Raw genomic sequence first — 139,840 nt, 5'->3', positions numbered from 1 at the left:
CTTTAATAAGAAAATTAAATTCAATTTATATTTTAGACTTTTGCCATGGTGGAAGACATGGACATATTGTAGAGGTTTGATGATAACTACGAGAGATGAGACCACTTTTGAATCAGTGTATACCATAGGAGTAAAGAAAGCTGACTATAAATTTTCAGAATACTTGGCTTGCATTGGAGATACTGATTTCATCAAATACTATTTAAGTTATAAACAGTACAATAATACAAAACAGGAAAATCGATTTCTCGTTAACACATTCTTACATTTTATTACGAAGCATGCGAAGAATCCAATTATACTGCAGTATATATTCGATAATTTTAACGAAATAAAACCAAAGTAAAGTGACATATTTTTATAAATATTTTGTACAAAAGTTTATTATATGTATTATATATATACATCTGATTTTTTTTGTTTTTAGAAATCTTAATATAATTGCAGCATTTATTATTATGATTAATAACGTATATTCCGAAAATCTAGTTGAGGTAAAAATGTTACATGTTTAAATATGTATACAAAATATGATAATAATGTGATATTAATAATTATTATTTAATGTTTAAAATAATTTTCATAATGTTACCATAATGTTGTTCATTAATAATGGTATTAAAATTATACATTTTAGTTAATAGAGAAACAATCTGAAATTATTGTAGAAGCTAACGTAATTGAAGTGAATACAGAACATTTATTTAGAAGACATCGAATAAAGGAGGTATATTTAATAAATATTATTATGGAAAGCGAAAGAAAATGAAAAATTGTTCTATCTGTGTGATTAATTTCTGAATATTATTTTTATATCTAATTATTTGTTATATAATTAGTATGTTGATTTTATTATGACAATCTTTGTTTATATATATTAAGATTTGTATAATGCGGAATGAGATTACTATATTTATCTAATTATATTATAATTAATGAAACGATTTGTTTTAGATGAGTGACCGTGTAATAGATAAGGATGAATTATATTCCTATATTACAATCATTCAAATTATTCGCAAAAAACAAATCGAGAAGCAGAGACAATATTTTGCAAGATTTTTCTTCTAATCGGTGGATGTAAAAAAATTGCAGCTTTGCATACGTGGACATACTTTATATAAATAATTTTTTTATATTGTATCTACTATATCTTTTACTGCTCTAAATATTGTTTATTTAGATGTATTACTATCCGATTTATATATTTGCCTTTTTATATTTACAAAACGTTATAACTGCATGCATCAAGATTTTTATCTTTTTGCGATCTTGTTTGAAGTAGTAAAATTATATATTATTACAGAAATTAATTATTTTTTACATTCAATATTATTAATTATGTAGAATTTGTAATTGATTAGCATTTTTTAGTTTATAATAAATAACATGACACAATTCTTTCTTTCTCTCTCTCGCTTTCTCTCTCTCTTTCTCTCTCTCTAATTTTAAAAAATTATTTAAATAAAATATTAATCTTAATATATTATATATATATATATATATATATATATATATATATATTAATAGAAAAATATTGAAAATAACGATATAAAACTGCAAGGTCAAAAGAATATTGCATAACTTGTCACATAGCAATAACACAGCAATAACATTTGTCACAAGTTTATAATAAGTGCGCGTCTAACATGTGCTTGTTTCAATCAACGCGATGAATTTTAATATTAAAAAATTATCATTGAAATCTTTGATTTGCATAGACAGGTAGAGTCATTACAAAATAGGATTTTTCATCTCACCAGCGGGTTATTTAATCGTTTACCTGTACTCGCGTGGAATAGAATTTTCGAACATCATAACATTGCTTTTAAAAATTGCCACAACAGATTGGTTACTGCACACGAAAAGAAATTCAATTGGCTTAAGAGAAAACAACACTATAAGTATATCAACAACATCAAACCTATAGATATACATTGTTCTTTACATTTTGAAACTTCACAACCGACGAAAATATCACAAAATTCTCTCAGGGCAATCACTAATGATGCCAAGGAGATCAATATACACATAGAAGCCAATAAATTTCTCAATGATACAATTAACCCTTTGGAAAATACTAATAAAAAATGGTTGGTTAATCTTTCCAACACAGACATTCCGCCTAACGTTTCTAATCTGTCGCAAATGGGTGATAAATTCTGTCTTCCGAATATTAGTAAAAAAACAGCGATACATGAATTCATCAAGGACATAGAGAGTAATAGCAAACGAAATAATATTAATAATCTCACAACGATCAGAAATATCGCGGTTCCAAAATTTGCACAACTTCTGAACACGAAGGATAAAAATGACGTAAGTCAACAAAAATTACTTGGTGCACACAGAGATTTAATAAAATTTTGTAAAGACAATCCGAATGTTCTATTCACACGCGCGGACAAGGGTAATGCTACGGTGGCAATGGAAAGATCTCATTATATTAACAAAATGGAAAACGTTTTAAAAGATGTCAACACTTACACTATTGTTAAAAAAAATCCGTGCAAAAAAATAGAGAACGATTTGAATGATTTGTTGAAGAGATGGCTTAAGGAAGATTATATTTCAAAAAACGAATATTATAAATTACGTTGTAGTGATTCTCTCCTTCCAAAAGCGTATGGATTACCTAAAATCCATAAGGAAAACTATCCAGTTAGAATCATAGTTTCATCGGTTGATACAGCTTCTATACTCGCTGGCTTCGTTTTTACAAAACACCTTACGAACTAGCCTACCCAAAGCGAAGAGTCATATTAATAATAGTTTTGATTTGTACAGCATATTGTCTGGTAAAAAGATTGATGAGAATGATAGGATGTTTTCCTTGGATGTGGTGTCTTTGTTTACGAACGTTCCTCTGGATCTTGCGATTGACGGTATTAACGATAGATGGGATCACATTGGAATAAATACTAAAATACCGAAAAACGAATTTTTGGGGGGTATAAAATTCATATTGACTTCTACATATTTTACATTTGATGACATAATTTATAAACAGACGTTTGGGACCCCTATGGGGTCACCGTTATCACCAATTATTGCAGACCTGGTTATGCAAGATCTTGAGGATACAGTTCTCAAAGCGTTGAATTTGGAATGTTTGTTTTATTTTCGTTATGTGGATGACATAATAGTGGCCACCTCTATGACTAATATGACTCAGATTGTGAATAATTTTAACAACTATCATGAAAGACTTAAATTCACGGTCGAACAAGAGGTTAACCATAGCTTGAATTTCTTAGATTTATCACTTAAAATTATTAATAACAAAATATATATAGACTGGTATCAAAAAGAAACCTTCTCAGGAAGGACGTTATCATTTTATTCAAACCACCCATTATGCCACAAAATTGGAATAATATATAACCTTGTAGACAGATGTCTATTGCTATCACATCCACTATTTTTTAATAAAAATTTGGAGTTAATTATTAATATACTCAGAAGCAATGGTTACCCTCTTGATCTGATTTTTAACAAAATTAATCATCGGATAGAACACATCATATCTAAGGGGAGCATTATAGAGAGACAGGCCAACATAGAAAGAACAAAAAGTATAAGAAATGACTCGGTCAATAAAAAATTCTTTGTCATTCCGTATATAGATGGGATCTCAGAAATGATTGTTTCCTCGGTAAAAAATAAAAATTGTATGGTAGGGTATAGATGTCTCAACAAACTGGATAATATTATTAAAGCGCAGAAAGATAAAACTAAACATCCATGCAATTCGAATGTGGTTTATAAGATCAGTTGCAATAATTGTAATGCATCTTATGTAGGCCAAACAAAGAGGCAATTGCAGACGCGAATAAAAGAACATAAAAATAATATTAGGTTGGACTCAACGAAACATTCAGTAATTTCTGAACACATAATAAATGAACATCATACTTTTAATTGGGACAATGTTAAGATCATGGACAACGAAAATAATTATTATAAAAGACTCATTTCTGAGATGCTACATATCAAGGAACAAAAAAATGGACTAAATTTAAACAAAGATACTGAGTTACTTAGCGAGTCGTATTTTGATATTTTGGATATATTAGCGAACAAGAAATAATAATAGGACAAATAGGACATTAACGAGTAAAACATAGATATTAGATCATATATAAACACGCACGCTCTCCGATCAAGTAGAGTTTAAAATGAGCTGTCTTTCTGTATTGTTGGTTTGTTATGTGTCATCCTTAATAACTGTTAATAAGTAGCAAAATTGTCAAGAAGAACGATGATAGGTAAGCATATTACCAATTGTAGGGGATACATATTATAATTTGGACATACGTTGATCGGTAATTTTTTATTAATCGCAGCGCCTACGGAACGGGTTAATTTCTCGCATATTAACGATGAAACTATCCGAGATCTGAACAAAATCAGGGATCATATCGAGGCGAACATTGTTGGACAGGACGGATTGAAACACGCGTTAATTGCTCAAAAACTCTTGATTCTGAATAACTATAATTAAATTTCGATATTATGTGAATTGTAAGAATTTATATTTCAATAACTATACTGAAGAAGACCGCGTGCGGTCGAAACGTTTATAGAATGATTGTAATTTGCGTTAGTTTTAATATAATGACTGTAGTTTTATAATTTATACATGTAATAAATGGTAGTTGACTGAACATCTCGAATATTCAGCTCGATAAGTTGGCCTTATATTTATCACTTTGTTTTCAATATACGAGCGACAATTGTATTAATTTATTTTTAAAAAATTATCTTATTACTTCATTTGAGTTTTTATTATTCCGTTTCTTACTATTCTTAATGATAAATGTCGAATCTTATTTAAAATATTTTTATAGCTTATCGATTAGAATATGTAAAGAAAGCTACTATACGTAATATACGCACATATTTACGTATAATTGATTCCGGAACCGTAAGATTGAAATAATTTTCGACCCATAAAAATTTATCGAATAAAATGCCTTTGAAACTTAAAAATATTATAATTTACATTATTTACATAAAAGAAAATAAATATTAAACTAAACACATGCTGTGTGTGTAAATTTATAGTACGAATTTTTAACAGATATCTTTGGCTGATTTAATACTTTAATTGATAATTCAGTAATTCTAACACTAAATAAAATATTGTAAAAAGGAAAGAAGTATCGTATATTAATTTTCTCAAACATTTAAATTAAAATTAAAGATAATTAAATTTAATTCTTACTTGCACAATTAAAATCAATTTAATATTTCACATATTGCCAAGAATTAAATTGACACATATAAAAGAGTATCAACGCGCATTGAAAAATTTATTAAATTAAAAAATATTTTTATTTCTATACAGCTATATAAATCATTTATTTGATACAAATAAATATTTATCTGTATTGAAAAGAATTTTCTTACATCAAACAATAAATATTTTTCACATTTAATCGATATTATTAGTTTTAAATAAATAATTTTTATTATACAGGAGTATTGAATTAAATATTTTATTTAAATTAATAAAAATTTCATTGCGCTATCAGAGAGATTTGATAAAATAAACTTTGTTTAAAATTTTTAGAGGCCTTCTATGTATAACATAATATATGTTCGGAAGATAAAAATATAATAATTATTATATAATTATCAATTATAGAATATTTTAATTTTTCAAAGAAATTCGCAATATAAAGTCGCAGCAATTGTTGTCACATCTGGTTTGATGTATCGCGATAGTTCATCGGAAAGTCACGATTTATAATCAAAATTGTATTCTATTTTGGCTTTATCCTTAGTTTATTTATTTAAAAAGCACAATATTGTGCATAAAGACATTTATATAAATAAATATATATATCGAACAAAATATAAAATAATATATTTTAATAACGTATTGTTGTTATTTCAGAACCAAGGTTTCTCTTCCGAAAAATATACTTTATACAATATTTATAGAATTTAAAAGGAGCGTCGTGTCGTAAGTACATGGTGTTATTTCAAATAGAGTATTTTTGAGATTTGATAGTTATCATTATTTTTTAAACGTTTTATGTTCTTTTCTAACAAAAATATAAAACATCTCGTAATATGTATTTATCTTTCAATATTATTTTATTTTAATAAACTTCTGCACAAAATAATGTGGATAAATTGATTGGTATAAGAAACACATTCCAGTGATTTAAAAAAATTGCAATTCGTAGCAATGTGCAACTACATACATTTTTAAAATAATGATATATTTATAATAATTGAATTCTATTACTATTTTGTGCAAAAAATTATTAAGATAAAATTATCGAAGGATGAATATAAAAATTTAAATGGGCAAAATTTCAATGTGTTCAATTAAGACAACAGTTACACAAAAATGCCGCCACACACACAAATATATATATGTAAATATATATACATATAACGACCAAAAAAATTGCAATTTATAGCAATGTGCATTTGCATACATTTATATTAAATAATGACATATTTATACTAATTGAATTATTAAGATAAAATTATCGAAGGATGAGTATATGACGAGAAAGTACACAATATTTTTAGCAAATATCTTTTTTGAAATAAGTCATATAAATGTGTATATAAATAATGCCTAATACTATTTGATTAATTGGGCAAAAGTTAAATGTGCTAAATTAAATCAACCGTTACACACAAATGCCGCCATACACCCAAATATATATATATATATATATATATATATATATAACGACCTTAGAAGTTTTGTTGATTTAACACATCATATTTAGCATGAAGACACGAACAGAGAATCAGTCAGTCTTTCGTGGCCTTTCAAACCACGTCGCCGTAGATATAATACTTTTATTAAAGTGTGTGAATATATTATATTCTTCCAACATTGAATACTTTTAAAGCATTATTTGCTGTAGTTCATTTTTAACACGATATATAACTTTCCAATTAACATTCTGTTTCGAAATATTCGGTAAGTCAAAACAATTTTCATACATATAAAACATATATGTGTCTACGAATTCAAGAAAATTTAATCATACGGTAGGACAGAATTTTATAGAATTTCCAACATATGTATAGAAATAGAGAGAATAGTTTTATTCAAAATTATTTGTAAATTTTAATCCAGAGATAATTTCAAATAATATCGATAATATAATATTTTACGAATTGTAATATGTTTGGTGAATTATTAGTTTTATTAGGTGAAATGTTGTAATAAATTTAGAGACGTTGTATTATCGTTATTCAGTTTAATTCTGCATTTAAAATATTATAAATGACTTACAATAACCGCAAGGTATAACTTTCGCTTGCGAGATATAATTCTATTTGTTTTTTCTTTAGCGAGTTTGCTGAGCGAGTGACAAGTTATCGATTCTCCGGTCATCTGCTTATATCGGTTAAGCTGTTATAATTTGTTTGTTTTGATATTTTGCCTTTTGTTACCTGTTCCTTATTATTGTTTCGTTCGTTGTCATATATATACATATATTCGATCGCCGACTTTCGTTCTCAATTCAATTTAATATTTTAAAATAAAATTGAAATTATATTTCAATATAAAATAAATTTTAGTTCCGGTATTTATCGTCACAGTTGAAATAATCTTAAACCCACAAAAGTTTGATATCGAATATTTAATTTTTGAAAGTTGCAAATACTACAGTTAACAGATAATGTATATTATAATAGACACTTTTAATTGTTTTTTCATTACTAAATTATTAAAATTCTGTTTTCCAAAATTTCTCGTACCTTCTACTTTTTATAAAAAAATATCTGTATGTCTTTTAATACTTAAATTAATTTTGAAGTTGTGTATTGAAAATAACTTTATCAAAAATGAAGAATCAAATATTAAATTTTGTTGTTGAAAATTATATATATAATTAAGGAGAATAAAAAATAGAACAATTATTTTTATAATCTGTATTCGATATATCGCCTTATAAGGAGTATTATGAAAATTTGAAAAAATTTATTTTGTTAAGTGAGAAATAAATATAAATACAACACTAAAAAATAAATAGAATCATATTAATTATCAAGTTTGAAGTAGACATAATACTAAATATTTTACTTAAAATTTTTTACAGAAATATTTTATATATAACGTTCAAAAAAAAACGCACGTTAATATTAAAAACACATAAATACTAATTTATATCGATTTATTAAGATATTCAATTAAAGTTGAAACATTTTAAATATATTAAAATTGTAAAAATTATTAAAATTTAATTATTACTCATTATTAAGTTGTATTTCTCAAATGTATTAGTATTCTACCACCAATATATATACAAAATAGTTGTCAAAATAGAAATTCGTCTAATTAAAGTTATATGAACATAATTGAAATACGGCGACTTAAAATTATGATCATATTCATAGCATCAAGCAACTGTCTTTGCCAAAATTAACAATTTGACAATTGTAAAATGAATAATAGAAATAAAATCAAAAGCGCGCTCTTGTGTCGTCTAGTAATTTAAAAAAGACAACAATACTATATTTAAGTTCTCTATTTGTCTTTTGCTTACAATGTGTTTTACAGATCTAGAATAAATATTTCTTTTCCGACATGATAATATTTCTAAAACTATTATTAAGCAGCGGGTTAATGTTCATCGCTGAGACGGTTTTTATTCTTAATGAATCATCTTTATGCTATGAATCATCAAAATATATAACACCAAACCATTACGATATCAAGTTTATATCATCAATTGAAGAAAACATTTTCTATGGAGAATACAATATCAGCATAAGCATTCTTAACAAAACACAAAATATATTGTTCAACAACATATATCCAGAAAAAATATATTTTGAAAATATAGTTTTAATTAAAAATTTAGAAAAACATCATAAGAATGCTAAATATACAGTTTATAAACCGACATATAATATTGAAGAAGACATAATTGATGTTTCTTTTGATGATGAGTTATTACCAGGAAATTACATTTTAATTATAAAATATTTCGGTATTACTGATACAGTTTTTAGAATTTTCGATATGAAAGAAAAACTTGCGTAAGTAAATAATATATGTTTATTAAAATCAATGTGTAATGTGCAATTACATGAAACCTTGTAATTAATATATATTATTTATGCATTAAATGTTTCAAAAATTATTATATATCATAAAATTTAAATATAAAGACAATTATTCTATACCTTTAGAACATATTATTACATATTACACATTTATACATTTTTAAATTCCAACATTTTGATGCTTGCTAAAAATGTTTCATTAATTTATGTTCTTTAAAATGTATAGTTTCGTAGCTGCTACTCATTTTTATATAATAGGCACACGACATATAATGAGTACGTGTTGGGATGAAAAGTATTTATTCTTAGAACCAACCTTTAACATATCTATAGGATGTAATCAATGCACGGCTTTGTCAAATATGCCATTGCGAAATACGGAAAAAAATAAGTACAATATGTTATGGACACACTTTGATACCACACCTGCAATGTCGCCGTATCTTGCAACGATAATTGTGTCCAATTACTTAACACGTGTTGATAATAATACTCAACATATTCAAATGTGGTGCAAAAACGAATCTGTATTTTACATGGAATTTGCAAAAAATGTAGCTGAAATAACCACGTTGTTCTATAAAACTAAATGGAAACAAGGTTCGAACAGTATTTCGAAGGTGACTCATGTTGCAATTCCAAATTTCCCTGACAATGGCACGATAACTTTTGGACTTGTTTTGTATAAGTGAGTACAAATGCTTAAAATTACATTAAAAATAAAATTATATATTAGTATGCAAAATTATAAAATTTGAAAACATGTATAACTTATTTTGTTTCTGTAAACGTTCGAAATTATAAGATATTGTCGAAACAAACAATTTTAAGTAGTAAAAGTTAAATTTATTTGTATTATAATTCAAAAAGTTGAAGTTTATTATTCTAATATAAATACATGAAAGAAAAAATTTTTATATTTATCGGATTCCCCAAGGTAAATGTTAAAATTGTAATAAAGCTACCCAGCAAACACAGTATATAAATGTTATATACTCAAGCATGTTACATGTAACGTATATGTTAGTTGTCATTTCCCACTCATAGATGTAACATTTTTAATATTACATATATTACATTGTAGTTATATTGGCATTATATCCCAAGATAGCACTGACTTATCAATACACCAATGTGCTATTTGGTATATAATTACAATATAACTACAATGTAATATATGTTATATTAAAATGTTACATCTATGAGTGGGAAATTACAACTAACATGGATGTTACATGTAACGTACACGTTATATTACCTGTTATATTCCATTTTATTACAGCAATGTAACAATTATATATCGGTGTTTGCTGGGTATAAAAGAAATGACATCTTTTTATTTATTTAAAACTAAATTTCTTCATCAATAATATACGCATGAACACAAAATCATTGTTTTATTCTTAAATTAAAAATTAAAAAACATATTATTTGGTACGATTTACAATACTGATTTGCTAAATGAAGTTTTATTTTCTTTAAAAGTTCTCAATCTTAATATTTAAATATAACTTTCAGCGAAATGGATATCGTTTACGATAAGAATTTATATCCTATTGCTCACAAAATCGAAATAGCTCAATTAGTAGGACATAAAGTGACACAGCAACGGTTTTATAATCTGAACAATCCGTTTCGATCGTCTTCTTGGTTTAATGAAGTTCTTACTACATTGCTTACAACGTATGCTCTCGATTCGGTAATTCTAAATATTTTTAACGCTATCACGCTCCTATCACTTTCTTGGAAACGATACCATACTTAAGCATTTATATAGCAAGATTTTCGTTTATCAAATTGTTTTTACAAAATGCATAAATTCTTACTAAACTGTTTGAAAAACATTTAATAATATATACATATGTATACAACATTAAACTAGTTTTTTACAAATACTTTTTTAAATATTTACATTTATATAGATATAATGTAAGATATGAAAAATTTTTTTATATTTTAACACTATTTTATCTGATATTTTTAAATTTTTATGAAATCTAAAATAAAATAAATTAATCAAAAACTAGTACACCCGATATTTAATTTGATTATTTGGTAAAGAGAACTCTGCGCGATATAATATCTAGAGGTACTAATTTTAAAAATATTTGTTAATTATATTAATACAAAATTTTAGATATTATTATTATATTTATTCGTATGTTTTACAAAATGTGAGAAAGTGTTATTTTTAACATAGAAGAACCGCTAATGATATTATTAGTATTTTCTTCTAATGCTTGCATTTTCAGAGCGGTTATATCGATATATTAATAATTTTTTTTATAGATTTATCGAGATAATAGAGCAACAAATTTATTTGTTGTTCAAAATCAACATACTTCTTTTTATTTGGATGATTATGATTTGTGGAATTCTATTTCACAAGATGACAGTTTATTGAAAATTCGCGAATCCATCAGAGGTATAACGTAATATAATAAAATAATCTACGTAAATTTTGAACTATTAATATTATAAAAATATGTGTCTAGTTATAGGATAATTAATTCTTTATCTGGATTTTATTAAAAAAATGAGATTATAAAAGCACACACACACACACACACAGACACACGTACATATTTATGTATATTCTTTAATTAATATTTAAAATATATACATATAGGTATATATATATACATATATATATATATATATATGTATGTATGTATATATATATATACCTATATGTATATATTTTAAATATTAATTAAAGAATATACATAAATATGTATATATACAGGTATATGTATACATAAAGTGTCCGGTAATAATCGCGCATATGTGTGTAGAGGATATTAATTGAATAGTCCTTTAATGTTTTGCTATCTTCGTAAGAATTAACGAGACATTTATTTTTAATATAAAATGATAAACCGTGCGACAATAGAAGACATTTCACTGTTATGCGATTATATTACTGTACATTGTACCCAGCTAACCATTTCTGCAGAGACAAATGTAAGCAACAACTTTTGTTTTGTAAAATGGCCGCAGATAAAAAACATATTTTGTCATTACAAACACTGTGAGCATAAATTCAGTAAATATTTCCCAACATCTGTTAGCAGAATATATTGACAAAGTGGCAATGAGTAGCAAGCAGATCTGTCGAAAGTGTTGACAGTAGATTGATGCCAAAAATGCAGCAAATCCTTCAGATCTAGGATTTTTCTTCGATTTGCTGAGCATTTGACGCAAATCTGTCCTCAATTTACGATTGACAAATCTGTTCCCAGTCTGTTGTCAATCTGTCGTCGCACTGTTAGTGACAGATCTGCTCTGGCGTTGAACCCAACATGATGTTAGGATATACTTTCAACTTTTGATTGCAATTGGAGTGCACTCGAGGACACAGTAGGCCCTGGATTTGCAGCCATATTTGATCGTATTTTGTTTCCCGATTGTTAACAATTTCCAAGCAAATGGTTAGCTGGATATACAATATATATATATATATATATAATTTTTCTTTATAATATCACTATGTTTACATGTAACTATTATAATAAATATATATATTTATACTATATCTAATTTATAATTTTGATGTAAATTGTAGCACCCTGTATACTGCGCATGATGCAACACGCCGTAACCAAAGAAATATTTCAAAAAGGCGTTCGCTCATATACAAATAGCACGTGAGTATATAATATAAGAAAATAAAATCATTTAAATCTTAAATAATTTATTATAATACAAATTTTATATATTGTCCCTTATTATTTCGCTTTTGCTGACATTATTTCATATTGCTTTTTTTTAGTTTTACAATTCCGCTTTTTTCCTACATCTGCTACTAGATTTACCTTCACTTTCGTTACTTTTACTATGAAAACCGCTTTTGTTGAAACAATATGTTGTTTTTTTACTTTTTCATATAATACATATATTCAACGTTGTTTTATTTTTGTTTCATAATTTATTATTTTCCAAAATCATTTTTAAATTAATTTTTATTTTTTTATTAATTCCTTTTCTTCATATCGTCTATAAGTCTTATAATATCTGTTTTTTTTTAATTGAATTTTGTGCTACATTTGTTTTTTAATGTTATTTTAAATATATCTGACACGTATATCTTTTTTTTGTTACTTTCTTTATTTTTATTTTATTTCCTTCGTAGAACAATCTCTTTTATTATATTTTTATTATTTCTTGTTTTGTTTTTATTTTTATTTGATTTGTTTAGTTATTTCTTTTATTAATCATTTTATAACTCTCTCAATCTTTGATCAAATATAATCTGTATTATTAATGCCTAACAAATTAAATAAAATTATTAAATTTTATTTAATATAATGTTATTATCATAATATAAATAAAGGTGTAATTATATTTTGATTCTTAGTATTTATTAAAATTTCTCATAATATTAAAATTATACATACAATTTTAACATATTTATAATGTTTTTTTGCATAATCTACAATAATCTACATACATTGTGGATTTAGCCATGTTCATCGTCAAAGTTTTATGACTTTTTTGGAAGAAGTTGTTGCTCATGCAAAAAATGTAGATATTGATATATCATTACAAACAATGAAATATTGGACTTTGGAAGAGCATTGCCCTCTCATCAAAGTAGTACGAAATTATGATAATCCTAAGAGCAACTATAGAATATCGATACAAAATTTCGACATATTAAAAATTGATTGCGTTCCTGTAACTTATGTCATCCAGTCGCTTCCCGATTTTGACAGTTCGATGCACCGCCTTTTATGCAAATCAAAAGATATAGAACTTACATTCACACATAAAGAGCGTGGTTGGTTTATAGTAAATGTACAACAAATAGGTAAATATCAACCAATTGACTTATTATGACTTATTACTCGTTTTTATTTTACACACGTACACAATTAACATTATTTTATATTTTTTCTGTTTTATACATTATTAGATATAAATCTGAGATATTCATTATATAACTACTATAGTTTTAAATGTTTTGTGTAATATGTTCTGTTGTATTATTATATATAATTAATAAAATGTATATATATCGACGTTTTCAACATAATATCAATCAATATTAAAGTTATATTTTTACAAATATTTTATTCTAATCATAGTAAAAATGATTAAAAAGTTAATTATATTTATAAAATTAGTATAATAATATAAGTGTAGGTGAGATAAAATTTTTGTACAGTTTCATGTTACAGAACTTTTGCTGATTAGTAAAAAATAATTATTATATATATGCACAACTAGAATCAATTTTATTTTATGATATACAACAATATCTCGCACAATTTCATTTTTAATTTATAATTAATTTTCAATATGTATTTGCATCTCATTGAATTATTGTTATGTTTTTAATTTATAATTTATATAAACAAAAATATTAAACAAAAATGTTTGAAATTAAGTGTATATTAATAATAAAAATTATTCAAAATAATAAAAATTGTTAAAATTTATTTATTATTCGACAGGATATTACCGCGTTAACTATGATGATGAGAATTGGCGAAGAATTTCAGATTATCTATACTATGATGATTTTACGACAATTCATGTTCTTAATCGTGCCCAAATTATCGATGATGCATTTCATTTAATGATAGCAGGCCAACACAAAGTCTCTATATTCTGGAATATTATATCGTATTTGTATCGAGAAGAAGATTATATCGCATGGTATCCTATGTTTAAAGCTCTGGAATACATGTTTAGTATTTTTCCAGTGGAAGAAAAAACTGAAAAATTTGCGGTAAATATTAATCAATTTCAATGAAAGTATTACATTTAAATATTTATATATACACTGATTGATCACAAATAATTTAAATATTTATAGAGAAATATATCTAGCGATAAAGTTTTACATATTATTACGTCACAGATAAATGTGCAAACATTTTAGTTTGAATAATCACTCACGCGATGAACAGTTTTCAAAGTGTATGATTTTCACTACTGTAAATAATATTAATATATTGTACGGTGTGTTCAAAAAGTATCGCGAATTTTGTGTTTTTTCAAAAATTATTTATTTATTCATGAATATCTATTTTGTCCCCTTCAAAGTAATCCCCACCAGATATTATACACTTGTGCCAACGTTTTTTCCAATCCTCGAAGCACTTCAAAAAATCATTTTTTGTGATTTTGTTCAGCTCCTCCTTCGATGCCGTCTTTATCTCCTCAATCGTAGCGTAGCGTCGTCCTTTCATGGGCCTCTTCAGTTTCGGGAACAAGAAAAAGTCACAGGGGGCCAGATCTGGGGAATACGGTGGCTGCGGCATTATTAGTGTGTTGTTTTTGGCCAAAAATTGAGCAATTTTGGTACGAATTTCGCGGCGACCCGTGTCATGCCCAAATCATTGGTAAAAATCGAATGGCATGAGCCAATCGATATGTTTAGGTCCTCAGCAACTTCTCTAACGGTGATTCGACGGTTGACCAATACTATTTTCTTCACTTCATTAATGTTTTCGTCTGTTGTTGACGTGCTCGGGCGTCCGGCACGCTCTTCGTCGTTCACATCTTCTCGGCCCTCGGAAAACATTTTGTACCACCGATAAACGTTGCTTCGGTCCAAGGTAGCTTCACCATATGCCACAGTCAACATTCGGAATGCGTCCGCGCACTTAATTTTGTTTTTCACACAAAATTTGATACAGATTCTTTGATCCATTTTTTGGAATAGGCAAAAATCGAAGACGAGCCAAAACACGTGCAAGCAAAGCAGCTGTCAAAAATTAACTGAACATTCAAAATGGCCGTACTTGTCGGCATAAATGAGAAACATGAGTACCAACATAACCAAAAAAATCGAAAATCGAATATACGTAACCCGCAGAAATTCAAAATTCGCGATACTTTTTGAACACACCTCATATAACATTGTTATTGGATAAATAGCTGGATGCTTAAAATATTTGTCGATGAACCATGGTGGAAGACATGGACATATTGTAGAGGTTTGATGATAACTACGAAAAATGTGTCCACTTTTGGAATAGTGTATACTAGAGGATTCGAAACAACTGACATTAAATTTTCAGAATACTTGGCTTGCATTGAAGATACTGATTTCATCATACATTATTTAAGTTATAAACATGTCACTTATACAAAACAGCAAGATCAATTTCTCGCTAACACTTTCTTACATTTTATTACGAAGCATGCGAAGAATCCAATTATACTGCAGTATATATTCGATAATTTTAACAAAATAAAACCAAAGTAAAGTGACATATTTTTATAAATATTTTGTACAAAAGTTTATTATATGTATTATATATACATCTCATTTTTTTTGTTTTTAGAAATGTTAATATAATTGCAGCATTAAGTATTATAATTAATAATGTATATTCCGAAAATGTAGCTAAGGTAAAAATTTTACATGTTTAATTATGTATACAAAATATGATAAGTCGATGAATTATAATTATAAACATATTAATAAAGAAATATATATTTAATGATTTTTAGGATAGAATAGATGGGATAAGAACCATATTACACGAGTTACTTGCAAAAATCAAATATGAAGAAATTGATGATGCAGACGAACTTAGAATATGTTTACGACAAGAAGCTGCAAAATGGGCATGTTTTTTCGGTGACATCACTTGTATGGAAGAAGCCAACAATAAATTAAAACAACATCTCCACGATTCTATAAAACACAGGTAAATTATGTTACATATTTTTATTTTTTCTCAATCAAATTTACTTGTAGATATCTCCTATAATATTTAAATGAGTTAATACGCCAATCTTTAATAATAAAATTAAATTCTATTTATATTTTAGACTTTTGCCATGGTGGAAGACATGGACATATTGTAGAGGTTTGATGACAACTACGAGAAATGAGATCACTTTTGGAATAGTGTATACTAGAGGATTCGAAACAACTGACATTAAATTTTCAGAATACTTGGCTTGCATTGAAGATACTGATTTCATCATACATTATTTAAGTTATAAACATGTCACTTATACAAAACAGCAAGATCAATTTCTCGCTAACACTTTCTTACATTTTATTACGAAGCATGCGAAGAATCCAATTATACTGCAGTATATATTCGATAATTTTAACGAAATAAAACCAAAGTAAAGTGACATATTTTTATAAATATTTTGTACAAAAGTTTATTATATGTATTATATATACATCTCATTTTTTTTGTTTTTAGAAATGTTAATATAATTGCAGCATTAAGTATTATAATTAATAATGTATATTCCGAAAATGTAGCTAAGGTAAAAATTTTACATGTTTAATTATGTATACAAAATATGATAATAATGCGATATTATAATTATTATTTAATATTTAAAATAATTTTGATAATGTTACAATAACGTTGTTTATTAATAATTGTATTAAAATTATACATTTTAGTAATAGAGAAACAATCTGAAATTATTGTAGAAGCTAACGTAATTAAAGTGAATACAGAACATCTATTTAGAAGACATCGAATAAGGAGGTATATTTAATAAATATTATTATGGAAAGCGAAAGAAAATGAAAAATTGTTCTATCTGTGTGATTAATTTCTGAATATTATTTTTATATCTGATTCTTTGTTATATAATTAGTATGTTGATTTTATTATGACAATCTTTGTTTATATATATTAAGATTTGTATAATGCGGAATGAGATTACTATATTTATCTAATTATATTATGATTAATGAAACGATTTGTTTTAGATGAGTGACCGTGTAATAGATAAGGATGAATTATATTCCTATATTACAATCAAGATTCAAATTATTCGCAAAAAACAAATCGAGAAGCAGAGACAATATTTTGCAAGATTTTTCTTCTAATCGGTGGATGTAAAAAAATTGCAGCTTTGCATACGTGGACATACTTTATATGAATAATTTTTTTATATTGTATCTACTATATCTTTTACTGCTCTAAATATTGTTTATTTAGATGTATTACTATCCGATTTATATATTTGCCTTTTTATATTTACAAAACGTTATAACTGCATGCATCAAGATTTTTATGTTTTTGCGATCTTGTTTGAAGTAGTAAAATTATATATTATTGCAGAAATTAATTATTTTTTACATTCAATATTATTAATTATGTAGAATTTGTGATTGATTAGCATTTTTTAGTTTATAATAAATAACATGACACATTTCTCTTTCTCTCTCTAATTTTAAAAAGTTATTTAAATAAAATATTAATCTTAATATATTATATATATATATATATATATATATATATTAATAGAAAAATATTGAAAATAACGATATAAAACTGCAAGGTCAAAAGAATATTGCATAACTTGTCACATAGCAATAACACAGCAATAACATTTGTCACAAGTTTATAATAAGTGCGCGTCTAACATGTGCTTGTTTCAATCAACGCGATGAATTTTAATATTAAAAAATTATCTTATTACTTCATTTGAGTTTTTATTATTCCGTTTCTTACTATTCTTAATGATAAATGTCGAATCTTATTTAAAATATTTTTATAGCTTATCGATTAGAATATGTAAAGAAAGCTACTATACGTAATATACGCACATATTTACGTATAATTGATTCCGGAACCGTAATATTGAAATAATTTTTGACCCATAAAAATTTATCGAATAAAATGCCTTTGAAACTTAAAAATATTATAATTTACATCAATTACATAAAAGAAAATAAAAATTAAACTAAAGACATGCTGTGTGTGTAAATTTATAGTACGAATTTTTAACAGATATCTTTGGCTGATTTAATACTTTATTGATATTTCAGTAATTCTAACACTAAATAAAATATTGTAAAAAGGAAAGAAGTATCGTTTATTAATTTTCTTAAACATTTAAATCAAAATTAAAGATAATTTAATTTAATTTTTACTTGCACAATTAAAATGAATTTAATGTTTCACATATTGCCAAGAATTAAATTGACACATATAGAAGAGTATCAACGCGCATTGAAAAAATTATTAAATTAAAAAATATTTTTATTTCTATACAGCTATATAAATCATTTATTTGATACAAATAAATAATTATCTGTATTGAAAAGAATTTTCTTACATCAAACAATAAATATTTTTTACATACAATCGATATTATTAGTTTCAAATAAATAATTTTTATTATACAGAAGTATTGAATTAAATATTTTATTTAAATTAATAAAAATTTTATTGCGCTATCAGAGAGATTTGATAAAATAAACTTTGCTCAAAATTTTTAGAGGCCTTCTCTGTATAACATAATATAAATGTTCGAAAGATAAAAATATAATAATTTTTTATATAATTATCAATTATAGAATATTTTAATTTTACAAAGAAATTTGTAATTTAAATTCGCAACAATTGTTGTCACATCTGATTTGATGTATCGTGATAGTTCATTAAAAAGTCACGATTTATAATCAAAATTATATTCTATTTTGGCTTTAACCCTAGTTTATTTATTTAGTATATATATATATATATATTTTGAAAAAAAAGAAAACAGATCTTCGAAAATATATTGTATTAAGTTTATAAAGAAATGTTATATAAGAATAAATTAGAAACAAATTAATATAAAAAGACGAAAGAATAGTACATATCATGATTAATAAGTAATCGATTATAATATTTATAATTTTATAATATATACTTTTACATACAGACGTAGGTATAGTATAAAAGCACAATATTGGGCATAAAGACATTTATAAATAAATGTATATTTCGAACAAAATATAAATTAACCCATTTTAAATAACGTATTGTTATTTCAGAACCAAGGTTTCTCTTCCGAAAAATATACTTTATACAATATTTATAAAATTTAAAAGGAGCGTCGCGTCGTAAGTACTCACCTTTAAAAAAAGGTAAAAAAAGGCGACCAGTTAAGGGCACGCCATTAACAAAAATTATCCATTGCAAACCCATGTACAATAGAATTGTATGAAAAATTATCGATTATAAACCCATGTACAATCGTAACAAAAGTAATGAAATAAAAAAAAAATTGCGCCAAGTGAAAGTAGAAACTTGTACCAGTGGAAAATTAAAGTTGCAGACATATATAGAGTCGTATAATGAATCAATAAAAATTTAAATTTGCAAATGTAGAATTGTACCATAAAAAAACTTATCTTTTAAAAAAAAAGATAATCAAGATGCCAAGTCCATGCGCCATGTAAAAAAGTGTTAAACAAAAAAGTATTTTTAAGTAAAAAAATCTATCAATTGACAAAAATTTATGTTCTAAAATTAATATCTCTACAAAAAGTAATGTCCAATTATTGCGCGAATAAATAAACATTTTTATAAAAAATTAAAATTTAAAAACTTATGCAAATTTAAAATTAATATAAAATAAAAAGAAATAAAAAAATTTTAGTTAAAAAAACTGGGCGCGCTGCAATGAGTTTAAAAGTAACAATTTAATTTTAATATCATTAGAATATTATTTAGCAGCGCGCCCAGTTTTTTTAACTAAAATTTTTTTATTTCTTTTTATTTTATATTAATTTTAAATTTGCATAAGTTTTTAAATTTTAATTTTTTATAAAAATGTTTATTTATTCGCGCAATAATTGGACATTACTTTTTGTAGAGATATTAATTTTAGAACATAAATTTTTGTCAATTGATAGATTTTTTTACTTAAAAATACTTTTTTGTTTAACACTTTTTCACATGGCGCATGGACTTGGCATCTTGATTATCTTTTTTTTTAAAAGATAAGTTTTTTTATGGTACAATTCTACATTTGCAAATTTAAATTTTTATTGATTCATTATACGACTCTATATATGTCTGCAACTTTAATTTTCCACTGGTACAAGTTTCTACTTTCACTTGGCGCAATTTTTTTTTTATTTCATTACTTTTGTTACGATTGTACATGGGTTTATAATCGATAATTTTTCATACAATTCTATTGTACATGGGTTTGCAATGGATAATTTTTGTTAATGGCGTGCCCTTAACTGGTCGCCTTTTTTTACCTTTTTTTAAAGGTGAGTTTTTAGAGATATAGATTTCATCAAGGACTATTTAAATTTTAAACAGTACACTTATACAAAACAGGACGATCAATTTCTCGCTTACATTTTCTTACATATTATTACGAAGCATGCAAAGAATCCAATTATACTGACGTATTTATTAGATAATTTTAACGAATTAAAACCAAAGTAATGTGACATATTTTTATAAATATTTTGTACAAAAGTTTATTATATGTATTATAGATACCTCTTTTTTTGTTTTTAGAAATGTTAATATAATTGCAGCATTAATTATTATGATTAATAATGTATATTCCGAAAATCTAGTTGAGGTAAAAATGTTACATATTTAAATATGTATACAAAATATGATAATAATGCGATATTACTAATTATTATTTAATGTTTAAAATAATTTTGATAATGTTATCATAACGTTGTTCATTAATAATGGTATTAAAATTATATATTTTAGTCAATAGAAAGACACTCTGAAAGTATTGTAGAAGCTAACATAATTGAAGTGAATACAGAAAATCAATTTAGAAGACATCGAATAAAGGAGGTATATTTAATAAATATTATTATGGAAAGCGAAAAAAAATGAAAAATTGTTCTATCTGATTAATTTCTGAATATTATTTTTATATTTGATTATTTGTTATATAATCAGTATGTTGATTTCATTATCACAATCTTTGTTTATATATATTAAGATTTGCATAATGCGGAATGAGATTACTATATTTATCTAATTATATTATAGTTAATGAAACGATTTGTTTTAGATGAGTTACCGTGTGATAGATAAAGATGACTTATATTCTTATATTATAATCAAGATTGAAATTATTCGCAAAAAACAAATCGAAAAGCAGAGACAATAATTTGCAAGATTTTTCTTCTAATCAATGGATGTAAAAAATTTGCAGTTTTGCTTACATGGAAGTACTTTATATGAATAATTGTTTTATATTGCATCTATTCCTATTACTGCTTTAAATATTGCTTATTTAGATGTATTACTATCCAATGCTTTTATATTTACCTATATAAAACTATATGACTGCATGCATCAAGATTCTCATGTTTTTGCGATCTTGTTTGAAGTAGTAGAATTATATATTATTACAGAAATTAATTATTTTTTACATTCAATATTATTAATTATGTAGAATTTGTGATTGATTAGCTTAATATTAATATTAATATTAATCTTAATATATTATATATATATTAATAAAAAAATATTAAAAATAACGATATAAAACTGCAAGGTCAAAACAATATTGCATAACTTGTCACATAGCAATAACACAGCAATAACATTTGTCACAAGTTTATAATAAGTGCGCGTCTAACATGTGCTTTTGATCAATCAACACGATGAATTTTAATATTAAAAAATTATCTTATTACTTTATTTGAGTTTTTATTATTCCGTTTTTTGCTATTCTTAATGATAAATGTCGAATCTCTTTTAAAATATTTTTATAGCTTATCGATTAGAATATGTAAAGAAAGCTACTACGTAATATACGCACATATTTACGTATAATTGATTCCGGAACCGTAATATTGAAATAATTTTCGACCCATAAAAATTGATCGAATAAAATGCCTTTGAAACTTAAAAATATTATAATTTACATTATTTACATAAAAGAAAATAAATATTAAACTAAACACATGCTGTGTGTGTAAATTTATAGTACTAATTTTTAACAGATATCTTTGGCTGATTTAATACTTTAATTGATATTTCAGTAATTCTGACACTAAATAAAATATTGTAAAAAGGAAAGAAGTATCGTTTATTAATTTTCTCAAACATTTAAATTAAAATTAAAGATAATTTAATTTAATTCTTATTTGCACAATTAAAATAAATTTAATGTTTCACATATTGCCAAGAATTAAATTGACACATATAAAAGAGTATCACCGCGCATTGCAAAAATTATGAAATTAAAAAATATTTTTATTTCTATACAGCTATATAAATCATTTATTTGATACAAATAAATATATTTATCTGTTTTGAAAAGAATTTTCTTACATCAAACAATAAATGTTTTTCACATTTAATCAATATCATTAGTTTCAAATAAATGATTTTTATTATAAAAGAGTATTGAGTTAAATATTTAATTAAATTTAATAAAATTTTTTTTGCGCTATTAAAGAGATTTGATAAAATAAACTTTGTTAAAAATTTTTAGAGGCCTTCTATGTATAACATAATATATGTTCGGAAGATAAAAATATAGTAATTATTATATAATTATCAATTCCAGAATATTTTAATTTCCAAAGAAATTCGTAATATAAATTCGCAACAATTGTCGTCACATCTGGTTTGATGTATCGCGATAGTTCATCGGATAAGATAAGTCACGTTTTATATTCAAAATTGTATATCATTTTCGCTTTATTCTCACAGTTTGTTTATCTAGTATATATATAATTTGAGCAGAAAAAAAAGGAAACAGATCTTCGAAAATATTTTGTATTCACTTTTTAAAGAAATGTTATATGAAAAAACTAATTTTATCAGTTATAAATCTTTATAGTTTTGCACACAGAGTACGATATAATAAATAATCAAAGTAGTAAAACTTTAAAATTAGAGAAAAATTGATATAAAAAGACGAAAAAATAGTACAAATCGTGATTAATAAATAATCAATTATAATATTTACGATTTTATAACATATACAGGCGTAAGTAGACACAATATTGTGCATAAACATGTATATAAATAAATGTATATTTCTAACAAAAAAATATAAAGTAACCCATTTTAAATAACGTATTGTTATTTCAGAACCAAAATTTCTCTTCCGAAAAATATACTTTATACAACATTTATAGAATTTGAAAGGAGCGTCGCGTCGTAAATATATGGTCTTATTTCAGGTGGAGGCATTTTTGAGATTTGATAGTTATTATTATATTGTTAAACGTTTTATGTGTTTAATATTGACAAAAATATAAAACATCTTGTAATATATTTATCTTTCGATATTATTTTAGCTGAATAAATTTCTGCACAAAATAATGTGGATAAATTGATTCGTATAAAAAAAACACTACAGTTGATTTAAAGAAAATTGCAATTTATAATAATGTGCAACTACATACATTTTTTAAAATTATGAAACATGTTTACACTAATTGAATTATATTACTATATTTTGTGCATAAAATTATTAAGATAAAATTATCGAAAGTGCATGTATATAAAGAAAAATTACACTATATTTTTTTATATAAGAAATATATATATCTATAGATATAAGCACCGTCTGTCTGTTTGTCTGATCGTAAACTACTTCGACATTTATGAACCGATTTTTGTGAAACAACTACCAAAATGTTGCAAATTTTTCGAAGATGAATGTTTTTTTTTTAAGTTTTACACTCTCACCCACGCAATCGCATATTTATGGACCGATTTTTTTCGAAATTGGTACCACAATTTTGCAAATTTTTCAGAGAATGTTAAAGTAGTTCGAAATAGTAATTAAACAGACATACAGACAGACTTAAATACTCTAAATAGTACTTAAAAACCTCATCGTCGCACACCCCGAAAAATTTGCAACATTAAAGGAAATCGGAAATCTTTTACGGCAAATGTTGTATACAAAGAGGTTTTGTAAAATGAAAAATTGTATGAAAACTAATAATAGCGGGGTCAGTGTTGAGAAAAGTGTATAAATAATGCCTATTTATTTGATTAGGTTAGCATCTTTTGAATGTGCTAGGCTTAATTAAGTCAGCTGTTACACAAAAATGCCGCCACACAAATACGTATATATATATACCTACATATAACGACCTCAGAAATTTTATTGACCTAACACATTATATTTATCATGATAACACGTACAGAGTATCAGTCAGTCTTTCGTGGTCTTTCGAACCACGTGGTGGTAGATATAATACTTTTAATAAAGTGTGTGAATATATTATATTTTTCCAACATTGCATACTTCTAAAGCATTAATTTGCTGCAATTTATTTTTAAAACGATATATAGTTTTAATCAATATAATTTTTTAATTAACATTCTGTTTCGAAATATTCGGTAAGTCAATATAATTTTCATACATATAAAACATATATGTGTCTACAAATTCAAAAAAATTTAATCATACGGTAGGACGGAATTTTATAGAATTTCCAACATATGTATAGAAATAGAGAGAATAGTTTTATTCACAATTATTTGTAAATTTTAATCCAGAGATAATTTAAAATAATATCGATTGTATAATATTTTACGAATTGTATGTTGTTTGGCGAATTATAAGTTTTAATAAATAAAATGTTGAAATAAATTTAGAGACGTTATATTATCGTTATTCACTTTAATTCTGCATTTAAAATATTATATAAATGACTTGCAATAACCGCGAGGTATAACTTTTGCTTGCGAGATATAATTCTATTTGTTTTTTTCTTCAGCGAGTTCACTGAGTGACAAACTATCGATTCTTCGGTCACCTATGCCTATATCGATTAAGCTGTCCGTTGTTATATTTTGCTTGTTTTGATACTTTGCCTTTACCTGTTCATTATGATTGTTTTGCTCGTTGTCATATATATACATATATTCGATCGCCGACTTTTGTTCTCAATTCGATTTAATATTCTAAAATAAAATTGAAATATAAAATGAATTTTAGTTGGGGTTGTAGTTCGAATATTTATCACCACAGTTGAAATAATCTTGAGCCCACATAAGTTTGATATCAAATAAATTATTTTTGAAACTTGAAAATGATACAATTAACAGATAGTAAATATTATAATAGACACTTTTAATTGTCCTTTCATTACTAAATTATCAAAATTCTGTTTTCCAAAATTCTACGTACTTTTTATTATTTATAAAAAAATATTTGTATGTATTTTAATATTTAAATTGATTTTGAAGTTGTTCTGACATTAAGTAAAATAACTTTATCAAGAATAAAAAATTAAATATTAATTTTTGTTGCTGAAAATTATATATATAATGAAGAAAAATAAAGAATAGAACATTTGTTTTTAATCTGTATTCGATATATCCTCTTGAGGTATAATGAAAGTTTGAAAAAATTAATTTTGTTAAGTGTGAAATGAATCCCATTGAGAAATAATTGGTTTAATCGTTATCGGTTCGACATCGATTCGACGACGAATCGACGTCAATTTGACCATCATTTCTCACTGGGAATATAAATACAACACTTAAAAATAAATAGAATTATATTAATCATATAAGTTAGAAGTAGACGTAATACTAAATATTTTACGTAAAATTTTTTACATAAATATTGTATATAAAACGTTTAAAACGCATGTTAATATTAAAAACGCATAAATATTAGTTTATATCGATTAATAAGGTATTCCATTAAAGTTGAAACGTTTGAAATATATTTAAATTAAAAATTATTAAAATTTAATTTTTACTTATTATTAAATTGTATTTCTCAAATGTATTAGTATTCTACCATCAGTATTTATATAAAATAATTGTTAAAATAGAAATTCGGCTAATTAAAGTTATGTGCATAATTAAAATTCGGCAAATTATAATTATGATCCTATGCATAGCATCAAGCAACTGTCATCGTCAAAATTAACAATTTGACAAATGTAAAATAAATAATAGAAATCATTTTTTATAAAAGAAAATGCGCTCTTATATCGCGTCTAGTGATTAAAAAAACAGAAAAACTATATTTAATTTCTATATTTATCTTTTGTTTAGAGTTTTATAGATTTAAAATAAATAGTCCTTTTCCGACATGATGATATGCCTAAAACTATTATTAAGTAGCGGACTAATGTTTATCGCTGAGACGGCTTTTGTTCTTAATGAATCATCTTTATGCTATCAACCATCAAAATATATAAAACCAATCCATTACGATATCAAGCATATATCACATATTGAACGAAATATTTTCTGTGGAGAATACAATATCAGCATAAGCATTCTTAACAAAACGCAACATATACTTTTACATTCAGAAAAATTAAGTATTAAAGATATAGTTTTATTTACAAATGTAGAAAAAAATCATGAGAATGATAAAGATACAGTTTACAAACCAACATATAATACTACTGAAGATGACACAATTGATATTATTTTTAAGGATAAATTATCACCAGGAAATTTCACTTTAAATATAAAATATTATGGTATTGCTGATGAAGTTTTTACAATTTTCAAAATGAAAGAAAAAACTGCGTAAGTAAATACATATTAATAGTATATGTTTAATAAAAAGGTACATTATGCAATTATATAAAACATTGTAATTAATATACATTATTTATGTATTAAATGTTTCAAAAATTAGTATATATTATGAAATTTAATTATAAAGACGATTATTCTTTATGTTTAGTACATATTATTATATATTACATTTATACTATTTTTAAATCCCAATATTTTTATGCTTGCTAAAAAATGTTTCATTAATTTATGTTCTTTCAAATATATAGTTTGGTAGGTGTTACTCATTTCCATATAATAGGCGCTCGACGATTGTCTTCATGTTGGGGTCACCAGAATTTATTGTTAGAAGCAACCTTTAACATATCTGTAGGATGTCATGATCAATGCACGGCATTGTCAAATATGCCATTGCGAAATACGGAAAAAAATAAGTGTAACAATATTTCATGGACACACTTCGATACCACACCCGCAATGTCGCCGTATTTTGCAACAATAATTGTGTCCAATTACTTATCACGTGTTGATAATAATACTCAAAATATTCAAATGTGGTGCAGAAACGAAACTGTATTTCACATGGAATTTGCGAAAAATGTAGCTGAAAATATCACGTTGTTCTATAAAAATAAATGGAAACAACATTCGAACAGTATTTCGAAGGTGACTCATGTTGCAATTCCAAATTTCCCTGATAATGGCATAATAGTTTTCGGACTTGTTTTGTATAAGTAAGTACAAGTGCTTAAGATTACACTAAAAATAAAATTATATTAGTATGCAAATTGATAAAATTTAAAAACATGTATATATTTTTTGTTTCTGTAAACGTTTGAAAGTATAAAGAATTGCGAAAACAATTTTTGTAGAATTAAGTTTATTCATATTATTACAAAGTTAAAGTAGACCAAAGAATAATTAAATTTTCGTTCTTTGGCTCTGTTTGCCGATTTAAAAAACATCATATTTATATTCTTAATATTGAGAGCCGATAAAAATATTTCTTTCTGATTAAAGTATACCGTTTGAATAAAGAATAAAGTATGTATGTTAAGGGGTAACACCACTGTAACGGCCCAAAAAATTGCACTTTTTCGACATTTTTTTTTTAATGAAAGGAAATGAAATAAAGTATTAATACTCCGTGAAGTTAATAAGCATATATTGAAGTACTTGTAAAAATTTTTTCATAAAATAATATTACAAAATGGCGGAATGGCAGCCATATTCCCTGATGCTCCTTTAAATAAAGGGGTCTGCGGCAAGCAGTGTAGCCGTTGGAAATTTGAACCAAGAACAAATAAAAAAATTCCTCATGATCTTCAATGGTATATCTAGTACAATACGTATGGGATTTTAGAAATATTGATTTTTGAGTGATTGGCGAGCATTTGAATAAAGTCGTTCATTTTTCGACAAAAAAAAGTGACATTATTTGGCAATAAAAAATGTTTAGAGCAACGTATCAAAAATTCCATACGTATTGTACTTCGAAATGTTGTTTTGAATGTACAGTAAAAAATTCAAGTGAAAATATTAAAAATTGTTAGAGTTATACTGCTTGCCGCGTTGAAAAAACGTGTTTCGAGAAAAACGCGTTTAAAGTTTGGAGTTGTATTATAACATGAAAAAATTTAAAATTCGACTCAAAAAAAATTTTTACTATTAGTCTGCAATCCCAGCACCGTAAAGCTGCCCTTCTAAGTTGGAATATTCGTCCTCCATTTCTTTCCTCGCAGATGTTATGCCAGAGCGCGCTTTTTTTGCTGCATCTGATAATTGTGCCTCTGCGTGCTTGATTCGTTTTGCATCGGATTCGATGCAAAAATTATATGCTTCGACGCCAATTTCCATTTCCAGATATATTTCGTATATCTAGATATATTTAGATATATTTAGATATATTTAGATATATTTAGATATATTTTAGATATATTTTAGATATATTTTAGATATATCTAGATATATTTCATATATCTAGATATATTTCATCTAGTAGTGTCTCACATAACTTAGAAATCAATAAGCAAGGTATTATGCACTACTCTCTCGACAGGTTTCCACCCGGAGCAGGTAGCCGTTTCGGAGTCGCCCGACTCGTTCAGTACATAGCTAGGAATTTCGATGAAAAAAATTAGTTTCACGTATAAAAGTTTTTTCCTCGTATTCTACAGGGTTCAAAGGATTTTTTAAGCCCAAAAAAAAAATCGATTTTTTGAAAATTTTACAGTGGTGTTACCCCTTAAATCGTATCCTCTCAGGTAGATGTTAAAACTGCAATAAAGCTATAAAAAAAATTACATTTTTTAATTTTTCAAATTATTGTTCTTTTTCAACGATATACACATTAACAGAAATTTATCGTTGCTTCATATTGTAAATTAAAAAATAAAAAAATATTATTTGATACAATTTACAATACTGATTTGCTAAATTGTACCCATGACTTTGTAAATCGTACAAATAACAATTAAATTAAAAAAGTGTAACAAAAATAAAATTTTATTTTCTATATATATATAAGTTCTGAGTCTTAACATTAAAATATAATTTCCAGGGAAACAGATATCATCTACGATAAAAATTTATATTCTAATGCTCACAAAATTAAAATAGCTGAATTAGTAGGACATAAAGTGACACAGCAATGGTTTTATAATCTGAACAATCCTTTTCGATCTGCTTCTTGGTTGCATAAAGCTTTTACTACATTGCTTGCAACGTATGCTGTCAATGAGGTACGTTATTCTAAATATTTTCAACTCTATCCCGATTTTAAATTAAACCTTTTTTTACAAAATCTATATGCATTCTTTGTAAATTGTCTTGAGAACATATTTAGCATTATTTAAAATAATTAACTGTTTGAAAAAAATACTTTTTTCACATGTTTACATACACATATAATTATAATTAATTTATTAAACATTTTATTCTTTTAACACCACTATTTCATATTTTAAAATTTTTATGTAATATAAAATAAAATAAATTAATAAAAAACGAGTATACATGATATTTATTTAATTAAATTTGGTAAAAAAAAGTTTGCAATAATATCATGAGACAATAATTTAAAAAATATATAATATATATTTGCTAATTATATTAATACAAAATTTTAGATTTTATTATTTATATTTATTTTAATGTATTTTTTAAAATGAGAAAGTGTTTTCTTTTAACGTAGAAGACCCGCTAATGATATTAGTAGTTCTTTATAATGCAAGTTTTATCAGAGCGGTTATATCGATATGTATTAATTATTTTTCTTCTATAGATGTATCCTGATAATCGAACAATAAATTTATTTGTTGTTCAAAATCAACATACTTCTTTTTATTTGGATAATGATTATCGTATATGGAATTCTGTTTCACAAGATGACAGTTTATTTAAAATTCGCGAATCCATCAGAGGTATAACGTAATATAATAAAATAGTCCGCTTAAATTTTTAACTGGTAATATTTTAAAATATCTGTAAAATTAGAAGATAATTAATTCTTTATTTGAATTTTAATTTAATATTATATTTATAAAAGTACACATGTGCGCGCGCGCGCGCGCGCGCACACACACACACACACACACACACACACACACACAAATGCACACACACAGTGTTTGGTGATAGCCGCACTTATGTAGGTACAGGGAATTAATTGAATGGTCCTTTGAAGTTTGCTATCTTCGTAAGTATCAACGAGAAGTTTACTTATAAAATAGAATGATAAACAGTGCGGCAATAAAAAACATTTCACTCTTACGCGATTATTATCCTGTATATACATATATATTATAATTTTTTTTTTATAAAGTTACTATGTAACCATTATATTAAATATACATTTGTAAAATATCTAATTTATAATTTTGATGTAAATTATAGCACCCTTTATACTGCGCATGATGCAACACGCCTTCGAAGACACTTTTTGGAAACCCATTTGCTCATATGCAAATAGCACGTGAGTAATAGAACATAGAATATAATATAAAAAAAAATTATAGAAATCTTAAATAATTTATAATAGTATACAAATTTTATATAATGTCTCTTATTTTCTTTCGTTTCTTCTGACATTATTTCATAATGTTTTTTTTTCTTATTGTTAGTGTTATAATTCCTCTGTTCTTACTGATCTTCTACCAAAATTATTTTTAATTTCATTATTCTTTTTATAAAAACTATTTTTGTAGAAAGAAATTGTTATCGTTATTATTTTTTCATATACATATTTATTGTTGTTTTATTTATGTTTCATGATTTGTTATTTTTTAAAATAACAAATGCTGGCCTCTTTTACTATATTGATTTTTTTAAAATAATTTTTAAAATAATTTTTTTATTATTCTCTTTATTTTTTTTGTATTGTCTATAATTCCTATATCTGTTTTTTTAACTGCATTTATGTGCTACATTTGTTTTCTAATCGTATTTAACAGGTTTTTAAATATGTAACACTTATGTCTCTTTTCCATTACTTTCTCTATTTTTATTTTCTTCTTCCGTAAATCGATCTCCTTTATATTATTTTTTTTGTTTTGTCTTTCAACTTCTTATTTGTTTTATTTCTCCTTTTAATCATTTTATACTCTCTCAATACTTTGCTCAAATATAATCTGTGTATTAATGCTAATAATACCTAAAAATATAAATAAAATTATTAAATTTTATTTAAAGTTATATTATAATTCTTATTATATTAGAATATAAATATAAGATATATAAATATATGCAAATTAGAAGTGCGATTTTATATTTTGCTTCTTAGTGTTTATTAAAAATTCGGTAGTTATTGAGATATGTGAATTAAGCTACCTTCGATCACAACAAATGTCAAGGTCATCGAACTCAAAGGTGGCTCCCCATATCTTAATAATTACCAAAATTTTGTATAATATTAACATTATACAGACAATTTTAACATATTTGTAATGTTTTTTTTTTATATATATTTTACATACTTTGTGAATTTAGGCTATCACATCGTCTAGGTCCTGTAAACCTTATGAAGGATGTTGCTTTAAAAATGGATTTTGCTCTAAAACTAACAAGAATAGAATATTGGGTTTCGAAAAAGCATTGTCCTCTCATTAAAGTAGAACGAAATTATAGTGATCTTATGAGCCAAACAATTGTATCGGTACAATATATCGACATATTAGAAATTGGCTACATTCATATAACTTTTACTGCGGAAGCATTCCCCATTTTTAACAATTTCATTCATCATGCTTTAGACGTGTCAGAGGATTTTGAAATATTCTTCCCATTTCAAGAGAATGATTGGATGATATTCAATATACAACAAGTTGGTAAATATCGACAAATAGATTTATTATGACTTATTTCTCATCTTTATTTAACAAATACTTAATTGACATAATTTTATTTTTTTTATCTATTTTTTGTCTAATTTTATTTATTTTTTTATTCATTGTTCTATAAAATTTTGAGCTATTCATTATATAACTATAATAGTTTTAAAATGTTTTGTGTAATATTCTGCATTGTTATATTTAAGATATACACGTAGCCGTTTTCTAAACAATATCATTCAATATTAATGTTATATTTTTACAAATATTTTCTTCAAATAAGAGTAAAAATGATTAAGATAATTAGATTTATAAAACTAATAATAATAAGTGCAGGTAATACAATTATCGTAACGTTTCATACTGCGAAAATTATATTATATATTGGTTAGCATAAAATAATTACTATTTATGCACAACTAGAATCAATTTTATTTTATGATATACATAACAATATCTTGCACAGTTTTATTTTCTCTTATATTTCAAGTATTAGGATAACATTTTTTATAATTAATTATTTACATGTATTTGTATTTTATTAATGTATTAAATTTTTGATACGTTTTTAATTTATAATTTATATAAGCAAAAATATTAAACAAAAATGTTTGAAAATAAGTATATTAATTATAAAATTATTGAAAATAATAATAATTGTTATAATTTATTTACTGTTCGACAGGATATTATCGCGTTAACTATGATGATGAGAATTGGCGAAAAATTTCAGATTATCTATACTATGATGATTTTACGACAATTCATGTTCTTAATCGTGCCCAAATTATCGATGATGCATTTCATTTATTGATAGCAGGCCAACTCGAAGCCTCTATATTCTGGAATATCATATCGTATTTGGATAGAGAAAAAGATTATATCGCGTGGTATCCTATGTTTAAAGCTCTGGAATACATGTTTAGTACTTTTCCAGTGGAAGAAAACTGAAAAATATGCGGTAAATATTAATCAGTTTTAATAAAAGTATTACATTTATATATTTATATATACACTGATTGATCACAAATAATTTAAATATTTATAGAGAAATATATCTAGCAATAAAGTATTACATATTTTTACGACTCACATAAATGTGCAAACAAATTTAGTTTGAGTAATCACTCACGCGATGAACAGTTCCCAAAGTGTATTCACTACTGTGAATAATTAATATATAACATTGTTATTGGATACATAACTGGATGCTTAAAATTTTTGTCGATGAATTATAATTATAAACATATTAATAAAGAAATATATATTTAATGATTTTTAGAATAGAATAGATAAGATAAAAACCATATTAAACAAATTACTTGTAAAAATCGAATATGAAGAAATTGATGATCCAGACGAACTTAGAATATGTTTACGACAAGAAGCTGCAAGATGGGCATGTTTTTTCGGTGACATTACTTGTATAAAAGAAGCGAAGAATAAATTAGAACAACATATCGAAGATCCTATACAACACAGGTAAATTATGTTACATATTTTTAGTTTTTCTCAATCAAATTTCCTTGTAGATATCTCCTATAATGTTCAAATAAGTTAATACGAAAATCTTTAATAAAAAAATTAAATTCTATTTATATTTTAGGCTTTTGCCATGGTGGACGGCATGGACATATTGTAGAGGTTTGATGACAACTACGAGAAATGAGATCACTTTTGGAACAGTGTATACTAGAGGATTGGAAAAAGATGACATTAAATTTTCAGAATACTTGGCTTGCATTGAAGATACTGATTTCATCAAACATTATTTTAGTCATAAACAGAACATTAATACAAAACAGGAATATCAATTTCTTGTTAACAGTTTCTTACATTTATTACGAAGCATGCGAAGAATCCAATTATATTGACGTATATATTAGATAATTTTAACAAAATAAAACCAAAGTAAAATGACATACTTTTATAAATATTTGTACAAGTTTATTATATGTATTATATATATATACATCTGATTTTTTTGTTTTTAGAAATGTTAATATAATTGCAGCAATTATTATTATGATTAATAACGTATATTCCGAAAATTTAGCTAAGGTATAAATTTTACATGTTTAAATATATTTATACAAATATGATAATAATGCGATATTAATAATTATTATTTAATGTTTAAAATAATTTTTATAATGTTATCATAACGTTGTTTATTAATAATGGTATTAAAATTATACATTTTAGTCAATAGAGGTACACTCTAAAAGTATTGTAGAAGCTAACGTAATTGAAGTGAACACAGAAGATCAATTTAAAAAACATCGAATAAAGGAGGTAAATTTAATATATGTATATTATTATGGAAAGTGAAAGAAAATGAAATTATGTTTTATCTGACTAATTTCTGAATATTATTTTTATATTTATTTATTTGTTATATAATTAGTATGTTGATTTTATTATGACAATCTTTGTTTATATATATTAAAATTTGCATAATGCGGAATGAGATTACTATATTATTTAATTATATTATAATTAATAAAACGATTTGTTTTAGATGAATGACCGTGTAATACATAAGATTGAGTTATATTCTTATATTATAATCAAGGTTAAAACTATTCGCAAAAAACAAATCGAGAAGCAGAGACAATATTTTGCAAGATTTTTCTTCTAATCGGTGGATGTAAAAAAATTGCAGCTTTGCATACGTGGAAGTACTTTATATAATTTTTTTTATATTACATCTATTCGTTTTACTGCTTTAAATATTCTTTTTAAATTTTTTTCCAACTTTTTTAATTTCCAAATTAAAGATTTTTTTTTTTTATCTTTTTTGAAAAAGAGAATTTAATTTTCAACCCGGGGGCCAAAAAATTTTTGACATTATTTTAAAAAGGGTTTTTTACCCCGCCCCAAAAATTGAAAACATTATTAAAATTTTTAAAATTAAATTTTTAAAATTTTATTTTAGCTAATAAATCAAAAAAATTTTTTTAACAAATTTTTTTTTTATTGGATTTAGGGTTTTTTTTTTCATAAATAAAAAAAATTTTTTTTTTCCCCTTTTTTCCCCCCCTTTTTTCTTTTTTTTTTTTTTTTTTGTAAAAGAAAATTGAATTTTTTTTTTAAAAATTATTTAAAAAATTTTTTTTATTAAAATTTATAAAGGAAACTTTGTTTAAAATTTTTAGAGGCCTTCTATGTATAACATAATATATGTTCAAAAGATAAAAATATAGTAACTATTATATAATTATCAATTAAAGAATATTTAATTTTACAAAGAAATTCGTAATATAATTCGTAACAATTGTCGTCACATCTGGTTTGACGTATCGCGATAGTTCCATCGGATAAGATAGGTCACGATTTATATTCAAAATTGTATATCATTTTGCTTTATTCTCACAGATTGTTTATCTAGTATATATATAATTTGAGCAGAAAAAAAAAACAAATCTTCGAAAATATAATGTATTCACTTTTTAAAGAAATGTTATATGAAGATATGAATTTTATCAGTTATAAATCTTTATAGTTTTGCACACAGAGTACGATGTAATAAATGATCAAAGTAGTAAACTTTAAAATTAGAAAAAATTGATATAAAAAAACGAAAAAATGGTACAAATCGTAATTAATAAGTAATCAAGTATAATATTTACGATTTTATAACATATACTTTTACATACAGGCGTAAGTAGGCACAATATTGTGCATAAACATGTGTATAAACAAATGTATATTTCTAACAAAAAAAATATAAAGTAATCCATTTTAAATAACGTATTTTTGTTATTTCAGAACCAAGATTTCTCTTCCGAAAAATATACTTTATACAACATTTATAGAATTTGAAAGAAGCGTCGCGTCGTAAATATATGATCTTATTTCAGATGGAGACATTTTTGAGATTTGATAGTTATTATTATATTTTTAAACGTTTTATGTTTAATACTGACAAAAATATAAAACATCTTGTAATATATTTATCTTCCGATATTATTATAGCTGAATAAATTTTTGCACGAAATAATGTGGATAAATTGATTCGTATAAAAAAAAACACTCCAGTGATTTAAAGAAAATTGCAATTTATAGCAATGTGCAACTACGAACATTTTTTAAAATTAATTTAAATTTAATTAATTTTTCGTTTCGTTTCCTTGGCTCTATTGCCCAGCTTAGAAGACAGCATACTTATATTATTTATATTGAGAGCCGATAAAAATATTTATTTCTGAGTTTATTCACGCCTTGGGCTAATCGCGGCGGTATTTACTAACATCTACTAAAAAGGCAAATGAAAAATATAGGATCGAAAGGGTCTGAATAGCTTAGTTGGTAAGAGCAGTCGCCCGGAAAGTGAAAGACGCGGGTTCGATTCCCGCTTCAGCGACTTTTCGGACCTATATTTTTCTCGCTTATTTCTCCATATGTAAGTTTCGAAATTAATTTATATGTGGAACTTTGGGATCTCAAATTGAGATACAGTTCCGTTTAATTAATTTTTCGTTTCGTTTCCTTGGCTCTATTGCCCAGCTTAGAAGACAGCATACTTATATTATTTATATTGAGAGCCGATAAAAATATTTATTTCTGAGTTTATTCACGCCTTGGGCTAATCACGGCGGTATTTACTAACATCTACTAAAAAGGCAAATGAAAAATATAGGATCGAAAGGGTCTGAATAGCTTAGTTGGTAAGAGCAGTCGCCCGGAAAGTGAAAGACGCGGGTTCGATTCCCGCTTCAGCGACTTTTCGGACCTATATTTTTCTCGCTTATTTCTCCATATGTAAGTTTCGAAATTAATTTATATGTGGAACTTTGGGATCTCAAATTGAGATACAGTTCCGTTTAATTAATTTTTCGTTTCGTTTCCTTGGCTCTATTGCCCAGCTTAGAAGACAGCATACTTATATTATTTATATTGAGAGCCGATAAAAATATTTATTTCTGAGTTTATTCACGCCTTGGGCTAATCACGGCGGTATTTACTAACATCTACTAAAAAGGCAAATGAAAAATATAGGATCGAAAGGGTCTGAATAGCTTAGTTGGTAAGAGCAGTCACCCGGAAAGTGAAAGACGCGGGTTCGATTCCCGCTTCAGCGACTTTTCGGACCTATATTTTTCTCGCTTATTTCTCCATATGTAAGTTTCGAAATTAATTTATATGTGGAACTTTGGGATCTCAAATTGAGATACAGTTCCGTTTAATTAATTTTTCGTTTCGTTTCCTTGGCTCTATTGCCCAGCTTAGAAGACAGCATACTTATATTATTTATATTGAGAGCCGATAAAAATATTTATTTCTGAGTTTATTCACGCCTTGGGCTAATCACGGCGGTATTTACTAACATCTACTAAAAAGGCAAATGAAAAATATAGGATCGAAAGGGTCTGAATAGCTTAGTTGGTAAGAGCAGTCGCCCGGAAAGTGAAAGACGCGGGTTCGATTCCCGCTTCAGCGACTTTTCGGACCTATATTTTTCTCGCTTATTTCTCCATATGTAAGTTTCGAAATTAATTTATATGTGGAACTTTGGGATCTCAAATTGAGATACAGTTCCGTTTAATTAATTTTTCGTTTCGTTTCCTTGGCTCTATTGCCCAGCTTAGAAGACAGCATACTTATATTATTTATATTGAGAGCCGATAAAAATATTTATTTCTGAATTTTTTAAAATTATGAAACATGTTTACATTAATTGAATTATATTACTATATTTTGTGCATAAAATTATTAAGATAAAATTATCGAAAGTGCATGTATATGACGAAAATTACATTATATTTTTTTATATAAGTAATATATATATCTATAGATATCAGCACCGTCTGTCTGTCTGTCTGATCGCGAAATACTTCGATATTTATGGACCGATTTTTGTGAAACAACTAACAAAATGTTGCAAATTTTTCGAAGATGAATGTTTTTTTTTAAGTTTTACACTCTCACCTACGCAATCGCATATATATAAACCGATTTTTTCAAAATTGGTATCACAATTTTGCAAATTTTTCAGGGAATATGTGAAAGTAGTTCGAAATAGTGATCAAACAGACAAACAGGCAGACATACAGACAGACTTAAATAGTCTAAAATAAACTTAAAAATCTCATTGTCGCACACCCCCATAAATTTGCAACATTAAAGAAAATCCGAAATCTTTTACGGCAAATGTTGTATACAAAAAGGTTTTGTAAAATGAAAAATTGTATGAAAACTAATAGTAGCGGGGTCAGTGTTGAGAAAAGTGTATAAATAATGCCTATTTATTTGATTAATTTAGCATCTTTTGAATGTGCTAGGCTTAATTAAGACAACTGTTACACAAAAATGCCGCCACACACACAAATATATATGTAAATATATATACATATAACGATCTCAGAAGTTTTGTTGACCTAACACATTATATTTATCATGAAGACACGTCCAGAAAATCAGTCAGTCGTTCGTGGTCTTTCGAACCACGTCGCTGTAGATATAATACTTTTAATAAAGTGTGTGAATATATTATATTCTTCCCACATTGCATACTTCTAAAGCATTAATTTGCTGCAGTTTATTTTTAAAACGATATATAGTTTTCCAATTACCATTCTGTTCCGAAATATTCGGTAAGTCAGAACAACTTTCATACATATAAAACATGTGTCTACAAATGCAAGAAAATTTAATCATACGGTAGGACGGAATTTTATAGAATTTCCAACATATGTATAAGAATAAAGAAAATAATTTTATTCAAAATTATTTGTAAATTTTAATCCAGAGATAATTTAAAATAATTTTATTTGTCCTTTCTTCAGCGAGTTCGCTAAATGACATGTTATCAATTCTCCTGCCTATATCGGTTAAGCTGTCCGTTGTTATATTTTGCTTGTTTTGATACTTTGTTTTTACCTGTTCATTATGATTCTTTCGCTCGTTGTCATATATATACATATATTCGATCGCTGACTTTCGTTCTCAATTCGATTTAATATATCAAATAAAATTGAAATATAAAATGAATTTTATCGCCACAGTTAAAATAATCTTGAACTCACAATAGTTTGTTGTCGAATAAATAATTTTTGAAACTAAAAAATACTGTAATTAACAGATAATGAATATTATAATAAATACTTTTAAATGTTCTTTTATTACTAGATTATTAAAATTCTATTTTAAAAATTTCTCGTATTTTTTATTATTTATAAAAAATATCTGTGTGTATTTTAATACTTACTTGTGATGTCAATATATTTAAGGTTGTATAGTCCTTGGCTATTATTTTATCACGGTTCGACAAGAAGTTTCATTCGAATAATATGTTCACAGTTTTTAATTTTAAGTACACTTGAGAAGGACCAAAACCCATGGTCGAAACGTTGGGTGGTGATTATTAAATATTTATTAGACAGTAATGGTCGTTAAAATTAATTATCCTGTCAAATATATTAAAATTAAAAATTATTAAAATTTAATTTTTACTTATTATTAAGTTGTATTTCTCAAACGTATTAGTATTCTACTATCAGTATATATACAAAATATAAGTCAAAATAATAATTCGGCTAATTAAAATTATGATCATTTTTATAGCATCAAGCAACTGTCATCGCAAAAATTAACAATTTGACAATTGTAAAATGAATAATAGAAATAATATCAAAAGCGTGCGCCAAGCGTGCTCTTGTGTCGTCTAGTGATTTAAAAAAGACATCAATACTATATTTAATTTCTCTATTTGTCATTTGTTTACAGTGTGTTTTACAGACCTAAAATAAATTATTCGACACGATGATATTTCTACTATTAATTAGCGGAATAATGTATATCGTTGGGACGGCTTCTACTCCTAATCAATCGTCTTTATGCTATCAACCATCAGAATATATAAAACCCATCCATTACCATATTAAGCATATATCAAATATTGAAGAAAATTATTTCTATGGAGAATACAATATTAGCATAAGCATTCTTAACAAAACGCAAAATATATTAATCAACAACATATATTCAGAAAAATTATATTTAAAAAATATAGTTATAATTAAAAATTTAGAAAAACATCATGAGAATATTAAATATACAGTTTATAAACCGACATGTGATATTCAAGAAGACATAATTGACCTTTCTTTTAAGGATAAGTTATTACCAGGAAATTACACTTTATATATTAAATATTTTGGTTTTACTGATGAAGTCTTTAAAATTTTCGATGTGAAACAAAAAACTGCGTAAGTAAATAATATATGTTTATTAAAATCAATGTGCAATGTGCAATTACATGCAACCTTGTAATTAATATATATTATTTTTGTATTAAATGTTTCAAAAATTATTATATATTATGAAATTTAAATATAAAGACGATTATTCTTTATGTTTAGTACAAATAATTATATATTACATTTAAACATTTTTAAATTCCAACATTTTGATGTTTGCTAAAAATGTTTCATTAATTTATGTTCTTTGAAATGTATAGTTTCGTAGCTGCTACTCATTTGCATATAATAGGCACCCGACAAATGTCATCGTGTTGGGATGAAAAGTATTTATTCTTAGAAGCAACCTTTAACATATCTATAGGATGTAATCAATGCACGGCTTTGTCAAATATGCCATTGCAAAATACAGAAAAAAACAAGCACAATATATTATTGAAACGTTTCGATACCACATCTGCAATGTCGCCGTATCTTGCAACAATAATTGTATCCAATTACCTATTACGTGTTGATAATTATACTCAAAACATTGAAATGTGGTGCAGATACGAATCTGTATTTCACATGGAATTTGCAAAGAATGTAGCTGAAGAAATCACGTTGTTGTTCAAAGATACATGGAAACAACGTTCGAACAATATTTCGAAAGTGACTCATGTTGCAATTCCAAATTTCCCTGATAATGGCATAATAGTTTTTGGACTTGTTTTGTATAAGTGAGTACAAGTGCTTAATTAAATTAAAAGTACTTAATTACATTAAAAGTAAAATTATATATTAGTATGCAAAATTATAAAATGGAAAAATATGTAGGTATATCTTTTGTTTCTGTAAACGTGCAAAAGTATAAGATATTGTGAAAACAACAATTTTAAATAGTAAAAATTAAGTTTATTCGTACAATAATTCAAAATGTTGTACTTTATTGTTCTAATATATACATACATAAAAGTAAAAATTTTTATGTTATATCGTATCTACTAAGGTAAATTTTAAAATTGTAATAAAGCTATAAAGAAATAACATTTTTTTATTTTATAAAACTAAAGTTCTTCATCAATGATTTACGCATTAACTCAAATCATTGCTTTATACATAAATTAAAAATTACAAAAAATATTATTTGTTCCGATTTACAATAAAAATTTGTTAAATAAAATTTTATTTTGTATATAAGTTTTCAGTCTAACATTTAAATATTATTTTCAGCGAAATGGATATCGTTGACGATAAAAATTTGTATCCTGTTTCTCACAAAATCGAAATAGCTCAATTAGTAGGACATAAAGTGACACAGCAATGGTTATATAATTTGAACAATCCGTTTCGATCGGCTTTTTGGTTCAATAAAGGTCTTACTACATTGCTTGCAACGAATTTTGTCAATGAGGTTATTCTAAATATTTTTAACGCTATCACCTTCCATTTTTTTAAAAACGATAACATACTTAGGCATTTATATAACAGAAATTTCGTATATCAAATTCTTTTTACAAAATGTATAAATTCTTTTTAACAATATATACATATGTATATAATAATAAACAATATATGCATATATAAATTTAAAGTGTAAGAACGGCAACAAGAGCCAATCGCGGAAGACAGCGCGCTATTCCAACAAAACTAAATTTTTTTTGTTAGAATTAAATATCTGTGCACAAGGCACCAAATTTTACTTGGTCACGGCCAAGATTTTAAAATATGAAATAATCTCATATTTGAGATTTAATTTCAATAACTCTTTAAACCTCCTACGGAAATAAATAAATGCAAGAGAAAAATATAAGTCCGAAAGTTGCTGAATCGGGAATCGAACCCGAGATGTAAATGCGTGTGTGGATATGTGGAATATAACTTAAAAAAACCACACAGTGGCCTTCTTAGAAAAATTTGCAAGATTTTGGTACTAATTTCGTGAAAATCGGTCCATAAATGCGCATGCGCATGGGTAAATGCGTGGGTGGAGGTGTAACACTTGAGAAAACCATCAATTGTGTTTATCTTCAAAAAATTTGCAACATTTTGTTACCAATTAAAAAAAAATCGGTCCATAAATATGCGATTGCGTGGGTGGATGCGTGGATAGAGGCGTAAAACTTACAAAAAATCACCATTGTTACACTTTCCGGAAAATATGCGAAATTTTGGTACCAATTTGATGAAAATCAGTCCACAAATGTGGAAGCAGATTGCGGTCAGACAGACAGACAGACAGACAGACAGAGAGACGGACGATACTTAAACATACAGATTTTTATAAAATCTAAAATAAAATATATTAATCAGATACTATTATATCCGATATTTATTTTACTTATTTTGATAAAGAGAACTCTGCGATATAATATATCATGAGATAATAATTTTAAAAGTATGTAATATTTGTTAATTATATTAATACAAAATTTATAATTTTATTTTTATATTTACTCATATGTGTTTTTTAAAGTAAGAAAGTGTTCCTTTTTAACATAAAAGAACCGCTAATGATATTAGTATTTCTTTCTAATGCATGTATTTTCAGAGCGGTTATATTGATATATTAATTATATGTTTTCTTTAGATCTATCGATTTAATCGAATAATGAATTTATTTGTTGTTCAAAATCAACATACTTCTTTGTATTTTGATGAATATCGTATGTGGGATTCTACTTCACAAAATGACACATTATTGAAAATTCGCAAATCCATCAGAGGTATATAACGTAATATAATAAAATAATCCACGTAAATTTTGTACTACTAATATTATAATAATATTTGTAAAGTTATAGAATAAGTAATTTTTTATCTGAATTTTATAATAAAAATAAGATTATAAAAGCACACACACACACACGTGCATATTTATGTATATTTTGTAATTAATATTTAAAGTATATACATGTAAGTATATATATATATATATATACATATATATAATTATCTTACATGTAACCATTATAATTAATATATATTTATAATATATCTAATTTATAATTTTGATGTAAATTGTAGCACCCTGTATACTGCGCATGATGCAACACGCCGTAACCAAAGAAATATTTTGGAAAGGCATTCAATCATATGCAAATAACAAGTGAGTAATACAATTATAGAATATAATATAAAAAAATAAAATTATATAAATCTTAACTAATGTATAATAATACAAATTTTACATATTGTCTCTTATTATTTTGTTTTTGCTGACATTATTTCATATTATATTTTTTTAGTTTTACAATTCTGCTATTTTCCTAGATCTGTTACTAGATTTACCTTTACTTTCGTTATTTTTACTATGAAAACCGCTTTTGTTGAAATAAATTGTTGTTTTATGACTTTTTATATATACATATTCAATGTTGTTTTATTTTCGTTTCATAATTTATTATTTTTCAAAATAATTTTCAAATTAATTTGTAATCCTTTTATTATTTCCTTTATTGCTTCATATAGTCTATAATTATTCTTTTAATATCTGCTTTTTTTAATTGCATTTTGTGCTACGTTTGTTTTTTAATCTTATTTTAAATATATCTGACACGTATATCGATTTTCCGTTACTTTCTTTATTTTTATTTCATTTCTTTCATAGAACGATCTCCTTTATTATATTTGTATATTATTTCTTGTTTTGTTTTTATTTTTATTTGATTTGTTTTGTTATTTCTTTTATTAATCATTTTATAACTCATCTGTCAATACTTTGATCAAATATAATCTGTATTATTAACCTTTGTAGAAATTTATCACTAGTAACGCCAATTAATCACTTATTTTAAGTACTTAAAATACTGATATACAGTAATTTAAGTACTCGAAATAAGTGATTAAGTACTCGAAATAAGTGATAAATTAGCATTACTAGTAATAATATAAAAAAATGCCTAACAAATTTAATAAAATTATTAAATTAAATTTAATGTTATGTTATTATTATAATATAAATATAAGATATATAAATATACAATTACAAATATGTACAATTATATTTTGCTACTTAGTATTTATTAAAATTTTTTATAATATTAAAATATTAAAATTATAAAAACAATTTTAATTTTATTTATAATGTTATTTTTACATAATTTATATACTTTGTGAGTTTAGCCAATCTTATCGTCAAAGTTTTATGACTTTTTTGGAAGAAGCTGTTGCTGATGCAAATAAGCTAGGTAAACTTCAATTATCATTACAAACAATGACAAAATGGACTTTAGAAGAGCATTGTCCTTTCATCAAAGTAGAACGAAATTATAGTCTTTTGGGAAAGACGAAAATATATTTATCGATACAAAATCCCGACACATTAAAAATTGATTGCTTACCTGTAACTTATACTATCCAGTCGGTTCCCGATTTTGACAGTCTTGATCACCGCGCGCTATGCAAATCACAAGATGATGTTATTTCATTCTCAATAGAAGAGAAAGGTTGGGTTATAATCAATTTACAACAAATTGGTAAATATCGATCAATGGACTTATCATGACTTATTACTTGTCTTTATTTTACACACATACACAATTGACATTATTTTATATTTTTTTTTGCTTTATACATTATTATAAATCTGAGATATTCTTATATATAACTACCATAATTTTAAAATGTTTTGTATAATGTTCTGTATTATTATATATAATTAATAAGATATCGGCGTTTTCTACATAATATTAATCAATATTAAAGTTATATTTTTACAAATATTTTATTCTAATAATAATAAAAATGATTAAAACGTTAATTATATTTGAAAAATTAGTATACTTATAAAAATATACAAATGAAATAAAATTCTTGTACAGTTTCATGTTACAGAACTTTTGCTGATTAGTAAAAAATAATTATTATATATATGCACAACTAGAATCAATTTTATTTTATGATATACAACAATATCTCGCACAATTTCATTTTTAATTTATAATTAATTTTCAATATGTATTTGCATCTCATTGAATTATTGTTATGTTTTTAATTTATAATTTATATAAACGAAACTATTAAACAAAAATGTTTGAAGTTAAATGTATATTAAGAATAAAAATTATTCAAAATAATAAAAATTGTTAAAATTTATTTATTATTCGACAGGATATTACCGCGTTAACTATGATGATGAGAATTGGCGAAGAATTTCAAATTATCTATCATATAATGATTTTACGACAATTCATGTTCTTAATCGTGCTCAAATTATCGATGATGCATTTCATTTAGTGATAGCAGGCCAACTCAACGCCTCTATATTCTGGAATATCACATCGTATTTGGATAAAGAAGAAGATTATATAGCATGGTATCCTATGTTTAAAGCTCTGGAATACATGTTTAGTATTTTTCCAGTGAAAGTAAAAACTGCAAAATTTGGGGTAAATATTAATCAACTTCAATGAAAGTATTACATTTAAATATTTATATATACACTAATTGATCACAAATAATTTAAATATTTAAAAAAAAATATATCTAGCGATAAAGTTTTACATATTATTACGTCTCACATAAATGTGCAAACAAATTTAGTTTGAATAATCATTTACGCGATGAACAGTTCCCAAACTGTATGATTTTCACTAATGTGAATAATGATATTATATAACATTGTTATTGGATACATAGCTGGATGCTTAAAATCTTTGTCGATGAATTATAATTATAAATATATTAATAAAGAAATATATATTTAATGATTTTTAGGATAGAATAGATAAGCTAAGATTCATGTTAAACGAGTTACTTGAAAAAATCAAATATGAAGAAATTGATGATGCAGACGAACTTAGAATATGTTTACGACAAGAAGCTGCAAGATGGGCATGTTTTTTTGGTCACATCATTTGTATGAGAGAAGCAGAAAATAAATTAGAACAACATCTCCAAGATCCTATAAAATACAGGTAAATTATGTTACATATTTTTAGTTTTTCTCAATCAAAGTTTCTTGTAGATATCTCCTATAATGTTCAAATAAGTTAATACGCCAATCTTTAATAAGAAAATTAAATTTTATTTATATTTTAGGCTTTTGCCATGGTGGACGGAATGGACATATTGTAGAGGTTTGATGACAATTACGAGAAATGAGACTACTTTTGGAACAGTGTATATTAGAGGATTGGAAAAAAATGACATTAAATTTTCAGAATACATGGCTTGCATTAGCAATACTAATTTCATCAAATTCTATTTAATTCATAAAGAGCACAGTGATACAAAACAGGAAGATGAATTTCTCGTTCACACATTCTTACATTTTATTTCGAAGCAGGCGAATAATCCAATTATATTGACGTATATATTAGATAATTTTCACGAAATAAAACCAAAGTAAAGTAACATATTTTTATAAATATTTTGTACAAAAGTTTATTATATGTATTATATATATACATCTAATTTTTTTTGTTTTTAGAAATCTTAATATAATTGCAGCATTAATTATTATGATTAATAACGTATATTCTGAAAATTTAGCTCTGGTAAAAATTTTACATGTTTAAATATGTATACAAAATATGATAATAATGCGATATTAATAATTATTATTTAATATTTAAAATAATTTTTATAATGTTACCATAACGTTGTTTATTAATAATGGTATTAAAATTACACATTTTAGTCAATAGAGAGACACTCTGAAAATATTGTAGAAGCTAACGTAATTGAAGTGAACACAGAAGATCAATTTAGAAAACATCGAATAAAGGAGGTAAATTTAATATATATATATATATTATTATATATGGAAAACGAAAGAAAATGAAATATTGTTTTACCTGATTAATTTCAGAATATTATTTTTATATTTGTTTATTTGTTATATAATCAGTATGTTGATTTCATTATGACAATCTTTGTTTATATATACTAAGATTTGCATATAATGCGGAATGAGATTACTATATTTATCTAATTATATTGTAATCAATAAAACGATTTGTTTTAGATGAGTAACCGTGTGATAGATAAAGATGACTTATATTCCTATATTATAATCAAGGTTGAAGTTATTCGCAAAAAACAAATCGAGAAGCAGAGACAATATTTTGCAAGATTTTTCTTCTAATCGATGGTTGTAAAAAAATTGCAGCTTTGCATACGTGGAAGTACTTTATATAATTTTTTTATATTGCATTTATTCCTTTTACTGCTTTAAATATTGTTTATTTAGATGTATTATTATCCGATGCCTTTTTATATGTACAAAATATCATAACTGCATGCATCAAGATTTATATGTTTATGCGATTTTGTTTGAAGTAGTAGAATTATATATTATTGTGCAACCGGCGCGCGGAAAATCGCCCTTTACTCACATGATGAGATTTTAGAAAGGGCTCTTTTTCCACGCACCGGTCACACAAAATATGGTAGCCAACATGTGCGGGTCGTAACTCGGTTTCGCCTCGTGCGCCAAACTTCCGCACTCTCGACCGATTTATGATCTCCCGCACTTGTTAGCTAATATACTATTACAGAAATTAATTATTTTATATATTTATTGTTATTAATTATGAAGAATTTGTGATTGATTAGTATTTTTTAATTTACAATAAATAACATGACACAATTCTCTTTCTCTTTCTCTCTTTCCCTCTCTCTCTCTCTCTCTCTCTCTCTCTCTTGTAACGTAAATCTACATTTTAATTTTAAAAAGTTATTTAAATAAAATATTAACATTAATATTAATATTTATATTTATAAAATTATATCCATAACTTTAAAATTGTACAACATAATTTAACATTCCTTGCTGATATTTTTAATAGATTTAAAAATACTGCAAAATGTGTCAAACTGAATTGTAACTTATAATTGTATTTAAAAAAGATTTAAGCAAAGCTAGCAAAGAAGAAATATATTAAAACGTTTGTCACAAGTTGATGTTTACAATAAGTGCGCGTTTAACATGTGCTTCTTCCAATCAACGCGGTGAATTTTAATATTAAAAAATTATTTTATTATTTTATTTGGCTTTCTATTATTTCGTTTCTTACTATTCTCAATGATAAATGTCGAATCTCTTTTAGCAAAATTAAAATAATGTTACAATGTTGCAACATGAACAAAAAATTCGAAAAAGGACGGAAAACAATTAAAATATTTAAAAACCTTTCTGTAGTTCATCGATTAGAATATGAAAACGGAGCTATACTATGTAATATACGCACATATTTACGTATACTTAATTCAAGATTCGTAATATTCAAATAATTTTTGACCCATAAAAATTTATCGAATAAAATGCTTTTAAAATTGAAAAATATTATAATTTACACATAAAAGAAAATAAATATTAGACTAAACACATGTCTGTGTGTGTAAATTTGTAGTATGCATTTTTAATAGATATTTATGATTGATTTAATACTTTAATTGATATTTGATTAATTGTGACACTTAACATATAATACTGTAAAAAAAGAGAATTAATTATTAATTACTTCAAACATTTAAATAAGAATTAATAATAATTTAATTTAATTTTTACTTATATAATTAAAACTAATTTAATGTTTTACATATTGCCAAAAATAAAAAATTGACAAGTATAAAAGAGTATCACTGCATTGGAAATATTATTAAATTAAAAACATTTTTATTTTATACTGCTATATAAATCATTATATGATACAAATAAATATTTATTATTAGTTATATATATATGTGTGTGTCGATGAATTTTAATATTAAAAAATTATCTTATTATTTCATTTGCTTCTGCAATATGTATCGTTCCTTACTATTCGCAATGATAAATGTGGAACCTTTTTTAGCAAAATAAATTTTGTACACAACGGTGTTGCAACACGAACAACAAATTCGAAAAAGATAGAAATCCGTTACATTAAAATCGAAAAATTTAAATTTTCTTAAAATCTTTCTATGGCTAATCGATTAAAATATGAAAAGGAAGCTACTATGTGTAATATACGCTTATATTTACATATAATTAATTCAAGATTCGTAATATTGAAATAATTTTCGACCCAAAAAAATTAATCGAATAAAATGCCTTAAAACTAAAAATGTTATAATTTCCACATATTTTTATTATAATTTTATTATAAAACAATTTTTATTATAAATAAATGTTGAGATCGAAAAGTCACGATTTATATTTAAAATTGTATTTTATTTTGGCTTTATATTCACAGTCTGTTTATTTAATATACATATAATTTGAAAAAAAGTAAAATAAATTTTGAAAAATATTTTCAAAAACTCCTATTTAAATACTAGTGACTGTCATTAATAATTGAAAATTTATGTTGTATTAACTTTTTACAAAAATGTTATATAAAGATAATAATTTTATTAGTTATAAATTTTTATGGATTTGCGCATAGAGTACGATGTCATAAACAAAGTATTAAAATTTTAAAATTAGATAAAATTAATATAAAAAGACGAAAACATAGTACATATCGCGATTAATAAAAAATCGATTATAATATTTACGATATTATGATATATATTTATACATACAGGAGTAAGTACAGTATAAAGACACAATATTGTACATAAAGACATGTATAATTAAATGTATGTTTCTAACAAAACAATATAAAGTGACCCATTTTAAATTAGGTATTGTTGTAATTTCATAACCAAAATTTCTCTTCCGAAAAATATACTTTATACATTATTTATAAAATTTAGAAAAAGCGCGTCGCGTCGTAAATATATGGTCTTATTTCAGATGGAACATTGTTGAGATTTGATAATTATCTTTATTTTTTAAACGTTTTATGTTCTTTTCTGACATAAATATGAAACATCATATAATGTATTTATCTTCCAATATTATTTTATCAAAATAATTTTTTGCACAAAACAATGTGGATAAATTGATTGGTATAAAAAAAACATTCCAGTGATTTAAAAAAATTGCAATTTATAGCAATGTGCAACTGCATACATTTATATTAAATAATGACATATTTATACTAATTGAATTATTAAAATAAAATTATCGAAGGATGAGTATATGACGAGAAATTACACAATATTTTTAGCAAAAATGTTTGTTGAAATAAGTCATATAAATGTGTATAAACAATGCCTAATTATTTGATTAAGTGGACAAAAGTTAAATGTGCTAAATTAAATCAACCGTTACACACAAATGCCGCCATACACCCAAATATATATATATATATATATATATATATATAACGACCTTAGAAGTTTTGTTGATTTAACACATCATATTTAGCATGAAGAGACGAACAGAGAATCAGTCAGTCTTTCGTGGCCTTTCAAATCACGTCGCCGTAGATATAATACTTTTATTAAAGTGTGTGAATATATTATATTCTTCCAACATTGAATACTTTTAAAGCATTATTTGCTGTAGTTCATTTTTAACACGATATATAACTTTCCAATTAACATTCTGTTTCGAAATATTCGGTAAGTCAGAAGAACTTTCATACATATAAAACATGAGTCCACAAATGCAAAAAATTTAATTATACGGTAGGACGGAATTTTATAGAATTTCCAACATATGTATGAGAATAAAGAAAATAGTTTTATTTAAAAGTATTTGTAAATTTTAATTTAGAGATAATTTAAAATAATATCGATTATATAATATTTTACGAATTGTATGTTGTTTGGCAAATTATTAGTTTTATTAGTTGAAATGTTGAAATAAATTTAGAGACGTTATATTATTGTTATTCACTTTAATTCAGCATTTAAAATATTATACAGAGTGTCCCATAATTCGCGAACCACCGAAAATGGGCAGATAGAGTGTGTTAAACTGAATAAAAAAGTCTTGTATCATTTTGCGATATTCGCAATAATTATTGAGTTATTAACTAAAATATCTAAACGAGCAGGTAGAAAGCGGTAGGCCGGACTCGGTGTGCATGTCGGATGACTTATATGTTATATGCCGCTCAGTATCAAAAGTATCATCTTCCTTTTCGGCGTCACTACATTGCTCGCTGCATGACGCCGCCTCTCGATCAAATAATGCTTTCTACCTGCTTATTCGTTTAGATATTTTAATAAATAACTCAATAATTATTGCGAATATCGCAAAATGATACAAGACTTTTCTATTCAGTTTAACACGCTCTATCTGCCCATTCGCGGTGGTTCGCGAATTATGGGACACCCTGTATAAATGACTTGCAATAACCGCGAGGTATAACTTTTGCTTGCGAGATATAATCTTATTTGTCCTTTCTTCAGCGAGTTTGCTGAGTGACATGTTAGCAATTCTTTTGCCTATATCGATTAAGCTGTCCGTTGTTATATTTTGCTTGTTTCGATACTTTGCCTTTACCTGTTCATTATGATTGTTTCGCTCGTTGTCATATATATACATATATTCGATCGCCGACTTTCGTTCTCAATTCGATTTAATATTTTTAAATAAAATTGAAATATAAAATGAATTTTATCGCCACAGTTGAAATAATCTTGAACCCACAAGAGTTTGATGTCAAATAAATAATTTTTGAAACTAAAAAATACTGCAATTAACAGATAATGAATATTATAATACCCACTTTTAATTGTCCTTTTATTACTAGATTATTAAAATTCTGTTTCCAAAATTTCTCGTACTTTTTATTATTTATAAAAAATATCTGTATGTATTTTAATACTTACTTGTGATGACAATATATTAAAGGTTGCGTAGTCCTTGGCTATTATTTTATCACGGTTCGATAAGAAGTTTTATTCGAATAATATGTTCACAGTTTTTAATTTTAATTGTCTTTTCATTACTAAGTTATTAAAATTCTGTTTTCCAAAGTTTCTCGTACTTTTTATTATTTATAAAAAATATCTGTATGTATTTTAATACTTACTTGTGATGACAATATATTAAAGGTTGCGTAGTCCTTGGCTATTATTTTATCACGGTTCGATAAGAAGTTTTATTCGAATAATATGTTCACAATTTTTAATTTTAAGTACACTTGAGAATGACCAAAATTCATGGTCGAATCGCTGGGTGGTGATTATTAAATATTTATTAGACAGTAATGGTCGTAAAAATTAATTATCCTTTCAAATATATTAAAATTAAAAATTATTAAAAATTTATTAAAAAAAATTATTAATTTAATTTTTACTTATTATTAAGCTGTATTTCTCAAACGTATTAGTATTCTACTATTAGTATATATACAAAATAGAAGTCAAAATAATAATTCGGCTAATTAAAATTATGATCATTTTTATAGCATCAAGCAACTGTCATCGTAAAAATTAACAATTTGACAATTGTAAAATGAATAATAAAAACAATATCAAAAATGTGCGCCAAGCGTGCTCTTGTGTCGTCTAATGATTTGAAAAAGACATCAATACTATATTAAAGTTCTCTATTTGTCTTTTGCTTACAGTGTTTTGCAGACCTAAAATAAATTATTCGACACGATGATATTTTTACTATTAATTAGCGGAATAATGTATATCGTTGGAACGGCTTCTACTCTTAATCAATCGTCTTTATGCTATCAACCATCAGAATATATAAAACCGATCCATTACGATATCAAGCATATATCAATTATTGAAGAAAATATTTTTTATGGAGAATATAATATTAGCATAAGTATTCTTAACAAAACGCAAAATATATTAATGAACAACATATATTCAGAAGAATTATATTTTAAAAATATAGTTTTAATTAAAAATTTAGAAAAACATCATGAGAATATTAAATATACAGTTTATAAACCGGCATATGATATTGAAGAAGACATAATTGACTTTTCTTTTAAGGATAAGTTATTACCAGGAAATTACACTTTATATATTAAATATTTTGGTTTTACTGATGAAGTCTTTAAAATTTTCGATGTGAAAGAAAAAACTGCGTAAGTAAATAATATATGTTTATTAAAATCAATGTGCAATGTGCAATTACATGCAACCTTGTAATTATTATAATATATATTATTTTTTATTAAATGTTTCAAAAATTATTATATATCATGCAATTTAAATAAAAAGACTACTAATTCTATACCTTTAATGCATATTATTGCATATTACATTTAAACATTTTTAAATTCCAACATTTTGATGCTTGCTAATAATGTTTTATTAATTTATTAAGAGTTTAACTAGGCTCTGTAATATAAATATAAATTTAACATATATAAGACAGGCAATAAGAGCCAAATCGCGGATGACAGTGCGTTATCCTAAACGAAACTAAATTTTTTCGTTAGAATTAAATACCTGTGCACAAGGCACCAAATTTTACTTGGACACGGCCAAGATATAAAATTGGAATAATCTCTACAAGAGATTTTTAATTCCATGTATCCCCTATTCCCCCTAAAGAAATAAATGCGAGAGAAAAATATAGATCCGAAAGTCGCAGAATCGGGAATTGAACCCGAGACCTTTCGCTTGCCGGGCGACTGCTCTTCCAACTGAGCTATTCAGATCCTTTCGATTCTATATTTTTCTCTGTTATACATATTAATGTTGGTAAACAAACGCCTTTAAGCCAGCGTGTATAAATTAAGAGTTTAACTAGGCTCTAGGGGGAATAGGGGATACATGAAATTAAAAATCTCTTGTAGAGATTATTCCAATTTTATATTTTGGCCGTGTCCAAGTAAAATTTGGTGCCTTGTGCACAGGTATTTAATTCTAACGAAAAAATTTAGTTTCGTTTAGGATAACGCACTGTCATCCGCGATTTGGCTCTTATTGCCTGTCTTATATATGTTAAATTTATATTATTAATTTATGTTTTTTGAAATGTATAGTTTGGTAGCTGCTACTCATTTGCATATAATAGGCACCCGACAAATGTCATCGTGTTGGGATCTACAGTATTTATTCTTAAGAGCAACCTTTAACATATCTATAGGATGTAATCAATGCACGGCTTTGTCAAATATGCCATTGCAAAATACAGAAAAAAACAAGCACAATATGTTAATAAAACGCTTCGATATCACACCTGCAATGTCGCCGTATCTTGCAACAATAATTGTATCCAATTACTTATCACGTGTTGATAATAATACTCAACATATTCAAATGTGGTGCAGAAACGAATCTGTATTTCACATGGAATTTGCAAAGAATGTAGCTGAAAATATTACGTTGTTCTATAAAAATACATGGAAACAACATTCGAACAATATTTCGAAAATGACTCATGTTGCAATACCAAATTTCCCTGATAATGGCATAATAGTTTACGGACTTGTTTTGTATAAGTGAGTACAAGTACTTAAAATTACATTAAAAGTATAATTATATATTAGTATGCAAAATTATACAATTGAAAAACATGTAGGTATATCTTTTGTTTCTCTAAATGTGCAAAAGTATAAGATATTGTAAAAACAACAATTTTAAGTAGTATAAATTAAGTTTATTCGTACTATAATTCAAAATGTTGTAGTTTATTGTTTTAATATATACATACATAAAAGTAAAAATTTTTATGCTATATCGTTTCCCCTAAGGTAAATTTTAAAATTGTAATAAAGCTATAAACGAAATAACATTTTTTTATTTATTAAAACTAAAGTTCTTCATCAATGATTTACGCATTAACCCAAATCATTGTTTTATACTTAAATTAAAAATTACAAAAAATATTATTTGTTACAATTTACAATATCAATTTGCTAAATGAAATTTTATTTTGTATAAAAATTCTCAGTTTTACATTTAAATATTACTTTCAGCGAAATGGATATCGTTTACGATAAAAATTTGTATCCTGTTTCTCACAAAATCGAAATAGTTCAATTAGTAGGACATAAAGTGACACAGCAATGGTTTTATAATCTGAACAATCCGTTTCGATCGGCTTCTTGGTTCAACAAAGCTCTTACTACATTGCTTGCAATGAATACTGTCAATAAGGTTATTCTAAATATTTTTAACGCTATCACCTTCCACTTTTTCAAAAACGATAACATACAAGCATATATATAACAGGAATTTCGTATATCAAATTCTTTTTACAAAATGTATAAATTTTTTTTAACAATATATACATATGTATTCAATATTAAACAATATATACATATGTATACAATATATTAAACTGTTTTTTAAAAATACTTATTCAAATATTTACATTCATATAAATATAATGTAAAATATGAAAACTTTTTTTATATTTTAACACTACTTTATCTGATATTATTATACTAGCTTTTCGGTTCGCTCTTCACGCGGGCCTCAAAGCCTTCACCCAACACTAATTCCGCTTTTACTAGTTTTTACACAATGTTTTATTTTACAAAACCAAAGATATAATATTTCGTTTTAGTATCAATTTCGAGAAAATCGGTGAATAAATATGTGAATACGTGTGTGGATGCGTGGGTGGAATAAAACTTAAATAAATCACACAACAGCCTTCTCAGAAATATTTGCAACATTTTAGTAGGGGAGGTCGGGGTATTTTTGGACACGGGGTATTGTTGGACAGCGCGATATTTTTCCCGTTTGTAACGCTTGAGGTCTCCACCAACTAGCATCGACTCGTCTTATCATAATCTCATTTTCTATTGAGCACTTGACTTGTTTTGACGCATTGTTACCTCGCTATCATAGCAAACAGAATTTTGATGTTTTTAAAGTTTCTTTTTCACGTAGTGGTTTGTTCATTTTGACAACATTTTTCAACGAATTAAGTCAGGTAAATATAAATATTCTAATATTCTTTGAACTTTAAGCTTTCGACGCATATAAGAGTTCTGTATGTAATTTGCATTGTGTTACTTATACGCCGACATGTTGTAAAAATGAGCGTTCGGGGTATTATTGGACACTTAATAACTTTGTGTGTTTGATGGGTAAAAGTGATTTTTCATGCATAATTTCAACAAAGCATTAGTTTTTCGACAATCTCTAATCGTTTTTTGGTCCGTTTAAATTTTGTTTGACAGAATGCCGCGTTATTATGCCAAAAAAAGAAATCAAATAACTATGACAATATTTTGAAGGCGATTAGGTTGGTGAAAATCCATAAGAACTCAATCCGGCAAGCTGCAAAGGCGCACAACATTCCGAAAAGCACATTGGCTTGGCATATTGCGAATTTCGATAAGGCAAAAATTGACGTTGCTACTGCTAATGTTAATGTGATGGAGAATTTGCTGACAGAACATTCGACGACCGGCAAAACAGTGAGTTGTATTGATTTTAACGAAACTGACGCGGAGGAAGATATTGATTTCTGCATAATTTGCATGAAAAATATGCCCAAGGAAGAAAATCGCCGAAACACAGCCCATTGTATCGCTTGTGATCGAAGTGTTCACTTGAGTTGTGCCGGAGCAAACCCGAACACTTTCACGTGCCTTAACTGCGATTCTCAATAATTTCCATCGTTATATTTCACTTTATTTTATTCATTATAATATATTCTTTCGTTTTCATTAACAAATAAACGTTTTCCAGCAATAATTTTCATTTTTTTTCGATTTACAAAACTGTCCAATAATACCCCGAGATTTTTTAAAATCTCAAAAACCAGGTTTTTGCGCCAACTGATACAGAGTGTACAATTTTAACAATTAGGTCAAATTGCTGGTACCAAAAGAAAGGTTATTTATCGTACTACAAAATCAAGCTTTGAAATTTTGAGAAAAAGCAATTTTTTTTAGAGTTTCTGGACAAAATAAAAGTGTGTCCAAGAATACCCCGTCTTCCCCTACCAATTTCGTAAAAATCGGTCCATAAATGCGCATGCGCATGGGTGAATGTGTGGGTGGAGGTGTAACATTTGAGAAAACCACCAATTGTCGTTATCTCCAAAAAATATGCAACACTTGTGATATCAATTTAACAAAAATCGGTCCATAAATATGCGATTGCGTAGGTGAGTGCGTGGGTGGATGCGTAAAACTTACAAAAAATCACCATCGTCACACTTTCCGGAAAATTTGCGAAATTTTGGTACCAATTTGATGAAAATCAGTCCACAAATGTGGAAGCAATTCGCGGTCAGACAGACAGACAGACAGACAGAGAGACGGACGGTATTTATACATATAGATTTCTATAAAATCTAAAATATAAAATAAATTAATTAGAAACTATTATATCCAATATTTATTTTACTTATTTTGATAAAGAGAACTCTGCGATATAATATATCATGAGATAATAATTTTTAAAGTATGTAATATTTGTTAGTTATATGTAGGAATCGAGAATTTATCGTCTTAAGTCCGTTTTTATTTCAAGTTGTTTTGATATATTGTTATTTCTCGTGTTGACGAATCGGTCGTGGCCGAAATTTATTGTGACTTGCGGATCTATTGTCTCGAGCCCGTATTTGTCTTGAGACAGTTTTTGTACTCTTGTTTTGCCATGCGATAGATTAGATATGCGAATTTGAACACTCGATGTGTCGCTTCCTGATTGGCTCACGCGGGGCTTGACGAAGATATAAAGCGTCTCTCCCGAGGTTCCGGGAGAAGAGCACCGAATTTCGCGAAGCCGTAGAGTACGTGGAACTGCGGATAAGTTATCTGAATATACCTATATTAAACCATTTCTCGTAATACTTTATTATTCTATCCGAAATAAGACACAATCCGTGATTCCTACATATATTAATACAAAATTTATAATTTTATTTTTATATTTACTCATATGTGTTTTTCAAAGTGAGAAAGTGTTCCTTTTTAACATAAAAGCACTGCTAGTGATATTAGTATTTCCTACTAATGCATGTATTTTCAGAGCGGTTATATTGATATGTTAATTATATTTTTTCTTTAGATGTATCGAGATAATCGAATAATACATTTATTTGTTGTTCAAAATCAACATACTTCTTTTTATTTTGATGATTATGGTATGTGGAATTCTACTTCACAAGATGACAGTTTATTTAAATTTCGCGAATCCATCAGAGGTATATAACGTAATATAATAAAATAATCCGCGTAAATTTTGTATTACTGATATTATAAAAATATTTGTAAAGTTATAAGATAATTAATTCTATATCTGAATTTTATTAAAAAAATTAGATTATAAAAGCACACACACACACACGCACATGCATATTTATGTATATTTTTTAATAATTATTTAAAGTATATACATATAAGTATATATATATATATATAAATATATATACACACAAATATTATACTAAATAATATATATATATATGTATTCACACACGAGTATAATTATACAATATAATTATTGATTAATATCCTTTACACACATATGCGTAATTATACATATATATATATATATATATATATATATATATATATATATATATATTATACCAAATAATATATATAAATATATATACACCAAATAGATATATTATACTAAATAATATAAAGTAACTGAAATAGGGAAAGTCACTAGACATAGAGTAAAGGAGATACAGATGGAAAGAAAAGAAATAGAGGAGATTGAAAGATTAAAGAAGACGGAGAAATGGGAGAGAAGAGGGAGCACAGGGACGGCAGAGGAGGTTTTGAAAAGGAAAAGGGAGGAATTAGAGGAAGTAGGGTTGAGAAAGGAGAGAGAGGAAAAAGGGGATTTGGAGTGGGCGTTCAGGAGAATTAAAAAGGTGATAAGGTTGCCAGAGGTTGAAAGGAGAGAGGAGGCAGGAGGGATAGGAGAGATATTAAAAGAGATGGGGAGGGAATGGAAGGAGGAGATAATTCAGGAGATGAGAGAGATAAGAAGAGAGATTAGAGAAGAGATTAAGGAGGGAGTAAGAGAGCAGGAGGAATTAAGGGAGGAGATAAGAGGGCTAAAAAAGGAAATGTGGAGGAGAGGGAGAAAAGGTGGGAGAGAGAAAGGGAGGAATTAAGGAGATGGGGAAGAAAATGGAAGAATTAGAGATAGGAAAAAAGGAGGAGAGAGAGAAAGGGGAGAAGGGAAAGGAGATTGAGGAGATGGAAGATAGGATTAAGAGGATGGAATGGAAATGGGAGAGAAAGGAAAGAGAAGAAAAGAGAAAGAATGTGATAATAAAAGGAATTAAGGGAGGAGAAGGGGGGGGGTGAAAGGGGAGGTGGAGAAATTATTAAAAGAGATAGGGGTAGGGAAGCAAGTAGAGGAAGTGAGGAGAATAGGGGAAGGGACGGGACAAGTATAGCATTAGTAAAGGGTGGGAGAGATGGAGGTTAAAAGGGAGATAATGGAAAAGAAAAGGAGATTGAGAGGAAGGGAGGAGAGGATTGAAGAGGATCTAACGTGGAAAGAAAGAAGGATGATGTGGAGATTAGGAGAGTTGGCGAGAAGGGGAAGAAAGAGAGGAAAGGAGGCATGGGTAAGGTATGGGAGAATTTGGATGAGAGGTAAATGGTGGAGATGGGACGAGGTGAAAGAGGAACTAAAGGAGGAAGGAGCAGGGGATGAGAGGGGGGAAGAGAGGAAAGAGGAGGGGAAGGAGAAGGGGAGGAAGGTTGGAAGGTGGCATTCTGGAATGTGGCGGGATTAAGAAACAAGGACGCGGACTTCTGGGAAGCGGTAGGAGAATGGGATGTAATGTTTCTTCTAGAGACATGGGTAGATGAAAAAGGGTGGGAAAAGATGAAAGGGAGGATATAAATGGGAGGTGCAATATGCGAGGAGGAAGAGTAAAAAAGGAAGGGCTACGGGTGGAATTATAGTGGGGGTGAGAAAAGGGGTAGGAATAGAAGGAAAGTGTAAGGCGGATAAAGAGGTAATGATAGGAAAAGGAGGGGAGAGTTGGAGGTTGGTGGGAGTGTACATAAATGGGGAGATGGAGAAGAAGCTAGGGGAGATGAATGAGTGGATGGATGGAGGAGGAGGGAGACAGAGTAAGAACGATAATAGGGGGGGACTTTAATGCAAGAACGGGAAATTTAGGAGGAAGAGTGGAGATAGGGGAGGAGGAAGGAGGGGAAGGGAAGGGGAGAAAATCAAGAGATACAAAAGTAAATGGGGAAGGGAGAAGGTTGGTGAAGAAGTTGGAGGAAGGGGATGAGGACGTATATGGGGCCGAATGGGAAATCGGTAATAGACTATATAATAGGTAATGGAGGAGGTAAGAGAGGAAATCAGGAAGTTAGAGATAGGTGAAAGAGTGGACTCGGATCACATGCCGTTAATAGTGTGGTTCGAAGGGAAAGGAGGGGAAAGAAAAGGAAAAAAGAGGAGGAGATGGAACTGGGCGGAAGAGGGGAAGGAGGAATTTAGGGAGAAGATAGGGAAAATATGGGGAGAAGCAGAGGAATGAGCGAGAAGAGGAGGGTATAGAGGCGGAGTGGGAGGAGAAGAAAAAGAAGATACAGGAAATGAGAGAGAAGGAAAGGAGAGGGTGGTTTGATAGGGAGTGTAGAAGAGAGAAGGGGGAGGTGGCAAGGTGTTAAAAAGGTGGAGGAGGATAGGGGGGAAAGGAGAAGAATACAGGAAAAGAAAAAAGGAGTATGAGAGATTATGTAGAAAGAAGAAGGAGGAGGAGAATGAGGAGTGGACGAAGAAAGCAATGGAAGCGAGGACGGAGGGAGCAGGTTTGGGAGGTGGTTAGGAGGGAAAGGGGAAAAGGAAAAGGAGGAATGGATGAGGGGATTGAGATGGAAGAATGGAACAGATATTTTAGAGATCTATTAGGAGGGGTAGAGTCGAGAGTGATAATGGGAGGAAGTAGGATGGAGAAGGAGAGAGGAGAAGATCAGATAGAATAAAGGGAGAAATTAGGAGGGCGATAGGTAGGATAAAGGAAAGAAAGGCGGTGGGGGTGGATGGGATTCCGGGAGAAGTGTGGAAATTTGGAGGAGAGGGAATAGAGAAGTGGATAGGGGATATGGAAGGGGGAGGGGTGGATAAGGGAGTGGAGTGAGGGGCTGGTGGTGCCAATCTTGAAGAGGGGTGAGGGAAAGGAGGTTTCGGAGTACAGGGGGGTAACTCTGACACCGTCGTTATACAAAGTATATGCGACGGTGTTGGCAGAGAGATTGAAGGGAGAGATAGAGGAAAAAGGGATGTTACCACCGAATCAAACGGGGTTCAGGAAAGGGATGGGAACGGTGGATAATATTTATGTACTAAATTATCTGATAAACAGACAAATAAGTAGGAAAGGAAAGCAAATGGTGCTACTGTTTGTGGACCTGAGAGCAGCGTTTGATTCGGTGGACAGAGTGAAGTTGATGGCGGCGTTAAGAGGGAGGGGGGTGAAGGAAGAGACGGTGAGGAGGTGCGAGGAAGTGCTAGGAGAGATAGGGTTCAGGGTTAGAATAGGGGAGGAGGTGGGGGAGAAGTTTTGGACGGGGAGGGGGGTGAGACAGGGATGCCCACTGAGCCCACTTCTGTTTAACGTGTTGATGGCGGACTTGGAGGAGGAAATGAAGAAAGGGAGATGGGGGGTGTGAGGTTAGGAGAAGGCAAGGTTTATACGTTAGCATACGCGGATGACGTGGTGCTGTTGGCAGAAGATGAGGAGGGGATGAGGTGTATGATGGAGAGGTTAGGGATATATCTGGAGGGGAAGGGACTGGAATTGAATGAGAAGAAGTCGAAGGTGATGAGGTGCAGGAAAGGGGGAGGGAGGTTAAAAAAGGCTAGTTGGTTTTGGAAGGGAAAAAAATTAGAGGAGGTAAAGGAGTACAAGTACTTAGGATATGTGATTCAAAGAAATGGGGGGCAAGAGGGACAGGTAAGGGACAGAATAAAGAGAGGGGCAGCAATTATGGGACAGGTATGGGGAATAGGTAAGAGAAGATTTGGGAATAATTGGGGGAGGAGGTTGTGGTTGTGGCTCTTCGATGCGTTAGTATGGACGGTTTTAGGATACGGGGTGGAGATATGGAAATGGGAAGAGAGAGAGAGGGATTGGAAAGGATACAAGAAAGGTATCTGAGATGGATGTTAGGAGTGGATTGGGGAACGCCTGGATATATGGTAAGGGAGGAATTGCAAAGGGAAAAGATAAGGACAAGGATGGGAAGAAGAGCATGGGGATATGAGAGAAGGCTAGAGGAGGGTAAGGGAGGATGGTTGGCGAGAATATGTTTGGGGGAGATTAAAGAAAGGGCAAAGAAAGGAGGGGAATTGTCAGAGTGGGAGAGAGAAAGGAGGGAATTTTTTGAGGGTAAGAGGATGGTATTAAGGGAGATAGAGGAAAGAAGAGAAAAGGGGGAGTTCAGATGGGAAGAAGTTGAGGAATGGGAAGGAAAGGAACAGAGGGAAGAGAGGGTAGGAAAAATGATAAAATCGGAATACAATAAGTGGTACAAACAGATTAAAGGAGATTCCGGGCTATTTGAAGAAAGGTTGGGCGGAAGGTAGATGGAGGAGGATGGCAAGGTATAGACTGGGGAATGAAATGAAGGGAATAGGTATTGGGAAAAGGAGGAGGATAGAAGTGCAGGATATGTGGGAGAGGGTTAGAGACGTGGGAGCATGTGTGGGAGGAATGTATGGATTGGGGAAGGGAAGAGAGCTGGCAGGAAATGGTAAAGGAGATATTAGGAGAGGACAAAAAAGCTAGATATATTATTTAATACTAATATTACAATACAAACAATAAAATATTGGACTTTAGAAGAGCATTGTCCTCTTATCAAAGTGGTACGAAGTTATATTGAGCCTGTGAGCAAAATGCATGTATCGATACAAAATTCCGACACATTAAAAATTAATTGCATGCCTGTAACTTTTACCACTCAGACCTATCTTAATTTTACAAGTTTTACTCACTATCCGCTATGCAAAGTAAGAGATATAAATTATGAATATTCACATAAAGAGGAAGGTTGGATAATATTCAATATACAACAAATTGGTAAAATATTAAACAATATTAAAACAAAAATATTAAACAAAAATGTTTAAAATTAAGTATATATTAATTATAAAATTATTCAGAATAATAAAAATTGTTAAAATTTATTTACTATTTGACAGGATATTATCGCGTTAACTATGATGATAAGAATTGGCAAAGAATTTCAGATTATCTAAACTCTGATAATTTTACGAAAATTCATGTTCTTAATCGTGCTCAAATTATCGATGATGCATTTCATTTAGCGATAGCAGGCCACCTCAAGGCCTCTACATTCTGGAATATCATATCGTATTTGGGTCGAGAAGAAGATTATATAGCATGGTATCCTATGTTTAAAGCTCTGGAACACATGTTTAATACTATTCCTGTAGCAATGCTGGAACCAAAAAATTGGAGATTTAAGGTAATTATTAATAGATTTCAATGTAAGTGTTACATTTTAAATATTTGCATATACTCTCATTTATCACAAATAATTAAAATACTATCTGAAGAATATATCCAGCAACGATAAAATTTTACATATTATTACGTCGCAAATAAATGTGCAAAGAAATTCAGTTTGAATAATCACTCACGCGAAGAACAGTCCCCTAAATGTATGATTTTCACTACTGTCAATAATATAGATATATAATATTGTTAGTGGATACATAGCTGGGTGCTGAAAATCTTTGTCAATAAACTATAATTATAAACTACAAATAAAAAGGCAATAAGAGCTAATTAATAAAAAACCACTCCTCAACGTTTAAAGTCGACCAGACTTTAGAGCTAATTAAGTTCTATACTAGAAATTTATTTGTGAAAAGATTTATAACATAAAATATTAAATATTAGACAGAAATAAATTTGTTCGTACGTTTTGGTTGTCTTTTTTAACCTTCTTCAGCGCATCAATTAAAATTAAAGATTAGTAGAAATTAACAATAAATTATTCTTTACTGTCATTATAATAAAACTATACGGAGTCAAGCAGATAAGGGTAACATAACTGTGGCTTTAATGTGTTAGTAGGAAATTATCTACTAGAATATCTTGTCTTTTTATTTGTAGATTAAAATTTTCTAAAGAGCTGTTACAAATTTTATTATAATTATAAACTTACTAACAAAGAAATATATATGTAACTATTTTTAGAAAAGAATAAGAAGCATGTTAAACAAGGTACTTGGAAGAATTGAATATGAAGAAATTCATGATATAGACGAACTTAGAATATGTTTGCGACAAGAAGCTGCAAAATGGGCATGTTTTCTCGGTGAAATCAATTGTATAGAAAAAGCCAACAATAAATTAAAACAACATCTCCAATAGATATATCATATTTTAGAAAACACAGGTAAATTATGTTACATATTTTTAGTTTTCCTCAATCAAATTTTCTTGTAGATATCTCCTATAATGTTCAAATGAGTTAATACAAAAATCTTTAATAAGAAAATTAAATTCTATTTATATTTTAGACTTTTGCCATGGTGGAAGACATGGACATATTGTAGAGGTTTGATGATAACTACGAGAAATGAGACCACTTTTGGATCAGTGTATACCATAGAAGTAAAGAAAGCTGACTATAAATTTTCAGAATACTTGGCTTGCATCGAAAATACTGATTTTATCAAAAACTATTTAAGTCATAAACAGTACACTCATACAAAACAGAGAGATCAATTTCTCGTTAACACATTCTTACATTTTATTACGAAGCATGCGAAGAATCCAATTATACTGACGTATTTATTAGATAATTTCGACGAATTAAAACCAAAGTAAAGTGACATATTTTTATAAATATTTTGTACAAAAGTTTATTATATGTATTATATATATACATCTGATTTTTTTGTTTTTAGAAATCTTAATATAATTGTAGCATTAATTATTATGATTAATAACATATATTTCGAAAATTTAGCTGAGGTAAAAATTTTACATATTTAAATATGTATACAAAATATGATAATAATGCGATATTAATAATTATTATTTAATGTTCAAAATAATTTTTATAATGTTACCATAACGTTGTTTATTAATAATAGTATTAAAATTATACATTTTAGTCAATAGAGACACACTCTGAAAGTATTGTAGAAGCTAACGTAATTGAAGCGAACACAGAAGATCAATTTAAAAGACATCGAATAAAAGAAGTAAATTTAATATATGTATATTATTATAAAAAGCGAAAGAAAATGACATATTGTTTTATCTTATTGATTTCTGAATATTATTTTTATATTTGTTTATTTCTTATATAATCAGTATGTTGATTTTATCATGACAATCTTTGTTTATATATGTATATTAAGTTTTGCATAATGCGGAATGAGATTGCTATATTTATCTAATTATATTATAGCTAATGAAACGATTTGTTTTAGATGAGTGACCGTGTAATAGATAAGAATGAGTTAATTAAACGAATAACAAACCAGGTTGATATACGCAAGGGACAAATCGAGAAGCAGAGACAGGATTATGCAAGATTTTTCTTCTAATCGGTGGATGAAAAAAATTGCAGTTTTTTATACGTGGACGCACTTCATATGAATAATTTTTTTATATTGCATGTACTATTTTTATACTGCTTTAAATATTGTTTATTTAGATGTATTACTATCCGATGCCTTTATATTTACAAAACTAAAAGACTGCATTTATCAAGATTTTAATTTTTTGCGATCTTGTTTGAAGTAGTTAAACTATATATTATTACCTGCTTAGTAACAGAATTGTAGCCATATTATATTACAATAAATTTTACTGTTAGATATAATAATATAATATAAATGTATAAATATAAATAGTATAAATATATAAGTAAAACTTGCTAAATAATAAGTGCAAATTGTGTGTGTGCATTATCTATTTATTTTAAATTATATATTGATTTGTCTTCAATTTTGTTACGTGAATTAACAAAAATATATATTTACACACAAACGCACACACACACAGATATATATATATATAACAATTTATTATTTAAATATTATAAAAATTTATTATTAGTTATATATATACATATGTGTGTCGATGAATTTTAATATTAAGAACTTATCTTATTATTTCATTTGCCTCTGCATTATTTATCGTTTCTTATTATTCGCAATGATAAATGTGGAATCTCTTTCAGCAAAATAAAATTTGTACACAACGGTGTTGCAACACGAACAACAAATTCGAAAAAGATAGAAATCCGTTACACTAAAATCGGAAAATTTAAAATTTTTTTCTATAGCTAATCGATTAGAATATGAAAAGGGAGCTACTATGTAATATACGCTTATATTTACGTATAATTAATTCAAGATTTGTAATATTGAAATAATTTTCGACCCATAAAAATTTATCGAATAAAGTATACGGTCTTATTTCAATTGAAGCATTTTCGAGATTTGATAGATATTATTTTTTAAACGTTTTATGTTCTTTTTTGACACAAATATGAAACATTTTGTAATGTATTTATCTTCCAATATTGTTTTATTTAAATAAACTTCTGCACAAAACAATGTGGATAAATTGATTGGTATAAGAAAAACATTCCAGTGATTTAAAAAAATTGCAATTTATAGCAATGTGCAACTACATACATTTATTTTAAATAACGACATATTTATACTAATTTAATTATTAAGATATAATTATCGAAGGATGAGTATATGACGATAAATTATACAACATTTTTTTCAAATATCTTTTTTGAAATAAGTCATATAAATGTGTATAAATAACGCCTATTTATTTGATTAATTGGGCAAAATTTAAATGTGCTCAATTAAAACAACAATTACTCAAAAATGTCGCCACACACACAAATATATATGGAAATATATATACATATAACGACTTCAGAAATTTTGTTGACCAAACACATTATATTTATCATGAAGACACATACAGAGAATCAGTTAGTCTTTCGTGGTCTTTCGAACCACGTGGTGGTGAAGATCTAATACTTTTAATAAAGTGTGTGAATATATTATATTCTTCCAACATTAAATACTTCTAAAGCATTATTTGCTGTAGTTCATTTTTAAAACAATATATAATTTTCCAATTAACATTCTGTTTCGAAATATTCGGTAAGTCAGAAGAACTTTCATACATATAAAACATGTGTCTACAAATGCAAAAAATTTAATTATACGATAGGACGGAATTTTATAGAATTTCCAACATATGTATAAGAATAAAGAGAATAGTTTTATTTAAAATTATTTGTAAATTTTAATCCAGAGATAATTTAAAATAATATTGATCGTATAATATTTTACGAATTGTATGTTGTTTGGCGAATTATTAGTTTTATTAGCTGAAATGTTGTAATAAATTTAGAGACGTTATATTATCGTTATTCACTTTAATTCTGCATTTAAAATATTATATAAATGACTTGCAATATAATTCTATTTGTCCTTTCTTCAGCGAGTTCGCTGAGTGACAAATTATCGATTTTCCGGTCACCTATGTTTATATCGATTAAACTGTCCGTTGTTATAATTTGTTTGTTTTAATGCTTTGCCTTTCGTTATTTGTTCCTTATGATTGTTTCACTCGTTGTTATATATATATATATATATATATATATACTTACGTTAGAAAAAATAATTGTGCAAATAGATATTTGCACATTGCTTTCTTACCATATATAATATCTCATTAATTATAGGATGTTTTTTTAATTAATAATTTTAATACTTCTTGTATGTATTTTCTTGTTAATATACAAGAATTCCCTTTCTAAAAGAGGCATGCAAAATCGATTATCGCATACATTGTTGCTGCATTTCCGCGATGCTGATTAGTTCTCTCGATTAACATTGTGCGTTATATTAATAGCATCAAATAACTGTTGACATCGTGAAAGTTAATAGTTTGGCAGTCGTTGTAAAATAAAAAATAAAAATTATATTAATAAACACGTGAACCAAATGTAACTATGCACGCAAAGCAAAGTTATATTATTCTATGGTAATAAAATCTCAAAAATTTCGAGGCATACACGCAAAAATTATTCTTGCAATCAATGCATAAAAATATATTAATTAATTATGCAAAGTAGAAATTATTTAAATTTTTAACGGAAAATACGAACAAAGAAATAAAATTTTGTACAAAAATTTTTTGTGAATATGTACGCTTTCAGAATCCCGTAACCCTGTATGAGAATCAGTCTCGTGCGAGCCGCGCACCGTAATGAATGTGTGGGGTATATTAATCTAATCATGTGATCAGTTTCGCACGATCCGTGTAGTGTAGCGGACGCGTAAAAGCGCGCAAATCTATTAGAAAGGCTGATATTTTGATCGAACAATTCTTGTAAAAAATTATATAATTTGTTTTCTGTGTTTTAAAATTTATATATTAAATTATGAATCACATAATTAATAACTATATTTCTATGCATGCATTTCAGTAATAATTTTTTTGCGTTGCAATATTTAAGGTTTTATTATTAAAAAATGATATAACTTCGTTTTGCGTAATTCGATATATTCTATTAATTTAAATCAAAAATAAGAAAATCAAAATAAGAAAAAATATATGAAGAGATACAAAATAGTATGTGTACGTATATATATAAAATAGTTGTCAAAATAAAAATTCGGCGAATTAAATCTATGATCATATTCATACCATCAAGCATCTGTCATCGCTAAAATTAACAATTTGACAATTATAAAATTAATAATTGAAATAATATCAAAAGCGCCCGTGAAGCGCGCTTTTGTGTCGTCTGATGATTCAAAAAAACATAAAAACTATATTTAATTTCTTTATTTATCTTTTGTTTACAGTGTGCATTACAGATCTAAAGTAAATATTCTTTTTCCGACATGATATTTCTAAAACTATTATTAAGTAGCGGACTAATGTTTATCGCTGAGACGACTTTCGTTCTTCATGAATCATCTTTATGCTATCAACCATCAAAATATATAAAACCAATCCATTACGATATCAAGCTTATATCATATATTGAAGGAAATATTTTCTATGGAGAATACAATATCAGCATAAGCATTCTTAACAAAACGAAAGACATATTTTTACATTCAGAAAATTTATATATTAAAAATCTAGTTATATCTATATATGTAAAAAAATATTATAAAGATGCAGTTTATGAATGGACACACAATATTACAGAAGAAAAAATTATTATTCGGTTTTCGCATGAGTTATCACCAGGAAATTACCTTTTAAATATAAAATATCATGGCATTGCTGATGAAGTTTTTAGAATTTATGACGTGAAAGAGAAACTTGCGTAAGTAAATAATATGTATATATGTTTATTAACAAAATACAATGTGCAATTACATGAAACCTTGTAATTAATATATATTATTTATGTATTAAATGTTTCAAAAATTATTATATATTATAAAATTTAAATATGAAGACGATTATTCTTTATTTTTAGTACATTATATTACATATTACATTTATATTATTTTTAAATCCCAATATTTTTATGCTTGCTAAAAATGTTTCATTAATTTATGTTCTTTCAAATATATAGTTTGGTAGGTGTTACTCATTTCCATATAATAGGCGCTCGACAATTGTCTTCATGTTGGGGTCAACAAAATTTATTGTTAGAAGCAACCTTTAACATATCTATAGGATGTAATCGATGCACGGCTTTGTCAAATATGCCATTGCGAAATACAGAAAAAAATAAGCACAATATGTTATGGACACACTTTGATACCACACCCGCAATGTCGCCGTATCTTGCAACAATAATTATATCCAATTACTTATCACGTGTTGATAATAATACTCAAAATATTCAAATGTGGTGCCGAAACGAAATTGTATTTCACATGAAATTTGCAAAGGATGTAGCTGAAAATATCACGTTGTTTTATAAAAATAAATGGAAACAACGTTCGAACAATATTTCGAAGATAACTCATGTTGCAATTCCAAATTTCCCTGATAATGGCATAATAGTTTTCGGACTTGTTCTGTATAAGTGAGTACAAGTGCTTTACATTAAAAATAAAATTATATTAGTATGCAGAATTAAAAAATTTAAAAACATGTATATTTTCTGTTTTTATAAACGTGCGAAAGATTAAGCAATTGTTAAAACAAACAATTTTAAGTAGTAAGAATTAAATTTATTTGTATTATAATTCAAAAAGTTGAAATTTATTGTTTTAATATACATATATAAAGAGAAAAGTTTTTATGCTATATCGTATCGCCTAAAGTATGTGTTGAAATAGTAATAAAAGAAGTGACATTTTTTTATTCATTTAAAACTATAGTTCTTCATCGATTATATATGCTTTAACACAAAATCATTGTTTGATACTTAAATTAAAAATTACAAAAAATATTATTTGGTACGATTTACAATACTGATTTACTAAATTATATCCATGGGTTTGTAAATCGTACATCTAACAATAAAATTAAAAAATTGAAGCAAAAATAATATCTTATTTTGTATAAAAGTTCTTAGTCTTGACATTTAAATATAACTTTCAGCGAAAACAATATCATCTACGATGAAAATTTATATCCTGTTGCTCACAAAATCAAAGTAGCTCAATTAGTAGGACATAAAGTGACACAGCAATGGTTTTATAGTCTGAGCAATCCTTTTCGATCGGCTTTTTGGTTTGAAAGAGCTCTTACTACATTGCTTGCAATGTATGCTGTCAATGAGGTTATTCTAAATATTTTCAACGCAATCACGCTCCCACTTTCTCGGAAACGATAACATATTTAAGCATTTATATAGCAAGATTTTCGTATATCAAATTATTTTTATAAAATCCATAAATTTTTGCTAAATTATTTTAAAAACATTTAGCAATATATACATATGTATACAATATTAAACTGTTTTTTAAAAATAATTTTTTAAATATATTTACTCGTACATTCATATAAATATAATGTGAACAATGTAAAGTATGAAAAAAGTTTTTTTTGAGCACCCCTTCCCCTACTTTATCTGATATTTTTAAATATTTTAGATTTTATTATTATATTTATTCGTATGTGTATTTCAAAATAATAAAGTGTTTCTTTTTAACATAGAGGAACCACTAATGATATTAGTATTTTTTTCTAATGCAAGTATTTTCAGAGCCGTTATATCGATATATTAATAATTTTTTTTACAGATTTATCCAGATAATCGAATAATAAATTTATTTGTTGTTCAAAATCAACATACTTCTTTTTATTTGGATGATGATTATCATATGTGGATTTCTACTTCAGAAGATGACAATTTATTGAAAATTCGCAAATCTATCAGAGGTATATAACGTAATATAATAAAATAATCTGCGTAAATTTTGTACTATTAATATTATAAAAATACGTTTAAAATTATAAGATAATTAATTCTTTATCTAGATTTTATTACAAAAATAATGTTATTAGAGTACACACACACGCGCGCATATTTATGTACATTCTATAATTAATTTTAGGTATATACATATACGTATATATATATATACAAAGGGTCTGGTAATAATCGCGCATGTGTGTAGAGGATATTAATTGTATGGTTCTTTAATATTTTGTTATCTTCGTAAAAATTAACAAAAAATTTACTTTTAAAATCAATAAAAACTTAAAAATAAATAAATTTATTTTTAATATCACTATATTTACATATAACCGTTATAATAAATATATATTTAGAATATATCTAAATTATATATAATTTTGATGTATATTGTAGGACCCTTTATACTGCGCATGATGCAATACGCCTTTACCGAAGAAATATTTTGGAAAAACGTTCTCTCATATACAAATAGCACGTGAGTAAGACAATACAGAATATAATATAAAAAAATTAAGGAATACGTGAACGGTAGCGTAATAATTTAGATTTTGATATAACACACGTACAGAAGTTAAATAATACTTTATTATACAATCAGTCGATGTGTATCGTCGAAGAATCGAGCGAGCAAATCTGTCCGCGGCGGTTAATCGGTTGTATTTAGATTCTTGTTTATGTTTCTAGAAGCCTCTTTTAATTTTCGGTTATCACTTTGTCCGACAAGTTCGTCACGGCAATCGCAGTTATTTTCGTTTTACTTATTTATCTTTTTAAAACAGAGCGAGCTAACTCACACTGCTTTGTTTGCGTCTTTTATTATATCGAAGTTGTCCTAAGGCACATAAATCCTGAGAACGATAAACGATCGACAGCGGAAAATATATGTTACAATTTAAAATATAATATAACGCGTAGATTTTTATTAATTTATTCCTACAATAAAATTATATAAATCTTAAATAATTTATAATCATACAAATTTATATAAATTTATATAATGTCCTTTATTATTTCGCTTCTTCTGATATTATTTCATATTATTTTTCATTATTTCATATCGTTTTTGTTTAGTTTTGCAATTCCACTATTTTCCTAGATCTGCTATTATATATTTACTTTTACTATGAAAATCTCTTTTGTTGAAATAAATTGTTGTTTTGTCACTTTTTCATATATATATATATATACATATTCATTGTTGTTTTATATTTTTGTTTAAAAATTTACTATTTTTCAAAATAATTTTTTAATTAATTTTTATTCTTTTTATTATTTCCTTTATTTTTTTCTATCGTGTATTATTTTTATGTGTTCTTTTTATTGAATTTTGTGCTACATTCGTTTTTTAATCTTATTTTAAATATATCTAACACATATCTCTTTTGCATTGCTTTCTTTATTTTTATTTCATTTTTTTTCGTAGAACGATTTTGTTTATTATATGTTTTTCATTTTTTGTGCTTTCTTTATCTTCAATTTATTTGTTTTGTTATTTCTTTTATTAATCATTTTATAACTCTTTCAATATCTTGATCAAATATAATCTGTATTATTAATACCTAACAAATCAAATAAAATTATTAAATTTTTTTCAATATTATATATGTTATTATCATCATATAAATATAAGATATATATTTGGGTGCGTTCTTGTTCGTCAATTATGTTTCGCCGTTATCGCGGATCGGGTGAAAATATTTTATCCGGAATATTATAATTTGGGGTTGCACAGTATAATGTATCTTACTTCATTTTATTCGTGTCACAAAAGACCTGATACAAACTTTTACTTTTCGCCGGGAAACAAAACGTGTTACGCGAACGCAAGTCAAATTCTCTTTGGACTCGAGGCCGCGCATTGTCTCGCTTCTCTCCATCATTCTTCGACCTTATTTTTATTTTTAGGTGATTAGACTCTATCTTTATTTTGAGGTACTCTCGCTTTTTATTATGTTCGAAAATCGAAATTTATCTTCGTCATGTTAGTCGCTTGTTTATTTATTTATTGTTTTGTGTTACCGGTCGCGATATCCTTGACACACGTTGCTTGTAATTTTAATTTTTATTTTGTATATATTTTATATGCTTGTGGCATTTATCGCCACATATAAATATATAAATAGAAGTGCAATTATATTTTGCTTCTTAGTATTTACTAAATTTTTTTTTAATATTAAAATTATACATGCAATTTTAACATATTTATAATGTTTTCTTTACATAATTTACATACTTTGTGAATATAGCCAATTTCATCGTCAAAGTTTTATGACTTTTTTGAAAAAAGTTGTTGCTGATGCAAAAAATGTAGATATTGAAATATCATTACAAAGAATGGAATATTGGACTTTGGAAGAGCATTGTCCTCTAATCAAAGTAGTACGAAATAATAGTGATCCTTGGATCGATGTACATGTATCGATACAAAATTACGACACATTACAAATTGATTGCATTCCTGTAACTTTTACGACCCAGACGTATCCCAATTTTAACAATTTTACTCACTACTGGCTATGCAAATCATGGGATTTAATATCACTTCTTGAGGATGGTTGGATAATATTCAATATACAACAAATTGGTAATTATCGACCAATTAACTTATTATTATGACTTATTACTCGTCTTTATTTTACACACACAATTGACATTATTTTATATTTTTTCTGTTTTATACATTATTATATAAAAATCTGAGATATTCATTATATATTCATTATATATAACTACAATAGTTTTAAAATGCTTTGTGTAATGTTCTGTGTTCTGTATTATTATATATAATTAATAAGATATATTATGGGCGTTTTCTACGTAATATCAATATTAAAGTTATATTTTTACAAATATTTTATTCTAATAATAGTAAAAATTATTAAAAAGTTAACTATATTTATAAAATTAGTATACTAATATAAGTATACAGGTAAAATAAAATTTTTGTAGTTTCATGTTACAGAAATTTTACTGATTTGTATAAAATAATTATTATTTATTCTAATAATAGTAAAAATTATTAAAAAGTTAACTATATTTATAAAATTAGTATACTAATATAAGTATACAGGAATAAAATTTTTGTACAGTTTCATGTTACAGAAATTTTACTGATTTGTATCAAATAATTATTATTTATGTACAACTAGAATCAATTTTATTTTATGCTACACAAAAATATGTAGCATAATTTTATTTTTAATTTATAATTAATTTTTAATATGTATTTGTATTTTATAAAATTTTTGATACGGTTTTAAATTATAATTCATATATATGTATATTAAAAAATATTAAACGAAAATCTTTGAAAATAAGAATATTAATCATAAAATTATTCAAAATAATAGAAATTGTTAAAATTTATTATTTGACAGGATATTATCGTGTTAATTATGATGATGAGAATTGGCAAAGAATTTCAAATTATCTATCCTCTGATAATTTTACGACAATTCATGTTCTTAATCGTGCCCAAATTATCGATGATGCATTTCATTTAGTGATAGCAGGTCACCTCAACGCCTCTATATTCTGGAATATCACATCGTATTTGTTTCGAGAAGAAAATTATATCGCATGGTATCCTATGTTTAAAGCTCTGGAATACATGTTTAGTACTTTTCCAGGGGAAGAAAAAAAAACAAAAAATTTTGCGGTAAATATTAATAAATTTCAATAAAAGTATTACATTTTAAATATTTGTATATACCCTCATTTATGACAAATAATATAAGTACTTAAAAAAATATATCCAGCAACGATAAAATTTTACATATTATTGTGTCGCAAATAAATGTGCAAACATTTTAGTTTAAATAATCACTCACGCAAAAAACAGTCCTCAAAGTGTATGATTTTCAATAATATTAATATATAACCTTGTTATATAGCTGGGTGCTGAAAATCTTTGTCAATAAACTATAATTATAAACTTATTAACAAAGAAATATATATGTAACTATTTTTAGAAAAAAATAAGAAATATGTTAAACAATGTACTTGGAAGAATTGAATATGAAGAAATTCATGATATAGACGAATTTAGAATATGTTTGCGACAAGAAGCTGCAAAATGGGCATGTTTTCTCGGTGAAATCAATTGTATGAAAAAAGCCAACAATAAATTAAAACATCATCTCCAAGATCCTATAAAACACAGGTAAATTATGTTACATATTTTTAGTTTTCCTCAATCAAATTTCTTTGTAGATATCTCCTATAATGTTCAAATAAGTTTACACGCTAATCTTATTAATAAGAAAATTAAATTCTATTTATATTTTAGGCTTTTGCCATGGTGGACGGCATGGACATATTGTAGAGGTTTGATGACAACTACGAGAAATGAAACCACTTTTAGATCAGTGTATATCATAGGATTGATAAAAACTGACTTGAAATTTTCAGAATACTTAGCTTGCATTAACGATACTAATTTAATCAAGGACTATTTTAATTTTAAACAGTACAACAACTATACAAAACAGGAAGATCAATTTCTCGCTAACACTTTCTTACATTTTATTACGAAGCATGCAAAGAATCCAATTATACTGACGTATTTATTAGATAATTTTAACGAAATAAAACCAAAGTAAAGTGACATATTTTTATAAATATTTTGTATAAAAGTTTATGATATGTATAATATATACATCTGTTTTTTTTTTGTTTTTAGACATGTTAATATAATTGCAGCATTAATTATTATGATTAATAACGTATATACCAAAAATGTAGCTAAGGTAATAATTTTACATATTTAAATATGTATACAAAATATAATAATAATGCGATATTAATAATTATTATTTAATGTTCAAAATAATTTTTATAATGTTACCATAACGTTGTTTATTAATAATGGTATTAAAATTATACATTTTAGTCAATAAAGAGACACTCTGAAAGTATTGTAGAAGCTAACGTAATTGAAGCGAACACAGAAGATCAATTTAAAAGACATCGAATAAAAGAAGTAAATTTAATATATGTATATTATTATAAAAAGCGAAAGAAAATGAAATATTGTTTTATCTTATTAATTTCTGAATATTATTTTTATATTTGTTTATTTGTTATATAATCAGTATGTTGATTTTATCATGACAATCTTTGTTTATATATATTAAGATTTGCATAATGCGGAATGAAATTACTATATTTATCTAATTATATTATAGCTAATGAAACGATTTGTTTTAGATGAGTGACCGTGTGATACATAAGAATGAATTAATTAAACGAATAACAAACCAGGTTGATATACGCAATGGACAAATCGAGAAGCAGAGACAGGATTCTGCAAGTATTTTCTTCTAATCGGTGGATGAAAAAAAAATTGCAGTTTTTTTATACGAGGACGTACTTTATATGAATAATTTTTTTATATTGCATGTACTATTTTTATACTGCTTTAAATATTGTTTATTTAGATGTATTACTATCCGATGCCTTTATATTTACAAAACTATAAGACTGCATTCATCAAGATTTTCATTTTTTTGCGATCTTGTTTGAAGTAGTTAAACTATATATTATTACCTGCTTAGTAACAGAATTGTAGCCATTATATATTACAATAAATTTTACTGTTAGATATAATATTATAATATATATGTATAAATATAATTAGTATTATATAAATATATAAATAAAACTTGCTTAATGATAAGTGCACTTAAATTGTGTGTGTGCTTTATCTATTCATTTTAAATTATATATTGATTATAAATTGATGATGAATAAATTGTTATATATTGATTATAAATTGATGATGAATAAATTGTTATATATATATATATATATATATATATAACAATTTATTATTTAAATATTATAAAAATTTATTATTAGTTATATATATATGTGTGTGTCGATGAATTTTAATATTAAAAACTTATCTTATTATTTCGTTTGCTTCTGCATTATTTATTGTTTCTTACTATTGGCAATGATAAATGTGAAATCTCTTTTAGCAAAATAAAATTTGTACACAACGGTGTTGCAACACGAACAACAAATTCGAAAAAGATAGAAATCCGTTACACTGAAATCGGAAAATTTAAAATTTCTTAAAATCTTTCTATAGCTAATTGATTAGAATATGAAAAGAGAGCTACTATGTAATATACGCTTATATTTACGTATAATTAATTCAAGATTCGTAATATTGAAATAATTTTTAAACCATAAAAATTTATCGAATAAAATGCCTTAAAACTAAAAATGTTATAATTTCCACATATTTTTATCATAATTTTATTATAAAATCATTTTTATTATAAAAGAATATTGAGATCGAAAAGTCACGATTTATATTTAAAATTGTATTTTATTTTGGCTTTATACTCACAGTCTGTTTATTTAGTATATATATAATTTAAAAAAAAGTAAAATAAAATTTTAAAAATATTTTCAAAAACTTCTATTTAAATACTAGTGACTGTCATTAATAATTGGAAATTCATGTTGTATTAACTTTTTACAAAAATGTTATATAAAGATAATAATTTTATCAGTTATAAAACTTTATAGTTTGGCGCATAAAGTACGATGTAACAAACAATCAAAGTATTAAAATTTTAAAATTAAATAAAATTGATATAAAAAGACGAAAACATAGCACATATCGCGATTAATAAAGAATCGATTATAATATTTACAATTTTATATTATATACTTATACATACAGGAGTAGGTACAGTATAAAGACACAGTATTGTGCATAAAGACATGTATAATTAAATGTATATTTCTAACAAAAAAATATAAAGTGTCCCGTTTTAAATTAAGTATTGTTGTAATTTCAGAACCAAGGTTTTTCTTTCGAAAAATATACTTTATAAAATATTTATAGAATTTGAAAAAAACGAGTCGCGTCGTAAGTATATGGTCTTATTTCAGATGGAACATTGTTGAGATTTGATAGTAATAATTATTTTTTAAACGTTTTATGTTTCTTTCTGACACAAATATGAAACATTTTGTAATGTATTTATCTTGCAATATTATTTTATCTAAATAAACGTCTACAAAAAACAATGTGAATAAATTGATTGGTATAAAAAAAATATTCCATTGATTTAAAAAAATTGCAATTTATAGAAATGTGCAATTGCATACATTTAAATTAAATAATGACATATTTATACTAATTGAATTATTAAGATCAAATTATCGAAGGATGAGTATATGACGAGAAATTACACAATATTATTAGCAAAAATGTTTGTTGAAATAAGTCATATAAATGTGTATAATTAATGCATAATTATTTGATTAATTGGGCAAAAGTTATATGTGCTAAATTAAATCAACCGTTACATACAAATGCCGCCATACACCTAAATATATATATATATAATATATATATATATATATATATATATATATATATATAACGACCTTAGAAGTTTTGTTGATTTAACACATCATATTTAGCATGAAGACACGTCGAGAGTATCAGACAGTCTTTCGTGGCCTTTCGAACCACGTCGCCGTAAAAATAAACATTTAATAAAGTGTGTGAATATATTATATTCTTCCAACATTGCATATTTCTAAAGCATTAATTTGCTGCAGTTCATTTTTAAAACGATATATAGTTTTTCAATTAACATTCTGCTTCGAATTATTCGGTAAGTCAGAAGAACTTTCATACATATAAAACATGTGTTTACAAATGCAAGAAAATTTAATTATACGGTAGGGCGGAATTTTATAGAATTTCCAACATATGTATAAGAATAAAGAAAATAGTTTTATTTAAAATTATTTGTAAATATTAATCCTAAGATAATTTAAAATAATATCGATCATATAATAGTTTACGAATTGTATGTTGTTTGGCGAATTATTAGTTTTATTAGCTGAAATGTTGAAATAAATTTAGAGACGTTATATTATTGTTATTAACTTTAATTCTACAATTAAAATATTATATAAATGACTTGCAATAACCACGAGGTATAACTTTTGCTTGCGAGATATAATTCTATTTGTCCTTTCTTCAGCGAGTGACAAATTATCGATTCTCCGGTCATCTATGCCTATATCGATTAAGCTGTCCGTTGTTATATTTTGCTTGTTTTGATACTTTGCCTTTACCTGTTCATTATGATTGTTTCGCTCGTTGTCATATATATACATATATTCGATCGCCGACTTTCGTTCTCAATTCGATTTAATATTTTAAAATAAAATTGAAATATAAAATAAATTTTATCGCCACAGTTGAAATAATCTTGAACCCACAAGAGTTTGATGTCAAATAAATAATTTTTGAAACTAAAAAATACTGCAACTAACAGATAATAAATATTATAATAGACACTTTTAATTGTTTCTTTATTACTAGATTATTAAAATTCTGTTTCCAAAATTTCTCGTGCTTTTTATTATTTATAAAAAATATCTGTGTGTTTTTAATACTTACTTGTAATGTCAATATATTCAAGGTTGTATAATCCTTGGTTATTATTTTATCACGATTCGACAAGAAGTTTCATTCGAATAATAAGTTCACAGTTTTTAATTTTAAGTACACTTGAGAAGGACCAAAATTTATGGTCGAAACGTTGGGTAGTGATTATTAAATATTTATTAGCCAGTAATGGTCGTAAAAATTAATTATCTTTTCAAATATATTAAAATTAAAAATTATTAAAATTTAATTTTTACTTATTATTAAGTTGTATTTCTCAAACGTATTAGTATTCTACTATCAGTATATATACAAAATAGAAATCAAAATAGTAATTTGGCTAATTAAAATTATGATCATTTTTATAGCATCAAGCAACTGTCATCGCAAAAATTAACAATTTGACATATGTAAAATAAATAATAGAAATAATATCAATAGTGTGCGCCAAGCGCGCTCTTGTGTCGTCTAGTGATTTAAAAAACACATCAATACTATATTTAAGTTCTCTATTTGTCTTTTGCTTACAGTGTGTTTTGCAGACCTAAAATAAATTATTCGACACGATGATATTTCTACTATTAATTAGCGGAATAATGTATATCGTTGGAACGGCTTCTACTCTTAATCAATCGTCTTTATGCTATCAACCATCAAAATATATAAAATCAAATCATTACGATATCAAGTTTATATCATATATTGAAAAATACATTTTTTATGGAGAATACAATATTAGCATAAGCATTCTTAACCAAACGCAAAATATATTAATTAACAACATAAATTCAGAAAAATTATATTTTGAAAATATAGTTTTAATTAAAAATCTAGAAAAACATCATGAGAATAATAAGTATACAGTTTATAAACCGACATATGATATTCAAGAAGACATAATTGACCTTTCTTTTAAGAATGAGTTATTACCAGGAAATTACACTTTATATATTAAATACATTGGTTTTACTGATAAAGTCTTTAGAATTTTCGATATGCAAAAAAAAACTGCGTAAGTAAGTAATATATGTGTATTAAAAACAATGTGCAATGTGCAATTACATGCAACCTCGTAATTAATATATATTATTTTTGTATTAAATGTTTCAAAAATTATTATATATTATGCAATTTATATATAAAGACAATTATTCTATACCTTTAATACATATTATTACATTTAAACATTTTTAAATTCCAACATTTTGATGCTTGCTAAAAATGTTTCATTAATTTATGTTCTTTGAAATGTATAGTTTCGTAGCTGCTACTCATTTGCATATAATAGGCACCCGACAAATGTCATCGTGTTGGGATCAACAGTATTTATTCTTAGGAGCAACCTTTAACATATCTATAGGATGTAATCAATGCACGGCTTTGTCAAATATGCCATTGCAAAATACAGAAAAAAACAAGCACAATATATTATTGAAACGCTTCCATACCACACCTGCAATGTCGCCGTATCTTGCAACAATAATTGTATCCAATTACCTATCATGTGTTGATAATTATACTCAAAACATTAAAATGTGGTGCAGAAACGAATCTGTATTTCACATGGAATTTGCAAAAAATGTAGCTGAAGAAATCACGTTTTTGTTCAAAAATACATGGAAACAACATTCGAACAATATTTCGAAAGTGACTCATGTTGTAATGCCAAATTTCCCTGATAATGGCATTATAGTTTTCGGACTTGTTTTTTATAAGTGAGTACAAGTACTAAAAATTACATTAAAAGTAAAATTATATATTAGTATGCAAAATTATAAAATGGAAAAATATGTAGGTATATCTTTTGTTTCTGTAAACGTGCAAAAATATAAGATATTGTGAAAACAACAATTTTAAATAGTAAAAATTAAATTTATTCGTATTATAATTCAAAATGTTGTAGTTTATTGTTGTAATATATACATACATAAAGATAAAAATTTTTATGCTATATCGTATCCCCTAAGGTAAATTTTAAAATTGTAATAAAGCTATAAAAGAAATAACATTTTTTTATTTATTAAAACTAAAGTACTTCATCAATGATTTACGCATTAACACAAAATCATTGTTTTATACTTAAATTAAAATTACAAAAAATATTATTTGTTACGATTTACAATACCAATTTGGTAAATGAAATTTTATTTTGTATATAAGTTCTCAGTCTAACATTTAAATATTACTTTCAGCGAAATGGATATTGTTTACGATAAAAATTTGTATCCTGTTGTTCACAAAATTGAAGTAACTAGATTAGTAGGACATAAAGTGATACAGCAATGGTTTTATAATTTGAACAATCCGTTTCGATCGGCTTTTTGGTTCAATAAAGGTCTTACTACATTGCTTGCAACGAATACTGTCAATGAGGTTATTCTAAATATTTTCAACGCTATCACCTCCCACTTTTTCAAACACGCTAACATACTTAAGCATTTATATAACAAGAATTTCATATATCAAATTCTTTTTACAAAATGTATACATTCTTTTTAACAATATATACATATGTATACAATATTAAACTATTTTTTAAAAATACTTTTTCAAATATTTACATTTATATAAATATAATGTAAGATATGAAAACTTTCTTTATATTTTAACATCACTTTATCTGATATTATTATACTAGCTTTTTGGTTTGCTCTTTACGCGGGCCTCAAGGCCTTCACCCAACACTGATTCCGCTTTTACTAGTTTTCACACAATTTTTTATTTTACAAAACCAAAGATATATAATATTTTGTTATACTTTATTTAATATCTATCTATTTGTCTGTCCATTTGTCCGTCTGTCTGTCGTCGTCATCCCCAAAAATTTTCATGATTTTGGTACCGAAAATAAATCAATATATGTGTGAGTGCGTGGGTGAAAGTTTTACATACAAATTTTTTTTAAATGTGATTTCTCGATATTTTGGAACATTTCGAACACATTGGCATAAAAATCTGCAAAACATTTTTTTGCGGAAACATACCCTTCTCTATGTTAAAAAAAAATTTTAAATTAAAAAAACACCATCTCATCACACTCCCCAAAAAATTTGCAACTTGTATATATAAATATAAATAGATATCTAATTGCGAGAAAATTAATCAATAAATGTATGTATGCGTGGGCGGATGCGTATGTAGTAGTGTAAAACTAAATAAAAACACATAGTAGCCATTTCCGAAAGAATGTGAAATTTTGTACCAATTTCGAGAAAATCGGTGAATAAATATGTGATTGCGTGTGTAGATGCGTAAAGAGAATAAAACTTAAAAAAAACCACACAGTAGTTTTCTCAGAAAAATTTGCAACATTTTGATATCAATTTAAAAAAAATTGGTCCATAAATATGCGATTGCGTGGGTGGAGACGTAAAACTTACAAATAATTACCATAGTCACACTTCCCGGAAAATTTGCGAAATTTTGGTACCAATTTGATGAAAATCAGTCCACAAATGTGGAAGCAGTTTACGGTCAGACAGACAGAGAGACGGACGGTAATTATACATACAGATTTTTATAAAATCTAAAATAACTTAAATCAATCAGAAACAATTATATCCGATATTTATTTTACTTAATTTGATAAAAAGAACTCTGCGATATAATATATCATGAAATAATAATTTTAAAAGTATGTAATATTTGTTAATTATATTGATACAAAATTTATATTATTCCTTTTTAACATAAAAGAACCGCTAATGATATTAGTATTTCCTTCTAATGCATGTATTTTCAGAGCGTTTATATTGATATATTAATTATATTTTTTCTTTAGATGTATCGAGATAATCGAATAATACATTTATTTGTCGTTCAAAATCAACATACTTCTTTTTATTTTGATGATTATCGTATGTGGGATTCTACTTCACAAGATGACAGTTTATTGAAAATTCGCGAATCCATCAGAGTAATATAATAAAATAATCCGCGTAAATTTTGAACTATTAATATTATAAAAATATATGTTTAAAATTATAAGATAATTAATTTTCTATCTAAATTTTATTACAAAAATAATGTTATTAAAGTACACACACACATATTTATGTACATTCTATAATTAATTTAAGGTATATAAATATACGTATATATATATATATATATATATATATACGTATATTTATATACCTTAAATTAATTATAGAATGTACATAAATATATATATATATATATATAAATTTTTTGAATAAAATGATAAACCGTGCGGCAATAGAAGACATTTCACTGTTATGCAATTACTGTACCTTGTATATATATAATTTTGCCTTATAATATATAATATCACTTTACATGTAACTATTATAATAAATATATATTTATAATATATCTAATTTATAATTTTGATGTAAATTGTAGCACCCTGTATACTGCGCATGATGCAACACGCCGTAACCAAAGAAATATTTTGGAAAGGTATTCGATCATATGCAAATAGCAAGTGAGTATTACAATATAGAATATATAATAAAAAAATAAAATTATATAAATCTTAACTAATTTATAATAATACAAATTTTACATATTGTCTTTTATTATTTCGTTTTTGCTGACATTATTTCATATTATATTTTTTTAGTTTTACAATTCTGCTATTTTCCTAGATCTGTTACTAGATTTACCTTTACTTTCGTTATTTTTACTATGAAAACCGCTTTTGTTGAAATAAATTGTTGTTTTATGACTTTTTATATATACATATTCAATGTTGTTTTATTTTCGTTTCATAATTTATTTTTTTTCAAAATAATTTTCAAATTAATTTGTAATCCTTTTATTATTTCCTTTATTGCTTCATATAGTCTATAATTATTCTTTTAATATCTGCTTTTTTTAATTGCATTTTGTGCTACGTTTGTTTTTTAATCTTATTTTAAATATATCTCACACGTATATCGATTTTCCGTTACTTTCTTCATTTTTATTTTATTTCTTTCGTAGAACGATCACCTTTATTATATTTGTATATTATTTCTTGTTTTGTTTTTATTTTTATTTGATTTGTTTTGTTATTTCTTTTATTAATCATTTTATAACTCATCTGTCAATACTTTGATCAAATATAATCTGTATTATTAACCTTTGTAGAAATTTATCACTAGTAACGCTAATTAATAACTTATTTCGAATATTTAAAATATGATATACAGTAATTTAAATACTCAAAATAAGTAATTAAGTACTCGAAATAAGTGATAAATTGGTATTACTAGTAATAGTATATATAAATGCCTAACAAATTAAATAAAATTATTAAATTATATTGATTATTATGTTATTATCATAATATAAATATAAGATATATGAATACACAAATACAAATAAGTACAATTATATTTTGCTTCTTAGTATTTATTAAAAGTTTTTATAATATTAAAATATTAAAATTATGAAAACAATTTTAATTTTATTTATAATGTTATTTTTACATAATTTATATACTTTGTGAGTTTAGCCAATCTCATCGTCAAAGTTTTATGACTTTTTTGGAAGAAATTGTTGCTGATGCAAATAAGCTAGATCAACTTCAATTATCATTACAAACAATGGCAAATTGGACTTTAGAAGAGCATTGTCCTCTTATCAAAGTAGAACGAACTTATGGTCTTTTGAAAAAGACGAAAATAAATTTATCGATACAAAATCCCGACACATTAAAAATTGATTGCTTACCTGTAACTTATACTATCCAGTCGGTTCCCGATTTTGACAGTCTTGATCACCGCGCGCTATGCAAATCACAAGATGATGTTATTTCATTGTCATTAGAAGAGCATGGTTGGGTTATAATCAATTTACAACAAATTGGTAAATATCGACTAATTGATAAATTTAACGTATAAGACGGGCAACAAGAGCCAAATCGCGGATGACAATGCGTTATCCTAACGAAACTAAATCATTTTTCGTTCATTGCCCGTCTTATACGTTAAATTTATATTTATATTACAGAGCCTTGTTAAAACTCTTATATTTGATACACGCTGGCTTAAAAAATGCGTTTGTTTACCAACATTAATATATATAACAGAGAAAAGTATAGAATCGAAAGGATCTGAATAGCTCAGCTGGAAGAGCAGTCGCCCGGCAAGCGAAAGGTCTCGGGTTCGATTCCCGATTCAGCGATTTTCGGATCTATATTTTTCTCTTGCATTCATTTATTTATTTTCCGAAGGGGGGTTAAAGGGGTATTGAAATTAAATCTCAAAATATGAGATTATTTCATATTTAAAATCTTGGCCGTGTCCAAGTAAAAATTTGGTGCCTTGTGCACCGGTATTTAATTCTAACGAAAAATGATTTAGTTTCGTTAGGATAACGCATTGTCATCCGCGATTTGGATCTTGTTGTCCGTCTTATACGTTAAATTTATATTTATATTACAGAGCCTTGTTAAAACTCTTATATTCGACTAATTGACTTATCATGACTCATTATTCATCTTTATTTTACACACATACACAATTGACATTATTTTATATTTTTTTTGCTTTATACACATTATTATATATAAATCTGAGATATTCTTATATATAAATACCATAGTTTTAAAATGTTTTGTATAATGTTCTGTATTATTATATATAATTAATAAGATATATATCGGCGTTTTCTATATAATATCAATCAATATTAAAATTATATTTTTACAAATATTTTAATTTAATAATAATAAAAATGATTAAAACGTTAATTATATTTATAAAATTAGTATACTAATATAAGTATACAGGTGAAATAAAATTTTTGTACAGTTTCATGTTACAGAACTTTTGCTGATTAGTAAAAAATAATTATTATATATATGCACAACTAGAATCAATTTTATTTTATGATATACAACAATATCTCGCACAATTTCATTTATAATTTATAATTAATTTTCAATATGTATTTGCATCTCATTTAATTATTGATATGTTTTTAATTTATAATTTATATAAACAAAAATATTAAACAAAAATGTTTGAAATTAAGTGTATATTAATAATAAAAATTATTCAAAATAATATAAATTGTTAAAATTTATTTATTATTCGACAGGATATTACCGCGTTAACTATGATGATGAGAATTGGCGAAGAATTTCAGATTATCTATACAATGATGATTTTACGACAATTCATGTTCTTAATCGTGCCCAAATTATCGATGATGCATTTCATTTAATGATAGCAGGCCAACTCAAAGCATGTATATTCTGGAGTATCACATCGTATTTGGATAAAGAAGAAGATTATATCGCATGGTATCCTATGTTTAAAGCTCTGGAATACATGTTTAGTACTTTTCCAGTGGACGAAAGAACTGAAAAATATGCGGTAAATATTAATCAATTTCAATGAAAGTATTACATTTAAATATTTATATATACACTGATTGATCACAAATAATTTAAATATTTAAAAAGAAATATATCTAGCGATAAAGTTTTATATGTTATTACGTCTCACATAAATGTGCAAACAAATTCAGTTTGAATAATCACTCACGCGATGAACAGTTCCCAAACTGTATGATTTTCACTAATGTGAATAATGATATTATATAACATTGTTATTGGATACATAGCTGGATGCTTAAAATCTTTGTCGATGAAGTATAATTATAAAGATATTAATAAAGAAATACATATTTAATGATTTTTAGGATAGAATAGATAAGCTAAAATTCATGTTAAACGAGTTACTTGAAAAAATCCAATATGAAGAAATTGATGATGCAGACGAACTTACAATATGTTTACGACAAGAAGCTGCAAGATGGGCATGTTTTTTTGGTCACATCATTTGTATAGAAGAAGCAAAAAATAAATTAGAACAACATATGAAAGATCCTATAAAATACAGGTAAATTATGTTACATATTTTTAGTTTTTCTCAATCAAATTTCCTTGTAGATATCTCCTATAATGTTCAAATAAGTTAATACGCCAATCTTTAATAAGAAAATTAAATTTTATTTATATTTTAGGCTTTTGCCATGGTGGACGGCATGGACATATTGTAGAGGTTTGATGACAACTACGAGATATGCAAAAACTTTTGGAACAGTGTATACTAGAGGATTGAACAAAACTGACATTAAATTTTCAGAATATTTGGCTTGCATTGAAGAAACTGAGTTAATCAAAATGTATTTAGCAACAAAACATAAACAGCACACTTATACAAAACAGGGAGATCAATTTGTCGTTAACAGTTTCTTACATTTTATTACGAAGCATGCGAAGAATCCAATTATACTAACATATATATTAGATAATTTTAACGAAATAAAACCAAAGTAACGTGTCATATTTTTATAAATATATAGTACAAAAGTTTATTATATGTATTATATATATATATATATATATATCTGATTTTTTTTGTTTTTAGAAATGTTAATATAATTGCAGCATTAATTATTATGATTAATAACGTATATTCTAAAAATGTAGCTAAGGTAAAAATTTTACATGTTTGAATATGTATACACAATATGATAATAATGCATATTATTAATTATTATTTATTGTTTAAAATAACTTGATATTAGAATAATTGTTTGTTAATAATGTTATAAAAATACATTTTAGTCAATATCACGAAATGCTATCAGTATTGTAAAAACTAACTTTGAAATAGAAAGACTTCGAATAAAAAAGGTAACTTTAATAAATATTATTATTATGGAAAGCAAAAGAATATCAAATATTGTTATATCTTATTAATTTCAGAATATTATTTTTATATTTGTTTATTTCTTATATAATCAGTATGTTGATTTCATTATGACAATCTTTGTTTATATATATTAAGATTGGCATAATGCGGAATGAGATTACTATATTTATCTAATTATATTATAGTTAATGAAACGATTTGTTTTAGATGAGTGACCGTGTGATAGATAAAGATGAGTTAATTAAACAAATAACAAATCATGTTGAGATTCGCAAGAGACAAATCAAAAGACAGAGACAGTATTTTAAAAGTTTCTTCTTCTAATTGATGGATGTAAAAAAAATTACAGTTTTTTAAACGAGGACGTACTTTATATGAATAATTTTTTTATATTGCATGTACTATTTCTTTTACTGCTTTAAATATTGTTTATTTAGATGTATTCCTATCCGATGCCTTTATATTTACAAAACTATAAGACTGCATTCATCAAGATTTTCATTTTTTTGCGATCTTGTTTGAAGTAGTTAAACTATATATTATTACCTGCTTAGTATTAGAGTTGTAGCCATATTATATTACAATAAATTTTACTGTTAGATATAATAATATAATATAAATAGTATAAATATATAAATAGAACTTGCTAAATAATAAGTGCACCTAAATTGTGTGTGTGCTTTATCTATTCATTTTAATTTATATATTGATTTGTTTTCAATTTTGTTACGTGAATTAACGAAAATATATATTTACACACAAATACACACACAGATATATATATATATATATATATATATATATATATAACAATTTATTATTTAAATAGTATAAAAATTTATTATTAGTTATATATATATGTGTGTGTCAATAAATTTTAATATTAAAAAATTATCTTATTATTTCATTTGCTTCTGCATTATGTATCGTTCCTTACTATTCGCAATGATAAATGTGGAATCTCTTTTAGCAAAATAAATTTTGTACACAACGGTGTTGCAACACGAACAACAAATTCGAAAAAGATAGAAATCCGTTACATTGAAATCGGAAAATTTAAAATTTCTTAAAATCTTTCTATGGCTAATCGATTAGAATATGAAAAAAAAGCTACTATATAATATACGCTTATATTTACATATAATTAATTCAAGATTTGTAATATTGAAATAATTTTCGACTCAAAAAAATTTATCGAATAAAATGCCTTAAAACTAAAAATGTTATAATTTCCACATATTTTTATTATAATTTTATTATAAAATAATTTTTATTATAAATAAATATTGAGATCGAAAAGTCACGATTTATATTTAAAATTGTATTTTATTTTGGCTTTATATTCACAGTCTGTTTATTTAGTATATATATAATTTGAAAAAAAGTAAAATAAATTTTGAAAAATATTTTCAAAAACTCCTATTTAAATACTAGTGACTGTCATTAATAATTGAAAATTTATGTTGTATTAACTTTTTACAAAAATGTTATATGAAGATAATAATTTTATCAGTTATAAATCTTTATGGTTTTGCGCATAGAGTACGATTTCATAAACAAAGTATTAAAATTTTAAAATTAAATAAAATTGATATAAAAAAACAAAAAAATAGTACATATCGCGATTAATAAAGAATCGATTATAATATTTACGATTTTATATTATATACTTATACATACAGAAGTAGGTACAGTATAAAGACACAGTATTGTGCATAAAGACATGTATAATTAAATGTATATTTTTAACAAAAAAATATAAAGTGTCCTATTTTAAATTAAGTATTGTTGTAATTTCAAAACCAAAGTTTCTCTTTCGAAAAATATACTTTATTGGAAAATTTGCAAAAGCGCGTCGCGTCGTAAGTATATGGTCTTATTTCAGATGGAACATTGTTGAGATTTGATAGTAATCATTGATTTTTAAACGTTTTATGTTTCTTTCTGACACAAATATGAAACATCTTGTAATGTATTTATCTTGCAACATAATTTTATCAAAATAAACGTCTGCACAAATCAATGTGAATAAATTGATTGGTATATAAAAAACATTCCATTGATTTAAAAAAATTGCAATTTATAGAAATGTGCAACTGCATATATTTATATTAAATAATGACATATTTATACTAATTGAATTAATAAGATAAAATTATCGAAGGATAAGTTAATGAAAAGAAATTACACAATATTTTTAGCAAAAATGTTTGTTGAAATAATAAGTCATATAAATGTGTATAAACAATGCCTAATAATTTGATTAATTAGGCAAAAGTTAAATGTGCTAAATTAAATCAACCGTTACACACAAATGCCGCCATACATCCAAATATATATATATATGTATATACAAGGTGTCGCATAATTCGCGAACCACCGCGAATGGGCAGATAGAGCGTGTTAAACTGAATAGAAAAGTCTTGTATCATTTTGCGATATTCGCAATAATTATTGAGTTATTTATTAAAATATCTAAACGAATAAGCAGGTAGAAAGCATTATTTGATCGAGAGGCGGCGTCATGCAGCGAGCAATGTAGTGACGCCGAAAAGTAAGATGATACTTTTGATACTGAGCGGCATATAACAAATAAGTCATCCGACATGCACACCGAGTCCGGCCTACCGCTTTCTACCCGCTCGTTTAGATATTTTAGTTAATAACTCAATAATTATTGCGAATATCGCAAAATGATACAGGACTTTTCTATTCAGTTTAACACGCTCTATCTGCCCATTCGCGGTGGTTTGCGAATTATGGGACACCCTGTATATACAAGGTGTTTGGCAACAGGTGGACCAAAATGTAAGCAGTGGTTCTACATAATAAAATAAGACAAAAATCAAGAATGACAAAATTGCGTCCAAGACTTCGTTTATTAATTATAAATATTTTAAATTTCGCATTAAGGGCGCCTGACGCACGGCAATTTGCCGATATCTGGCATGCGTAAGGTACATCGGTAGAGTCGCCGTCAATATACACTGTGACGCATAAGTATACAAAAACTTACATCGTAACAGTTGATGTATATTTTGCAAAGTGTAAAATATTTATAATTAATAAACGGAGTTTCGAACACAATTTTGTCATTCTTGATTTTCGTCTTATTTTATCATGTAGAATCACTCCTTACATTTTGGCCCACCTGTTGTCGAACATCCTGTATATGTATAACGACCTTAGAAATTTTGTTGATTTAACACATCATATTTAGCATGAAGACACGTCCAGAAAATCAGTCAGTCGTTCGTGGTCTTTCGAACCACGTCGCCGTAGATATAATACTTTTAATAAAGTGTGTGAATATATTATATTCTTCCAACATTGCATACTTCTAAAGCATTAATTTGCTGCAATTTATTTTTAATACAATATATAGTTTTAATCAATATAGTTTTCCAATTAACATTCTGTTTTGAAATATTCGGTAAGTCAGAACAACTTTCATACATATAAAACATGTGTCTACAAATGCAAGAAAATTTAATCATACGGTAGAATGGAATTTTATAGAATTTCCAACATATGTATAGGAATAAAAAGAATAGTTTTATTCAAAATTATTTGTAAATTTTAATCCAGAGATAATTTAAAATAATTCTATTTGTCCTTTCTTCAGCGAGTTCGCTAAATGACATGTTATCAATTCTCCTGCCTATATCGGTTAAGCTGTCCGTTGTTATATTTTGCTTGTTTTGATACTTTGTTTTTACCTGTTCATTATGATTCTTTCGCTCGTTGTCATATATATACATATATTCGATCGCCGACTTTCGTTCTCAACTCAATTTAATATTTTAAAATAAAATTGAAATATAAAATGAATTTTATCGCCACAGTTGAAATAATCTTGAACCCACAAAAGTTTGATGTCGAATAAATAATTTTTGAAACTAAAAAATACTGCAATTAACAGATAATGAATATTATAATAGACACTTTTAATTGTTCTTTTATTACTAGATTATTAAAATTCTGTTTCCAAAATTTCTCGTACTCTTTTTATTTATAAAAAATATCTGTGTGTATTTTAATACTTATTTGTGATGTCAATATATTAAAGGTTGTATAATCCTTGGCTATTATTTTATCACGATTCGACAAGAAGTTTCATTCGAATAATATGTTCACAGTTTTTAATTTTAAGTACACTTGAGAAGGACCAAAACCCATGGTCGAAACGTTGGGTGGTGATTATTAAATATTTATTGAACAGTAATGGTCGTTAAAATTAATTATCCTTTCAAATATATTAAAATTAAAAATTATTAAAATTTAATTTTTACTTTTTATACAAAATATAAGTCGAAATAATAATTCGGCTAATTAAAATTATGATCATTTTTATAGCATCAAGCATCATCGCAAAAATTAACAATTTGACAATTGTAAAATGAATAATAAAAACAATATCAAAAGCGTGCGCCAAACGCGCTCTTGTGTCGTCTAGTGATTTAAAAAAGACATCAATACTTTATTTAATTTCTCTATTTGTCTTTTGCTTACAGTGTGTTTTGCAGACCTAAAATAAATTATTCGACACGATGATATTTCTACTATTAATTAGCGGAATAATGTATATCGTTGGGACGGCTTCTACTCTTAATCAATCGTCTTTATGCTATCAACCATCAGAATATATAAAACCAATCCATTACGATATCAAGCATATATCAAATATTGAAGGAAATATTTTCTATGGAGAATACAATATTAGCATAAACATTCTTAACAAAACGCAAAATATATTAATTAACAACATATATTCAGAAGAATTATATTTTAAAAATATAGTTTTAATTAAAAATCTAGAAAAACATTATGAGAATATTAAATATACAGTTTATAAACCGGCATATGATATTCAAGAAGACATAATTGACCTTTCTTTTAAGGATGAGTTATTACCAGGAAATTACATTTTATATATTAAATACTTTGGTTTTACTGATGAAGTCTTTAGAATTTTCGATGTGAAAAATAAAACTGCGTAAGTAAATAATATATGTTTATTAAAATCAATGTGCAATGTGCAATTACATGCAACCTTGTAATTTATATATATTATTTTTGTATTAAATGTTTCAAATATTATTATATATCATGCAATTTAAATATAAAGACGATTATTATATACCTTTAATACATATTATTACATTTAAACATTTTTCAATTTCAACATTTTGATGCTTGCTAGAAATGTTTCATTAATTTATGTTCTTTGAAATGTATAGTTTCGTAGCTGCTACACATTTTCATATAATAGGCACCCGGTATATAATGAGTACGTGTTGGGATGAAAAATATTTATTCTTAGAAGCAACCTTTAACATATCTATAGGATGTAATCAATGCACGGCTTTGTCAAATATGCCATTGCGAAATACAGAAAAAAACAAGCACAATATGTTAATGAAACGCTTCGATATCACACCTGCAATGTCGCCGTATCTTGCAACAATAATTGTATCCAATTACTTATCACGTGTTGATAATAATACTCAACATATTCAAATGTGGTGCAGAAACGAATCTGTATTTCACATGGAATTTGCAAAAAATGTAGCTGAAAATATTACGTTGTTCTATAAAAATACATGGAAACAACATTCGAACAATATTTCGAAAATGACTCATGTTGCAATACCAAATTTCCCTGATAATGGCATAATAGTTTACGGACTTGTTTTGTATAAGTGAGTACAAGTACTTAAAATTACATTAAAAGTAAAATTATATATTAGTATGCAAAATTATACAATTGAAAAACATGTAGGTATATCTTTTGTTTCTGTAAATGTGCAAAAGTATAAGATATTGTAAAAACAACAATTTTAAGTAGTATAAATTAAGTTTATTCGTACTATAATTCAAAATGTTGTAGTTTATTGTTTTAATATATACATACATAAAAGTAAAAATTTTTATGCTATATCGTATCCCCTAAGGTAAATTTTAAAATTGTAATAAAGCTATAAAAGAAATAACATTTTTTTATTTATTAAAACTAAAGTTCTTTTTCGATGATTTACGCATTAACCCAAATCATTGTTTTATACTTAAATTAAAAATTACAAAAAATATTATTTGTTACAATTTACAATATCAATTTGCTAAATGAAATTTTATTTTGTATAAAAATTCTCAGTTTTACATTTAAATATTACTTTCAGCGAAATGGATATCGTTTACGATAAAAATTTGTATCCTGTTTCTCACAAAATCGAAATAGCTCAATTAGTAGGACATAAAGTGACACAGCAATGGTTTTATAATCTGAACAATCCGTTTCAATCGGCTTCTTGGTTCAACAAAGCTCTTACTACATTGCTTGCAATAAATACTGTCAATAAGGTTATTCTAAATATTTATAACGCTATCACTTTCCACTTTTTCAAAAACGATAACATACTTAAGCATATATATAACAGGAATTTCGTATATCAAATTCTTTTTACAAAATGTATAAATTCTTTTTAACAATATATACATATGTATCCAATATTAAACAATATATACATATGTATACAATATATTAAACTGTTTTTTAAAAATACTTATTCAAATATTTACATTCATATAAATATAATGTAAAATATAAAAACTTTTTTTATATTTTAACACTACTTTATTTGATATTATTATACTAGTTTTTCGGTTCGCTCTTCACGCGGGCCTCAAAGCCTTCACCCAACACTAATTCCGCTTTTACTAGTTTTTACACAATGTTTTATTTTACAAAATTAAAGATATAATATTTAGTTTTAGTACCAATTTCGAGAAAATCGGTGAATAAATATGCGAATACGTGTGTGGATGCGTGGGTGGAATAAAACTTAAATAAATCACACAACAGCCTTTTCAGAAATATTTGCAACATTTTAGTACCAATTTCGTAAAAATCGGTCCATAAATGCGCATGCGCATGGGTGAATGTGTGGGTGGAGGTGTAACATTTGAGAAAACCACCAATTGTCGTTATCTCCAAAAAATATGCAACACTTTGATATCAATTTAAAAAAAATCGGTCCATAAATATGCGATTGCGTAGGTGAGTGCGTGGGTGGATGCGTAAAACTTACAAAAAATCACCATCGTCACACTTTCCGGAAAATTTGCGAAATTTTGGTACCAATTTGATGAAAATCAGTCCACAAATGTGGAAGCAATTCGCGGTCAGACAGACAGACAGACAGACAGAGAGACGGACGGTATTTATACATATAGATTTTTATAAAATCTAAAATATAAAATAAATTAATTAGAAACTATTATATCCAATATTTATTTTACTTATTTTGATAAAGAGAACTCTGCGATATAATATATCATGAGATAATAATTTTTAAAGTATGTAATATTTGTTAATTATATTAATACAAAATTTATAATTTTATTTTTATATTCATATGTGTTTTTCAAAGTGAGAAAGTGTTCCTTTTTGACATAAAAGAACCGCTAATGATATTAGTATGTTCTTCTAATGCATGTATTTTCAGAGCGTTTATATTGATATATTAATTAAATTTTTTCTTTAGATGTATCAAGATAATCGAATAATACATTTATTTGTCGTTCAAAATCAACATACTTCTTTTTATTTTGATGATTATGGTATGTGGAATTCTACTTTACAAGATGACAGTTTATTGAAATTTCGCAAATCCATCAGAGGTATATAACGTAATATAATAAAATAATCCGCGTAAATTTTGTATTACTGATATTATAAAAATATTTGTAAAGTTATAAGATAATTAATTCTATATCTGAATTTTATTAAAAAAATAAGATTATAAAAGCACACACACACACATGCATATTTATGTATATTTTTTAATAATTATTTAAAGTATATACATATAAGTATATATATATATATATATATATATAAATATATATACACACAAATATTATACTAAATAATATATATAAATATGTATTCACACACGAGTATAATTATACAGTATAATTATTAATTAATATCCTTTACACACATATGCGTAATTATACATATATATATATATATATATATATATATATATATTATACCAAATAATATATATATATACATACACACAAATAGATATATTATACTAAATAATATATATAAATATATATTATTATCTATATATATTATTATTATTATATATTATCATTTATAAATATATATATACACACGAAGTGTCCGGTATAATTACGCATATGTGTGTAGAGGATATTAATAAAATGATCCTTTAATGTTTTGCTATATCTTTGTAACGAAAAATTTACTTTTAAAATAAAATGATAAACCATGCAGCAATAGAAGACATTTTACTACTGTTATGTGATTACTGTACCTTGTATATATATATATTGTATATATATATATATATACAAATAATTTTGCTTTATAATATATAATATCATTTTACATGTAACCATTATAATAAATATATATTGATTATATAACTAATTTATAATTTTGATGTAAATTGTAGCACCCTGTATACTGCGCATGATGCAACACTCCGTAACCAAAGAAGTATTTTGGAAAGGCATTCGATCATATACAAATAGCAAGTGAGTAATACCCAATATAAAATATATAATAATAAAATAAAATTATATAAATCTTAACTAATTTATAATAATACAAATTTCATATATTGTCTCTTATTATTTAATTTTTGCTGACATTATTTCATATTATATTTTTTTAGTTTTACAATTCTGCTATTTTCCTAGATCTGTTACTAGATTTACCTTTACTTTCGTTATTTTTACTATGAAAACCGCTTTTGTTGAAATAAATTGTTGTTTTATGACTTTTTATATATACATATTCAATGTTGTTTTATTTTCGTTTCATAATTTAGTATTTTCCAAAATATTTTTTAAATTAATTTGTATTCTTTTTATTATTTCCTTTATTGCTTCATATCGTTTATAATTATTCTTATAATATCTGCTTTTTTTTAATTGCATTTTGTGCTACGTTTGTTTTTTAATCTTATTTTAAATATATCTGACACGTATATCGATTTTCCGTTACTTTCTTTATTTTTATTTCATTTCTTTCATAGAACGATCTCCTTTATTATATTTGTATATTATTTCTTGTTTTGTTTTTATTTTTATTTGATTTGTTTTGTTATATTTTATTAATCATTTTATAACTCATCTGTCAATACTTTGATCAAATATAATCTGTATTATTAACTCTTGTAGAAATTTATCACTAATAACGCCAATTAATCACTTATTTTGAGTACTTAAAATACTGATATACAGTAATTTAAGTACTCGAAATAAGTGATAAATTAGCATTACTAGTAATAATATAAAGAAATGCCTAACAAATTAAATAAAATTATTAAATTGAATTTAATATTATGATATTATTATAATATAAATATAAGATATATAAATACACAAACACAAATATGTACAATTATGTATATTTTGCTTCTTAGTATTTATTAAAATTTTTTATAATATTAAAATATTAAAATTATAAATACAATTTTAATTTTATTTATAATGTAATTTTTACATAATTTACATACTTTGTGAATTTAGCCAATTTCATCGTCAAAGTTTTATGACTTTTTTGGAAGAAATTGTTGCTGATGCAAATAAGCTAGATCAACTTCAATTATCATTACAAACAATGGCAAATTGGACTTTAGAAGAGCATTGTCCTCTCATCAAAGTAGAACGAAATTATGGTCTTTTGGGAAAGACGAAAATATATTTATCGATACAAAATCCCGACACATTAAAAATTGATTGCTTACCTGTAACTTATACTATCCAGACGGCTCCCGATTTTGACAGTCTTGATCACCGCGCGCTATGCATATCACGGGATGCTGTTATTTCATTGTCATTAGAAGAGCATGGTTGGGTTATAATCAATTTACAACAAATTGGTAAATATCGACCAATTGACTTATCATGACTTATTACTCATCTTTATTTTACACACATACACAATTGACATTATTTTATATTTTTTTTGCTTTACATATAATTATATGTAAATCTGAGATATTCTTATATATAACTACCATAGTTTTAAAATGTTTTGTCTACTGTTCTGTATTATTATATATAATTAATAAGATATATATCGGCGTTTTCTACATAATATCATTCAATATTAAAGTTATATTTTTAGAAATATTTTATTCTAATAATAATAAAAATGATTAAAACGTTAATTATATTTATAAAATTAGTGTATTAATATAAGTATACACGTGAAATAAAATTCTTGTACAGTTTTATGTTACAGAACTTTTGCTCATTGGTATAAAATAATTATTATATATATGCACAACTAGTATCAATTTTATTTTATGCTATACAACAATATCTCGCACAATTTCATTTATAATTTATAATTAATTTTCAATATGTATTTGCATGTTATTGAATTTTTGATACGTTTTTAATTTATAATTTATATAAACGAAAATATTAAACAAAAATGTTTGAAATTAAATGTATATTAATAATAAAAATTATTCAAAATAATATAAATTGTTAAAATTTATTTATTATTCGACAGGATATTACCGCGTTAACTATGATGATGAGAATTGGCAAAGAATTTCAGATTATCTAAACTCTGATAATTTTACGAAAATTCATGTTCTTAATCGTGCCCAAATTATCGATGATGCATTTCATTTAGTGATAGCAGGTCATCTCAACGCCTCTATATTCTGGAATATCACATCTTATTTGGGTCAAGAAGAAGATTATATCGCATGGTATCCTATGTTTAAAGCTTTGGAATACATGTTTAGTACTTTTCCAGTGAAAGTAGAAACTGAAAAATTTGAGGTAAATATTAATCAATTTCAATGAAAGTATTACATTTAAATATTTATATATACACTGATTGATCACAAATAATTTAAATATTTATAGAGAAATATATCTAGCGATAAAGTTTTACATATTATTACGTCTCACATAAATGTGCAAACTAATTCAGTTTGAATAATCACTCACGCGATGAACAGTTCTCAAAGTGTATGATTTTCACTACTGTGAATAATATTAATATATAACATTGTTATTGGATACATAGCTGGATGCTTAAAATCTTTGTCGATGAATTATAATTATAAACATATTAATAAAGAAATATATATTCAATGATTTTTAGGATAGAATAGATGGGATAATAACCATATTACACGAGTTACTTGCAAAAATCAAATATGAAGAAATTGATGATGCAGATGAACTTAGAATATGTTTACGACAAGAAGCTGCAAGATGGGCATGTTTTTTCGGTGATATCACTTGTATGGAAGAAGCGAAAAATAAATTAGAACTTCATATCAAAAATTCTAAAAAACACAGGTAAATATTGTTATATATATTTAGTTTTTCTTAATCAAATTTTTTTGTAGATATCTCCTATAATGTTCAAATGAATTGATACGCCAATCTTTAATAATAAAATTAAATTCTATTGATATTTTAGACTTTTGCCATGGTGGAAGACATGGACATATTGTAGAGGTTTGATGAAAACTACGAGAAATGAGACCACTTTTGAAACAGTGTATAATAGAGGATTAAAAAAAACTGACATTAAATTTTCAGAATACTTGGCTTGCATTGAAGATATCGATTTCATCAAAAAATATTTAAGTCGTAAACAGGACACTTATACAAAACAGGAAGATCAATTTCTCGTTAATAGTTTCTTACATTTTATTACGAAGCATGCGAATAATCCAATTATATTGAAGTACATATTAGATAATTTTCACGAAATAAAACCAAAGTAAAGTGACTAATTTTTATAAATATTTTGAAGAAAAGTTTTTTATATGTATTATATATATATGTATCTGATTTTTTTTGTTTTTAGAAGTGTTAATATAATTGCAGCATTAATTATTATGATTAATAACGTATATTCCAAGAATTTAGCTCTGGTAAAAATTTTACATGTTTAAATATGTATACAAAATATGATAATAATGCGATATTAATAATTATTATTTAATGTTTAAAATAATTTTTATAATGTTACCATAACGTTGTTTATTAATAATGATATTAAAATTATACATTTTAGCCAATAGAGATTAACTCTGAAAATATTGTACAAGCTAATGTAATTGACGTGAACAAAGAAGATCAATTTAGAAGATATCGAATAAAGGAGGTAAATTTAATATATGTATATTATTATATGGAAAGCGAAAGAAAATGAAATATTGTTTTATCTGATTATTTCTGAATATTATTTTTATATTTGCTTATTTGTTATATAATCAGTATGTTGATTTCATTATGCCAATCTTTGTTTATATATATTAGGATTTGTATAATGCAGAATGCAATTACTATATTTATCTAATTATATTATAGTTAATGAAACGATTTGTTTTAGATGAGTGACCGTGTGATAGAAAAGAATGAATTATATATCAGAATAACAAACCAGGTTGATATTCGCAAGGGACAAATCGAGAAGCAGAGACAGGATTATGCAAGATTTTTCTTCTAATCGGTGGATGAAAAAAAATTGCAGTATACGTGGACGTACTTCATATGAATAATTTTTTTATATTGCATGTACTATTTTTTTACTGCTTCAAATATTGTTTATTTAGATGTATTACTATCCGATGCTATAATATTTACAAAATTATAAGACTACATTCATCAAGATTTTCATTTTTTTGCGATCTTGTTTGAAGTAGTTAAACTATATATTATTACCTGCTTAGTAACAGAATTGTAGCCATATTATATTACAATAAATTTTACTGTTAGATATAATAATATAATATAAATGTATAAATATAAATAGTATAAATATATAAATAAAATCTGCTAAATAATAAGTGCACCTAAATTGTGTGTGTGCATTATCTATTCATTTTAAATTATATATTGACTTGTTTTCAATTTTGTTACGTGAATTAACAAAAATGATAATTTATTTTATTTCTTACTTACATAATTAAAATCAATTTAATGTTTCATATATTGCCAAAAATAAAATTGACAAGTATAAAAGAGCATTACCGCATTAAAAAAATTATTAAATTAAAAAAAATTTTTATTTCTATACTGTTATATAAATAAATATTTATCTGTTTAGAAAAAAATTTTCTTACATCAAACAATAAATGTTTTTTACATCCAATCGATATTATTAGTTTCAAATAAATAATTTTTATTATAAAATAGTATTAAGATCGAAAAGTCACGATTTATATTTAAAATTGTATTTTATTTTGGCTTTATACTCACAGTTTGTTTATTTAGTATACATATAATTTGAAAAAAAATAAAATAAATTTTGAAAAATATTTTCAAAAACTCTTATTTAAATACTAGTGACTGTCATTTAAAATTGGGTATTTATTTTGTATTAACTTTTTACAAACATGTTATATGAAGATAATAATTTTATCAGTTATAAAACTTTATGGTTTCGCGCATAGAGTACGATTTTATAAACAAAGTATTAAATTTTTAAAATTAGAAAAAATTGATATAAAAAGACAAAAAATAGTACATATCGCGATTAATAAGGAATCAATTATAATATTTACGATTCTATATTATATACTTATACAAACAGGAGTAGGTACAGTATAAAGACACAATATTGTGCATAAAGACATGTATAATTAAATGTATATTTTTAATAAAAAAATATAAAATGTTCCGTTTTAAATTAAATATTGTTGTAATTTCATAACCAAGGTTTTTCTTTCGAAAAATATACTTTATACAATATTTATAGAACTTGGAAAAAGAGAGTCGCGTCGTAAGTATACCGTCTTATTTCAATTGGAGCATTTTCGAGATTTGATAGATATCATTATTTTTCAAACGTTTTACGTTCTTTTCTGACACAAATATAATACATTTTGTAATTTATTTATCTTCCAATATTGTTTTATCTAAATAAACTTCTGCACAAAACAATGTGGATAAATTGATTGGTATAAGAAAAACATTTCAGTGATTTAAAAAAATTGCAATTTATAGCAATGTGCAACTTCATACATTTATTTTAAATAATGACATATTTATACTAATTGAATTATTAAGATAAAATTATCGAAGAATGAGTATATGATTATAAATTATACAACATTTTTAGCGAATATTTTTTTTGAAATAAGTCATATAAATGTGTGTAAATAACGCCTATTTATTTGATTAATTGGGCAAAAGTTAAATGTACTCAATTAAGACAACAGTTACACAAAAATGTCGCCACACACACAAATATATATGAAAATATATATACATATAACGACCTCAGAAATTTTGTTGACCATACACATTATATTTATCATGAAGACACGTACAGACAATCAGTCAGTCTTTCGTGGTCGTTCGAACCACGTGGTGGTGAAGATATAATACTTTTAATAAAGTGTGTGAATATATTATATTCTTTCAACATTGCATACTTCCAAAGCATTAATTTGCTGCAGTTCATTATTAAAACAATATATAGTTTTAATCAATATAATTTTCCAATTAACATTCTGTTTCGATATATTCGGTAAGTCAGAATAAATTTCAATCATATAAAAACATATATGTGTCTACAAATACAAGAAAATTTCATCATACAGTAGGACGGAATTTTATAGAATTTCCAACATATGTATAGGGATAAAGAGAATATTTTATTCAAAATTATCTTTAAATTTTAATTCACACAGAGATAATTTCAATAATATCGATAATATAATATTTTACGAATTGTAATATGTTTGGTGAATTATTAGTTTTATTAGGTGAAATGTTGTAATAAATTTAGAGACGTTGTATTATCGTTATTCAGTTTAATTCTGCATTTAAAATATTATAAATGACTTACAATAACCGCGAGGTATAACTTTCGCTTGCAAAATATAATTTTATTTGTTTTTTCTTCCGCGAGTTTGCTGAGCGAGTGACAAGTTATCGATTCTCCGGTCACCTGTTTATATCGGTTAAGCTGTTATAATTTGTTTGTTTTGATACTTTGTCTTTCGTTACCTGTTTCTTATGATTGTTTCGCTCGTTGTCATATATATATATATTCGATCGCCGACTTTTGTTCTATATTCAATTTAATATTTTAATATAAAATTAAAATATAAAATTGAAATATAAAATAAATTTTAGTTCCGGTATTTAACATCACAGTTAAAATAATCTTAAACCAACAAAAGTTTGATATCGAATATTTTATTTTTGAAAGTTGCAAATACTACAGTTAACAGATAATGTATATTATAATGGACACTTTTAATTGTAAAAAAAAAAACCACTCCTCAACGTTTAAAGTCGACCAGACTGGCGATAATTTATTATAAATAATTATTTGAAATACAACGTTTCGATATAAAATCAGCGTGATTACAAGCCTAGTTGATAGGGCTATTTTACTCGCTGACCCTTTTTTTCATGAAGAAAATATTAATTTAATCAAAAGAATTCTTATTAATAATTGTTACCCGTTAACAATTATAAACAAAAACATTAATAAAAGACTTCGAGCGATTAAATTTGGCGGTAATCTTAACTCGCCCAATCGAAATAAATTTGATACGCGAAATTGCATTGTGTTACCTTATATTAAAGATCTGAGCGAGAATATTACGCGTTGCATTAATAAAAGTGGAATTGATGCTTTGTATACTGTCCCAAAAAAATTGGACACATTGATAAAAAGAGGTAAAGATGGGATCGAAAACTTAAAAAGAACTGATGTGGTTTATAAAATTGAATGTACGAATTGCGATTCGGCTTATATTGGACAGACAAAGAGACATTTAGAAACGCGCATTAAAGAACATAGAAATAACATAAAAAAAGACAAGACATTGCATTCTGTCGTTAGTTTGCATCGGACTTGCAACGATCATGAGTTCTGTTGGGATTCTCCGGTGATTCTGCATGAAGAAAAACAAACAAGAAAAAGAGAAATTGCAGAAATGTTTTACATAAAAAAACAAGGAAAAAGTATTAATTTACAGAAAGATACGGAGAATTTTAGTGGGATTTATGATCGTGTTCTTGACGTTATTTAAGTCGTTTTTATTTTTACTTTTATTTTTATTTTTATATCCACCTATTTATTTATTTTTATTTATTTGACTTTATTATGACGATTTAAATTACGAAAGACACATTTAGTTTCGTCTCTATTTTCTTAACGCTTAGTGACTAAGATTCTTGCAAACAGTTAACATCTATTTATTATGTGCTTACTTCTGTCAGTCTTGCATTGTTCATCAAAACAAGCGTTAACATTGTCGGTTGTTTGCATAGAAGTTGATTTATTGTTTTAAATTTGGTACGTAACACATTTTTGTTTTTAAATGTATAATTATTTGTTGCGAATAAGTGTATTAAATTATAATTATTTTGATTGAACTTTTTATAGATGTACAATACTTGAAAAGGGCTGCAATGACAGCCGAAACGTTGTATTTCAAATAATTATTTATAATAAATTATCGCCAGTCTGGTCGACTTTAAACGTTGAGGAGTAGTTTTTTATTAATTATTACTGGCAACCTTAAGGATTATTATTTACTTTTAATTGTCTTTTCATTACTAAATTATTAAAATTCTGTTTTCCAAAGTTTCTCGTACTTTTTATTATTTATAAAAAATATCTGTATGTATTTTAATACTTACTTGTGATGACAATATATTAAAGGTTGCGTAGTCCTTAGCTATTATTTTATCACGGTTCGATAAAAAGTTTCATTCGAATAATATGTTCACGGTTTTTAATTTTAAGTACACTTGAGAAGGACCAAAACCCATGGTCGAAACGTTGGGTGGTGATTATTAAATATTTATTAGCCAGTAATGGTCGTAAAAATTAATTATCCTTTCAAATATATTAAAATTAATAATGATTAAAATTTAATTTTTACTTATTATTAAGTTGTATTTCTCAAACGTATTAGTATTCTACTATCAGTATATATACAAAATAGAAGTCAAAATAGTAATTCGGCTAATTAAAATTATGATCATTTTTATATTATCAAGCAACTGTCATCGCAAAAATTAACAATTTGACAATTGTAAAATGAATAATAGAAATAATATCAAAAGCGTGCGCCAAGCGCGCTCTTGTGTCGTCTAGTGATTTAAAAAACACATCAATACTATATTTAATTTCTCTATTTGTCTTTTGCTTACAGTGTGTTTTACAGATCTAAAATAAATTTTACGACACGATGATAATTCTAAACCTACTATTAATTAGCGAAATAATATATATCGTTGGGACGGCTTCTACTTTTAATGAATCATCTTTATGCTATCAACCATCAAAATATATAAAACCAAATCATTACGATATCGAGTTTATATCATATATTGAAGAATACATTTTCTATGGAGAATACAATATTAGCATAAGCATTCTTAACAAAACGCGAAATATATTGATCAACAAATATTCAGAAAAATTATATTTTAAAAATATAGTTTTAATTAAAAATCTAGAAAAACATCATGAGAATATTAAGTATACAGTTTATAATCCGATATATGATTTTGAAGAAGACATAATTGACCTTTCTTTTAAGGATGAGTTATTACCAGGAAATTACACTTTATATATTAAATATTTTGGTTTTACTGATGAAGTCTTTAGAATTTTTGATGTAAAAAAAGAATTCTCGTAAGTAAATAATATATGTTTATTAAATCAATGTGCAATGTGCAATTACATAAAATCTCGTAATTAATATATATTATTTTTGTATTAAATGTTTCAAAAATTATTATATATCATGCAATTTAAATATAAAGACTAGTTATTCTATACCTTTAATGCATATTATTACATATTACATTTAAACATTTTTAAATTCCAACATTTTGATATTTGCTAAAAATGTTTCATTAATTTATGTTTTTTGAAATGTATAGTTTGGTAGCTGTTACTTATTTGCATATAATAGGCACCCGACAAATGTCATCGTGTTGGGATCAACAGTATTTATTCTTAGGAGCAACTTTTAACATATCTATAGGATGTGATCAATGCACGGCTTTGTCAAATATGCCATTGCAAAATACAGAAAAAAACAAGCACAATATATTATTGAAACGCTTCGATACCACACCTGCAATGTCGCCGTATCTTGCAACAATAATTGTATCCAATTGCTTATTATGTGTTGATAATTATACTCAAAACATTGAAAGGTGGTGCAGAAACAGATCTGTATTTCACATGGAATTTGCAGAAAATGTAGCTGAAAAAATCTTGTTGTTCTTTAAAAATAAATGGAAACAACATTCGAACAATATTTCGAAGGTGACTCATGTTGCAATGCCAAATTTCCCTGATAATGGCATAATAGTTTTCGGACTTGTTTTTTATAAGTGAGTACAAGTACTTAAAATTACTTTAAAAATAAAATTATATATTAGTATGCAGAATTATAAAATTGAAAAACATGTAGGTATATCTTTGGTTCTGTAAACTTGCGAAAGTATAAGTTATTGTAAAAACAACAATTTTAAGTAGTAAAAATTAAAGTAGAAAATTGAATGTCAGTAAGATTTAACCAATGGGAATATATTTAAAACGACCACCTGGCTATTATTAATGGTGTTGATTTATTTGTGCAGCAAGGTTTTGACCCTGAATTGCGTCTTCTTTAGGTTAATCAATACAAAGAAAATTACAAATTATATAATACAATTAAAAAACTCTAATAAATGATGTACAAAGAGCAAAGTCAAAAAATATATAATAAAAATATAAAAAATTATCAAAGTTAATAAATAAAAAGTTAGTTTGATCAATGTAACACGCCGAGCAATCCTTGCAATTGATTTTATAGACGACGTTCATTCTTTTGTTAGGTAAAAGTTTATCTTTCCCTGTTTTTATTATGCTATTCAGTCTGTTAGGAACCGTATATAAAATATCATTATGATTATTGGGTACATGACAAACTTCCTCACTTATAACAAATATCTATTATTATTAACAAATATCTATTATCTCATTATTTAAAATGTATTAATTAACATTGACGTTTAACATTAGATTACTTTTTATTTATTAACTTTGATAATTTTTTACATTTTTATTATATATTTTTTGACTTTGCTCTTTGTACATCATTTATTAGAGTTTTCTATTTGTATTATATAATTTGTAATTTTCTTTGTATTGATTAACCTGAAGAGGACCCAATTCAGTTTTGAAACGTTGCTGCACAAATAAATCAACACCATTAATAGTAGCCAGTTGATCGTTTGAAATATTTTCTCATTAGTAAAAATTAAGTTTATTCGTATTATAACTCAAAATATTGTAGTTTATTGTTCTAATATATACAAACATAAAGGTAAACATTTTTATGCAATGTCGTATCCTTTAAGATAAATTTTAAAATTGTAATAAATCTATAAAAGAAATGACATTTTTTTATTCATTAAAACTAAACTGCTTCATCAATGATTTACGCATTAACACAAAATCATTGTTTGATACTTAAATTAAAAATTACAAAAAATATTATTTGTTACGATTTACAATACTGATTTGCTAAATTGTACCCATGGGTTTGTAAATCGTACATCTAACAATACGATTAAAAATTTATTACGAAATTAAAGTTTTATTTTCTATAAAAGTACTCAGTCTAACATTTAAATATTACTTTCAGCGAAATGGATATTGTTTACGATAAAAATTTATATTCTGTTGCTCACAAAATCGAAGTAGCTCAATTAGTAGGACATAAAGTGACACAGCAATGGTTTTATAATCTGAACAATCCGTTTCGATCGGCTTTTTGGTTTAACAAAGCTCTTACTACATTACTTGCAATGAATACTGTCAATAAGGTTATTTTAAATAATTATAAGGCTATCACCTCCCACTTTCTCGGAAACGATAACATACTTAACCATTTATATAGCAAGATTTTCGTATATCAAATTATTCTTACAAAATGCATAAATTCTTGCTAAATTATTTTAAAAACATTTAGCAATATATACATATGTATACAATATTGAACTGTTTTTTAAATATTTACATTCATATAAATATAATGTGAACAATGCAAAGTATGAAACAAAATTTTTTTTAACACTCCCTTTCCACACTTTATCTGATATTTTTAAATATTTTAAATTTTATTATTATATTTATTCGTATGTTTTACAAAATGAGAAAGTGTTATTTTTAATATAGAAGAACCGCTAATAATATTAGTATTTTTTTCTCATGCAAGTATGTTCAGAGCAATTATATTGATATAATAATTATTTTTTTTTATAGATGTATCCAGATAATCGAATAATAAATTTATTTGTTGTTCAAAATCAACATACTTCTTTTTATTTAGATGATTGTAGTATGTGGAATTCTACTTTACGAGATTACAGTTTCTTGAAAATTCGCGAATCCATCAGAGGTATAGAACGTAATGTAATAAAATAATTTGCAAAAATTTTGAACTATTAATATTATAAAAATATGTGTAAAGTTATAAGATAATTAATTCTTTATCTAGATTTTATTACAAAAATAATGTTATTAGAGTACACACACACACGCGCGCATATTTATGTACATTCTATAATTAATTTAAGATATATACATATACGTATATGTATATATGTATATATATACATATGCCTGTGTATATATATGTATATACATATATACATATATATATATATATACAAAAGGTCCGGTAATAATCGCGCATGTGTGTAGATAATATTAATTGTTTGGTTCTTTAATATTTTGCTATCTTCGTAAAAATTAACGAAAAATTTATTTTAAAAATAAATAAAAAATTAAAAATAAAGAAATTTTTTTTAATATCACTATGTTTACATATAATCGTTATAATAAATATATATTTAAAATATATCTAATTTATATATAATTTTGATGTAAATTGTAGGACCCTTTATACTGCGCATGATGCAACATGTCTTTACCGAAGAAATATTTTGGAAAAACGTTCGCTCATATACAAATAGCACGTGAGTAAGACAATGCTTTGATATAACACACGTACAGAAGTTAAATAATACTTTATTATACAATCAGTCGATGTGTATCGTCGAAGAATCGAGCGAGCAAATCTGTCTGCGGCGGTTAATCGGTCGTATTTAGATTCTTGTTTATGTTTCTAGAAGCCTCTTTTAATTTTCGGTTATCACTTTGTCCGACAAGTTCGTCACGGCAATCGCAGTTATTTTCGTTTTACTTATTTATCTTTTCAAAACAGAGCGAGCTAACTCACACTGCTTTGTTTGCGTCTTTTATTATATCGAATTTGTCCTAAGGCACATAAATCCTGAGAACGATAAACGATCGACAGCGGAAAATATATGTTACAATTTTAAATATAATATAACGCGTAGATTTTTATTAATTTATTCCTACAATAAAATTATATAAATCTTAAATAATTTATAATCATACAAATTTATATAAATTTAAATAATGTCCTTTATTATTTTGCTTCTTCTGATATTATTTCATATTGCTTTTCATTATTTTGGTTCTATTATGAAAACCGCTTTTGTTGAAATAAATTGTTGTTTTGTCATTTTTTCATATATATATACATATTCATTGTTGTTTTATATTTTTGTTTAAAAATTTACTATTTTTTAAAATAATTTTTTAATTAATTTTTATTCTTTTCATTATTTCCTTTATTTCTTTCTATCGTGTATTATTTTTATGTGTTTTTTTTTATTGAATTTTGTGCTACATTCGTTTTTTAATCTTATTTTAAATATATCTAACACGTGTATCTCATTTGCATTGCTTTCTCTATTTTTATTTCATTTTTTTTCGTAGAACGATCTCTTTTATTATATGTTTTTAATTTTATGTGCTTTCTTTATCTTCAATTTATTTGTTTTGTTATTTCTTTTATTAATCATTTTATAATTCTTTCAATACCTTGATCAAATATAATCTGTATTATTAATACCTAACAAATCAAATAAAATTATTAAATTTTATTCAATATTATGTTATTATCATCATATAAATATAAGATATATATTTGGGTGCGTTCTTGTTCGTCAATTATGTTTCGCCGTTATCGCGAATCGGGTGAGGATATTTTATCCGGAATATTAATTTGGGGTTGCACAGTATAATGTATCTTACTTCATTTTATTCGTGTCACAAAAGATCTGATACAAACTTTTACTTTTCGCCGGGAAACAAAACGTGTTACGCGAACGCAAGTCTCTGGCCTCGAGGCCGCGCATTGTCTCGCTTCTCTCCATCATTCCGCGATCTTATTTTTATTTTTAAGTGATTAGACTCTTTCTTTATTTTGAGGTACTCTCGTTTTTGATTATGTTCGGAAATCGAAATTTTCCTTCGTCATGTTAGTCGCTCGTTTATTTAATTATTGTTTTGTGTTACCGGTCGCGATATTCTTGACACACGTTGCTTGTAATTTTAATTTTTATTTTGTATATATTTTATATGCTTGTGGCATTTATCGCCACATATGAATATATAAATAAAAGTGCAATTATATTTTGCTTCTTAGTATTTATTAAAATTTTTTTTAATATTAAAATTATACATGCAATTTTAACTTATTTATAATGTTTTCTTTACATAATTTACATACTTTGTGAATTTAGCCAATTTCATCGTCAAAGTTTTATGACTTTTTTGGAAAAAGTTGTTGCTGATGCAAAAAATGTAGATACTGAAATATCATTACAAACAATGAAATATTGGACTTTGGAAGAGCATTGTCCTCTCATCAAAGTAGTACGAAATTATGGTGGTCCTTGGATCGATATACATATATCGGTACAAAATTACGACACATTACAAACTGATTGCATTCCTGTAACTTTTACGACCCAGACGTATACCAATTTTAACAATTTTCCTCACTTCTGGCTATGCAAATCATGGGATTTAAATTCAACAAACTCACTTCTTGACGATGGTTGGATAATATTCAATATACAACAAATTGGTAATTATCGACCAATTGACTTATAATTATGACTTGTTACTCGTCTTTATTTTACACACACAATTGACATTATTTTATATTTTTTCTGTTTTATACATTATTATATAAAAATATGAGATATTCATTATATATCCATTATATATAACTACAATAGTTTTAAAATGCTTCGTGTAATGTTCTGTGTTCTGTATTATTATATATAATTAATAAGATATATATATGGGCGTTTTCTACGTAATATCAATATTAAAGTTATATTTTTACAAATATTTTATTCTAATAATAATAAAAATTATTTAAAAAATTAACTATATTTATAAAATTAGTATACTAATATAAGTACACAGGTGAAATATAATTTTTGTACAGTTTCATATTACAGAAATTTTTCTCATTTGTATAAAGTAATTATTATATGCATAAGCACAACTAGAATCAATTTTATTTCATGCTACACAAAAATATGTAGCATAACTTCATTTTTATTTATAATTAATTTTTAATATGTATTTGTATTTTATAAAATTTTTGATACGGTTTAAAATTATAATTCATATATATAAAAATATTAAACGAAAATGTTTGAAAATAAAGATATTAATTATAAAATTATTCAGAATAATAAAAATTGTTAAAATTTATTTATTATTCGACAGGATATTATCGCGTTAACTATGATGATGAGAATTGGCAAAGAATTTCAAATTATCTAAACTCTGATAATTTTATGAAAATTCATGTTCTTAATCGTGCCCAAATTATCGATGATGCATATCATTTAGTGATAGCAGGTCACCTCAAAGTCTCTATATTCTGGAGTATCACATCGTATTTGGGTCAAGAAGAAGATTATATAGCATGGTATCCTATGTTTAAAGCTCTGGAACACATGTTTAATACTATTCCTATAGCAATGCTGGAACCAAAAAATTATAGATTTAAGGTAATTACTAATAGATTTCAATGTAAGTGTTACATTTCAGATATTTGCATATACTCTCATTCGTCACAAAAAATTAAAATACAATCTGAAGAATATATCCAGCAACGATAAAATTTTACATATTATTACCTCGCAAATAAATGTGCAAAGAAATTCAGTTTGAATAATCACTCACGCGAAGAACAGTCCCCAAAATGTATGATTTTCACTATTATCAATAATATTGATATATGATATTGTTAGTGGATACATAGCTGGGTGCTGAAAATCTTTGTCAATGAACTATAATTATAAACTTACAAACAAAAAAATATATATTAAACTACTTTTAGAAAAGAATAAGAAACATGTTAAACAAGGTACTTGAAAGAATTGAATATGAAGAAATTCATGATATAGACGAACTTAGAATATGTTTGCGACAAGAAGCTGCAAAATGGGCATGTTTTCTCGGTGAAATTGATTGTATGGAAGAAGCCAACGATAAATTAAAACAACATCTCCAAGATCCTATAAAACACAGGTAAATTATGTTACATATTTTTAGTTTTTCTCAATCAAATTTCCTTGTAGATATCTCCTATAATGTTCAAATGAGTTAATACGAAAACCTTTAATAAGAAAATTAAATTCTATTTATATTTTAGACTTTTGCCATGGTGGAAGACATGGACATATTGTAGAGGTTTGATGATAACTACGAGATATGCGAAAACTTTTGGAACAGTGTATACTAGAGGATTGAACAAAACTGACATTAAATTTTCAGAATATTTGGCTTGCATTGAAGATACTGAGTTAATCAAAATGTATTTAACAACAATAGATAAACAGATCACTGATACAAAACAGAAAGATCAATTTCTCGTTAATAGTTTCTTACATTTTATTACGAAGCATGTGAAAAATCCAATTATATTGACGTATATATTAGATAATTTTCACAAAATAAAACCCAAGTAAAGTAACATATTTTTATAAATATTTTTACAAAAGTTTATTATATGTATTATATATATACATCTGATTTTTTTTGTTTTTAGAAATGTTAATATAATTGCAACATTAATTATTATGATTAATAACGTATATTTCGAATATTTAGCTGAGGTAAAAATTTTAACATGTTTAAATATGTATACAAAATATGATAATAATGCGATATTAATAATTATTATTTAATGTTTAAAATAATTTTGATAATGTTACAATAACGTTGTTTAGTAATAATGGTATTAAAATTATTCATTTTAGAAAATAATGACGAACGTTTACAGTATTCTAGAAACTAACTTAGTTGAAGTAAATAACACAATTAGAAGCCATCAAATAAAAGAGGTAAATTTAATAAATATAATTATAAACAGCGATAGAAAATGAAATATTGTTCTAGCTTATTACTTTCTAAAGATCATTTTTATATTTGTTTTATTAGTTATATAAACAGTTTGTTAATTTCAGTATGCAAATCTTTGTTTATAAATATGAATTCATAATGCGGAATGATATTACTATTTATTTAATTTTTTATTATTATTAATAAAACTATTTGTTTCAGATGAGTGACAATGTAATTCAACAGATATACAGTCGAATTATGGACCGGGTTTCATTTCGCAAAAAACAAATCGAGAAGCAGACACAATATATTTTGAAAGTTTTTTCTTCTAATCGGTGGATGTAAAATAAATTGCAGCTTTTTATATGTGGACATATCTCATATGAATTTTTTTCATATAATTTTTTTATTTTGTACGTACTACTTCTTTTACTGCTTTAAATATTGTTTATTTAGATGTACTATCTGATGCTTTTATATTTATATTTATAAAATTATATGAATGCATGCATCAAAATTTTCATTCTTTTGCAATCTTGTTTGAACCAGTTAAACTATATATTATTACAAAAATTAATTAATTTGTACATTTATTATTATTAATTATGTAGAATTTGTGATGGATTAGCATTTTCTTAGTTTACAATAAATAACATGACAATTCTCTCTCTCTCTCTCTCTCTCTCTCTCTCTCGTAATGTAAATCCCCATATTAATTTTAAAAAGTTATTAATATTAATATTAATATTCATAAAATTATATAGCATAACTTTAAAATTGTAGAACATAATTTAACATTCCTAGCTGAGAAAAAATAGATTTGAAAATACTGCAAAATGTGTCAATCTAAATTGTAACTTACAATTATATTTAAAAGAAATTTAAGCAAAACTAGAAAAAAAAAATATTTTAAAACGTTTGTCACAAGTTGATGGTTGCAATAAGTGCGCGTCTAACATGTGCTTCGTCCAATCAACGCGATAAATTTTAATATTATAAAATTATTTTATTATTTTATTTAACTTTCCATTATTTCGTTTCTTACTATTTTTAATGATAAATGTCGAATCTCTTTTAGCAAAGTAAAATTTGTACAACAATTTTGTAACATGAACAAAAAATTCAAAAAAGATCGGAAAACAAGTAAAATATTTTAAAATCTTTCTATAGTTCATCGATTAGAATATGAAAACGGAGCTACTATGTAATATACGCATATATTAACGTATACTTAATTCAAGATTCGTAATATTCAAATAATTTATGACACATAAAAATTTATCGAATAAAATGCCTTTAAAATTGAAAAATATTATAATTTACACATAAAAGAAAATAAATATCAGACTAAACACATGTCTGTGTGTGTAAATTTGTAGTACGCATTTTTAATAGATATTTATGATTGATTTAATACTTTAATTGATATTTGAGTAATTGTGACACTTAACATATAATACTGTAAAAAAGAAGAATCAATTATTAATTACTTCAAATTTAAATAAAAATTAATGATAATTTAATTTAATTTTTACTTATACAATTAAAATGAATTTAATGTTTTACATATTGCCAAAAATAAAAAAATGACAAGTATAAAAGAGTACCACTGCATTGGAAATATTATTAAATTAAAAAATATTTTTATTTTTATACTGCTATATAAATCATTTATATGATACAAATAAATAATTATCTGTTTTGAAAAGAATTTTTTTACATCAACACATTTAATCGATATTATTAGTATCAAATAAATGATTTTTATTATAAAAGAGTATTGAGATCGGAAAGTCACGATTTATATTCAAAATTGTATTCTATTTTGGCTTTATTCTCACAGTTTGTTTATTTAGTATATATATAATTTGAAAGATAAGTAAAACAAATTTTGAAAAACATTTTGTATTAATTTTTTACAAAAATGTTATATGAAAATATATTATGTATTCACTTTTTAAAGAAATGTTATATGAAGATATGAATTTTATCAGTTATAAATCTTTATAGTTTGGCGCATAGAGTACGATGTCATAAACAATGTATTAAAATTTTAAAATTAGATAAAATTGATATAAACAGACGAAAACATAGTACATATCGCGATTAATAAATAATCCGCGCGATTATAATATTTACGATATTATAATATATACTTATATATACAGGAGTAGGTACAGTATAAAGACACAGTATTGTACATAAAGACATGAATAATTAAAAGTATGTTTTTAACAAAAAAATATAAAGTGTTCCATTTTAAATTAAGTATTGTTGTAATTTCATAACCAAGGTTTCTTTTTCGAAAAATATACTTTATACATTATTTATAGAATTTGGAAAAGCGCGTTGCGTCGTAAGTATATGGTCTTATTTCAGATGGAACATTGTTGAGATTTGATAGTAATCATTGATTTTTAAACGTTTTATGTTTTTTTCTGACACAAATATGAAACATCTTGTAATGTATTTATCTTCCAATATTGTTTTATCTAAATAAACTTTTGCACAAAATAATGTGGATAAATTGATTGGTATAAGAAAAACATTCCAGTGATTTTAAAAAATTGCAATTCGTAGCAATGTGCAACTACATACATTTTTTAAATAATGATATATTTATAATAATTGAATTCTATTACTATTTTGTGCAAAAAATTATTGAGATAAAATTATCGAAGGTTGAGTATATGACGAGAAATTACACAATATTTTTAGCAAAAATGTTTGTTGAAATAAATCATATAAATGTGTATAAACAATGCCTAATTATTTGATTAATTGGGCAAAAGTTAAATGTGCTAAATTAAATCAACCGTTACACACAAATGCCGCCATACACTCAAATATATATGTATATATATATATATATATATATATATATATATATATATATATAACGACCTTAGAAGTTTTGTTGATTTAACACATCATATTTAGCATAAAGACACGTACGAAAATCAGTCAGTCCTTCGTGGTCTTTCGAACCACGTCGCCATAGATATAATATTGTACTTTTAATAAAGTGTGTGAATATATTATATTCTTTCAACATTGCATACTTCGAAAGCATTAATTTGCTGCAGTTTATTTTTAAAACAATATATAGTTTTAATCAATATAGTTTTTCAATTAACATTCTGTTTCGAAATATTTGGTAAGTCAGAAGAACTTTCTTACATACAAAACATGTGTCTACAAATGCTAAAAAATTTAATCATACGGTAGGACGGAATTTTATAAAATTTTCAACATATGTATAGGAATAAAGAGAATAGTTTTATTCAAAATTATTTGTAAATTTTAATTCAGAAATAATTTAAAATAATTTTATTTGTTCTTTCTTCAGCGAGTTCGCTGAGTGACATGTTATCAATGCCAATATCGATTAAGCTGTCCGTTGTTATATTTGGCTTGTTTTGATACTTTGTCTTTACCTGTTTATTATGATTCTTTCGCTCGTTGTCATATATATACATATATTCGATCGCTGACTTTCGTTCTCAATTCGATTTAATATTTTAAAATAAAATTGAAATATGAAATAAATTTTATCGCCACAGTTGAAATAATCTTGAACCCACAAAAGTTTGATATCGAATATTTTATTGTAGAATATAATATGTTCACAGTTTTTAATTTTAAGTACACTTGAGAAGGACCAAAACCCATGGTCGAAACGTTGGGTGGTGATTATTAAATATTTATTTGCCAGTAATGGTCGTAAAAATTAATTATCCTTTCAAATATATTAAAAATAAAAATTATTAAAATTTAGTTTTTACTTATTATTAAGTTGTATTTCTCAAACGTATTAGTATTCTACTATCATTATATATACAAAGAATAGAATTCAAAATAATAATTCGGCTAATTAAAATTATGATCATTTTTATAGCATCAAGCAATTGTCATCGCAAAAATTAACAACTTGACAATTGTATAATGAATAATAGAAATAATATCAAAAGCGTGCGCCAAGCGCGCTCTTGTGTCGTCTAGTGATTTAAAAAAACATCAATACTATATTTAATTTCTTTATTTGTCTTTTGCTTACAGTGTTTTACAGACCTAAAATAAATTTTTCGACACGATGATATTTTTACTATTAATTAGCGGAATAATGTATATCGTTGGGACGGCTTCTACTCCTAATCAATCGTCTTTATGCTATCAACCATCAAAATATATAAAACCAAATCATTACGATATCAAGTTTATATCATATATTGAAAAATACATTTTCTATGGAGAATACAATATTAGCATAAGCATTCTTAACAAAACGCAAAATATATTAATCAACAACATATATTCAGAAAAATTATATTTTAAAAATATAGTTTTAATTAAAAATCTAGAAAAACATCATGAGAATATTAAGTATACAGTTTATAATCCGATATATGATATTGAAGAAGACATAATTGACCTTTCTTTTAAGGATGAATTATTACCAGGAAATTACACTTTATATATTAAATATTTTGGTTTTACTGATAAAGTCTTTAAATATTTTAATGTGAAAAAAGAAACCTCGTAAGTAAATAATATATGTTTATTAAAATTAATGTGCAATGTGCAATTACATGCAACCTCGTAATTAATATATATTATTTTTGTATTAAATGTTTCAAAGATTATTATATATCATGCAATTTAAATATAAAGACTACTAATTTTATACCTTTAGTGCATATTATTACATATTACATTTAAACATTTTTAAATTCCAACATTTTGATGCTTGCTAAAAATGTTTCATTAATTTATGTTTTTTGAAATGTATAGTTTGGTAGCTGCTACTAATTTGCATATAATAGGCACCCGACAAATGTCATCGTGTTGGGATCAACAGTATTTATTCTTAAAAGCAACTTTTAACATATCTATAGGATGTAATCAATGCACGGCTTTGTCAAATATGCCATTGCGAAATACGGAAAAATTAAATGAGAACAATATATCATTGACATATTTCGATACCACACCTGCAATGTCGCCGTATTTTGCAACAATATTTGTGTTCAATTATTTATTAAGTATTGATAATTATACTCAAAAGATTAAAATGTGGTGCAGAAACGAAACTGTATTTCACATGGAATTTGCAAAAAATGTAGCTGAAGAAATCACGTTGTTGTTCAAAAATAAATGGATACTACATTCGAACATTATTTCAAATGTGACTCATGTTGCAATACCAAATTTTTCTGATAATGACATAACAGTTTTGGGACTTGTTTTGTATAAGTGAGTACAAGTACTTAAAATTACTTTAAAAATAAAATTATATATTAGTATGCAAAATTATAAAATTGAAAAACATGTACAGGGTTTGTCCGGAAAGTAATGCGTCGCATTTTTTTAAAAAAGAATTTATTGATCGCATAGGTAAAACAACTTAAAATTGTTCGAAGTATGGCCCTTCTGCGTCAATACATTTTTGCCAACGCGATTTCCATGCGTCATAAGATTTCTGGAACTCCTTGACTGGGATGCTGTTCAGGGAGGCCGTCGAAGTAGCTTGTACGTTGTCAACCGACTCGAGCTGTTGTCCTTTGAGCTCCCTTTTCAGCCGAGGAAATAAAAAAAAGTCCGCCGGAGCCAAGTCGGGACTGTAGGGCGGCTGCGGCACCGTTGCCACACCGATCCGGGTCAGGTAGGCCGTAATAACAAACTTTATCGCATAGCGTTGCTCTATCGTTCTCTCCATCACAAGTTCGACGCGACCACTAAGCAGAGGTTCACAGAATAAGCCGTCCTAACCCTCCAAGCGCATGGAAACAATTGAGCGACCTACCGTTGGAAAGCTAAGGGTACCCCCCTTCCTCCCCAACCGTGTATATCTTTAATTCTGTAAATGTGCGAAAGTATAAGTTATTGTAAAAACAACAATTTTAAATGGTAAAAATTAAAGTAAGAAAGTCGAATGTCAGTAAGATTAAACCAATGGGAATATATTTAAAACGACCATCTGGCTATTATTAATAGTGTTGATTTATTTGTGCAGCAACGTTTCGACCCTGAATTGGATCTTTTTCAGATTAATCAATACAAAGAAAATTACAATTTATATAATACAAATAAAAAATTTTAATAAATGATATACAAAGAGCAACGTCAAAAAATATATAATAAAAATATAAAAAATTATCAAAGTTAATAAATAAAAAGTAACCTGATGTTAAACGTCAATGTTAATTTATACATCTTAAATAACGAGATAGTAGGTATTTGTTTACAAACGTGATGTTAACAATGTTCACTATGAAGCGATACAAAACAAAAGAAATTTCGTTCTTTACTTCACATGTGCACTTAAACATGATTCAACATTAACTGATATAGTTATCAGAAATGTCAAATCCGAGCAAGGTGACAAAAATAACTACAATACATCTTATAAAATAATAAAACAAAATAAAAAGAAATAATTCAAAAACAGTAAAAAGAAAACAAACAAGTCAAAGATATTAAAAAGCGTTAATAATAGTGTTATAAATCGAATTAAGATTGTCTGTGTCCTTTTGCAAATTAATAGAGTCGTTGTGTCTTTTAATATAAATTATTTCACAGATTTCTCTTTTTCTAGTATTACATTTATTATGCAAAATGGACACAGACTCCCAATTAAAGTCGTGATTGTGAGTAATTATTCGGTGATTGCTGATCACCGAATAATTACTTTCATGCTTTTTAATATTGCTGCGATGTTCTTTAATACGCCGTTTCTAAATGACGCTTAGTTTGACCAATGTAACACGCCGAGCAATCCTTGCAATCAATTTTATAGACGACGTTCGTTCTTTTGTTAGATAAAAGTTTATCTTTCCTTTTTTTTATTATGCTATTGAGCCTCTTAGAAACCGTATATAAATTAATTTCTACTTTTTGTTATATGTTGACTCACACGTTTGTGAACAAATATCTACTATCTCATTATTTAAGATGTATTAATTAACATTGACGTTTAACATCAGGTTACTTTTTATTTATTAACTTTGATAATTTTTTATATTTTTATTATATATTTTTTGACTTTGTTTTTTGTACATCATTTATTAGGGTTTTTTATTTGTATTATATGATTTGTAATTTTCTTTGTATTGATTAACCTGAAGAGGACCCAATTCAGTTTCGAAACGTTGCTGCACAAATAAATCAACACCATTAATAGTAGCCAGTTGATCGTTTGAAATATTTTCTCATTAGTAAAAATTAAGTTTATTCGTATTATAACTCAAAATATTGTAGTTTATTGTTCTAATATATACAAACATAAAGGTAAACATTTTTATGCAATGTCGTATCCTTTAAGATAAATTTTAAAATTGTAATAAAGCTATAAAAGAAATGACATTTTTTTATTCATTAAAACTAAACTGCTTCATCAATGATTTACGCATTAACACAAAATCATTGTTTTATACTTAAATTAAAAATTACAAAAAATATTATTTGTTACAATTTACAATATTGATTTGCTAAATTGTACCCATGAGTTTGTAAATCGTACATCTAACAATAAAATTAAAAAATTATTACAAAAATAAAATTGTATTAACTATAAAAATACTCAGTCTAACATTTAAATATTACTTTCAGCGAAATGGATATTGTTTACGATAAAAATTTATATTCTGTTGCTCACAAAATCGAAGTAGCTCAATTAGTCGGACATAAAGTGACACAGCAATGGTTTTATAATCTGAACAATCCGTTTCGATCGTCTTCTTGGTTCAACAAAGCTCTTACTACATTGCTTGCAACATATGCTGTCAATGAGGTTATTCTAAATATTTTTAACGCTATCACCTCCCATTTTCTCGAAAACGATAACATACTTAAGCATTTATATAGCAAGATTTTTGTATATTAAATTATTCTTACAAAATGCATAAATTTTTGCTAAATTATTTTAAAAACATTTAGCAATAAATACATATGTATACAATATTGAACTGTTTTTTAAAAATAATTTTTTTAATATTTACATTCATATAAATATAATGTAAACAATGCAAAGTAAGAAAAAAAAATCTTTTTTAACACCCCCCCCCGCCCTCCCCACTTTATCTGATATTTTTAAATATTTTAGATTTTATTATTATATTTATTTGTATGTGTATTATAAAATAAAAGTGTTTCTTTTTAACATAAAAGAACCGCTAATGATATTAGTATTTTTTTCTAATGCAAGTATTTTTAGAGCGGTTATATCGATATGTTAATAATTTTTTTTTTACAGATTTATTCAGATAATCAAATAATAAATTTATTTGTTGTTCAAAATCAACATACTTCTTTTTATTTGGATGGTGATTATCGTATGTGGAATTCTACTTCACAAGATGACAGTTTATCGAAAATTCGCGAATCCATCAGAGGTATATAACGTAATATAATAAAATAATCCGCGTAAATTTTGAACTATTATTATTATAAAAATATGTGTAAAATTATAAGATATTTAATTCTTTATCTAGATTTTATTACAAAAATAATGTTATTAGAGTACACACACACACGCGCGCATATTTATGTACATTCTATAATTAATTTAAGATATATACATATACGTATATGTATATGTATATATATACATATGCCTGTGTATATATATGTATATACATATATACATATATATATATATATATATATACAAAAGGTCCGGTAGTAATCGCGCATGTGTGTAGATAATATTAATTGTTTGGTTCTTTAATATTTTGCTATCTTCGTAAAAATTAACAGAAAATTTATTTTAAAAATAAATAAAAAATTAAAAATAAAGAAATTTTTTTTAATATCACTATGTTTACATATAATCGTTATAATAAATATATATTTAAAATATATCTAATTTATATATAATTTTGATGTAAATTGTAGGACCCTTTATACTGCGCATGATGCAACATGTCTTTACCGAAGAAATATTTTGGAAAAACGTTCGCTCATATACAAATAGCACGTGAGTAAGACAATGCTTTGATATAACACACGTGCAGAAGTTAAATAATACTTTATTATACAATCAGTCGATGTGTATCGTCGAAGAATCGAGCGAGCAAATCTGTCTGCGGCGGTTAATCGGTCGTATTTAGATTCTTGTTTATGTTTCTAGAAGCCTCTTTTAATTTTCGGTTATCACTTTGTCCGACAAGTTCGTCACGGCAATCGCAGTTATTTTCGTTTTACTTATTTATCTTTTCAAAACAGAGCGAGCTAACTCACACTGCTTTGTTTGCGTCTTTTATTATATCGAATTTGTCCTAAGGCACATAAATCCTGAGAACGATAAACGATCGACAGCGGAAAATATATGTTACAATTTAAATATAATATAACGCGTAGATTTTTATTAATTTATTCCTACAATAAAATTATATAAATCTTAAATAATTTATAATCATACAAATTTATATAAATTTAAATAATGTCCTTTATTATTTTGCTTCTTCTGATATTATTTCATATTGCTTTTCATTATTTTGGTTCTATTATGAAAACCGCTTTTGTTGAAATAAATTGTTGTTTTGTCATTTTTTCATATATATATACATATTCATTGTTGTTTTATATTTTTGTTTAAAAATTTACTATTTTTTAAAATAATTTTTTAATTAATTTTTATTCTTTTATTATTTCCTTTATTTCTTTCTATCGTGTATTATTTTTATGTGTTTTTTTTTATTGAATTTTGTGCTACATTCGTTTTTTAATCTTATTTTAAATATATCTAACACGTGTATCTCTTTTGCATTGCTTTCTTTATTTTTATTTCATTTTTTTTCGTAGAACGATCTCTTTTATTATATGTTTTTAATTTTATGTGCTTTCTTTATCTTCAATTTATTTGTTTTGTTATTTCTTTTATTAATCATTTTATAACTCTTTCAATACCTTGATCAAATATAATCTGTATTATTAATACCTAACAAATCAAATAAAATTATTAAATTTTATTCAATATTATGTTATTATCATCATATAAATATAAGATATATATTTGGGTGCGTTCTTGTTCGTTAAATATGTTTCGCCGTTATCGCGGATCGGGTGAAAATATTTTATCCGGAATATTAATTTGGGGTTGCACAGTATAATGTATCTTACTTCATTTTATTCGTGTCACAAAAGATCTGATACAAACTTTTACTTTTCGCCGGGAAACAAAACGTGTTACGCGAACGCAAGTCTCTGGCCTCGAGGCCGCGCATTGTCTCGCTTCTCTCCATCATTCCGCGATCTTATTTTTATTTTTAGGTGATTAGACTCTATCTTTATTTTGAGGTACTCTCGTTTTTGATTATGTTCGGAAATCGAAATTTTCCTTCGTCATGTTAGTCGCTCGTTTATTTATTTATTGTTTTGTGTTACCGGTCGCGATATTCTTGACACACGTTGCTTGTAATTTTAATTTTTATTTTGTATATATTTTATATGCTTGTGGCATTTATCGCCACATATAAATATATAAATAAAAGTGCAATTATATTTTGCTTCTTAGTATTTATTAAAATTTTTTTTAATATTAAAATTATACATACAATTTTAATATATTTATATTGTTTTCTTTACATAATTTACATACTTTGTGAATTTAGCCAATTTCATCGTCAAAGTTTTATGACTTTTTTGGAAAAAGTTGTTGCTGATGCAAAAAATGTAGATACTGAAATATCATTACAAACAATGAAATATTGGACTTTGGAAGAGCATTGTCCTCTCATCAAAGTAGTACGAAATTATGGTGGTCCTTGGATCGATATACATATATCGGTACAAAATTACGACACATTACAAACTGATTGCATTCCTGTAACTTTTACGACCCAGACGTATACCAATTTTAACAATTTTCCTCACTTCTGGCTATGCAAATCATGGGATTTAAATTCAACAAACTCACTTCTTGACGATGGTTGGATAATATTCAATATACAACAAATTGGTAATTATCGACCAATTGACTTATAATTATGACTTGTTACTCGTCTTTATTTTACACACACAATTGACATTATTTTATATTTTTTCTGTTTTATACATTATTATATAAAAATATGAGATATTCATTATATATTCATTATATATAACTACAATAGTTTTAAAATGCTTCGTGTAATGTTCTGTGTTCTGTATTATTATATATAATTAATAAGATATATATATGGGCGTTTTCTACGTAATATCAATATTAAAGTTATATTTTTACAAATATTTTATTCTAATAATAATAAAAATTATTTAAAAAATTAACTATATTTATAAAATTAGTATACTAATATAAGTACACAGGTGAAATATAATTTTTGTACAGTTTCATATTACAGAAATTTTTCTCATTTGTATAAAGTAATTATTATATGCATAAGCACAACTAGAATCAATTTTATTTCATGCTACACAAAAATATGTAGCATAACTTCATTTTTATTTATAATTAATTTTTAATATGTATTTGTATTTTATAAAATTTTTGATACGGTTTAAAATTATAATTCATATATATAAAAATATGAAACGAAAATGTTTGAAAATAAAGATATTAATTATAAAATTATTCAGAATAATAAAAATTGTTCAAATTTATTTATTATTCGACAGGATATTACCGCGTTAACTATGATGATGAGAATTGGCAAAGAATTTCAAATTATCTAAACTCTGATAATTTTACGAAAATTCATGTTCTTAATCGTGCCCAAATTATCGATGATGCATATCATTTAGTGATAGCAGGTCACCTCAAAGTCTCTATATTCTGGAGTATCACATCGTATTTGGGTCAAGAAGAAGATTATATAGCATGGTATCCTATGTTTAAAGCTCTGGAACACATGTTTAATACTATTCCTATAGCAATGCTGGAACCAAAAAATTATAGATTTAAGGTAATTACTAATAGATTTCAATGTAAGTGTTACATTTCAGATATTTGCATATACTCTCATTCGTCACAAAAAATTAAAACACAATCTGAAGAATATATCCAGCAACGATAAAATTTTACATATTATTACCTCGCAAATAAATGTGCAAAGAAATTCAGTTTGAATAATCACTCACGCGAAGAACAGTCCCCAAAATGTATGATTTTCACTATTATCAATAATATTGATATATGATATTGTTAGTGGATACATAGCTGAGTGCTGAAAATCTTTGTCAATGAACTATAATTATAAACTTACAAACAAAAAAATATATATTAAACTACTTTTAGAATAGAATAAGAAACATGTTAAACAAGTTACTTGCAAAAATCAAATATGAAGAAATTGATGATGCAGACGAACTTAGAATATGTTTACGACAAGAAGCTGCAAGATGGGCATGTTTCCTCGGTGACATCACTTGTATGAAGAAAGCGAAAAATAAATTAGAACAACATCTCCAAGATCCTATAAAACACAGGTAAATTATGTTACATATTTTTAGTTTTTCTCAATCAAATTTTTTTGTAGATATCTCCTATAATGTTCAAATGAGTTGATACGCCAATCTTTAATAATAAAATTAAATTTTTTTGTATTTTAGACTTTTGCCATGGTGGACGGCATGGACATATTGTAGAGGTTTGATGATAACTACTATGAATGAGACCACTCTTGAATTAATGTATATTAGAAAAGTGGAAGCAACTGACATTAAATTTTCAGAATACATGGCTTGCATAAACTATACTGATTTCATCAAAATGTATTTATTTCATAAACAGCACTCTAATACAAGAGAGGAAGATCAATTTCTCGTTAACAGTTTCTTACATTTTATTACGAAGCATGCGAAGAATCCAATTATACTGCAGTATATAGTCCAGAATTTTAACGAAATAAAACTAAAGTAAAGTAACATATTTTTATAAATATTTTGTACAAAAGTTTATTATATGTATTATATATATACATTTTTTTGTTTTTAGAAATGTTAATATAATTGCAGCATTAATTATTATGATTAATAACGTATATTCCGAATATTTAGCTGAGGTAAAAATTTTAACATGTTTAAATATGTATACAAAATATGATAATAATGCGATATTAATAATTATTATTTAATGTTTAAAATATTTTGATAATGTTACCATAACGTTGTTTATTAATAATGGTATTGAAATTATACATTTTAGAAAATAATGATGAACGCTTACAGTATTCTAGAAACTAACTTAGTTGAAGTAAATAACACAATTAGAAGACATCAAAAGAAGACGGTAAATTTAATAAATATTATTATAAAAAGCAAAAGAAAATAAAATATTGTTCTAGCTTATTAATTTCTAAATATCATTTTTATATTTGTTTTATTTGTTATATAAACAGTATATTAATTTCAGTATGCAAATCTTTGTTTATAAATATTATTTTATAATGCGGAATGAGATTACTATTTATTTTATTTTTTATTATTATTAATAAAACTATTTGTTTCAGATAAGTGACAATGTGATTAAAGAGATATACAGCCAAATTAAAATCCGGGTTTCATTTCGCAAAAAACAAATCGAGAAGCAGAGACAATATTTTGAAAGGTTTTTCTTCTAATCGGTGGATGTAAAATAAATTGCAGCTTTATATATGTGGACATACCTCATATGAATTTTTTTCATATAATTTTTTTATTTTGTACGTACTACTTCTTTTACTGCTTTAAATATTGTTTATTTAGATGTACTATCTGATGCTTTTATATTTATATTTATAAAACTATATGAATGCATGCATCAAAATTTTCATTCTTTTGCAATCTTGTTTGAACCAGTTAAACTATATATTATTACAAAAATTAATTAATTTGTACATTTATTATTATTAATTATGTAGAATTTGTGATGGATTAGCATTTTCTTAGTTTACAATAAATAACATGACAATTCTCTCTCTCTCTCTCTCTCTCTCTCTCTCTCTCTCTCTCTCGTAATGTAAATCCCCATATTAATTTTAAAAAGTTATTAATATTAATATTAATATTCATAAAATTATATAGCATAACTTTAAAACTGTAGAACATAATTTAACATTCCTAGCTGAGAAAAAATAGATTTAAAAATACTGCAAAATGTGTCAATCTAAATTGTAACTTACAATTATATTTAAAAGAGATTTAAGCAAAACTAGAAAAAAAAAAATGTTTTAAAACGTTTGTCACAAGTTGATGGTTGCAATAAGTGCGCGTCTAACATGTGCTTCGTCCAATCAACGCGATAAATTTTAATATTATAAAATTATTTTATTTAACTTTCCATTATTTCGTTTCTTACTATTTTTAATGATAAATGTCGAATCTCTTTTAGCAAAGTAAAATTTGTACAACAATTTTGTAACAAGAACAAAAAATTTGAAAAAGATCGGAAAACAATTAAAATATTTTAAAACCTTTCTGTAGTTCATCGATTAGAATATGAAAACGGAGCTATACTATGTAATATACGCACATATTAACGTATACTTAATTCAAGATTCGTAATATTCAAATAATTTATGACACATAAAAATTTATCGAATAAAATGCCTTTAAAATTGAAAAATATTATAATTTACACATAAAAGAAAATAAATATCAGACTAAACACATGTCTGTGTGTGTAAATTTGTAGTACGCATTTTTAATAGATATTTATGATTGATTTAATACTTTAATTGATATTTGAGTAATTGTGACACTTAACATATAATACTGTAAAAAAGAAGAATCAATTATTATAACTTCTTTAGACATTTAAATAAAAATTAATGATAATTTAATTTAATTTTTACTTATACAATTAAAATCAATTTAATGTTTTATATGTTGCCAAGAATAAAAAAAGTTGACAAGTATAAAAGAGTATCACTGCATTGGAATTATTATTAAATAAAAAAATATTTTTATTTTTATACTGTTATATAAATCATTTATTTGATACAAATAAATATTTATCTGTTTTGAAAAGAATTTTCTTACATCAAACATTAAATGTTTTTCACATTTAATCGATATTATTAGTTTCAAATAAATGATTTTTATTATGAAAGAGTGTTGAAATCGGAAAATCACGATTTATATTCAAAATTGTATTCTATTCTAGCTTTATTCTCACAATTTGTTTATTTAATATATATATAATTTGAAAAATAAGTAAAACAAATTTTGATAAATATTTTGTAATAACTTTTTACAAAAATGTTAAATAAAGATAATAATTTAATCAGTTATAAATTTTTATGGTTTCGCGCATAGAGTACGATGTCATAAACAAAGTATTAAAATTTTAAAATTAGAAAAAATTAATAAAAAAAAGACAAAAAATAGTACATATCGCGATTAATAAGAAATCGATTATAATATTCACGATATTATAATATATACTTATACATACAGAAGTAGGTACAGTATAAAGACACAGTATTGTACATAAAAACATGTATAATTAAATGTATGTTTCTAACAAAAAAATATAAAGTGTCCCATTTTAAAATAAATATTGTTGTAATTTCATAATCAAGGTTTCTCTTTCGAAAAATATACTTTATACAATATTTATAGAATATGAAATATCTTGTAATGTATTTATCTTCCAATATTATTTTATCAAAATTAACTTCTGCACAAAACAATGTGAATAAATTGATTGGTATAAAAAAAACATTCCAGTGATTTAAAAAAATTGCAGTTTATAGCATTGTGCAACTGCATACATTTATAATAAATAATGACATATTTATACTAATTGAATTATAAAGATAAAATTATCGAAAAATGAGTATACGACGAGAAATTACACAATATTTTTAGCAAAAATGTTTGTTGAAATAAGTCACATAAATGTGTATAAACAATGCTTAATAATTTGATTAATTAGGCAAAAGTTAAATGTGCTAAATTAAATCAACCGTTACACACAAATGCCGCCATTCACTCAAATATATATATACATTTAACGACCTTAGAAGTTTTGTTGATTTAACACATCATATTTAGCATGAAGACACGAACAGAGAATCAGTCAGTTTTTCGTGGCCTTTCAAATCACGTCGCCGTAGATATAATACTTTTATTAAAGTGTGTGAATATATTATATTCTTCCAACATTGAATACTTCTAAAGCATTATTTGCTGTAGTTCATTTTTAACACGATATATAACTTTCCAATTAATATTCTGTTTCGAAATATTCGGTAAGTCAGAAGAACTTTCATACATATAAAACATGAGTCTACAAATGCAAAAAATTTAATTATACGGTAGGACGGAATTTTATAGAATTTCCAACATATGTATAAGAATAAAGAAAATAGTTTTATTTAAAAATATTTGTAAATTTTAATTTAGAAATAATTTAAAATAATATCGATTATATAATATTTTATGAATTGTATGTTGCTTGGCGAATTATTAGTTTTATTAGTTGAAAAGTTGAAATAAATTTAGAGACGTTATATTATTGTTATTCACTTTAATTCTGCATTCAAAAAATATTATATAAATGACTTGCAATAACCGCGAGGTATAACTTTTGCTTGCGAGATATAATTCTATTTGTTCTTTCTTCAGCGAGTTTGCTGAGTGACAAATTATCGATTCTCGTCTCACCTTTGCCTATATTGATTAAGCTGTCCGTTGTTATATTTTGCTTGTTTTGATATTTGTCTTTACCTGTTCATTATGATTCTTTCGCTCGTTGTCATATATATACATATATTCGATCGCCGACTTTCGTTCTCAATTTGATTTAACATTATAAAATAAAATTGAAATATAAAATAAATTTTATCGCCATAGTCGAAATAATCTTGAATCCACAAAAGTTTGATGTCGAATAAATAATTTTTGAAACTAAAGGATACTGCAATTAACAGATAATGAATATTATAATGGACACTTTTAATTGTCCTTTTATTACTAAATTATTAAAATTCTGTTTTCATAATTTTATTATGTATAAATAATATTTGTGTGTATTTTAATACTTACTTGTGATGTCAATATATTAAAGGTTGTATAGTCCTTGGCTATTATTTTATCACGGTTCGACAAGAAGTTTGATTCGAATAATATGTTCACGATTTTTAATTTTAAGTACACTTGAGAAGGAACAAAACCCATGGTCGAAACGTTGGGTGGTGATTATTGAATATTTATTAGCCAGTAATGGTCGTAAAAATTAATTATCCTTTCAAATATATTAAAATTAATAATTATTAAAATTTCATTTTATTTATGATTAAGTTGTACTTCTCAAACGTATTAGTATTCTACTATCAGTATATATACAAAATAGAAGTCAAAATAGTAATTCAGCTAATTAAAATTATGATTATTTTTATATTATCAAGCAACTGTCATCGCAAAAATTAACAATTTGACAATTGTAAAATGAATAATAGAAATAATATCAAAAGTGTGCGCCAAGCGCGCTCTTGTGTCGTCTAGTGATTTAAAAAAGACATCAATACTATATTTAATTTCTTTATTTGTCTTTTGCTTACAGTGTGTTTTACAAACCTAAAATAAATAAATTACTAAAAAATTTATTTAAATAAAATAAATTTTTTGACACGATGATATTTCTACTATTAATCAGCGGAATAATGTATATCGTTGGGACGGCTTCTACTCCTAATCAATCGTCTTTATGCTATCAACCATCAAAATATATAAAACCAAATCATTACGATATCAAGTTTATATCATGTATTAAAGAAAACATTTTCTATGGAGAATACAATATCAGCATAAGCATTCTTAATAAAACGCAAAATATATTAATCAACAACATACATTCAGAAAAATTATATTTTGAAAATATAATTTTAATTAAAAATCTAGAAAAACATCATGAGAATATTAAGTATACAGTTTATAAACCGACATATGATATTCAAGAAGACATAATTGACCTTTATTTTAAGGATAAGTTATTACCAGGAAATTACACTTTATATATTACATATTTTGGTTTTACTGATGAAGTCTTTAGAATTTTCGATGTGAAAAAAAAAATTGCGTAAGCAAATAATATATGTTTATTAAAATCAATGTGCAATGTGCAATTACATAAAATCTCGTAATTAATATATATTATTTTTGTATTAAATGTTTCAAAAATTATTATATATCATGCAATTTAAATATAAAGACTACTAATTTTATACTTATAATGCATATTATTACATATTACATTTAAACATTTTTAAATTCCAACATTTTGATGCTTGTTAAAAATGTTTCATTCATATATGTTTTTTAAAATGTATAGTTTGGTAGCTGCTACTCATTTCCATATAATAGGCGCTCGACAATTGTCTTCATGTTGGAGTCAACAAAATTTATTGTTAGAAGCAACTTTTAACATATCTATAGGATGTAATCAATGCACGGCTTTGTCAAATATGCCATTGCAAAATACAGAAAAAAACAAGCACAATATATTATTGAAACGCTTCGATACCACACCTGCAATGTCGCCGTATCTTGCAACAATAATTGTATCCAATTACTTATCACGTGTTGATAATAATACTCAACATATTCAAATGTGGTGCAGAAACGAATTTGTATTTTACATGAAATTTGCAAAAAATGTAGCTGAAGAAATCACGTTGTTGTTCAAAAATACATGGAAACAACATTCAAACAACATTTCGAAAGTGACTCATGTTGCAATACCAAATTTTCTTGATAATGGCATAATAGTTTTTGGACTTGTTTTTTATAAGTGAGTACAAGTACTTAAAATTACTTTAAAAGTAAAATTATATATTACTATGCAAAATTATAAAAATAAAAAACATGATTTTTTGTTTCTGTAAACGTGCAAAAGTATAAGATATTGTGAAAACAACAATTTTAAGTAGTAAAAATTAAGTTTATTCGTATTATAATTCAAAATGTTGCACTTTATTGTTCTAATATATACATACATAAAGGTAAAAATTTTTATGTTATATTGTATCCCCTAAAATAAATTTTAAAATTGTAATAAAGCAAAAGAAATAACATCTTTTTATTTATTAAAACTAAAGTTTTTCATCGATGATTAACACGAAATCATTGTTTTATACTTAAATTAAAAATTACAAAAAATATTATTTGTTACAATTTACAATACCAATTTGCTAAATAAAATTTTATTTTGTTTAAACGTTCTCAGTCTAACATTTAAATATTACTTTCAGCGAAATGGATATCGTTTACAATAAAAATTTGTATTCTGTTGCTCACAAAATCGAAGTAGCTCAATTAGTAGGACATAAAGTGACACAGCAATGGTTTTATAATCTGAACAATCCGTTTCGATCGGCTTCTTGGTTCAACAAAGCTCTTACTACATTGCTTGCAATAAATACTGTCAATAAGGTTATTTTAAATAATTTTAATGTTATCACCTCCCACTTTCTCGGAAACGATAACATACTTAAGCATTTATATAGCAAGATTTTCGTACATTAAATTATTTTTACAAAATGTATAAATTTTTTTTAACAATATATACATATGTATACAATATTAAACAATATATACATACGTATACAATATTATACTGTTTTTTAAAAATATCTTTTCAAATATTTATATTCATATAGGGTCACCTCGTATAAATATAATGTAAGATATGAAAACTTTCTTTATATTTTAACATCACTTTATCTGATATAATTATACTAGTTTTTCGGTTCGCTTTTCACGCGGGCCTCAAAGCCTTCACCCAACACTGATTCTGCCCTTACTAGTTTTCACACAATTTTTTATTTTACAAAACCAAAAATATATAATATTTAGTTATACTTTATTTAATATCTATCTATTTGTCTGTCCATCTGTCCGTCTGTCTGTCGTCATCCCCAAAAATTTTCATGATTTTGGTACCGAAAATAAATCAATATATGTGTGAGTGCGTGGGTGGAAGTTTTACATACAAATTTTTTTTAAATGTGATCTCTCGATATTTTGGAACATTTCGAACACATTGGCATAGAAAACTGCAAAATATTTTTTCGCGGAAACATACTCTCTTTTATGTTAAAAAAAATTTTTAAATTAAAAAAACACCATCTCATCATACTCCCCAAAAAATTTGCAACTTGTATATATAAATATAAATAGATATCTAATTTCGAGAAAATTAATCAATAAATGTATGTATGCGTGGGTGGATGCGTATGTAATAGTGTAAAACTAAAAAAAAACACATAGTAGCAATTCCCGAAAATATGCGAAATTTTGCGTTGCCAATTTCGAGAAAATCGGTGAATAAATATGTGAATGCGTGTGTGGATACGTGGAATAAAACTTAAAAAGAACCACACAGTAGCCTTCTCAGAAATATTTGCAACATTTTGGTACCAATTTCGTGAAAATCGGTCCATAAATGCGCATGCGCATGGGTGAATGTGTGGGTGGAGGTGTAACACTTGAGAAAACCACCAATTGTCGTTATCTCCAAAAAATTTGCAACATTTTGATACCAATTTAAAAAAAATCGGTCCATAAATATGCGATTGCGTGAGTGGATGCGTGGATAGAGGCGTAAAACTTACAAAAAATCACCATCGTCACACAATTTGATGAAAATCAGTCCACAAATGTGGAAGCAGTTCGCGGTCAGACAGACAGACAGACAGACAGACAGAAAGACGGACGATACTTATACATATAGATTTTTATAAAATCTAAAATAAAATAAATTAATCAGAAACTATTATATCCAATAATTATTTTATTTATTTTGGTAAAAAGAACTCTGCGATATAATATATTATGAGATAATAATTTTAAAAGTATGTAATATTTGTTAATTAGATAGATAGATAGATAGATAGATAGATAAACTTTATTGATTCCCCGTAGGGTTACAATTTAAAAAACAAACACAACATAAAACAAAAAACGCTTATATTATCCTCTTAATCTAACTTAACCTACTTAACCTAAACGCTTCTAAGGGGTTGAGCTTCTACTTCGGGTCGCCCTTATGGCCTTCTCCCCTTAGCTTCCGCTCAACCCCCCAGTACACACACACACACACATCTCGCCGCGCGGGACTTCCGTTTCCTATTGCTTTCTACTCTTTACATTTCTTCTCCCTTTCTTATTCTCTCATTCCATTCCCCCTATTCTTTTCTCCTTCCCTCTCTCTCTCTTCCTCAATCCCTATCATCCATCCTTCTCCCTCTCCTCCCTCTCCTAACATTTCTTTGACTACCTCCTGCCAGCTCCTCTCCCTTTCTCTACTTATTCTGCATCTTTCCCATGTATGCTCCCATGATTCCTCCTCTCCCCCACATAACCTGCATTTTCTCTTTTCCTCCTCCTCCCAGTACCTACTTTCTAACATCTCATTTCCCAACCTAAACCTCGCCACCCTCCTCCACCTACTCTCCCCCCAACCTTTTTTCAAACATTCCGGAATTCCTACTACTCTAATCTCCTTATACCATTTATTATATTCCGACTTTTCCATTCTTTCTTCCCTTCCTTTCCTCTGTTCCTCCCAATCCTTCTTCAACAATTCTCCGAACCATCCCTCTTCCTCCTCTCTCCTCTTTTCTACCTCTTCTATCTTCTTCCCTCTTTTCCTAAAGTATTCTTCCCTTTCCTTTTCCCATTCTGAGCCCACCTTCCCTTCCTTCGCCCTTTCTCTCATTTCTTCCCAGCATTCTCTTGCCAGCTCACTTCCTCTTCCTTTCTCCATTCTTTTCTCAAAGCTCCATGCTCTCTTCCCCGCTCTTGTTCTCAGCTTTTCTCTTTTCAGTTCCTCTCTCACCATGTATCCTGGCGTCCTCCTATCCACCCCTAGTGTCCATCTCAGGTACCTTTCCTCTAATCTTTTATCCCCTCTCTCTCCTTCCACCCCCATATTTCCACTCCATAGCTCATCACTGTCCACACCAGTTTATCGAACAACCACATCCTTCTTCCCCAGTCCTTTCCGAATCTTCTTTTCCCTATCCCCCACACCTGTCCCATAATCGACGCCGCTTTCCTCAACCTTTCCCTCACCTGTCCTTCTTGTCCTCCGTTCCTTTGTAGTCTATACCCCAAATACGTGAATTCCTTCACTTCCTCCATTCTCTCCCCTTTCCATCTCCATTCCCTTTTTTTCCACCTCCCTCCTTTTCTCCTAAATCTCATCACTTTCGATTTCTTCGCATTTAGTTCCAACCTTTTTTGATCTAAATATTCTTCCAGCCTCTCTAACATGCTCCTTAGTTCCTCCTCCTCCTCTACCAGCAACACCATATCGTCTGCGTATGCCAGTGTGTAAATTCTTCTCTCCCCTAATCTCATTCCTCCCCTTTTCACCTTCCCCATCTTTTCCTCTAAGTCCGCTATCAAGATATTGAATAGCAGCGGACTCAGAGGACATCCCTGTCTTACCCCTTTCTCTATCCAAAACTTCTCTCCTATTTCTTCTCCTATCTTTATTCTGCATACCGTTTCCCTCATCACTTCCTCCACCCTTTTTCTCAATCCCTTCCTCATTCCGCTCTCCTCCATCGCCTCCATTACTTTCTCCCTGTCCACCGAGTCAAACGCTGCCTTCAAATCTACGAATAATGCTGTCATCCTTCCCCCTTTCTTTTCTAGTTGTCTATTAATCAAATAGTTCATCACATAGATGTTGTCCATCGTCCCCATTCCTCTCCTAAATCCCATCTGGTTTTCTTTTATAATCCTTTTCTCCTCCACCTCTTTCCTCAATCTTTCTGTTAATATCATTGTATATACCTTATACAGTGTCGGCATCAGCGTTATACCCCTATAATCCTCAACCACCTTTCCCTCTCCTTTCTTCTTTATCGGGACTATCACCCCCTCCTTCCATCTCTCCGGCCATCCTTCCCCTTTCCATACTCTGTTACAAAAATCCAGTGCCCAATTTTCCATATTCCCTCCTCCATATTTCCATACCTCATTTGGAATCTCATCTATCCCCGATGCTTTTCCTTTCTTCAGCTTCTTTATCGCCTCTATCAATTCTGTCCTGCTTATCTCCTCTTCCTCCTCCTCTTCCTCTCTATCTCCTCTGTCCTTTCTTTCCTCTCTTACTCTCCTCTCCTCCACTCCTCCTAGCAACTTCATGAAATAATCTCTCCACTCTCTCATCTCAATTTCCTCGTTAATTCCCTTCTCTCTCCCTCTCTCCTTGTTAACTATTTCCCATACTTCCGCTTCTTTTTTTGCCCCCGCTGCTCTCCTTTCCCATTTCTCGTTTTCTTCTTTTTTCTTCCTCTCACATAACCTCCTGTATTCTCCTTTTTTCCTCCTGTATTCTTCTCCCTCTCCTCCTTCCCTTCTCCACCTCCTCAGCTCCTTTCTTACTTTCCTTTTTCTTTCTCCACACTCCTCATCCCACCATCCCCTTCTTTCCTTCTTCATCTTCCTCTCTTCCTCTTCTGTTACCTTCATTGCTTCCTTTACCCTCTCCTCCATTTTCTTTCACTTACCCTCTATCTCTTCTTCTCCTCCTTCTAGTTCTCCTACCTTCTCCTTGAACCTCCTGCACCTTTCTTCATTCCAAGTTCCTCCTCTTCTCCCTCCTCGATTCTTTCTCCTCTCCTCTCTCTGTTTCCCTTTTATCTCCACCTCCACTGGCTGATGATCTGAATCTACTTTATCTTTTACTCTTAACTTTTTTACCTTTTCTCTACTATCCTCGTCTCCCAATACGTAATCTATTACTGTGTTCCCTCTCCCTCCTGTAAATGTCCATTCTCCCTCCTCGTCTCCTTCTGTGTTCCCATTCAATATGCTCCATCCTCTTTCTCCCAAGAATTCTAACAGTTTTCTTCCCTCTGCGTTGATTACTCTGTCCTTTGACTTCCTTTTACTTTCCCCTAACCCCTCCTCTTCTACATTTTCTTCTCCTCTCACTCTTCCTCCTTCCTCTCCGGTTCTTGCATTAAAATCCCCTCCTATTATCGTGTATATCTCATTCTCTTTCTCCTCTGTCCACTGCTCCATTTCTTTACATGCCTTCTCTATTCCTTGCCCTGCATATATTCCTATCACCCTCCATCTTTCTCCCCCCACCTTTACTCTTCCTATCGCAAAGCCTTCCTTTTCCATTTCCATCTCCTCTCCTTTCTCTGCTATCTCCTTTCTCATCCCCATAATCATGCCCCCTATCGCTCTTCCCCTCTCATTCTTTCTGCTAGCTCCTTGTACTCCCCATATGTATCCTTTCGGCAACATTCTTCTGACCTTCTTCCAACTCTTCTCTTCCATCCATGTTTCTGTCAACACTATCACCTCCCATTCCTCTAATCCTTTCCAAAAGTCCTTATCCTTGTTCCCTACTCCCGCCACATTCCAGAATCCTATCTTCCATCCTTCTTCATCTGTCCCCTTCTTCCTTTCCTCCTTCTCTATCTCTTCAGGTCTTCTTTCCTCCTCTCCTCTTCCCCCGTTACTTCTTCCCTTATGTTTCCTCTCTCGTCCTTCAGTACCTCTTTTACCTCATCCCATCTCCACCATTTTTCTCCTATTTTTATCCTGCCGTTGTTTATCCATGTCCTCTCTCCTCTTCTCTCTTCTCTCCATGCTATTTCTCCCAACTTCCTTCTTACCTCCCTTTCTTTCCATGTTAGGTCCATACCTATCTTTTCTTTTCTGCCTCTCAGTTTCTTCTTCTTCTCCATCACCTCCCATTTCTGCTCTTCCTTCTCTAATTCTATTACCACCATCTCTCTGTCTTTCTCTCTATCTTCTCCTATCCTTCTTATTTTCACTATTTTCGCTTTCGCCCCAATCTCCTCCATTAACTTCTCTGCTCCCTCCCTTCTTTTCCCCTCCTTGACCTCCAGATATTTGTTAATTATATTAATACAAAATGTTTAATTTTAATTTTATATTTACTTATATGTGTTTTTCAAAGTGAGAAAGTGTTCTTTTTTCACATAAAAGAACCGCTAATGATATTAGTATTTCTTTCTAATGCATGTATTTACAGAGCGGTTATATTGATATATTAATTATTATTTTTTCTTTAGATGTATCGAGATAATCGAATAATACATTTATTTGTTGTTCAAAATCAACATACTTCTTTTTATTTGGATGGTGATTATCGTATGTGGAATTCTACTTTAGAAGATGACAATTTATTGAAAATTCGCGAATCCATCAGAGGTATATAACGTAATATAATAAAATAATCCGCGTAAATTTTGAACTATTAATATTATAAAAATATATGTTTAAAATTAAACGATAAAATTATGTTATTAGAGTACACACACACATATTTATGTACATTCTATAATTAATTTAAGGTATATACATATACGTATATATATACACACACAAAGTGTCCGGTATAATTACGCATATGTGTGTAGATAATATTAATCAAATGGTCTAATGTTTTGCTATATCTTTGTAACGAAAAATTTACTTTTAAAATAAAATGATAAACCGTGCGGCAATAGAAGACATTTCACTGTCATGCGATTACTATACCTTGTATATATATAATTTTGCCTTATAATATATAATATCACTTTACATGTAACCATTA

General features: G+C 26.2%; 7 protein-coding genes and 4 long non-coding RNA genes across 22 annotated transcripts in view; all 11 read left to right on the top strand.

The window, feature by feature from the left end:
• Nucleotides 1–6,773: 6,773 nt before the first annotated feature.
• Nucleotides 6,774–48,384, top strand: LOC146723165 (aminopeptidase N-like). 5 transcript variants are annotated; one of them, XM_085482980.1, is made up of 13 exons: nt 6,774–6,955; nt 8,546–9,027; nt 9,281–9,742; nt 10,573–10,753; nt 11,344–11,479; nt 12,620–12,701; nt 13,518–13,864; nt 14,511–14,788; nt 16,522–16,721; nt 16,846–17,151; nt 17,235–17,301; nt 47,432–47,521; nt 47,759–48,384. In XM_085482980.1, exons 2-13 carry the CDS (start codon nt 8,573–8,575, stop codon nt 47,876–47,878), a joined length of 2,724 nt encoding a protein of 907 aa, XP_085339106.1. In that variant the 5' UTR covers nt 6,774–6,955; nt 8,546–8,572; the 3' UTR covers nt 47,879–48,384. The 5 variants fall into 5 exon arrangements, with proteins under 5 accessions (XP_085339106.1, XP_085339107.1, XP_085339104.1 ...); XM_085482981.1 differs by lacking the exon at nt 17,235–17,301 and adding an exon at nt 47,222–47,288 and having other exon boundaries at nt 6,775–6,955; nt 8,850–9,027; XM_085482978.1 differs by lacking the exon at nt 17,235–17,301 and adding an exon at nt 47,222–47,288 and having other exon boundaries at nt 6,775–6,955.
• Nucleotides 21,098–22,460, top strand: LOC146723167 (uncharacterized). Its single transcript, XR_014924713.1, has 4 exons — nt 21,098–21,223; nt 21,303–21,369; nt 21,513–21,602; nt 21,826–22,460. It is a non-coding gene; the product is annotated as an uncharacterized LOC146723167 (long non-coding RNA).
• Nucleotides 24,961–34,442, top strand: LOC114928224 (aminopeptidase N-like). 3 transcript variants are annotated; one of them, XM_085482991.1, is made up of 10 exons: nt 24,961–25,130; nt 26,805–27,290; nt 27,551–28,015; nt 29,842–30,022; nt 30,565–30,703; nt 31,176–31,254; nt 32,268–32,605; nt 33,342–33,569; nt 33,891–34,090; nt 34,215–34,442. In XM_085482991.1, the coding sequence occupies exons 2-8, from the start codon at nt 26,842–26,844 to the stop codon at nt 33,557–33,559; spliced, it is 1,869 nt and encodes a 622-aa protein (XP_085339117.1). In that variant the 5' UTR covers nt 24,961–25,130; nt 26,805–26,841; the 3' UTR covers nt 33,560–33,569; nt 33,891–34,090; nt 34,215–34,442. The 3 variants fall into 3 exon arrangements, with proteins under 3 accessions (XP_085339117.1, XP_085339116.1, XP_029155146.1); XM_085482990.1 differs by having other exon boundaries at nt 33,294–33,569; XM_029299313.2 differs by lacking the exons at nt 33,891–34,090; nt 34,215–34,442 and having other exon boundaries at nt 32,268–32,433; nt 32,531–32,605; nt 33,294–33,358.
• LOC146723166 (uncharacterized) lies at nt 34,452–35,323 on the top strand. The gene is made up of 4 exons (XR_014924714.1): nt 34,452–34,519; nt 34,603–34,669; nt 34,814–34,903; nt 35,130–35,323. It is a non-coding gene; the product is annotated as an uncharacterized LOC146723166 (long non-coding RNA).
• On the top strand, nt 39,024–46,971 carry LOC114932265 (aminopeptidase N-like). The gene is made up of 11 exons (XM_085482975.1): nt 39,024–39,204; nt 40,337–40,818; nt 41,070–41,528; nt 42,022–42,202; nt 43,379–43,514; nt 43,816–43,897; nt 44,914–45,266; nt 45,901–46,178; nt 46,507–46,706; nt 46,831–46,911; nt 46,953–46,971. Exons 2-11 carry the CDS (start codon nt 40,373–40,375, stop codon nt 46,969–46,971), a joined length of 2,235 nt encoding a protein of 744 aa, XP_085339101.1. The 5' UTR covers nt 39,024–39,204; nt 40,337–40,372.
• A 14,924-nt stretch (nt 48,385–63,308) lies between the features above and the next one.
• LOC146723164 (aminopeptidase N-like) lies at nt 63,309–66,145 on the top strand. Its single transcript, XM_085482977.1, has 7 exons — nt 63,309–63,574; nt 63,697–63,983; nt 64,721–64,922; nt 65,047–65,352; nt 65,437–65,503; nt 65,647–65,736; nt 65,968–66,145. The coding sequence occupies exons 1-3, from the start codon at nt 63,391–63,393 to the stop codon at nt 64,895–64,897; spliced, it is 648 nt and encodes a 215-aa protein (XP_085339103.1). The 5' UTR covers nt 63,309–63,390; the 3' UTR covers nt 64,898–64,922; nt 65,047–65,352; nt 65,437–65,503; nt 65,647–65,736; nt 65,968–66,145.
• A 1,345-nt stretch (nt 66,146–67,490) lies between these two features.
• Nucleotides 67,491–114,993, top strand: LOC114945737 (aminopeptidase N-like). 5 transcript variants are annotated; one of them, XM_085482983.1, is made up of 13 exons: nt 92,259–92,457; nt 93,539–94,020; nt 94,265–94,726; nt 108,725–108,905; nt 109,345–109,480; nt 109,979–110,060; nt 111,699–112,045; nt 112,702–112,988; nt 113,321–113,511; nt 113,636–113,947; nt 114,032–114,098; nt 114,243–114,326; nt 114,547–114,993. In XM_085482983.1, exons 2-13 carry the CDS (start codon nt 93,575–93,577, stop codon nt 114,670–114,672), a joined length of 2,721 nt encoding a protein of 906 aa, XP_085339109.1. In that variant the 5' UTR covers nt 92,259–92,457; nt 93,539–93,574; the 3' UTR covers nt 114,673–114,993. The 5 variants fall into 5 exon arrangements, with proteins under 5 accessions (XP_085339112.1, XP_085339109.1, XP_085339110.1 ...); XM_085482984.1 differs by lacking the exons at nt 108,725–108,905; nt 109,345–109,480; nt 109,979–110,060; ... (5 more) ...; nt 114,243–114,326; nt 114,547–114,993 and adding exons at nt 95,204–95,384; nt 96,569–96,704; nt 97,514–97,595; ... (5 more) ...; nt 101,122–101,211; nt 101,440–101,814; XM_085482986.1 differs by lacking the exons at nt 92,259–92,457; nt 93,539–94,020; nt 94,265–94,726; ... (8 more) ...; nt 114,243–114,326; nt 114,547–114,993 and adding exons at nt 67,491–67,674; nt 81,606–82,064; nt 82,542–82,722; ... (7 more) ...; nt 101,122–101,211; nt 101,440–101,815.
• LOC146723163 (uncharacterized) lies at nt 79,385–81,343 on the top strand. The gene is made up of 2 exons (XR_014924715.1): nt 79,385–79,564; nt 80,880–81,343. It is a non-coding gene; the product is annotated as an uncharacterized LOC146723163 (long non-coding RNA).
• Nucleotides 103,407–107,426, top strand: LOC146723162 (uncharacterized). Its single transcript, XR_014924711.1, has 2 exons — nt 103,407–103,581; nt 106,968–107,426. It is a non-coding gene; the product is annotated as an uncharacterized LOC146723162 (long non-coding RNA).
• A 2,316-nt stretch (nt 114,994–117,309) lies between the features above and the next one.
• LOC114932336 (aminopeptidase N-like) lies at nt 117,310–128,009 on the top strand. Of its 2 annotated transcripts, XM_085482988.1 has the most exons (13): nt 117,310–117,484; nt 118,387–118,866; nt 119,119–119,580; nt 121,936–122,116; nt 122,579–122,717; nt 123,220–123,301; nt 124,938–125,284; nt 125,941–126,227; nt 126,560–126,750; nt 126,874–127,179; nt 127,259–127,325; nt 127,469–127,552; nt 127,773–128,009. In XM_085482988.1, exons 2-13 carry the CDS (start codon nt 118,421–118,423, stop codon nt 127,881–127,883), a joined length of 2,703 nt encoding a protein of 900 aa, XP_085339114.1. In that variant the 5' UTR covers nt 117,310–117,484; nt 118,387–118,420; the 3' UTR covers nt 127,884–128,009. The 2 variants fall into 2 exon arrangements, with proteins under 2 accessions (XP_085339114.1, XP_085339115.1); XM_085482989.1 differs by lacking the exon at nt 118,387–118,866.
• A 2,319-nt stretch (nt 128,010–130,328) lies between these two features.
• The window catches only part of LOC114932334 (aminopeptidase N-like), a 16,639-nt gene continuing 7,127 nt past the window's right edge, over nt 130,329–139,840 (top strand). The window contains exons 1-4 of the mRNA XM_085482993.1: nt 130,329–130,496; nt 132,578–133,036; nt 133,497–133,677; nt 139,314–139,452. Coding sequence (XP_085339119.1) covers nt 132,711–133,036; nt 133,497–133,677; nt 139,314–139,452 — 646 coding nt within the window. The 5' untranslated portion in view covers nt 130,329–130,496; nt 132,578–132,710. The remainder of the gene's footprint in view (nt 130,497–132,577; nt 133,037–133,496; nt 133,678–139,313; nt 139,453–139,840) is intronic.

This window comes from Nylanderia fulva, unplaced genomic scaffold, assembly GCF_048542155.1.
Source record: "Nylanderia fulva isolate GAGA-0341 unplaced genomic scaffold, ASM4854215v1 Scaffold224, whole genome shotgun sequence".
In the NCBI taxonomy this organism is placed as follows: Eukaryota; Metazoa; Arthropoda; class Insecta; order Hymenoptera; family Formicidae; genus Nylanderia; species Nylanderia fulva.
This window is presented reverse-complemented; position numbering and strand designations above follow the sequence as displayed.

Bases quoted from the DNA above. Each gene is read 5' to 3' on its own strand.
- LOC146723165 (XM_085482980.1), top strand. From the start codon at position 8,573: ATGATAATATTTCTAAAACTATTATTAAGCAGCGGGTTAATGTTCATC. The intron at 9,028-9,280 runs GTAAGTAAATAA...TAAAATGTATAG, and splicing joins GATATGAAAGAAAAACTTGC to TTTCGTAGCTGCTACTCATT. The intron at 12,702-13,517 runs GTGAGTATATAA...TTGTGGATTTAG, and splicing joins CGCTCATATACAAATAGCAC to CCATGTTCATCGTCAAAGTT.
- LOC114928224 (XM_085482990.1), top strand. From the start codon at position 26,842: ATGATGATATGCCTAAAACTATTATTAAGTAGCGGACTAATGTTTATC. The intron at 31,255-32,267 runs GTGAGTAATAGA...TTGTGAATTTAG, and splicing joins TGCTCATATGCAAATAGCAC to GCTATCACATCGTCTAGGTC. The intron at 32,606-33,293 runs GTAAATATCGAC...ACTGTTCGACAG, and splicing joins ATTCAATATACAACAAGTTG to GATATTATCGCGTTAACTAT.
- LOC114932265 (XM_085482975.1), top strand. From the start codon at position 40,373: ATGATATTTCTACTATTAATTAGCGGAATAATGTATATCGTTGGGACG. The intron at 43,898-44,913 runs GTGAGTAATACA...TTGTGAGTTTAG, and splicing joins CAATCATATGCAAATAACAA to CCAATCTTATCGTCAAAGTT. The intron at 46,179-46,506 runs GTAAATATTAAT...AATGATTTTTAG, and splicing joins TAAAAACTGCAAAATTTGGG to GATAGAATAGATAAGCTAAG.
- LOC146723164 (XM_085482977.1), top strand. From the start codon at position 63,391: ATGCATGTATCGATACAAAATTCCGACACATTAAAAATTAATTGCATG. The intron at 63,575-63,696 runs GTAAAATATTAA...ACTATTTGACAG, and splicing joins ATTCAATATACAACAAATTG to GATATTATCGCGTTAACTAT. The intron at 63,984-64,720 runs GTAATTATTAAT...AACTATTTTTAG, and splicing joins CAAAAAATTGGAGATTTAAG to AAAAGAATAAGAAGCATGTT.
- LOC114945737 (XM_085482983.1), top strand. From the start codon at position 93,575: ATGATATTTCTACTATTAATTAGCGGAATAATGTATATCGTTGGGACG. The intron at 94,727-108,724 runs GTGAGTACAAGT...TATTACTTTCAG, and splicing joins TACGGACTTGTTTTGTATAA to CGAAATGGATATTGTTTACG. The intron at 112,046-112,701 runs GTAATTATCGAC...ATTATTCGACAG, and splicing joins ATTCAATATACAACAAATTG to GATATTATCGCGTTAACTAT.
- LOC114932336 (XM_085482988.1), top strand. From the start codon at position 118,421: ATGATATTTTTACTATTAATTAGCGGAATAATGTATATCGTTGGGACG. The intron at 118,867-119,118 runs GTAAGTAAATAA...TGAAATGTATAG, and splicing joins AATGTGAAAAAAGAAACCTC to TTTGGTAGCTGCTACTAATT. The intron at 119,581-121,935 runs GTGAGTACAAGT...TATTACTTTCAG, and splicing joins TTGGGACTTGTTTTGTATAA to CGAAATGGATATTGTTTACG.